A 144,179-nucleotide genomic window follows, 5' to 3' on the forward strand; every position below is an offset into this window, starting at 1 on the left:
CAGACTCCTGTTCAGCAAGTAGATGCCCTGAGTCCTGCATGAGGACGATTTTGTTTGTTTGGTTGGTTTTTTTCCTCTCCATTCTCCATTTGGCCAGGAACGTGTTGGTTTTAACATCTTAATGTAAATCCAGCCCCTGGAAAAACAACTCCACTCTGCTTATTACTTTTGTAGAGCTAATTGTTGCAGCAACAGGCTGACTCCCCAGAGCTGGGGTGGAGTAGCATTTTGTACAAAGAAAGGGCATTTTTAAAGTCTTCTGGAACAAAAAAGAAAAGTTTTTTTCATGTTTTTCCATGGAGACAGTGGGGCTGCTCATAATATATCAGCAAATTCCCCCTGGTGCTTCCTAGGGCACCATAGCCCAGAGCTCAGCACAGCTCTTAGGTTGCACATACCCATCCAGGGATCCTGGCCTGGTGCTCTGACTGCCAAAGACTTTCAACCTTGCTGAATGCAGCCCAGAGGCTGTATCTGGTCAGAGGGAGAGCCTATAGGCAGAAAACATCCCCCAGATCCCATCATGTGAGACCCAGATACTTGCTCTCACATCTGAGCACAACCCACAGTGACATTCATGGTAGCCAGAAGTGGGTCAAAACCCAATGTCTCAGCTGAATTTTCTTATATATTTTGTCTCAATTTCATAATTCTCAATATTCACCCCAAAAGGTGATAGTGTAGAAGCCAGCAGGCTTTTTCAGCCCCAGCAGGGCAAGATGCTAAAAGCAGAGGATGGGATCTCAGCTGCTAATGTAGGAGTAGTGTATGGATCAGCTGGTTGTGATTTCCAATAGCAAATACAACAGAAATGCATTTGTTTCATTCACAATTTTATATATAACTTAAAAAAAAAAAAAAAAAAGACAAAACAGAATGACTTTTACAAAATATTAAACCCAGGAAGCACATCTTGTCACTGAAAACTTCTCAATAAAAAAGGCAGCATTTTGAAAAGGAAAACACAATATAAAACCGTACAATGAGAAGAAAAAAAAACCAAGAAAAAATAAAAAGGAAGAAAGAAAGAAAAAAAAAAAGATACACTTGTGCCAAAGGGAGCAAAACCCTCCTCAATACCTGGGAAACAGATCCCTCCAGATTAACCCATCGCCCCGATTCTCATCCAGCCACTTCCCACAGGGAAATATGGTGGTCACACCGGTGGCTGAGTTGGTGATCTCCACCCTCTCCACCAGCCAGCCGGGGGCCAGCCCACTGTTGTCATGCTCAATCCGGACCTTTTTCAGCTCCCCCATGTCCAGTGTTTCCAGGTAGAATCTGTTGGTTTTGCCCCGTTCAAAGAGGTTCCTGAATTTCTGCTTCAGGGCTCGCTTCCCTGAATCCCCATTCAACCCAAAGATGGTGATGAACACGTTGGCATCCGTCCCCGCACCCTTTTCAAAGCCAGTGACCACGATGGTCTCGTATTTGACTGGCACCAAGCTGCGGGCTTTGCTGGCAAAGCTCTCAATGACCTTGGCACACTCAAAGACTTTGTAGTCCCGTCGCTTGTACCGCAGAGGGATTTTCCCATTGCACTTGAAAAAATACCTGCAGAGGAAAGCCAATGGTGTGTTAGTGACATGGGTCACATCCTTCTTGTGCAGTGGATGGGGCATGCTACTAAAGAACACAGGCTGCCAAGAGAGGCTGTGGATGCCCCGAACCTGAAGTTATTCAAGGCCAGGTTGGATGGGGCCCTGGGCAGCCTGGTCTGTATTAAATGTGGAGGTTGGTGGCTCTGCATGTGGCGGGGGTTGGAGCGTCACGATCCTTGAAGTCCCTTCCAACCAGGCCATTCTGTGATTCAGCTCAATATCAGCACTGCTTCAGTACAGTTTTCCCACTATCTGCTAGCACAGCAACTGCTGAAAATCCCATATTTCCCAAGACACAGACACCCTGCATTGCAAAGCCTGGCATGGAGCTCCTGCCACCTTTCATACCTGTGGAATGGCACCTACTGCAATGGTATCTAATGCAGCTCCGGTCCCAGAGCAGGTTTCATCGCTGCAGCATGGAAGGAGCTCATGGAAGCACATGGAAGGAGCAACCACTCTCACTCCCAGACTAGTGATCGCCTTAAGAATTAGGAAAACAAGCACTGGGAAAGATGGGAGGAGGAGATTTAGATATCCCCCCTTTCCTCATCTGCACTGCTCAGCCCATTCTGAGCCTGCAGAAGAGTACTGAGCACAGAAATGACAGGTCCCAGGTGCCAAAAAAACTTCATCTTGTGGTGGGGAGGTGACGTGCAGGGAGCATCCATAAATCACTGTGCACCTGGTACCCAGACAGAGGTGCTTTTAATGATGTATTTCATTTCCAATGGTGCAGGTAATTTCCAAATGAGATTCTCCCTCCTCCTCCTCTGCTAAAATGCAGCAGGTCCTCCTGGTGAGAACATAGCTGGATTGCAATGCACATTCATAAAATGGGACGGTTACTGCTGTACAGTGCTTTTAAGCAATTCTAACACTTCTGACGTTCTCTTCAGCCAAATAAAAGCTCTCAATTCCCTGGGAAGAGGTTTTGTAAATGAGAAATTCCAGTGGAAGCAAAATTTTAGGCTCAGGGAAAGAAAAGCTGCATGAGAGCACATGGAGAGGCTTCCTGGTGATGAAATTTTATTTCCTAGGCTGCGTAATATCTCATGGTCTGAAGTTATGAAGGAACATATGGGTTCTCAAGAAGGGCAGGGAGAAAGAGGATGACTTTTCTAACCCCGGGACTGTAGGAAAAATCTTTGAAATATGTCTATTTCTCATATTGAGACCTACTTAGAATGGGGGAGAAAACAAACAAACAACAAAAAATGAAAAACAGAATCGTTCAAAACAATGCTACGCCATTCCCACAACACTTAATTTAGTCTTTGCTTTGACTGGGTGTTTTCCCCACCAGGAAGAAAGAATACGTTTTAGGTTATAGCTGAATTAGTTTTCATTCAGCAGATATTATTATGGCTCTTCTGCTGCCTGATTAATTTGCTAGGAGAGACTCTTAGCATCTCAAAAAGTCACTTCAAGGATTTCTTCTTAAACACTCAATTGTCTCAGCGGGAACAAAACCCATATAATGAAATTCCTTAGCAGAAATTAAAATATCATGGAGCAGAAAAATCCTTCAGCATTGTGGGAGAGGAGCTTGTTTTGCAAATGGCCAGTTGTCTCCAGTTCCTGCGTATTTCCTGTGCTATCAGCACCTTAAGTCAAGAACATCACCCCTTCCAAACACAGGGCTGAGAGATGTTTGTTCTTCCAGTATGGGTCATTCCAGTCCTGTTCACACCAGAGCAGCCAAGTGTTTGTGGTTTGGAAGATGGCTGCAGCCTTCCCAATGGGCTTTCAGACAGTCCTAGAAGGATCATCCAACCTGAGATTTTGTCTTACTCTCATCCTTTTTCCTAGGAGTTTACAAGACTTACCTGAAAAGCAGTCTGTGCAGAGCATCCTTCACACCCCTTAAATTTATGTCAGTATCAGTACTTTCCACAAGGTGAGATGTTGATTTGTCCTAGCTGCAAGATACACTCCAGCCAACTTGTTCATGAACGCATCTGCATGTGCAAATGCCCTTGCTGAGAATTCAGAAAGAGCACATCAAGACAGGGGGGAATCTACACACCAAACTGCCTTCCCTTACATTCAGTAAAGGATTAAGATCTGGCAAGTCTTTCCATGATGGCTGAAGTTGTAAATGCTTCAGGAGGATGCATGCAGAGCTGCTCAGATTCCCTCCTGGAGGGTTCCCTGCAGACAAGAGGACACTCACTTGTTGCAAAGCTCCATCTCTGTTATGATAATCTCCTTGACATGCCAGTAGACATCAGCTTTTGCAGATGACTTCTTTCCATCCTTTGGACAGTGACCAACACAGATGGCTGCAATATCACCAAGGTTCTTAGAAGAAAACTGGAACGTATCTGTTGATCCTCTATAGGAAACAGGGAGCAGAGTCAGTTAATATCTCAAATGCTGGCAGTGACTTGTCTCATATGGACATTAAGTAATTTGCACATGGCTAAGGAAGGCAGAAGATAAGCCTTCATTTAAAGTCATTTGATTCACCCTACAATCACTCAACACAAAGTATAATTTCCATATTTAAATTCAGCGTTTTCTCTGATTAGGGGTGACACTTTAAATTACTGCCACTAGGACTTTCCAGGATAAACTCAAGCTGTTCCACACACAAAATCAATTTGCCTCGTTATAGATAAAGCTAAAGAATGACTAATTTCCCCTCCAGCATTTATTCATTCATTCCTGACAGATATGGTATCTGTTACACATCTACCCACCATAGCTGTTTTAAATCTGCTAGTTCAGCCACCCTTCCTGCTTTAGAAACCCAGTTTGAAAATAGTTCAGAGGAACAATAGGTCTCTGTCAAATGCTTGTCTGGCTCCCTGTCATGTTCCCTACATATCTGTTAATTTGCTTCCTTGTCTTTGGCCCCTATCCCAACCTGCCACCAAGGAGGGACTGTGACTAATGTTTCAGGAGATGGAGTCTTCACATCCACAGTAGTAACCATCAGCTGAGTGTCAGGAGGAAACTCCCCTGCTTCTGTTATGTTTCAAATAAAACCTCAATCATTCATGCTGGAGTCCAGATCAATTCCAATTTCACCTTTTATAGAGCCATGGGGAAAAAAAACCCAAAACATTTCCTCTCTGAAAATTAACTTAGCATCATCAGAGTCTGTGGCTTGGAATGTGTTTCCATCTCCCAATAGCATATCATGTCCTTAAAGCCCATCCCACAACTGGAGCATCTTGACCACACATGGGAGATGTCTGATTCCACTGCCAGTGAGATGCTGCAAAGAGAACTAAAACAACTCCAGCTTCCTTCAGCTCAGAAATACATGGCCTCCCCAGGGCTCACCAGAACCCCATTGGTGTGTATTGGTACAAAAGGACACACATACACACACATGCACATAGGCATCATCCACGTTTCCTTTTACCAGATGCTTTTTTTTTCACATATTTTTAAGCCTGCTCTTTGTCATCTCATCAGGAAGTCATTTTACAACCTTCCTTTTGCTTTCTGGAATGGTAGTAAGAAAGAGCATGGCACCAGTGTAACTGTAGATCACACTGGAGAAGAAATGGTATCTGTGGAAGTCACACAGCTGGTGGGGATTTCCTCCATCCCCTCATCCTGTCCCACTACCTTTCAAATCTCCTTTTCTTGGAGGAGTTTTCCATAAGGAACTCTTTCGAGCGGCCCAGCTTTCCTTCCAAGATGATCCAGATGTTCTCCTTTGTTTCTGCATCGTCTCTGTCGCTTGTTACTGTGACAATTTCATAGGCTTTGGAGTATAATTAACAGACATGTTAAAGCACCAAAGGAAGAGCAGGTGGACAAAGAAATTTCCTCATGTGGCTGTCACCCTGGTTAAAAGCCTTCTTCCCGGTATTTACTGCAACACACAAGAAAGTGTTTGCAAAACAGGGGTGGAAACACACTGGGATCTGTGGGACTTCTGACATCTTTGTGCCCAGGATATCACGAAGGGACAGAGTACACAGAAAATGTGTTCTTCTGTATCAGCAAGTAAGAGTAGATGGAGCTGCTCTTGATCCAGCTTTGCCCAGCTGCTTGTTTTGCAGGACAGCCCAAATCCTTCAGTTTTTTGTCTCCATAACTAACAATAAGGAGCAGCCTCACAGGGATGGTGGAGGTGTCCAGATACCCATCAGGATGTGTTCAGAAGTTACGGTGGCATGTCAGCACCCAAGATGGCAATCATTGGGTGGCAATTTTGCAGGGACAGAGTGTGATCACATTGAAAAAATGTGATTCTTAACTCCCCAGGACTGTCCTGAAGAAGAATGCTGGTTTGCAGGAATTTTTGAGATGCATGTATATGAGATTTTTGAGAACATATTACCAGTGTGATTGAATAACATACATACCAGTGTGATTAAGTGGAGCTGGGAGGATTACCCAATGGAGACACTTGCCCAGGTTTCTGGGTTGTTAAGCTCAGCTATCATCATCAGCTGAGATGTGTGAGCTTGTAGCCCAGAACAAGTCTGGGAGCAAGTTGGAGCAATGTTGCTTGCAGTGCTTTGAACTTATTTTCCACCTCAAAGTCTCAAGCCCATTATTTCTAATGAGCCCATAACCACGTATCCTTATAGCTTATTGTTGGATTGAACCACAGCAGATGGGACCCTCTTCAGTTTCAACCCAGAATGAGATGCTTTTCTTCCCCATAAATCCTAATTTATTTCTCCCTTAAAATAACACTACATTTTCGAACTAAACAGTAACTTAACTCATTCTATCTGTGGAGCCTGTAAACACAAGTTGCCATTGCATGGGAATCCTCAATGAAGCAGGTTCTAAAATTTGTGGCCCTATGGCCTCTTTGCACCATTGGCAATGCTCCACATTAACTCTACACTTACCAGTCCGTTCCTTCAATTCCAGGATGTCATTATTGGCACAAGCCAGTTCCCTTATGAGCTGCCCGTCATCTTCACCTTTAGCCAGCCAGCGATCGCACTGGAAGCGAAAAGTCTTGTCTGTGGCAGAGTCCATCACATCAATATATTCCAAGTGCCAACCTGGAGCGATTCCTTTTCCATAAAACAACAATGTAATTAAAAAATAAGATATTTTCACATTGCTTGGGTAAGGAGGTGAGAAATCCCTCGCTGTAATGTTCTCAGCGTATGTGATGTTGCTTTGATACCAGAAACAACACTGACCATCTCAAGACTATAATCTGATTCATTACACAGCTTTTGAGGGGCTTGCTGGCTTGTGATCAGATGTAAGGATAGTGGAATATGGTCTTGTGTGTAAGTAAGGTGTCAAGCTGTCTGGACGTGGGGCCATCTGTTGTCCTTGCCCATCATTTTGCATGAGACTAATCTCTGGGTGAGGAATAATCATCACAAAATGAAGCACTCCTACAGTATAGGAACAACAAAGCCTTACAAAACTCCCAGCAATTTCAGGGGTCTTGAAGGACTGTTTACCAAAGCTAGAAGCTTGAAATGTCCTTCAGTTCAGTGGGTTTGGGCCAAAATATAGAACAGCTGCTGTTCAGAAACTGCTGCTGATTCTTCTTCCACTCTAAGGGAAATCTGAAACATTAAAGCCAAAAGAAAAACATGAGTGCTAGTTGGGCACAAGCTCAAGGTGTAATGTCTTTCTCTCTGGTCTCTATTACTCCTCTCATCCCTTCACATTTTGATTTGAAAGAGGTAAATTATCATTTGTTTTTTTGGCCCTATCAGCCAGCATGTTTAAGGAAACTACCCATGCTGTTCTTGCCAGGCAACAAGCACATACACACTATGAATAGACTAATGCTATAAATACACACGATCAATCATTTATTTTTCACCTTGTGGCCTTTTGATGAGTTGTAGCTCCCTCTCTTAGTTTTCTATTCTCCCTTTATTTTTTTCCAGTTGAAAAGTAACTTGGAAATCAAGAATGGGGCATTTTGGAACATTTGCTTTCTTGAATTAGCAGAATCTTTTGTTGACTTTGGGGACGTGGAAAGTTATGACAGTTCTGCTTACAAGTCCTCTTATTACTCAGACAAAAGGTTATGTTCATGATGAAGCATCTCCGCTGAGTTATTAGTTACATCCCAGAAATATAAAATAGCTCTTGTCCTTCCAAGCACTCACAACCATTTGACTGCCTCGTTAGTTTCAAATACTAATCTTAATTAACCCTAAAGGGTAATGATGGCACATTTCTGAGCAACGTCAACAAATCACTCTGCCCTGTGACATGCCACAGCATCACCATTGGCTTTTTCCTATCAGCCTTGAAGGTATCCATGTCCTGTACACTGGCTTTCTGAGCCTTCCCCATGGTAGGAAATCACCAAATGAACAGGCACAAATATCAACCAAAGACACTATTTTCCCTTAAGCTCCGATTTAGGTAGCACAGAATGACAGAATCATTGATGTCGGAGGGCACAGTTGGAGACCATCTAATCCAAATCCTGTACCTCACTTTGTGCCCATGACCTCTTGTTCTATCATTGTCTGGCTCCATCCTCTTTATTCCCCTAGATACTTATATACAGTGGTGACATTTTTAGATTGAATATTAGGAACATATTTTTCTCCCAAAGACTGGTCAGACACTGGGACAGGGCTGCCCAGGGAGATGGTGGAGTCCCTGTCTCTGGAGGTGTTCCAGAGCCATGAAGATGTGGCACTGGGGAACATGGTCAGTGGGCATGGTGGGGAGGGCTTGGGTTGAATGTGGGGATCTTGGAACTCTTTTCCAACATTAATGAATCTGTGCTTCTATGATTCCTCTGAGTCTCTTCTCGTGAAGAGCAAAGATGTGGAGGTTTTGGGGGAAGGCTGATACATGACACCTTTGCAGCTCCTCATCAGCTTAGTGCCTGCTGGGCAGATCTTATCAAGTCGCCCACTGTGCTCTAAGGTACTCTGTGGGGCTGTCTGGGATTTCATTCTAAGCACTCTGGCAGTGTTAGACGTTAATCTTTTTTGTCAGGCTTCTCTTCCCCTATTCTTTTTTGGCATTTCCATTTAAGTTCAATGAACATCTCTGCATTGCATTCGGGAAGCTGTTCTGCTTCCATCAAAATCTTCGTTAAAATGGTTCAGGATGAAAGAAGGAAAACATCCCAGCATTCTCCAGTGAGAGACATCAGTGGTCGAGTACTATGATGGAATGCATCGATGATTAGTGAACCACTTGACTGGGACAGGATCAGCACTAAGCAGCAGTATCAGAAAAGGGCTGAACGAGACCTGCACTCTGTCCTTCTGCTTCTCCACTCCTGCTCAGCAGGACAGCAAAAATCTGCACTTTTATCATGCGGAGAAATGAAGTAGTGCTGACTTTCCAGCATGTACTGGGGGCAAAACAAGAATAAAGTGCAGCTTAGCTGGTGTTCCCTGCAAAAGATGAATTTATCAGCTTTTATCATCATGACCTTCAGTGCCACAGCACAAAACTATCTAAAAGCTGATATGGACATTAAAGGATTTATGTGAAGCTGAAGAAATTATTCTCCCTTACCAGAAAAGTTCTATTTCTTTCTTCTCTCAGACTGGGAAAAATATAGTTAATGTATTTTTGAACTAGAAGCAAATTAAAATCTAGTTACGCACAGAGTCTAAATGTGAGAATATGTGGACCTAGCTCTGTGTGCCAATGGGCACAACAGTGGAAAGGAGAAGAATGCATTTGCAGGACCCATTTTCAGATCATGAAATTCCTTCTTCAGGATTTCTGTCCCTGGGTAGAATCTGTAGGGCCATGAGCTCAGAGACCCTAATCCTAACCTGAAAAGCAACAGGAAAGGGAAATACATCCCATGTGGATGTAGTCCCCAAGGCTTCAGTTCCTCAGGCTGGATGGTTAATAGATAGGCATCGACCAAGAAACAGGGACGAGAAGCCAGCAAGGAGTACAAGCATTGCCAAGGACGATCCTTGGCCACTGTTTGTGAAGCATGAAGAATTTGGAGAATCTCTACAGTGATCTTATCAGTCCTTTCCCTGGGTGCCAAGATAGCATTACATGATGGATTCTGCCCTGATGTAAAAGGCCACAGTCAGTCCATCACTCAAGTTCCATCACTTGCTAGTACAGATCTGTTTGCATCCTTTTGGGCACCCTGACCAACAGTACCAGGATTACCAGGGCACAGACACAAGTCAGTAGCAAAAATGCCTCAAAAAACATGAGTTTTTCTGCAGAGACTTCAGGACAGACCAGGCCACTCCATTACTGAGAAGAGAGGAAGAAATAACGTGTATCTGAGCAGCTCCCACTTGATTCTGCAGGTTTTGGTCTTTAATATGGCCATCACTGTGACACTGCAGACAATCTACCATAACAAATGTTCAATGTTTGTAACAAAAGGAGCTCCACTCCAGGCCTGTTTTGCTGCCATAAAAATCCCCAGCAGCAGTCCTGGCCTAATGAAACCTACGGCTGTGCTGCGTCAGCCCCTTAATGGTCTGCAGTTGGAAGTGACATTTTCAATAGCATGCAAAACATTTCAGATGTAATTAGAGGAGGAGAAGAGCTTTGGGGAAAACAGAATCGTTTTACTTGCTTGTCTCTGGCAGTTGTATAATTTAGTGTCATGTAGGGAAAAGCATTCTTTTCCCCAAGTGTCCCTATCCAAAAAAGCAGCAAGTTGTCCTATTTATCTCCCTTTAGTAAAGAGGCCAACCTGACAACTGAGTGATGCTGGGCAGGGATCCTCTGTGCATGCCTGCATGGGACGGGTCTTCATGGGACCGCCTTGCTTTTTCCAGGTGATGCTGAAGGCTCACACTTTACTGATGTTAGACAGAGAGTTTGGACTGTGAGCTCCTTGTCATGCATTTCTACACTGATGAGCCACTTTGGGGATTGCTTTTAGAAGTAGTAGATACAAACAATTAAGGTATCTGTTCAGTCAAGGAGAACTCCAACTTGCAGCATCAGAAGTCTCCTTTGCCTCTCTTGGGAACAGCTTCCACTTGCCCCAGCCAATATTCATCCCTAAGATCCTAAGCTACTCTGACACATGCAGAACCATTTACTGAGGATGAGAGAAAAGGAAAGAAAATGACCCCTGTAGTGGTGAATTTGCCAGGAACCTGATCCATATTCTTGCTGTAGTGAAAATGAGCTATTCTTTGTGAAATAGGATTTGGAGGGGTCAAATCCCTACTGACAGACCAGGGAGGTAAATCCAGGAATACAGTGCCCATGGAAGTGAAATTTCCTCCTCTGCCTCTCTCTTTTTTGCAACACATCTTTACTTTGTTTTTGGATGTGGTTGTTAACATTGTTCAAGGGTAATAATAGAAACATGAAAGTTGGAAAAGGTCCTCAAGATCCCCCGGACCAAGGCCAACTCATCCCCACCATGCCCACTGACCATATCTCCAAGTGTCACATCTTTACAGTTCTTGAATATCTCCAGGGACAGTGACTCTACCAGGGCAGCCTGTGCCAGTGCTTTGCCACTCTTTGGAGAATAAATTTTTCCTAATATCCAAACTGAACCACCCATGACACAAGTTAGGGCTATTACCTCTCATCCTATTGCTTTTGCTTGGGAGAAGAGGCTACAGCCTCCTTTCAGGCAGTTGTAGAGACTCTCAGATCACAGAATCACAGAATTGTAGGGGTTGGAAGGGACCTCCAGAGATCATCGAGTCAACCTCTCCCCATAACATGGATTTTCCAGACCCCTCACAGCTCCATTGCCCTTCTCTGGACACACTCTATGGTCTCAATGTCCTTCTTGGAGTGAGGGACTCAAAACTGGTCACAGCACTGAGGTATGGCCTTACAGAACTGAGTACAGGGGGATGATCAACTCCTGGTTCTACTATGAGTCTCCTTCTCTGGAGAAATGCAAGATCTGCCTGGTTGCCTTCCTGCTCAGCCCCTGCTTTAGCAGGGGGTTGGACTCAATGATCTCCAGAAGCCCCTTTCAAATTCTGTGATTCTATGATTCTGTGATAGTTGTCCTTAATGACATCGAGGTTCCCACAGGAGTAAAATAAAAGCTGTGCTTGGGACACTGAGTGCTCAGGGACCAGCCATCCACAACCAGCGCTGCTCAGCTCCTAACTCCATTATTTTTCCTTTTTCTCTTCACGTGTTCCGAAGCACAAAGCAGTGGACATTACAAATGCAATTCCTTGGCCTCGTGTCCTACGGCATTATTTATGCACTGCCTGGTTATGTGGCTGTCCATCCTTACGCTCCAGCACGTGAGATGTCATCCAGAAAGTGGTGGGAGTTTGGAGAGCCAGGTTGCTAGGAAGAGAGCATTAATTATGAGGTGCTGAAGTCACAGCATCTAGCTTTGCATTGGTACACCTCAAAACACTGTAAGAAGGTGAATAACTTTTATCCCTAATTTACATAATTGAAAATGAGGCAGAGGGATGTGATTTGCACAAGGTCATTCAGCAAGACAGCAGCAGAATAAAAATAGATGCATTTGTGCATCTCTCCTTGAGGATCACAGGAGCTCACACCACAACATTCCTCATCAGAGCAAGCATGCAGTGCAAAACCTCTCACAACCTTTGATGAAGCAAATGCTTAATGCTTGGGACAGCTTTAGAAAACAGATTTACTGCTGCCCTCCTGAGCTGCCTGTGCAATGTGTTCAGTGCAAGATTTAAATCAGGGCAAACCCAGCAATAAATTAAAACAACAGCAAACAAGCACACATCTTACTGATAAACTACTCCAGTGCAACAACACATAGGAGCTCAGTGAAGATATAATTGTTTCTCAGAGAATATTCCTGCGATTGAAGCATATTTTGTGTTTTATTGAAGCGTACTTGATGCAAAAGCTTTTAATAAGGGTGCAGGATAATTTGTCACGAGCAAGGAAGGCTTGTAGCAAAAAGATTTCATGGGATTAGTATTTTTACAGCTGCTAGCTGGTTTGGTGTCTTCCTTCCACTCTGTAGTGAATGGTTATAGGAAACTGGGAAGCAAGGAATGACTCTGCAAGGACAACAGTGAAGTATTTACTTTCTCTCTGAGTATGCTTAGAGAGTTTTGTTTCCTTAAATCCTTTTTTTTTTTTTCTTTTTTATTGTCAAATCTGGGCTGTGAGATTTCTGCTGTGTCTTCTGCTTCTGTTGTGATGACTATAGCATAATTCTATGATAAGACAACGTGCCGTAACGAGGAAACTAGATAACCCTTTAGGGTCCCTTCCAGCTCCAAGGTTTCTAAACCTGCCTCAGCAGGGTCTGTGCTGGGGTCTCCTGAGGGCTAAGGGTGGATTTGGCAATCCAAAGGACTAAGCAGCCACATTACAGCTGCTGGCATCCTACATGGACCTGGTGTGCAAAATCATGCCTTGTCTGACTCCAACCCATGAAAAAGAGTCAGGGTTTTAGGTTGTCTTTCTCTCTACTGAGCCATCAACAAAGCAAGGGGATGGAGCAGTCTTCTCGAGCAGCTTTATGCGTCTGTTTCTCTTCCTTTTTCTTTTTACTTAAAGAAGAAACTATTCAGTAAATCTGCCCCATGAACCAGCAGATTTATGAATGAGCTGGCAAGTGCTGAAAGGAAGGCTTAAATATGACCTTTCCAAGTCTGATAGCTGAGCCAATGCTTAGAGAGGGCAGAAAACCAGATATTATTTTTCTTTTAATATATTATATTCTACCAGTGCTCCCAAAGGCTTGGAATGATGTCTATAGATTGCAAAAACGTATCTCTGGATGTGCAGTGTGCTGTGAGTGCAAGACACACTCGATTTCTAAGCTGGTCCTAGATTCTGCTTCTGAGAAGGCAGTTCCTTCAGAGAAAGAAAAGGAAAAGCATGGACATAACGATGTTCCTGCACTGCATCCAGTTCAAGAAAGGTGAATAAGATACCTTCTCCTTTGGCAGATGCACCCAAAAGGAGTCACTGGGGCATTAAGGCTGTTTAAAACTCAATCAGACAATGTCATAGCTGGTGTAACTGGGAGAAGTGCTATGCTGAGCCACAGAAGTTGGGCTGTGCAAATGGGTTATTTTCTTCTATCTTTGCTTCTCTAATAACACAAAGAAGTCTGGTCTGTCCACAGTCAAGCCGTTCCTGGCTCCTCTGGGCTGATGGCAACAGGGATAATCAAGAATCTGAAATTAATGACTTTAGAATGACTGTTTATCATCTGAGTTCAAATCTACTCAGGCAGATGAGGGAGCTAGATCCAGATTTCCCACATCCCCCTGCTGCAAAGAGAAAAAATGGAAAAAAAAAAAAAAAAAAAAAAAGTTTTATAAGTAAAAAATTTCATTATTGAGATGCTGCAAAACTTCAAGTCATTCTTCCAGAATGGTGATTTAGTCCTTAAATCAGAGGAAAAAAAGATAAATGCATTTAGAAAGCCAGCATTTCTACAGGCGTGCTGATACCGATCTTGCATAAATGTAGAAGTAAATGAATGGAGATAAGAGAAAATACATAGTGCCTATCTGAGATCAGGAGATGGGGAGTCTGGAGGCAATTACATTTGCTCAGGAATTCTAAATATATTAGATTGAACACCAGTACCTCAAAGCAAACAGGGGCAGGATAAAAAGATATGAAGCAAAACAAAGCTAAAATTCGTTCTCACCAGCTCACTGCCACCAGGCATTGCTGGTGAGCTCTGAGCACCTGGGAAGTCAGAAGCAAGCTCCCTGAATCTGCATTGCAAAGTCTTTGAGCTGCCTAATTGTAAGCATGCACTGACCTCTTCCATGCTCAGTTCTACTGGAGTCAGAGGATTGGATGGGGGCATCTTTTGTGTTTTATTTCTCAGATGGAGATGCCACGTGGTGGGTTTGGTGGGGAAGATGACGTTAAAAGCATTAAAGTGGGACTATAAAGCCAGCATTCTGGCATGTTTTTTCCGGAGAAGACAAACAGTGTTTATGTTTTAAAGACCTTCTGACAGTCTTTGCCATTGCAATTACTGTCTCTTCAACTGTGAATAGCCTGGTACAGTAAAACCTCAGTGAAACGATAAACAAAGGACAGTATGAACAGGTAGCAAATCCACTGCAGCAAAACTTTGCTCTTGAGACTGAGTGCTGAGCTGGATTTCATGGCAAAGCCACCACACTGGGCCAGTCCTGCAAACGTTTGTTACCCCCAGATGGGGACCATCCCATTCACTCGCTGGTTGGACCGGGTTGTGTTATGATGCTATGATTCTATGTTTGAAAGAAAAAGAAGACGTATTAGTTAGCTGTTCTCTTAAGCAGCCCACGGGATAACTGCTGAGTCAAACCAGATTTATGCTGCTGTTAAAGCTAATTATCAAGAAATTTAGGAAAAGAACGTCATCCATGTTTCAAGCATTCAGCATGTGAGGAGCAATGGAATGGTCCACTATGAGGCTGCTTTCTACAGAGCTTTGGCAGACAGCCATGTAGTTCAAAATAGTAAGGAATTAGTAGAACTTTTTGCTTGAAACTAATGGTAAGTAACAGCACATTTCTGTTTAATACCCAGAGTCTCCCAAGCATCTGATAAAAACCATACATGACCCTTGGCTCCTGACCTCACTACTTCCATCCAAAATAAATGAGACAGGAATTTCTAACCACTTGACAAAGCCAATCTATAAAAAATGTATATAGAGAGAGCATGTACGTAAAGAACAGCTATAGCCTGGAATCCCAGCAGTGATAAATATTCTAGCCACCCAACAAACTGTCATGCTTCATTGTGTGAAGCTGTAGATAGGATATGCCTTGCACATGACTAACACAAGAACAATGAAGACAACATATGGTATGACTTAAACTATAGTTGTCCTTCTTACTGAGGGGAAAAGCAACTACATTTATACTGAACAAATCCTTAGCATGTTGTTTTTCCAAGGTATAAACCCATAGTCAACATGGCCTGGTAAAACACTATGTGCTATTTTTTATAAATGGAAAACAGTGACTTGAGAGAGATAAGGAAAGAGAATATGCAGTTGCAATGTGTATTTTTGATAAATAAGAACTATTTTTCTTAGGTTCTGGACACATGTTTTAGCTGGCTTGTGGTGACTACCTGGCAACATATTCTACCAAAACCAAAATAAAATGAGTTGAAGCAATTTACTTCTTGGCCTAGAGTAGGCTCTGTAGCCTTCTTTCATCACCAGCCAACAGCATGCAGATAGCATTTACCATAGTTCAGGTGCATGGTGGTTTCTCTATAATCTGTATCAGTAAAACCAACAGTGGCATGGAGAAGATGAACAGTTGCCCATGGCAATGGGGTTGGAACTTGATGATCATTACAGTCCCTACTAACTGAAGGCATTCTAGAATTCATTCTAACCATTATCACTTGTTCAAGAAGGAAAAGGCATCGATGTAAGATAAACAGAAGTTGCTCATCATGAAGCAGAGAGCAGACCCACTGGACTCAAGGCCATGGGATGCCATGCGTGCTGAATGTCTCCTGGAAAGCCTGAACAAGCCCTTCAGTGAGCAAATTCACTGCAAGTTACTTAATAGACAAAAATGATATCCAGCTCAGTAGATGCCTTGAGCTACATGTAGTGAGAAGCAGAGAACGTTGCAGGATTACACATGCTCGCTCTGTTCCTTCACTTCCTCAGGCACCCAATGATTGCTGCTGTTGGAAACAGCTGCTGGGTTTGGCAGACCCTTGGTCTGACCTGATTCTTGCCTTGTGTGTCCATTCCCATGCTTAAGCCCTGAAGAACAGCTCTGATCTCGTGGGCATGTTTTGTTCTGTTAGCTTGACCAATGCCTGGGGAGCCACGAGGTCTTCTAAGGGAAATGCTCTCTGTATACATTTTTACTGATAACATATTTAAAGAGGAATCTGCAAGTCTACGTTGATTTCTTGCTGCTCTCAGAATGACATCCAAACCACATCTGCAACTACAGGGACGTCTGTTTGCTGAGTTAAAACTCTGATGGGTATTTTGACTGCCCTCTCCATTTCAGCATCTGAACAGCAGGTTCAAAGAACAAGTATTTTGGCAACTGAATTCAGATTAAATCAGCTCTCCAGCCACCAAGTTAAAACCAGCCCATGGGTCTCTGGGAGCTATCAAGCTTCATGTCTGGGTTGTAGCAAGGGACTGCCGTGAGCAATGCATTCATTGTTATTGCAAAATCATTCTCTGCAGCTGAAGGAGTTAGATGGGCAGGATTGGGAGATGTCATCACAGCAGTGTGGTGGGTGTGTTTGTTGCAAGATGCAGTTTCTGGGACCTGAATAACAGCGCAAATGACTGTGACAGCAGTACCAAGCACTGCTGCTGCTGCTGCTTATGAAACCAGTTAGGGTGTCCAGCAGCAGGGAAATGTCAGCATGTCTCAGCAGGGCTCTGCACACCCTCTGTGTGATGCACTGATTTTAATAAAGACAGACACAGATCTTCATTTCCATCTTATACAGCTCACCATCCTATGCCAGGCTGCATTACCCTGTGTGTTGGTGTCAGGTTGATTAAATTGCTAGGAAGGTGCCAGAGTGGCCTGTGACAAAACTGTTTCATTAATAGAGCTGCTGTGCTGGTATGCCTGTGCTTCAGAGGTGATATCACTGTCTAAGCTGCAGCACTGCTGAACTGGGGAAACGTTAGAGCAGAACACACAAGGACAGAATCATGGAATCATAGAATCATTAAGGTTGGAAAAGACAACCATGATCATCAAATCCAGCCATCAGCCCACCACCACCATTCCCTCTCATAGATCCATTAAGACTGGAAAAGGCCACTAAGGTCATCAAATCCAACCATCAGCCCACTGAATCTCCTGCATGAAGGCAGGGTGTCCAGGCAAACTGGGCCACAAGGTCCCAGTATGACCCTTGGGTTACTCAGGCTGCAGCGGAGCTGGGAATCATCCTCAAACTGCCTCATGGCTACAGAGGGAGCTGCCCTCCTGGTGGGTTGTACCAGTCGTTGTCCCTTTGCACCCCACACCTTACCACCCTGACCTTTGTTGTCATGCCATATTCGCACTTTGCAGAGATCTCCCAGGCTCAGCATGTCAGGGAAGTTGAATTCATCCATCTGGTTCCTCTCAAACTTGTTAGACTTGTTGGACTCCTTCAGAGCAAGGGTCCCACTGTCTCCATTCTCCCCAAACAGAATCAAGGAAACGTTGGCATCGGTGCCAGCTCCTGCAACAGATAGCAAGGCATGTGGTCATGAGATGCCCTGCCACACAGGCTGGAACCAGCCTCCAAATGCCCAGAAATGGAGGCATCAAAGGCAACTGGAACACAAACACAGCTGAAATACTTTGACTTGCATTCAAGGTACGGACATCGTGCTGTTATCAACATGAATATTTGCTCCTAATGGATTTGAAAGCAAAATACAGATTAACAGCCAAAATGCTGTGTCATCCTGCAGCCCTTCTTCCGTTCCCACAAGCCTTCTTTCTATGTTCCTGTTTCTCAAAATATTCTTCAAGTTGAATCAAAGGAAAAAAAAAATGCTTCCTCATGTATGTGCTTGGAAAAGATGCACTTCTAAGTCAGTCCTTATTACCTGATATTGTAATTCATGTCCACTGCTGTCCACACATGTTGCAGAAGAAAAGAGATATGTAGTCAATTTTCTTGACTGTTGAGAGTTCAAGGCTACACCATTACATACAATGAACTTACAAAAATTTTAGTGAAGGCATTAATGCAGTTTTATAGGGCACTATTTAAAATTTGACAGAAAACATAAACTATCATCCTATTTCCTTTTATTTTTGATGCCCTCATAAGAAAGCAGATTCACAGAGAATTTTGTCTCCACCTGGGCAGATATTCATTGCTCTGTCAGAATTGAGGCTCTTGAATTTTGACAAAAATGAGATCATCAAACCCAAATCTGGCTTTCAGAGAAACTCATCATCTGCTGCCCTTGGTTGGATATCCCTGCTTTGAGAACTCCTAAGTGCCTGCCAAGCCATTCCTTATGCAGCAGTGTCATAAATCCACTTTGGGCACACAGACGGTATTTCCCATAGCTCCATTCAAAACACTGTGCAGAGACAAAGTCAGGGGGACTCAGAACTTCCAGGGAAATCCACCTCTTCCTCAGCATAATTACATGAATATATGAGTTAGGAAAAAATCACTGCTTTTCCTATAGGACTGAAAAAATTCTAAAAGGGGGGGAGGGGGGGTGATAGAAAAAAAGAGAAAAAAGAAAATAAAAAAGAAGGAAAAGAGTCACACAGAGAACAGGTAAAGAAAAATTGCCTATGTTAAACTGGGGTTAATTTTCAGCAGTTCCCTGGGAAGGGCTTAGGAAAGAAGAGAAAGGATCAGGGATTAACGCAGTTCATCTGGCAGCACCTTTTACGACTCTAAATCTTGCTGAGGTGAGGAACAAAGCAAACTAAACTCCATTTCCTTACATGGAGGAGGCTTCCAATTAATGCAAGATCTCAAAAAGCACAGAACCAACTGTTTCTTAGCAAAAACTTCCAGGCAAAAAGAACCTTATGGAGGCCTCATGCTGTGACATTTCTCTTGTAGGCAATTAGCAGAAGATGGAAAAAAAAAAGAAAAACAACAGAAACTGCTGAATCAATTCACCTATTTGTGTCTGTCTTCCCACCCCAAACCATCCTGTTTTGTTGTTTCATTGTTGTTTTTTCTTCTTTTTAAAACCAGGAAACTGCTAGGTACATTTAGGAACAGTAGGAAAAACTGATAAACGAAGGGATGAAGGCAGTGCTGCTGCACAGGCCTTAGCTGGCAGAGGCTCAGGAGTGGTGTCCACACCACTGAACTTCATTGTCACTACCCTAAAAAATGACACAGCATCCTCATCAGATTTGCAGGTAATGTTAAATCTGAGGCAGTGAGCAGCACACTGAATGTCAGAACTCCAATCTAGATCAACACTGAGAAACTTGAGGACTGGGCAAGCAGAGATCTCATGAAGTTCAGCAAGGAGAAATGCAAAGTTCTGCATCTGGGGTAGAATAAGCTCTGCATGTGAAGGGGATTGGAAATTTAAGAGGATCCAGAAGTTATAGCAGCAACAATTTGTATTCAGTACAAACTTGATCTGACAGCGAGCTCTTAGTGTTCAATGCAAGCCACATATTGGGCTACACTAGGAGAAGTGTGATGAGCAGTTGGAGGGAACATCTTATGCTCCTTGATAAGCATTGAGCAGCCCCTACTTGAACCATCGTGCCATTTTGTGTCTTCAGGTCAAGGGTGATGCAGGGACAACAGGGAGAGCCTATCAGATGTTTGCCAAAATGGAAAGGTGATGGAGCACATGGCTGTCAGGGGAGGCCAAGGGAGATGAGCTGTCATGGGTGAACAAGAACACCTGTGAGTACATACAGGGAGAGATAGAATCATAGAATGGCCTGGGTTGAAAAGGACCACAATGCTCATCTAGTTTCAACCCCCCTGCTATGTGCAGGGTCACCAACCATCAGACCAGGCTGCCCAGAGCCACATCCAACCTGGAGCCACATCAATATCCATCTCACATGATAGAGATTACAGGGTCGTGTGCTGCGCATGTGTATGTCAGACACCCCAAAGAGCCACAGCCACAGATTTGGAGCTGTGGAGGTGATGGTTGGATGTTAGGAAAAAAACCTTTCTTGGTAAAATTGTCTGGGTCTGGAACTGGTGTCTGGGGAGGTCATGGCAGCACCATACTGGAAGCATCCAAGATTCACACTGGCCAATCTGACCTAGTGCTGGCAGTAGACCATGGAGGAGAAAGTTGCATGAGGCCTCTTCCAATAAGAGTATCTACGATTTTACGATTGAACAGCTGCATCATTTTTGACCAGAGGGGATTTGAGTCATAGCCTTCTGAGGCCAAAGAATGTCCTTCTTTTGTCTTAACAGAGACTTGGATACAGCACTTGGAACTGACAACTGCATTAAATTATGTAATTTGTAGTCTGTAGCTGAGCTAACAACATACTAATTAATCTTTTAACAGCAGAGATAAAAACCTCTTGCTTCGTTAATTTTTGGAAAATGTGAAAGCAATGTTTATTCTTTCTCAATCTTTACTGCATTACCATGTATACGATTCTTACATATAGAACACAGAAAAGCTGTGTAGATTGAAATCAAAAGGCAAAGGTCTTTTTTTTAGAACAGAAAGCACCACCATGTGTTCTGAATCCACTGCAGCCATGTCTGTGGGTCACATCTTGAAGAAAATGATGTTGTTCTTTACTTGTCTTACAAGACAGAAAGTAAATCCAGGTCTTGGTTTAAACCACAGATTCTCCATCTGACCTGGGATGTGTCTGATGCAATGAGTTGTTCCTCCTCTTTCTGTATGTATTCTGAGAGCTGCCATCTGAGTTACAGCTGGTAGCCTTTGAACTTTGAAAGAGAAATCTGCCTACTTGCAGGAGGAGCTTTTATCCAACATCCAAGCTGAATTACTTCTGAAAACTGTAACCCAATTTTTTTTTAAGGAAAAAATGAAATGGGACTGCTATTGTGTGTATGATGGGGAAGAAATGACTGCTGTACAACAATTTTGGTGGGATTCATTTTCTCTAACTTAATCCATCTAGACTAGCTTACTAGTCTTGATCCTGTTTGAACCTGATAAAAAAGCAGGAAGGGGGATGCTCCAGAGAATGCTGGCAGCCCAGTGTTTAGGAAACCACTCCTGCATGATTTGTCCATGCAGAATTCAGCCTTGAAGGAGTTAAGACCATGAGTATAATTTTTGGAATGACAAATAAATGAGACAAATCATGTTTTCTTTTTTTTTTTATTGCCTCTGATGGATGGGAAAGTTGAAAGCTATTGCAGAGAAAACTATTATACCTAGGAACAAACATGGTTGATTCTATTCACAGTGGAGCAGTGCTGTCCCTAGGCAATATATAGTGTGGCAGGAGATGATATAACATGTTTACACTAATCGTCAAGGATAAAAGGTCTTTTTCCTCAATTGGTTCAACCAGAAGCAATCATGGAATACACAAAGATGAAAGAGGAGAGATGGTTCATGACTTGTCCCCTCTTTAGATAAGCTGGATAAAGTTCAGCATGATGTCAGTGCTCTCTATGATCTAATCACAAACAGACTCTCTGAAACTTCCCTGTAATCTGCTCCTTCCTACTGGTTGTCACTGCTCATAATGAAATAAAATGCTTCATCATTAATACCCTTCATCTCTCATTCAATGAGAAGGGCAGAACTGTCTCCTGTTGCTGTCATCTCCCATTTCTCCTCTCGCTTTCATTTCTATCGCCTTTGTGAGATAGGCCTGAATTTCATAAAAAGGTCACAGAAAGCTCTGCCATTATGTTAGGTGGATTGCCAAACAGATAAACAAATCTCTCTTCTGTCTTTAGTGTTTCACTAAGTTTTTCAGATAAACAGCAGGCAGAGCAGCTAGAGAGATGAAAAATGGTGAGGCAGCACTAAGACACTTTGCCAGGAGAATTTTTATATTCTCCACTCAAACCTCAGAAGCTGCATAAATTACTACTGGTAAATCAAAAAATAAAAGTGAAAACAGAGACAGGTAGAGATCAGGGGTTGATAAGAGCACTGGTGTGGCAGAATCACCTTACAGGGTGAATATTTTAGACAAAGCCAGGGTGAGAGGATGTGTGATGTGCCTCAATCTGGCATGAGGCAGTAGTGTCTGTGGCTTTCATTCAGCAACCTGACAGAAGTCATCATGAAAAGAGGCAACGATCCCAAGAAATGACATAGAAATCCCATTTCTTGCCTCTTGAAGCCACGTGGATTTATGTTTTCTACATGCATTTAGGGTTGTTATTTCACTGCTTGAAATAAATGGTCTCGAAACATTTTAAAAAGGAGAGTGAATGATTGCTCTCCTCTTTGGACAAAGCAGATGGTGCCATCAAAAATCCAGAGCCCACAAGCTCCTGGGTTGACATTAATCTATTTGTCAATTCCATGTAATCAATGGACCTGACCTAATAGGAAAAGGAGGCTCCTGAGCACCTCAGCATTGTCTGGAAATAGATTATGGTTAAGATTTCCTCAGAGGAAGTAGTGAACAGTCAAGCATAGGCTTTGTGTCTAAATATTTCATACCCACTGCTTAGATAAGAATGGATCCTATAGAATAACACTGCTGTGATGAGCAGATAGCCAAAATGGCTATGTTGCATCATAGTAGAGCTAGATTATGCTTTTTTTTACATAATTTCAATTATTTATGAGATGTTTTTCGTTGTTAGAAATCGAACTTTATACTAGAAAAGTCATTAGATATCCACCACAGACATACCTCCAATATCACTGGTTTTAACTTGAATAGTATAAGTGGTGTCCTCCATCATCTGCTCATCATTTATCATGGCTGGCATCTCACACACAAGACTTCCCTTGGCATTTTTCACCTTTGACAGCCAATCACCATATGTAAATGTGGCCACTTCCTGATTAGTCAGGTTCCTCATGACTATCTGCAAAGAGACAACGTCAAGGAAAAAGCATCAGATACAGTTTGAAGGAGGGCAGATATTAAATTTATGAAGTGCACAGCATGGTACAACATGGGTAGAGTTTGGTCATAGATTGAAAATCTGCAATCAGATCTTTGGGGATCAGCAGAGCTCTCCCCTACAGACAGTATTTGCTATGATGAACAGTCAAGGGAAACAGTCACCATAATATTGGACTTTCTCATGCATGGGGTAAAGTATAGGAAAAAATGAGCTCTTCTGACATGGACAAAGCTGTTTTCTAGGAAAGTCAGATATTTTTTGGATGCCTGTGTGGTATTAATGTGAAGGAAGAAGGAATAAAGAATTATTAAAAGCCATATTCATTCTCCTGGAGTACACACTATCTTTCTTTTGCTCATCTCTTCTGCACAAACCCACAGTAATCATTGCAGAAAAATGCAGACCAACCCTGAACAAGAAACACGAGACAAATTAGGCCAGCAGAATTTAAGTCTTCACATGTTTTTCCCTCTGTGAAAAAGTGACAGCACAAGCAACATGCAACAGATATTACTCATACTGCCTCATGTATCAGTGGAAGGATCTCAGATGCTCTGGTGTTAAGAACAGAATAAGAACCTGGAATAGAGAATAGAACAGGAAAGAGAGTTACTCCAGTAAATAGCAAATAAAATACCTACCTTTCCATGTTCAACATTTGAGCTTTTCCCAGTTTTAAATGGGTGTCAGCAGAGCATCAGTCTACCGAGAAGAAGGTGTTGCATTTGCCTACAGCAAGAACCTGGGAATGCACTGCCACTAAACTGGGGAGTTAGAGGGAAGGGAGGAGATAGGGCTGCATGCTACCATTTGTGTTACTGTCTAGCAAAAACACAAAGACCATACCCAAGTTAAGCAGTGTATCAAAAAACAATGCACATCTCTGCTAAGGTCATGAAAACGAGCTCAGATGTGTCTGAGAAGTGTGACATGATATTAGGAAGGAAGAATCATGGAATTGTGGTGAATTAAGTTAAAAGAGATTCATAGTGCTGTTTAGTCCCACTTCAAGTTCCAAGCAGGGCTAAATGCAAGGCCATATACAGATGAGTTTTGAAAACCTTCAAGTGTAGAGATTTCCCACATCACAGAGCTGCACAAGTCTTGATGTGAAGATTTCCCTCCTTACATCCAATCAGGAGTTTTCCTTCTGCAACCTGCACACCTGGCTTCATGCCCTTTCACCACCCACCTCTGAGATTCTGTCTTCAAACAGCAGTGTCCCAGCTTATGCTCTCCTGTTGACCCCAGCTGAGCTGAGCTGGAGCCTTCAGCAGTTCAAAAGAAGATACTGCTGCAGGTTATAAGGAATGATTTTATAGATGGCAGTGGATGTGATGAAGCTGAAGCAGCAGCGATGTTACTTGTGTGGTGTACAGCTTTGTGAGCAGGACACTCATCTGGGGTTTTCTCTCTGATTGATCATAGAATCATAATATCATAGAATCATCAGTGTTGGAAAAGACCTCCAGGACCATCCACCTCTCACCAACACGTCCCACTAAACCATATTCCTTAGTGCAACATCTCAACTCTTTTTGAACACCTCCAGGGACAGTGACTCTACAACATCCTTGTGCAGCCCATTCCAGAGCCTGACCACTAAGAGACAAAATTTTTCCTAACATCCAACCTGAATCACCCTGGTGAAATTTGAGGCCATTCCCAGATGCTAAGCGGGTACCACAATACCAGCCTATGGGAGAGAGTTGGAATGGATGGGCTTCAAGGTTACTTTCAACTCAACCAGTCTGAGATTCTACATCATTCAGGGCATCTCTAGCCTAGGCATGGTCTAGCATTAAGACCTAGGCATGGTCTAGCATTAAATGGGGAGGTTGGTGGCCCTGCATGTGGCAGGCGGTTGGAGATTTGTGATGCTTGAGGTCCCTTCCAACCCTGGCCATTCTGTGATTCTGTGATCTCTGCCTCTCTCAGGAGAACCTCCATGCTGCTTACATGAGGCCTAGATAGTTTGGGAGACGAGGCAGATGCAGAGCTGTGATTTGGATTAAAAAAGTAACCCCAAGGAGGACTGAGGTGCTGCTTAGAAATGATATTGTTTCTTCACACCACACAGAAGTTACTCTTTAGGATATCTATATTCACTGTGGACATCCTGCCTGCTTTTAAGGTAGAACATTATCAATAATTACACGTGTATTTTAAATGGGCTGTGGAAAGCCTATAAAAAGGAAAAGTGGTAGCAGTGCTAAAGAATAAGATGTTGATAACTTTCTTTGTAGCTCAGCAAATACTGTAGCTGCCAGGAAGTTCAAGCCTGCTCAAAATTAAAAGTATACTGTATATCGCAGAATCATAGTATGGTTTGAGTTGGAAGGAACCAGTAAATGTCATGTAGTCCAAACCAGCTGCAATAAACAGGGGCATCTACAGTGGTAACAGGTAGGTCTGACATGTCCCTTTGTCTGATTTACCTCCAGACAGCCTTCTCCAAGCTGCAGTACCAAACAAGCTCCCCAGGGATTCACACCCTACTAATGCCAATACAAGGACATTCTTGATTTCACCTCTAAAGAATCAGCCACACTTTTTGTTATGGTTTTGTTGCATGTCATTAGTTTCACTTAATATCATGGTCTTCTAACTAAAACAAAAAGACTTTGCACTGTGGCAAAGAGTGACAATCAGCTTCAGCTATGATGCATTGTCTTGAATTTTCTTAAGCTCCTTCAAATAAAGGAAAAAGGATAGAGACAAATTCCCATATCCAGGATTATTTGTTTGAATGCAATGCAATTAGAGTTTCATTAAGGCAGCTTCTTATCTCCCTGGCTTTGACGGCATGAAGTAGCATTAAAATTCCTAGGGAACCAGCTCTGCAGAATTCAACTGTGTGGGTTGAATCCAACCACATTTGGACAAAGGGGTTTTCTGTTTGCAAAGTGGGATACCACATCTATAAGATGCTGTACAGGGGCAGACAGATACACCTAGCTGTAGCAATAATAGAATAACCAGCAGTATTCACTCTACTCCAAAGCATCACTGACCAATTTTTTTTCCCTCTTGCTGTTAAGCTTCAGCATTGAAATCTTACTGCCATTTTTGGTGCCATTTGAGTCTTTGTCTCCATCGCTTTACTGTGATTCTGAATGAAATATCAATGTATTTAATCTAGATAGGAAAAAAAAAAAATAAAAAAAAATTAAAAAATTAAAGAAAGACTGCTCCCTGCTTGTAAATTGAATTTTTGGCAGTATGAAACATCATTGATAATTGATGCATTTTAATTGGTATTTTTGCACTTGCATTTCTGGCGATCCAAAAGTAGCATAAGTTATGGCCAGCAAACAGTGTACAAAAAGAGAAAAAGAGTAAAGAGAATTTAAAAGGTCTTTTATTGTTATTTCAGTAGAAGAACAACACTGAGAATATTTTGTAAATAAATGGAGCAACAAATGGTTAATTAGAGGGTTGATAGCTTAATCTAGCTTCTCATTTCATTGTGCTAGTTAGCACTAACTGTGAACCATCTGTCTGAGGGTTTAGCACTACCCCCACAAGTATTTCATTATGCAGCTTTAATATGCACTTTTGACAGAAATGGAAATGGGCTCAGATCAGTTTTCATGTCACTCCAAGCGACATAAGTTTTCAAGGCTGGAATACAAATCAGAGAACACAAATCCTTCCTCCCCTTCACCAGAGCACTCCCAGCTCCACTGCCTGCAATGCAAATGCTGTGTTCACCTTTGCAGGGAAGGTGGAAATGAAAACTAACAAATAAAGTTCTCTGCATTCCATGAGGGTGTGGATATATGCATCAACAGAGGAGTTTTCTGTTTCTCCAAGAAAAACAGAAACTATGGGTACAGCTTTCAAAGCCTGTAAAATCTTTTTCCCAAGCAGTGGCATTTATGGCCCACCTGTTGCTTCTGTAGAGACATGAGGGCTATAAATCATCATCTGTGTCCACGTGAGAGCTCCTTTTGCCCACATCTCTGGGAAAGCCTTGTGGGTGGGATGGTCCAGCAGGTTGTGTGTTAGAATGGCTGGATAAAGCTGGTGAGAACAACGTGGGGATATGCTACCTGCCTTTGAGCTATTGCTAATTCATGGCTGCAAGACCTGTAATCCATCTCCATGAATAAGCTGGAGATGAGTTCATTTTATATGATTACAATCTGTAAAACTCAGGGGAAGTTACAGGGGAAGTAGCAAAGAGAGATTGACCATGATGACTGTATCAAAGCAGAGAGCAGACTGAGTTATTCCTCAGGCACAGGGAGAAAAATTGCATGTCTGTGGCATCCATTTGGAAGACATATGCTGAAGGTCTAATTCTTTGGAAAGCTGCAAAAGAGCTGCTGTGAAAAAAGTTAAAAGTGCTAGCTCAAGTTTAAGAAAGCAGGGCAATGCAGTGAAGCTTTGTAGACCATGGCAGGTGAACAGTGGCTCATCATTGGATTGGAAAATAGTGGTTGCCTAGGATCAGTGTTTAGAAACACATTATTTATGGGGAAATGAAGGATAGCTTTGGACTAGTAGGAAGGATAAAGGAGCTGAGGTCGTGCCTTGAACCATTGGAACTTTCCCTGCTCTTGTCAAGAAGTTGAGTTGTAGAAATTCAGCAGGATATCTCCTCCAGAAACATGGCCTCCAGAAGCATGCAAAATGAGCTCGGCAGAGGTACGTTCCTTCTTCAATGACATGTAATGATGTGGAATTGGCATGCCACTCTATCTCTATTCTAGAAATACAATGATCAGGCCCATAGCAAAGAAACTACGCTGTACACCCAAACAAAAGTGCTGTTCACAAGGAGCTGGTGGCTGGGTAGGGAAGATTAAGGCAAGCATAGTGCCTTTTAGCAAGATAGGACACCAGGGAAAAATGCAATCAGTAGAAGCAGTTGGAGCCATTTTACATACTGTATTCAAAACTCAGGAAGAAAATGACGCTTTCCTTGTACTAGCAGGAAAAGAAAGAAATCTGCCTGCATGCTAGATAAAGAGAAAGGCAGGGAAATGAGGCTTTGCTTGAGAGGATGGATTATCTGAACGAGTGCTCACTGCCTTTGTCCTCTTTCTCAAGCGTGGGGAGGCTTAGCACAAGCAGGATGCACAGCAATGAGTGATGCAGAGCACATTACCCTCTCCAGGAACCAGTCTGGGCGCATCCCCTTCGCATCTGTCCTGATTCTCATCTTCCTCAGGGGTGCGATATCAGCAATTTCCATGATGAAGCTGTCCTCTTGGCCTCGCTCAAATCTGGAGGGATTGAAAGACCAAGGAGGTTTCCTGCTGTCTCACCACGTCATCGCAACTCGATCCTCATGCAGCTCATGCCTTGCCAGCAGCCTTGCATTGAAAGTTTATGAGTGCGTTTTATGGGACTTGAGCTCTCCTGCCCTGTGATCACCAGCTACTGTGTTTTTGGCAAGCTGTCTTGGCCCAGATCTGACAGGAATTCCTCCTTCCCCGGAAAATCAAGCCTGTATGAGGTACCTGGAGCAGTTCCAGGCAGCTTGCAGTGTGCATTACTATTCTGACTGCAACCAGAGCAATCAGGTTTCCGCACATCACCTTCTCCCTGGCAGCTGCCCACATGCCTACCCTTAGCCCTAAAGGAAGGTAAAGCAATTGTTCTAAATCTTCTTTTGCTAAGATGCATCGCATAACTTTGCATTTGCTGTGGTGATAGACAGTAACTGCAGCTCAGCTAAATACAGCCACGTGATTGCTAGCCAGCCCAAAGCCCACGTTTAGTAACTGAAGACAAATGGTGTTAGAAAGAGACTCAAACTGACCATCCCACACCCCCTCCTCAATCTGGATTTGCAAACCAGCCTCATCGTTGCTGAGAACTGAGGTGGGTTTTTTATAATGCTGCTTCAAACATCTTACCCTATGCTTGGCTGCTGTATACAGGCACCAGGAGGTGTAGGAACTGCTCATCCATAGCAATCAGCAGAAAGAAAGAAAAGGGGGAAAGCAGCTAACATATGCTTCCTGAAGAAGACGTCATACTGGCCAGGACTGCCACTACTCTACCACCCTTGTAACATCAATGGTGCCAAGAAACCCTTGCTCCAGTGCCTGTGTTGCTTCAGGCTCAGTAGTACTTGGTTTGGAATAAATGAATCTGCCAGCTTTGCCCCAAATACTCTGGCAGACTTGCTGCAAGCATGCAGATGGAAATCCACCCTTTGCTAGGAGCAGGGCAGCCACATGCAGAGATCTGTCCAGCACCAGCATGGCCACTTGTTGAGTTGTGTTGAGGTCCACATTTGCAAAAAAAAATCTTTTCATGAGCAAGCAATACGGTGGGATCTGAATCATCTGAGCAATCTGGGGAGAGCTCTGCAAGATGTGGGCACTACCATAATACAGATAAGCCAGAATGATGTTATCTTATCCCTGGCACTGTACTCAGCCACCTACTGCTGCACAGTGCCAAAGCACAAAGAAAAAACATTCTTTTAGCAACCCCTGCTCAGATTACACCCTGCAGCATGAATGTGATTATCCTCACACCATTATCTGAGCCACATGGCTGCAGATGTTAGCAATAGGGCTTGGCTGGAGCCTCTCAGTTTTCATCCAGCGTTGCTTCCCCTCCACTCCCAGAGGCATTTGGACAGGGTGTTCTGGTCCCAGTTCACAATTATTAAAAGCTGTGTTAGCTCTTAAAAAAAAACTCCCCTCTATTATTTGTCTTTGTGTGGTACTGGATACCAGGACATCCCTTTTCACCATGAGAAAGAAAATGAGAAAATGGGCTTTTGTGCCTGGATTGGACTGATTTCTATTTCTGTGTCAGAAAAAGGTGTGACCCTTCCAACCTGGATCACCCTGTGGTCCTGTCACTGGTTTTCAGTGCAATCACTGTTACTTAGAAAGCTGCAAAAATAAGAAATAGACCTCTCTGTAAGTCCGGTACTCACCTGTTACTTCCTAAAAGTGATTACATGAGATGGAAACAGTTTCTAAGGGGACAAAGCAAGTGATCCAATAGCATTTTTCTATCCTGAATTTATATGAACATGAACAGAACTCCCCCCAGAAAACAAAGATGAGAGGAAAGAAGTACCAAGAGGAATTGTCTGGCACCTTGCCTTTTCTAGGACACTGAAGCATTTATCTGAGGGATTTCATTAAGCTTTCCTACCATGTCTGCACTTATAAATATTTCTATTGCCCGGAGGTCTTGGCAATAACAGTAATGTAGCTAAAATTGCTTTAAATCTGTGACAGGTTAGGCAGACAGCTCTTCATAATGCACTAAGCTGCTGTGAGTGAGTTGGCACAGCATGGTCCCCGTGAAGATGAAGTGTATTTTACCCATTTGGTAAGAGATGCATCAGTATCTCCCTACACAACACCAGATATCAATATCCTGGGAATATAAGCATAGTAATTACTGTTTTTTTACATGTCCTTCTTATTTATACCAGGAGTTTCTATCATCTTTTTTTTTTGTTTGTTTTATTCCGGTAGAAGAAATACGAGGCCACAAACAGCTCACAAACTGTGTGGCACACTTTTGTTGGGTTTTCATATCCTCGTATCCTTTCATATCCTCATATCCTTTCATCACTCCACTCGTATAGATAAATATGATTTTTTTTTTATAGGCCACATAGTTTATGGATGTTGCTTGCCTGGTCATGAAGAGCAAAACTGCAGGGGCTGCAGCTGCCTCAGTGCCTTAGGAGAGCTTTGGTTGATGAACCCTGATGCAAACTCTGCTTTGCTTCTAAGAATGAGCAGTCATGGTTTGTTTTCCCACCTAGGCTTAAAAAATGGCAGACAGATGAGCATGGGATTGCTTGGGGTCTTGGAAGGGGATGTCACTGGTTCTGGGACATGTTGCTAACCAATGCAGTGCCCTGCGTGTTGGATGTCTTTGGTGGGGAGCAGCATGATGAGCTCTGGCTTTCCACAGAGATTTCCATCAGCAGCATCTCTGCTGCATTGGTCTCAGAGCAAACAAGATTTGTTGCTAGCTAAACACACAAAGGATTCAAGCCTAGATGAAAACACTTGCCCAGACGCTCGCTCTGCTATGACATCCCCTCAACAAATAGCGCCATGCTTTGAGCCTTATCTTCAATTACACAGTGTGTGGTACCCAACACTGCAGTGGAGGATCTGCATCGCTTGGAGGATGGGAAGAGTCCAGCATCATCTCAGCAAGCTGTGCTCAAATCATGTGGCCAAAGGCTCCAGTGCTCTTGACACTCTGCTTTGCTGGGAACATCAAGCTCAGAGGTCATCAGCTAATTAAATTTAAGCATAACGAAGCTTGCCTCTAAAAGATGGTTAGTGCCATGCCTGTCTTTGAGCATGCCAAAGCTTTCTCTGCTGAAGGAGGTGTTAGGAACAGGAAAGCTTTAGGAAATGGATGAGTAGCATGTGGGATTTTTGGCTTGCAGAAGTGCTGGCGTCAAACTTGGGTTACAGCATTTGTTAGCTGTTCCTGCTGCAGAAAAACATGAAATTTCACCTTTTTAGCAAAATCAGAGCACTCAGTGTGGCATTCCGTGCATCTCACATCCTATTTCCATCTCTCTGCACACCAAGGCCACATCTGCCCAGGCAGATGTCATCACACGTCCCCTTTGTGCCAGCTGCTGAGGAGGCAGCCCTGGTTGCTACACTGAGTGGTTGCAGCAGTGTGGCACGGATCCAAAGCCAAGAAGTTTCATAGCCCCTTAGCCCAGACTTTGGCAGCCCTCGTGCTGCTTTAGGATGCAAGCTGTCTGACATCTGGCCAGCTAAGAAAGGAGGAGCAGATGGATCAGAGTCAGCACCTTCACAAGGCAGGCACAGGCATACTGGTTTGTCTTTCCTTAATTATGCAATCACTAATGGTTTCCCATCTCAGCCATTAAATAATGTTTAGATTAAATTACTTACTCTGCATAAAAGACGTGTTTTACAGAAATTGCACCTGTGGTTTTCCTGAAACATGCACAGTTTCTCTTGGGGTTGATGAAGGACTTCACCACTCATCTTTCTGCTTGCAGTGTTTCTCTCTTAAGGCTGCTGAGGTTAAAAAATACTCCTACAAACGGCCACAGGATTATCTCCTCAGGTATACAGAGCACCTTTTTTCTCCACTCTGCTAAATACATAACATAACTCTTAAAAGACTCCTGAGTTCAAGTTCAATGAAATCAATGAGTTTCAGTAGAAGTATGATCAAAGCCTCCAATACTTCTTGACTTGATGCTAGACTATGTTATCACTCCAGTGCTCAGCAACAAAACTGACAAAGTTTCCATACCTATCTCCATTTTTATCCAGCTGCATCTCCTCAGTGTTCCCATTGGATCCAAAGACAGTCATGAAAATACCAGCATCGGTACCGCCGCTTTCGATGTCTCCAGTCACAACTGTGACTTCGTATAGGATCTGTGGAAGGTTTCAAACAATGAGATCTCATTCAAAGATCTGCCCTCGACCCATGCAAAACCCTGGGCAAAAGGCTATCCAGGCTTTGCTTTCTCTGTAAGAAATGGTTATAATGTGGATTTCCTTCACAGTACAGTTTTTGGAAGTGAAAAACAGAGAATGAAACTTATTACAGGACCTTCCCCTTTACATAACCTAGCATTTGGGGAACAGATTTTCTCAGCCTACATACATTCCAAGAGGAAGGGACATCCATTATAATCAGCACAAGCTTGGAGCACTGTGGGGATCAACTGCAAAATGTCTCTCTCAAGTGCTTGGTGTGTGCATCTGGGTGACATTTCATCCAACACAGTTAACAAAGTTAAAGTCTACACGTCTAAGCACTTGGTACAAGGCAGCTCCCTCACTGCCCGAGGAGACACAGTGCTGTATCCAACTGAGAGCGTTCCCAGATCTCCTACTTTAAAGCTATGCTGATTTGTGAAAACTGCTCTGCATCATTTTCACCTTATTAGCCTAACTTTGGTCTCTTCTCCTGACATGTGAATAATAAGATTCAGAATAAAATATTTCAAAAGCATGCAAATCCCAGTAGCTGTCAATGGTTTTAAGACTTCTGGGCCACTTAGATGCTTCCAAGACTGTACCTGTGATAACAAGACCTCTGGATTTGAGAGGAGAAAGAATAAAATGAAATAACCCCAACAGAACGTATTTCAAACGCTGTTCTGTCACGCATGTTTTATTGGCCTGAATTGTAGATGCCACATAAATCAATAATGCAAAGGAATAATATCACAGAAGAATTTATTTTTTATGTTCATTCAGACTTCAGCATCTTGTCTATCTTTTATTCATCCACACATTTAAATCATAGCAGAGCATCTTATTTGCTGTAAGTGGGAGAAGAAAAACTCTTTTACAAGTACATTAGGGGTTTTTAATGACTGTGATGGATACTATTTCCTCTATGTTTGGGAAGGCAAATAATGAATTTAAAACAAGGAAAAATATCAAGCCAAGAAGAAAATTAGATTGAAATGGGTACATATGGCTGTACAAGAGTCAAGCAAAAGCAAAATAAAACAGCATGAATTTTCTTGAAGCTAATAAAGGTTTTAGTCTTCTTTGAACTCTATTTAAAAAAAAAAAAGAAAAGAAAAAAAAAGAAGGAAAACGTAGTAACTCAATTTCTAACTACATCTATATATGAGGGAGCAGTCCCAAATCCCCTCTACCAGGAGACTGATCAGAAAGTCGGATGTGCACTTCTGATTTCATATCTCAAACATCTCTCCTGATTTTCTTCAAACCTTTCAGCAAGTTTCTGGCCCAACATCACAGAAAAAAAATGTTATTTAGATGTGTCTATTTGTGGCATGCTTATGAAAAAAAATATTCAGCACCAGGCTTTTAAAGGGAGGCAGAACAAAAATCCTCATTAGCATCCATCTCAATCTGCAGACAAATCGTCAGATCACTGACAGAAGTTTTCAAACTTTATTCAGGAGGTTAAGCAACCAAAGGGAAGTTTTGAAGCAATTATGTTTCAACCTTAGTGTTCATCTGAAGGAGTTTATTTCCCCTCTTAGGGGATTTCTACTGCTGAAACCTGCTCTGATTTGTTAAACTCTTTGTGGTTGTTAGATATGTTTGCATGCTTTTGTGTGTCTGGGGAACAAACTATTTCAGGAGAAAATATTTAGCTTGGGGATCAAGAGCAGCACAAAGAAAAATAAATGTCCTTCAAAAGCATAACCTCACTGTACACAGAAACACAACTATAGGTATTCGAAACTGACATACAGGCATTAATTATTGTATTATTGTCTCATTCATCCAGATTGGCATTTCTATTATAAATCTTGCCCCGGAATTCAACTTAGCTCAGCTTTCCAAATTGTACCTGGTTGAAATATGGCACAGTACACCTCACATCAAATTCCATACATTTGAATGGAAATACTGTATATTTTTTACATTGTTTGTTCAACTTCAAACTTTCAGTCATTTGAAAGATCAAACTTACAAATGCCTACACGTTTCATCAGCTTCCAATTATTATTACTTTCTAACCAAATTAAGGTTTTCCAAATTCAGGTAAGAAAAGTGGATATGTGGCCACAGGATGTGGAGATTATAATATTCCCTTCTTCAAATAAAAATCTCAAACCACGAGCAGAAATCAAAGCATGAGGACTGCTGGTGCATGACTATACCAGCTCAGCTCCATGTTGAAGGTACAGGATGAGCTGAGGTCTTACCTTGATGCCCACGTTGACACAGTCTGCATCCAGAATGTTGAGGATCCGTGAGGTGAGACCATCACCCTTGTCTCTGGCCAGCCAGCATTTACAGACAAAGTTGTACATGACACCTTTGGTGGGCACGACGATGGTGAGCTCTTCCAACAGCCAGCAGCTCTCAGGGGTGGCACCGTCGTGTCCCACCTATGAGAGTCACAGAGAAAACACATGCTGGTTACTGGGAATTTCTTAGAGGAGAGCTGTGAATTGCTATCTTTGGTCTCTGATGAGTACTGACTATGTACACTTTCATGCAAACCACTTTCACAGGAGAAGAGATGAGCTGCAAAACCATCTGTGCCCTTTCTGCTCAACAGGCAACGCATCAGTGTGCATGCTAGCTGATTTGGGCAGGGAAGCTTGGGTCATCTCCTGCCTCTCATGAAGGCAGGGAGGATGATGCTATCCCCAAATGTAAGCAAAGGGACCATGAGGTAGGTGGAGTACACTAACCTACACAAAAACACATCCACCCCTTACTGCCCCACTGACCACTACCCACTGCTGATCTCTGCGCATTTCTCCATCCTTCCAAACCCTTCAGTTGCTTAGAAGTGTCAATCCAAAGCTCTGCAGCCAAGATGGAAAATGTATCTATACAAACACCTGCACGTATTATTCGTATTCTTCAAGGAATTCTTGCCTCACAAATCCACAGCTCCTTAATTGAAGTACGTGCATCAGGCTGTTTCTATTTCCTTATATTATATAACCTCTGTGTTTGTATTGAGGAGCCAACAGAAGAAGCTGTTGCCAGTTGATTTACAAAGACCACTTCCTCCATGCCTCCATGGCAGACCATCCTGAAGAGCAGGAAACCACGTAAGAGTGGCAGGAACTTCACAAGCTCTGCATGTGTCTCTCTTACAGGATGCAGGAAACTCGTGCTTACTTCCATGCAGACTTACAGGGATGATTATCCATCTTAGGTGCTGTAAGAAATTCTTTCAGTCACTCCAGTGAACTATCTGTACATGAAAGGCTGGATGAAAGACCTACCTACAGCTCATTATTTTCAGAGAAAATGTTGTTTATGCCATTACTGGGAAAATGAGGTCTTTAGCTTTCATTAAAAAAAATAAATGGTGATACTTAGAGCTGCTCAGGAAACAGTTTTTTATAACAAGTTCATCTAGAGTAATGTATCGATCATGTCTTTTTTTGCCCCAAAACGAGTAATCTTTTTTTATCTGTCTCAGCTATCACTGCTATTAGGAACATTATTACTATACTAATGTCTATGCAGCTGCAGAAAATTAGAGTTAACCACCAGGGAAATTTCAAGTATACAATGGACGCATTAATTCTCAGATTTCATGGGTGTGAGGTGAATGGGAATACAACACACTCCCATTCCCTCTCTGTCAGCATGGCGGTCCTTCCCTGCACCCACAGCTCTGAGATCTGTGCAGTGCCCCTTCAGACGTGTTGCAGAATGGTGTTGGTGAGGTGGTGAGGAAGGTTCACATCCACGGTTCAGTTTTAAGGAAGGTCCTGATGATGCCATTAAAGTCTGCTGCTCTTTTGGCTTTATTACAGCCATGTCCTCACGCCTTGTTCCAACACATGGCTAAGACCAGATATTTACAGCAACACCTAACTCTTTTGGTACCAGTGAACAAGGCATTCTGCTCTCTAGGCACCTTGGAGAACATGCATGCAGGCAGATTTCCATGGTCCCTTAGAATAACATTGTAAAGTCTGGGACAAATTCATTCAGTGGTGAGTCATCCTTATGGCTGGATCTGTAGAGCAGAGCATTAGAGTTCATCAGCTCATTTCTGAATTTGTATTCAAGTCTGATAAGAATAACTGGCCAAATACAACTTTCAGATTCAAGTAAAGCTTCAGACGGGCCATGCCAGTGCAGTAAGCGATCTGAAGCCGTGTCCACCAGTAGCATAGATTGAGTGTACATATCAATACAAAGACAATTTGAGAAGTCTGAACAAGCTGGAGAGACAGCATTTCCATGGCAGGCAAAGCCATAGCCTGCTTTGAAAATCTTTTTAATTCATTCCTAGTGTGTCTGAGGGACTGATGGGTACTTCAGACTAAGACAGCTAAGGCACCATTTGCACTGAGCAGCTCACAAACACATCAGGGGAAAAATAAAACGAAGGTAGGCAGAAGGGAAAAGTGCTAAAATATGGGTTTTCCTGCTAATTTTGTAAGGTGTTGGGAATATTAGGAAGACCTCGTGGTTTTCCAGGACCAGGTCTGTATTCAACAGGGAAGTGGACTTTAAACACTCCTGTTTCCTTGGCTTTACTTTGTGCCTGTGGTTGAATGGCTCTGAACTAGAACTGGTTTAAAAGCATATAGCTCAAAGCAGGACTTTTTAGAAGGCACCTCTCTGCAGCTGCAGCAATCCAGGAACAAAGATTCTTTTGTTCATCAAAAGAAATTACTAAAACTGATTTTAAGAACACGCTATGAAATGTGTGTACCCAATAATTCCTATTGTGTATTTTCATGTCAGCACGTCCTTTAAAGTAGTAAATATTATAACTGTAAATTTACAAGACAGGTACAAATGGGACCCTTTTGAATTCATTCATGTTCCACTGTTTCTGCTTCCACAAGTTTTTGCCACAGGAGAGTGGTGCCAGTCTAAAAGTGGCATCATGCTGCAGATCTTACAATCCTGCTAGTCTGTTGCCTGGGTTATATGGAGGGCTTCTGGAAAATAAAATCCCCCTGCTAAGCTATTTGCACATGGTAACACATTCAAAACCTCTTGCCATCTTCCAGAAGCAGACAAATGCCAAATCTGAGAAAGAATTGTTCCTCACTCTCCCCAAGTAGATAACTAGCAATTTTCTGCAATGGCCCTGAACACTGCAATTTTCTACAAGGAAAGTACAGACTGGCTCCATGGCAACCAAGGCATACAGGCACAGAGATGCCATCACTGGGATGTGAGTGAACAGGGGACCTTCCAAGCACAGGGTACTGCAGGAAGGAAAGCTCAGAACCCGGTGCAGGTGACCTCCAGCCACAGGCCTGGGAGTCACAAACTGAAAAGGGAAAACAGAAAAAGAAACAAGGCAGCAGACTGGTGGAATCAAGGTTAGTGATGAAAGGGTCCATAAGAGTGCTATCCATCCTCAAAGTGATGCCATCTGCTTTACTAACTCTGCATTCCATTTACGAAGTTTTCTCTTCTCTCCCATTTGTAACCCTTGTGAAATTACTTATTTTCCTTTTCTTTCCTCTATTTCCAAGTGTCTACTGCTATCTTCTACTCTCTGTTCCTTCCTCCCCACTCACTATCTGCTTACAAGCATATTGTTTTCCCCAGACAGCTCTCTCCCCTCTCTGACACAGAGCTATTATGTAGGCTTTTTCCTGCCTGTCTGAGCTGGGCTGATGAGGCTGCTTCCACATGCATGCAGTCTAGAAAAGAAGAATTTCTATAGTTGCTTCACTTTCCAACTTTGAATGAGAGATGGCCAGATAGAAAATGCCTTTAGCATCCATAATAACCACGCACTTGGAGTGAATTAAGAAAATGTCTTGATAATGAACTCAAAAGTAGCATGGGCATTTCTCAGCGTGCCAGAATCCATTGCCTGAATGAAAAGGAATTGGATTGCTTCAATCTATCAGCTGCTACAACAGGGTGCACAACTGCAAAGATTTTTAATTGGGATTTCTCTCTTTGTATCTCTTTCACACCTGTCTTTTTGAATAGATAAGCACACACATCTAAAAAGATGTTAGGGTTAGGGTTAGGATTAGGGTTAAGGTTAGGGTTAGGGCTGAGGCTGGGGTTGGCTTTGGGGTGAGGAGAGGAGAGGAGAGGAGAGGAGAGGAGAGGAGAGGAGAGGAGAGGAGAGGAGAGGAGAGGAGAGGAGAGGAGAGGAGAGGAGAGGAGAGGAGAGGAGAGAGAGGCTCATGACATCTTACGATGCTCTATGTTTCAGGACTCAGGGGCTGGAGCAGGTGTTCAGGAGATGGAACTGCCATATGAAAGGTGAATGATACACAGCAAGTGTCTGGAAGATTCATGTAAGGTTTTGGCTCAGTGATGGAGAGTCTATGCAAATTCTGTCTCCCTGAGCCACAGTAGAAAGAATGGCTCCTTCACTGATATCTATTTGTGCGCGTTACTTACGAGCAATGATTAATTGTCTTCTCTAAGCCTGGGTCCTCTAAGCTCTGAAAACAATTTTCATGTTTAGCTGGAAAATTACACAAGATGTGTTTCTCACTGCAGGCAATTTATGAAACCCAACTGGAAGTACTGTAGGAATCAAGTCAGAAAAAGACTGACGGAAGGCTGCATCCTGGGAACCTGCAGTGCAGCTGTCAAGCAACAAGGTTTGACTAAGAAAAAACAGTGCCAGAGTTGGTACTAAACTGTGACATGCTACGACTTCCCTCTATTTCAACATTATCTTCTAGCTCCTGAGCACTTCAGATTTGCCAGATATAAAGATACTTATTTTCAGGGTTGGTAGCTCATGTAATCATTGTAATTGCATTAGCACTTTCCCACCTACATTCATTGCAGACCCCAATGCCTCTCCTTCACTGAGTGCCACGGAATCTGTTGTTTCTTTGGCTGTGTGTCCCAGGTGCCCCCGTGCCCACACCGCACAAATTACCTCCACTTTTTTGATTTCCCCAACATCCAGGCCCCAAACAGAGAATTTCTCCACGGAGCCATCTGCAAACTCATCTTTTCCTTCAGGGAGATCCAGCCACAGCCTCTCAGTCTGCACTTTCTGAGGACCCATGATGATGATGAACACTCGGCTGTCGGTGCTGGAGTCGTACTCAATGCCCGTCGTGACAGTGATATGGTATGGGATTACTGCAGGGTTAAACCGAGGTTTAATCATCAGAAACACCCCAAACATACATGCATACGTGAGATTTCATCCTACCAGAGAAGGTAGTTTCATTAGGTACAACGACATGCTGTATGGGGCAACAAGTTGCCCTGGAAAACTATTCACATACACATTTCAGAGTGAGTGTTGCAAGGGTTACATTCCTTGCTGGCTCCAAGGAGGTTACATGGGCATAGCACCAAACAGATTTCTCCCCGGTAGCTGTCAGATCAGCAGAAAGGCTTGAAATCTTATTTACACCGAGAGACCTTCCTGAAAATGAGTCCAAGCACCTAAATCTTTAGTAGGCCATTAGACCACAGTGATTTCATGCTCACCACTCAGAAAAGGCAAATAAATATACACTGACTCCAAGGTGAACCATCAATGCTGGAATGTCCCAGTCCAACTGCAAACGTTCTCTCTTCTGCTTTATGTCAAGGAGATCTGTGATCTCAGGGTTCCAGCATCCCTCTGCAAATCCAGCCAAACTCTTTGTATTAAAGGCAGTTCAGCCCACAGTTTTATGCATTACATAATAATATTGATTAAAGGAAAAACCTCCAGGCCAAGGTTTGGGACTTTTATTTTTCTTGTTCTTTCCCTCCCCCCCCCCCCCCCCCACCTCCCACTTCTTGTTGTTTTCAAAAAATTTCAGTTCATCTGTTAAAAGGGTGGAAGTGCCAGACTGCTTTTCAAGTGCTTTCCAAAAGCTCATTTGGGTAGGCCAAGTGGATGGTGCAGAATGAGATGCTGAATACTTGTTTGATTTCTCAGAACATTTATGCAAGGCTCTCCAAGCCGTTCTGAAAAGACTCCGAGCTCCCAAACTTGCATTGCTTCAGACTCAAAGCTCAGCCTGGCTCATCATCACATTTTCATTTTTAATGAGGGTTCATAAACCTTCATTCAAGCTTGGCTAGCTTTCAGATGATCTATGATTTACATCTAATTTTGCCTTATGAAAGCTAAAAATATTTTTGGGTGGAGGTTGCACTAGAAACTTACTGCAAGTTCAGAATGTGTTCAATACCAGGGAAGACACAAACTCAGGCAGAGCAAATCTGTACTTACTTCTGGGCTCAACAGAGCCCAAAAGCTCTGTTCAGCCCCCAGTCTGAGGCATCTGTGCACCAGCACAAAATGAACTGATGATTAGGTGAAACTCATTCTCCCTTTTATAGTATAATTTACATTTCAGTGTGCACATCAGCATAATAATCTGTGATGCATTCTTCACAAAGTAACCATTGGAGTAGAAAAGGTTTAAGCGACAGGCTAGAGATTTCATGGGAGTGTCAGGGAGTCCTGTTTAGATCAGCTCCAAGATGTTTCCTCTTTTGCACAGGTTTCATCCTGTATTCCTCTGACAAGCTTCACAGAAGGATCAACTTTTCCAGCTGATGCTGCATCCTTGAGCCAAAGCACTGGAAATACCTGCGCTAAATTTGAAGACTGTGAGAAATAACCACATCCCACCACTTGCTGTTCTTTCCTCTAAAATCTGTGAAAGCGATCTGTAATGCGTGTATGGCCCTCCTCCACTGACTCCTTTCTCTAGGACTCCATAGTCATACTTCTTCCAACCCAGGAAATGCAATACCTGGGGAAAATAGCCATCACGGAAGAGCCTGGTGCCCATCACAGGTCTCTCAAACTTCTCTCTTTGCTCCCTATGTCCTGAAGTGCCTCTGCAGAGATTAGGTTGTTCAAGGGAACCTGTGCCCCTTGCAAGGGGCTGTGTTCCATGAGGAATGTAGCCAGAGCCTTGCATGAAGCAGGATTCTCAGTCCAGGCATGAGTTCTTTCCCCACCAACAGGACTTTTCCCCATGCTTCATCCTCACATCACCTCAGTACTAATTACCCATCTTCAGCATGAGAGAGTCAGAACCAGGCTACTCAGACTGACACTCCCTTTCCCAGGCAACTCCCAGCACCACTTCCCTAATCAACTAATTAACAGCTGGCTCTTTTTCCAGCTCAGGAAGTGGCTGTCTGGCACAAACAGCCCATCTTATCCAACATTCCTTCAAGATGCATTTCCTTAATGAGGCTGTGTCACTGCATCAGGAATGGAGGTGCTGACAAGCTCCAGGACTCGGAGCAGAAGGACCACCCCTGCACAATGGGGGCAATGGGAACTATCCCAGCTCTGCTCGTGGGAGGTTCTCTGCTGATGTTTTACCCATTATTTGTGAAATGACATGGCATACCAGCCAGGCAGATGTTATCCATTGTCTCACCACAGAAGTAATATCAGAAGGAACATGAGAATAACTTATTTTTTGTTTGAGCACACAGTATGGGATTACAAAAGAATTGCCCCAAGACACACGGATTACAGTTGGGTTAAAAAATGTGCAACATTCTGCTTCACAACTTGGAGGATTGGGATGTACAGCCCCTGTATCACATCACAACAAACTACCAAACACTAGCTGAGATGCAGTAATCATTCACCAGAGTTACCTTGGTCCACGTAATAAAGCTTAAAAGCAAATCTTAAACTCCAAAGCTAAACCACATCGTTTTGTACTTTGCTCAGCATAGAAGTTTCAGGCAAGTTTAATTGCTTTGTACTCACCGTGGGCTAAGAGAACACAGAGACAGTAACTACAACTCATTTGATGCTCAGCTACTTCTTAAAACACATCTAAAATCTTAATCTAAAGCAAGAAGAAATGATGGAGAATAACAATAAACTGTAAGTACAATTTAGATGGCAAGCCAATGTGCCGGAACTTGGATGTTGTTAATCAAAGTTATAAAGGCACAGAGGTAAAGCCATGCATTGCAGTAAGATTATTAAAAAAACAAAACAAAACAAAACAAAAATGACCAAAAAAAACCTAAGAAGAATGGACTGGGGATGTTTTCCATAAAGGTTGAATTCTGCTGACTGACAGTGATCCGCTGGGCTTTCTTCACAGACAGTACAGAAGCAAAACCTGAGCAACTTTCCTACCTCCTGTCAGAGGCAGCAGAACAAAATGAGTCTTCTTGCACCATATCTGGCCTCCACAGGTACAATCCTGCATTTTTCATTTTTTAGAACTTGCAATGCAGACGTTTGTGTTCGGCTTTATTTTTGTCTCAAGAACCAGAGCCCAGTGATGAAGCTCTACCTTAGATCCATCAACCATTTCTATCAGTTATGACAGCAGAAATCTCAGTACAGATTTTCTGTAATCCCTGTCTTGGAGCAACCACATTTGCAGACCCTCCTGCTCTGTCCAGATATAAGATAATTCTCATTCTAGAAATAACAAGTTCTTCCTATCCTTCCTATTGAAAGCTAGTTTTCTGGAAGCAGAGAGTTTTCTGTACTCTTGCTCAGCTCTCTGTATTCCACTCCCCTCCCCACCCAACAGCGCAGTGATGTAGCTCTGTATTGCAAGGAGAAAAGCTTCAGAGCTGTAAAACAAATTACATTTAAATTCCTATTACACAAACACCCTGGTGATGAGGCACTACTAGTCTGATTCTGAAGTGGAAAGATGTCTTAAGCGTGGCAAATAAGGTCTCAAGATATTGAAAGCCTTCTTTGTTAATTCGGATCTAATATGCTACATGAAACACCATCTTGAGGAGGTCGAAGAGATAAAGGAGGAGGAAAAAAGAGCTGATATCAGCAACAAAAGCTATATTAAGGAATCATGCAGAAAAGAGCTTCTTATTATCCAAGGGAGGCTCTTTTGTTGATAATACGACTTGCCTCCAGCCCTCCCTTTGCATACTTTAAAGGATACTTCAAACAAAATTACACAAAACTTAGATAAATTGCTCCCATCTCTCTGTCAGCCCCCTCTGTTCAGAGGGCATAATTCCTTCTCACAGCTCTGAAGTGCTTTATGCAATGAAGTCATGGATGGAAGAGTAGGAAGGGTGAGTGAGAATCTTCAGATCAGTATTTTTGTTTCGTCAGGAGGCCTTATGGAAATGATGATTAGCTGCTTTTCCACATGTGATGATGTGGATCCATTCAGATACCTTGAGGTGCACAGGGGATCTGATTTTGGGTTGCAGTTGCCTACAGAAGACCCCTGAACACTTTACCTCAGCCACAGAATCACAGAAACATAGAGTAGCCTGGTTGAAAAGGACCACAATGCTCATCTATTTCCAACTCCCCTGCTGTGCTCAGGGTCACCAACCAGCAGACCAGGCTGCCCAGAGCCACATCCAGCCTGGCCTTGAATGCCTGCAGGGATGGGGCATCCACAGCCTCCTTGAGCAACCTGTTCCAGTGCGTCACCACCCTCTGTGTGAAAAACTTCCTCCTTAGCCATGACAGAAAATAGGATATCCTTGAATGACCACCTACCTAACGATAAGGTCACACTGTACAAAGCACCATGCAGTTTGAAGAACTGACATTTGCTAGTTTGGCCTCTTCTTGCCCTTCACCAGGGCAAATGTTTCTTCCCAACAAGGGAAAGACAAAAACACACGCATGCATTCAGCCAACATGTTGCTCACTCACATAATCCTTCTTCTGCCGACTTGACCAAGCGGGATTTTTTCTCCTTTGGGTTTCCACTGCTATCCAGACTCGATAGGCTGACGGAGGACTCACTCAGGCTTCTCCGTTCACCATCATAACTCTAATTAGAAAGGCAGGTACAGGAGGGTAATGTGGTTCAGTGCTCACGCTGCTGTCAGTTGTTCCTATGTACCTCTAAAGACAACGTGAGGAGAAAGCCCTGTAGCTCCCCAGGTAGCATTTTGCTCAGCATAGCTCGAAGAAATGTGACTTGTAATTTACTGCAGGTCATTTATTTACCTTATTGTTGTAACTTTGACAGATTGTTACAGATGTGTGTTATAATGAAAGAAAATATAAAGGGCCTAATAGACTTGAATGGTGTGTCGTGATTCTTTTTCTGTTACCTGTGTGAGCAGTAACTAGAGAAAATTCAGGCAGATGGAGCAGAGCCAGATTTGCTTATCAGGGCACACATTGTGGTGTCAGAATAAATTACCTAGTGTAGGTTAAAGACTCTGAGAGGGAGAGTACTACAAAATGGAATGATATGAAATATCAATTGTGTTAGAGCAGTTATTGCAGGTGTGTACAATGTCAGTTTCCAATGAATGTGGCCATCTTACCACACGGTCACATAATTTAAAATAAGTTATTAGTTTTTATTCATTATGAAGGAATATGAGCAACGGGGCAAGCAAGACCACAAGAATTCATAGCATTGTCTGCTGCAGTTTTATGAGGAGGCATATGGCAGTACTTATCCATGGTGTAACTCTTCTCACATCCATTCTGCTACATTCCGGATTAGTCTGGTGCAATTTCATTGATGATAATTTTAGTTGTAGCTTTCAATTAAAACGTCACTATATTTTGCAAAGTGGACTCCTTAAATAAAATGGACTTTTAATTAGCTGCTTTATTATGCCTCACTGTATAGAAGCAAGAGAGGTCTATTAATCTTGTTTGCTAATTTGAATTGGTGCATGAGCCTTGAATTCCAATTAGCCATATTAGCCTGATAAAGCAATAGAGAATACAAAAGTAGAAAGGGCATTTCACTAAAAGCCATTTTGTGCTTAGAATGGTAACAGAAGACTTTTGATATTTGTCATCGGTGGAAGGAGCTGAAATGATAAAGCTCATCCTCAAAGGATGAAGTTGAAGGACCCAAAGTTTTTCCTTGAGGACTTAGAACAGTAGGACATGAAAGTTGTCTACTTCACGGACGCAGCAAGGAGAACAGTGGCAAAATATACACTACTGTACATTAGTAAGCCAGTTTGACTCTCAGCTGAACAGTTTCACTTACAGACCTTGATCTTTCTATTGACACTGCAAACTACAGAGCTAGTGATACCAAGCTGAGAGTGGCCATGCTTTGAGTGCTTGTCAGAAAGTCACAAATTCAGTCTGGACAAGATAAAACCAAAGGTCCTTATCACATCATCGTGGACTTCAGTCAGATATTCAACAATTTTATTTTTACTGGTAGTAATTAAGTTGGGATCACAGCTGTGAGCTGTACATGTACCTGCTCATAAAGCGTACGTTCTATCTTCTTGTCCTCTTTCTTTTTGGAGAGCCAGCGTTCACAGAGGAACACAAACGACTCCTCTGTGGTCTCATCCAGGATCTCCACTTTTTCCAGGAACCAGTCAGGACTGAACATGCTATTGTCATGGCGAATCTTGATCTTGTACAGAATGCCAAGGTCCACAGCCTGTATCGTAAACGTGTCCTCCTGCAAGGTGTTCAACAGCAGAGGCTTCTGTTAATGAGCTCTCAACAAATTATCTACCAAGCAAAAGCAAACGGAGCCTGCACTGCATAATACATGTTTAAATTCAGACAAGTTTGATAAAATTTATGAGGTCTGTAGAAGTATTTTGGTGCATTAGAACTGTACAGGGGATATTTTTGAGGCACTCTTCTCCTGTGAGGGCAGCTGCTCAAAATGTCACTTTCACAATTAGAATTTTGAATACCTGGAATTTCACATCCTATTTCTATATGTAAGATACTTTTTCTAATGCACTTAGATTTATACACACTGTCCAGATATTACAGTCTTTGCCATCATTATATCTGAGTATCATCATAGGAAGCTGTGAACATGATTTGAGGACCAACTGCCAAAAAACACTCATCGAGTTATTTTGGCAAATACAGGCACCCATTTAGGATCCATTAATTTATCATGCTCTAAGATAAATTATAATATGCAGTAGATATTTGCAAACCAGTTGCACAGAGACTAGGGAAATTACAGTTCTTAAGTTTCGTCTGCTCTCAAGCCTGCAATTAATAATTCATGGCAGTTTGTGAGGGTCAAGCCCAAAATTGGTCTCCACCAACAACTGCAAAGGAACATCGACCCATTTGCTGCAGTGCCTATCAGTTGTATTAGACAGCTGTCAATCCATACAAAGTATTTTAAGGGGTAATGAACATAATAAATTGAATCAATCAATTTATCCCTCATAGGAAAATTCAGCCTGTAGAACAGTCATGCACTTTGTAGGTTAAAGACTGCAAAACAGCAAGTGTTATTAATCCCTTGCGTTTGTACCTGTCCTCTTTCAAACTTGTTGAAGTTTGTTTCAGATTTGCTGAGTTTCCGCTCTCCAGTATCCCCCAGATCTCCATAGATATTTAGGAAAACGTTAGCATCTGTTCCAGCACCATAGATATCTCCAGTGAACACGCTGATTTTGTACGTGTGAACTGCAAAAGGAAATGGAGATGTGATTTCTGGCCAGATGAACTCTCGAAGTCTACCACAGACACTGAATTTACCTATGAAGGTAGTCACAAATTTTCTGCTTGTTCCTCAGCTCCTGGGGAGTTAAAATCCTATGTGCTTTATCCTTCCAGGCATTTGCTAATGATCCCAAGGTTGGGAATCACTTGAGTGAAATACGCTGACTTTTCTCCTTGTAGTCAATGCCTGCATATTGCTTTGATCACGTAGTACATAGTTAGAAATATGAAGAATCATCATGGTTATTACTGGATGTAGTGTGGAAAAATACAGACCACAGCTGAACAGGTGACTAGCCCATGAGAAAGGGCTCATGTTAGCTTGGAACATGAGTAAACTGCCTCTATTTCTGCATGAAGAAGAAACGCATTTGTGAGAAGCTGCTCCGTATCTGTAACCAAGTCCCCTTGCTTTCTGTGTATGACCTTGCTTATCTTGTTCTGCAGTGCTTTATTGTCTCTGTTGTTTTATATATATGGCCATGGTACTAAGGGATGGCTTGGACTACTTGCCTGCCAGCCACCAACAGTATCTGCTGGGAGTAGTCCCAGCATGGACACTATACTGGTAAGCCACCACTGGTACTAAGAACTTGGTTGAGATTGACCAGCCCACCAACCCTGGCAACACTGAGTACCTCTCTACTGAACTGGTGAATGTTAAGTCACCTCTGCATGCTTTCTTTGGGATCAGCAAATCTTACGCAGTGCTTTGTGTGAACTCAAGTGAGGGATGTGAACTCAAGTTCAGGGAGCCTGACACTTTTCTTGTACTACTTTTCTGGTAGCCTCGGTACAGGAAGTGGTTCAGTGTCGTGAACCCCTAATTTCCCATCTTCTGTAAATAAACCCCAGGGATTCAGATGTGCAATTACCGCTGCAGTTAATGGCATGTACCTCTGTAAATTCCCCAAACTGAAAGAGAACAGGCAGTATTTAATTAAGGAAGTGCTGGAGATGTATTAAATATTCTTTCTCTTTAGCTTGCTCAGTGGTTATCCAATAAAGTTTCATCAAATCTTTAACAATGTGCTTTAATAAATGTGTTAAATACCCCTGTTTCTATTTTGCTACTCTTTTCCAAATTACATGCAGAAGACAAATTGAGAACATCCTCTCTAGGAAAACAATTAGGAACCATGCAAGTCTCTAATTACCCTAGTGGCATACAAGCTCTAGAGAATGCCTCATTGCAAGTCTCATGGCAATACAGATAAGAAAGAAGGACAAAGTCTCAACTATGGAGGTTTGCTTCATAGGTTTTTAATACTCTTCCTCATTCAAAAAGAACATTAAAAGATACCTATAGAGTCTTTTCTTTCTGTTCCTAGCTTCTCCAGTAGAACAGGGCATATTCTGCTTTTTAGTACATAAATTATTTCCACTGGTTTCTCTAAGAAATGTATCAGGAGTGTCCTGTGGGGCAGTGCATCAGGTTAGGTGCGGTGCCATATATTCTGATTTGCCTCTTCACTTTGTGTCCTAAATTCTTGTGCAGAGCTATGGCTTTGTGTTTGAGAGATGATTGCCTCAATAGTAATAAAGGAAGCAATGCATATAGACTAATCAGCCCATTTATCCACCTTTGTTCTTTGCTTACCGGTTCTGGACAACTTCTGGACCGAAATGCAGTCTACTACATAAGATGCCATCCTCAGAAAAGCATAAATTAGATTTTCCTTTGCTGTCATTTATACTGCATTAGTGTCCCAAACATGTAGGAACTCAGAGATGCAGAGATATAAACCCCATCTTTCATATTTTAAATAGAAGTTCCCAGACTTAATCTTAGCGTTATCTGCTAGAGCTTGTACCTAGCTCCCAAAAGAAACTTCTAGTTGTTAAAAAATTTGTTCTATAGGTTGTAAGACTTGTATTAAGGCTTTGCATTTCAGAGGAGAAAATGAACCACCTGTGTTAGATAGCACATAATAATGAATGCAAGACAAAGCGATGTGAGTCAGTAGGTTAAACAATGTCACAAAGGCATCTAACAAGCACGTTGCTTACAAACTGAGAGTAAAACTGTCTTTTTTCTCCAACAGAAAAACAAATCTCACATGAGATAATAGGAGAAAAGAGCACACCTTTCTCCTCTCAAGGAACCCTGCAAAGGTTCCACTCCATGAAAAGCATCTCTAAAGACTCCACACAAAACTTCTCTTCACTTCCCCTGTGGCAGCTGGAGAAACACTTAACATTCATATAAATTCCACCTTGACAATGATGTACAGTAAATGCAAATCAGACAGAGAAAAGACACAGAAAGGAATGATTTCCTCTGCTGAATCATGATGTTACCAGACAGAAGTACCAGGAAAAAAAGATGGCAGCTGCATTCAATTTCCTCTGCTCAGAGTATAGGAAGGTCTACACAGCTTCTCTCAAGAGCAGAAGAGCTTAGTAAGAGAAAAGGAGATCCTAGTGTTGGAATAACAAGGCATACAGAGAAGAAAGGAGTTAGGTACAAAATTTCTGTTCTGAATCTGAACACTTTGTAAGACAGAATGCTAGACAGAGCTGGATAGGTGCCCAGAGGCACTTGAATCATAGAATCACAGAATCCTAGAAACACAGAGGTGTGAAGGGGCATCTGTAGATCATTGAGTCTGTTGAGAAAAAGATGAGGGTGATTGCCTAAAGCAAAATTTTTAGAGGGTGTCCAAATGCACATGGAGAACACCAGCAAAACCAGCTCTGGGAAGAAAGAAGTGTAGAGATCAGACTGATAGAGTAGGAGAAGAAGCTGTGGAGGGCACAGGGAAGGCAAAGTTGGGCAAACAGGTTGAGATGTTTGCAGAGCTTGGAAGACAAGGTCAAGATTTTGATTTGCCATGCATCAAAAGAGAGGAGCAAACACTGCATGGAAGGGTAGCTGAAACAGGCTTATACACACCATAGAATCACCAGGGTTGGAAAACACCTCCACAATCATCCAGTCCAACTGTTCACCTTACCACCAACATAACCCCACTAAACCACTTAGTACCACGTCTGAAAGTTTTTGGAATACTTCCATGGAAAGTGATTCAGCCACCTCCCTGGGCAGACTATGCCAGTGACTGACCACTCTTTCGGAGAAGAAATGGTATTATTGCACAGAAGTGTTTCAGACATAGCAGATGCCAGAGGACAGGAAGAAAAAGAAATGTGGATAGGTAGTGGCAGTAGTTTTGTTTGAACAACACATTCAAAATTTTTCAAAAAAATCCACCTGCCCAGATAAATACATCCCTTCTAACTCCTACTGTCGTATTACCTTCCAGCGGGTCTTCAACCTCTTCTTCTATCTGCTTAAGTGTCCCATCCTTCATGAGCTTTTCAGTAAAAATATCAGAAGGTACCAGTTCTCGGATAATCTCACCATCATCTTCAGACTTTGCAAGCCATCTTTCACATGGAAACGTGATAGTTTCTGAACCCTGAAGTAGAAAACAGGATAGAGAATCTCTTCAAAGCAAAGGGGACACATGTTAACATTCCTCCTTTGAAAATGCTCCGTTGTGCAAGCAAGAATTTCCAATTCATATATTTATGTAGAATTGGAGTCTCAGAATCACCAAGGTTGGAAAAGACCTACAAGATCATCCAGTCCAACCATCCAACTATCACCAGTAGTTCTCACTAATCTGTGTTCCTCAACACAAAATCCAAATGTTCCTTGAACACCTCCAGGGTTGGTGACTCCATATCATCCCTGGGCAGTCCATTCCAGCACCTGAACACTCTTTCAGAAGTACCTGAAACAGTGTGCATGGCAGCAACTAACCCATGAGCATGTCTGTGGAGACAATATATATTTTTATCTGACAAATTATTCCAGTCATTCAGACCAATGGAGGAGATATGTGAGGACTCTGAGCACTGTGTGTGCTTCTTCTCAGAGAGTAGTAGAACAGTATTCCCAATGGTGAGATTGGTACATGCTCCATTAGATCACCTTCGTTACTGGCAGGCTCCAGCTTTTGATCTTGCAGACTCCCAATCAGCATTGCACCCTTTCCACTGAAGCCATGTTTTATCAAGGCCTGCAATCCCTTTTCAATCCCTATTCAGCCAGCATTCTCTTTGAAGTCAGTTGGGCTTTTTACTCAGTTAATGGTGCAAGATTTTGCCCTGTAATTCTGTGACTTAAGGCTGGTTTCCAAGCAGTTCCCATACTTGCAATAAGAAGACAAAAATACTGATTTAATTTTTGATCCTTTGTTTTGACTCACTTTGGTGGAAACAAATATGATTTATGTCATCAAAGAAACAAAAACAATAGAAACCAATCCCAGGCTACTCATCAAGAGCAGACTCGTGTAAGGCCTCCAAGATGGTAAGAGCAGGATTTCTGTGTACTGGGCACCCCAGGCTATGTCTTCATAAAGAAATGGGCATGAGCCATCATGCAACTTGCAGAGCCCACAAGTCTGAAGAGGAAAGTTAGTGTTCAGCTTAAAGTAGTAGAGTGAAGGAAGAAAATGAGCCATTTTCCAGTTGACCTCTACAACATTTCTCTACTTCAGTAGCAAATCAAAGTAGGGAACCTTCTTCACTCTTTTTATATTTAAATAGTAAAAAGTTAATATAAAATAAAAGAGGGAGGAATGGGTTGTGCACCTTTAACTTCTCCCTAAAGCTGATAATGTTGGTATTACTTGCTATTGATATGAATGCTGTTTGTTTGGCAATACAACATGCAGGGACTTGAGTGCCTGCACGGTGGGACATAATGCACAGTTACTGCAAGAGTTAATTGTACCATTATTGTTAATCACCCTGTCACTGTCACAGTTTTCACTGGAGTTTCCTCGTTAGCGATTGCATTAATATTTAAGTGACACTAAGTGCATTGTTTCATGTTATCCATGGTAAAACGCTCTTTCAGCTACAAACAGAATTTGTTTCATCAGAATATGAGCCTGACTGTAAGATAGAGGTAGGGTATGATAGCGTGCTAGAATTCAGTGCTTTGCCCTTCTCCAAGTTGGAATAAATAAAATACAATTACCAGATATAATTGGCATGCCAAGACGGAGTTTATTGGCACACAACAATTCTAGTTTCCTACCCAAGCACTTTCAATTTAATCTGAAAAGTTACTGACCTCATTTTTCTTTTGCAGCATTACAGATAGATCTAGATGCATCTTAGCAGTCTAATCAGGTAGCACGGCTTTTAGAAGCGTTGGCAGGTCATAATATTCTGCTGCTGATCAGCGGCATCATGCAGTGCTCTGCTTTCTTCTTTTCTTTTTTTTCCCCATACCATAATCAAAAGATCAGCAGAATTGTAAATCACTCGGTTTTTGAGGTGTTCATGGTTTTCCTCCTCCCTTCCTCCACTTCTCCAGACTTGTCACTATCTGTCCTTTAAAACCTCTGTAACGATGGCACAGCCCCTAGAACCCATTCCTGGGGTGATGGCTGAGCGCTCAGCACTGAACTCATGTTCATTCAATCCCAGCTGCAGAAAGAGGCAGCCCAGGAATCTCTTTTCCCTTTGTTTCCATGCCTTTTCACATCACGCTCCCCATTATCCCTTGACTATGACCAAGAACACTATTACCAATAACAGTGCCATCTTGTTAAGAAACGTAATCAAGATGTACAAAATAAGGGTTAGTCAGTACACACATAGACCTAAAGAGGTGAGTTTCTTGTGAACTTCCACTTTCCAGCAGCCACACCAATTGCTGCTCCTACATCCAACATACAAAGCAAGGCCAAGGAGCAGCTTCTTAGGTGGAGAGGGTGAACAATTTGGCTGCACTCCCTTAATCCCATTGGCACATGAAACCAAAACTCCTGCGAGGAGAGATTATGATGCTTATAACAATGGGTCTTTCGCTTCCCTCACTTATTCTTACAGAATTAAGGAGCTAACGAAAGATTTCTTGCCTGTGTTTAGCAACCATACCTTTCATTTTTAAATGGCGCACTCGCTTTCCACCTCCTTCCTTGTTAATGTCCAAAACAAAACTATATACAAAAACACGAAGCTTTGGTCACTATGACAGCATTTTTTGAGGCCTGTAGATATGTAAGTTTGTAAGATTTATCTGAATGAGCCCTGGGCACTCAGGAATGCCCAGCCACAGCAGTGCAGATGTTTGCAGGGACAACTGTAGCTGTCTGTAGTTCTTTAGCAGTATTTGCAAGGGTACAAGTTCAGAAATCTCCCCCCTCTGCTCAGTGGCACAGTACAACATTGCCTCCAAATCCAGCAGGCTGATTGCTCCTTCATTCTAAAGATGTACAGCAGCAAAGACCCCAAAAGGGAGAGGAGTAACTTCACTGCTTTTCTCTCATCCACTGCCAGGAGAAAACACCTCTATTCTAGCCAAAATTTACAAGGGAAGCAGCACTCTTTTAAAAAACAGTGATTGCAAAGTCGTATAATCAACACTTGAAGAATAAAACATGATAATAAATGTTTGTTGCCCTTCAAATTCCCAAGCTCTAGTGAATTCATTAACATGGATTGCTCTCTGGGGAGTCATTAATCACACTTTGTGTACTGAAGTCCCTCATTGGAAAATAGAAGAAGCATCCAGTGGAAACCTACTCCAGAGTGATGTGATTCCCATCCTACCTTCCCATTTGGTAGCAGTCTCCGAATAGCCACACGATCCAAGTGCCATCCAGAGTTCAGCCCTCCACCATTGTGTCCTATGCGAATCTTTTCAATAATGTCACCAACATCCTCCAGCTGAAAAAAAAAAAAAAGAAAAGAAAAAAAAGAAGAAAAAAAAAAAAAAAAAAAAAGAAAGATGAAAGAAAGAAGAACCAACCAGAAGGAGTGAAGTGCTGGAGCAGGTTTCCCAGAGAGGTTGTTGATGTCCCATCCCTGGAGCTGTTCAGGCCCAGGTTGGATGGGTTCTGGCAGCCTGATCTAGTGGTTGGTCTAGCAGCTGGCAGCCCTGTCTGCGACAGGGAAATTGGAACATGATGATCCTTGAGGTCACTTCCAACCTAAGCCATTCTATGACTCTATGACAGATTACTGCATGAACAACAAGTGATTTTTAAAACAATACTTAAAACTTACTTCTTTTCTCCAGCCAAGCCTCCTTGTATTACTGTGAATTAAAGTATGTTTTTAGAAATTGGAATAGAGCTGTGCTTACGTGATTAGATGGCTGGGCACTGATATAACACGGGGAAAACAGCCTTGAGATCAAAGCACAGTATTAACAACCTGGCATTTCACGTTCCCTTTCTTGCTCTTGCACAGAATCCAAGTGACATTCTGAGCAAGTCAACAGGATCACTATCTGGTGAAGCAGCTGTTTATATTTTATGTCTCACAGGAGTATTTTGTCACACCTATATCACTTTTAAGCCACTTCCTTCCAGAAGCCTGAACAGGACAAAATATATCTGCTCCAGAGCAACACCTTTGGTCATTTTTTTGTGCAAGCTGTTGTGCACTTGGCCTTTGAGAGACAAAGCTGGCTGCAGAACTCCTTCGTGCACAGTAAAAACACATTGAAGTTTCCACAGGGATTTGGAAACTTTTGTTCTTTGAAACGTTAAAAAATCAAACTTCTCAATTTACACCACTGGAGATCATTCCCTTCTCAGCTAACAAAATTGTCTCACACGGAAGCAAAGACACCAGCAATCAGCTCAGAAAGCATAAATTGCAAAATAATTACATTGCATTTATTCCATGATTCTGTGATTCTAAGTTTGGGGACTGGTTAATGATATGTCATGAATCTGGAGAACAAAGTGTATTTTCATTGTTTCATTGAAGAAAATTACTGACATCTCATGTTCTGCCAAACCTAGAAGAGATGTTATGGAATAAAAAAATAAAAATCACATTCAGTTTGAGATGTATATCTACGTATTAATGCCACCTCTGCTTTGAAAAAGCATGTGGAAAGACCACCAAAATTAGTAATATTTTTTGTTTTCAAGGAATCACAATGGAGATTTGTTTTATGATTCATTCCATATTACAACAATGCCATCTGGAATCATTTTAACTTGTTTGAAAGTTTGTTTTAAGATTTGACTTCAATTATTCTGCAAAAACAAAACAAACTCAAAGCACGCAGAGGTTGTAAAGCACTCCATGAGATCAGTGTTGGCTTTGTACCCAGGGAAGGAAGGTGAGTGTATTAGGTAACATTGAAAGAGCAGATCAGAGCAGGAGTGCCTTTGTTTTTGCCTCTCATAGCTTCCCAGCAATAGGCATATATGACAAATAGGAATCACTGAATACTGTCAGTGTAATTGAGCACAGTGATTTGCATGCACTGGTTTATTGTTTGCTTACACATGTGCAAATTCTTCAGGAAACTGTTGATGAGTTAGTCTGAGGTATTCAGAAAACCACCCAGCAAACCTATCCAACCCAAATGAAGCCATAAATAAGCAGTGAGGACTATGGAGCAGCTCTGTCAGCACCATCTGGTGAAACAGGGGTGTGAAAGGATGAAAAGTGAGCTTAAATATGGGGCACCTCATTCCAGAGACTGACACCAATTACGGTCTAGGACATGGAAGATGTATACCTTCCATTGTGTCTCTCCGCTGACCTTCAAAAGTGTCTCTCAACTTCAAAAGGAGGGGCAAGCTTCCATGTCCAAGTCTTGGTACACCTCAGCAACAAAATAAAATTACACCAGCCCTTACAGGGCTTAATATGGCACTAAGCCACAGGGACACTGTGTGTTGATAACTTTTAGTAGCTACTAACTGGATCTCAGTGAGAAATGATTTGCTGCAATACAAGGTAAGCGTGTTGTAGAATAGAGTAAAAGAGCCAAATACCTTTCTCAATAAGAGAAAAATTTCCCATTCACTACATTTTCTCTTCCTAATCCCCCCAAGGCAATCTGAGATGAGAGCAAACATATTCGATTTTACCTCCACAATGAACTGATTCACCGAGTTCCTCTCAAAGTACATCCGTTGCTCTCTCTTGTTGAGGCACAGGGATTTTTGCTGAGTGCAGATCCCATCACTTCCATAGAGAACAATGAAAACATCTGCATCCGTGCCGGCTCCAAAGATATCGCTGGTGTAGACTGTAATCTCATAAGGAACAACTGATGTAGGAAATGACAGAAAATAGTAACAATAAAAAAAAAAAAAAGGTTATCAAGCAGCAGAACAGTTTTCACAGAATCACACAGAATCACAGAATCACCCGGGTTGGAAGGGACCCCAAGGATCATGTAGTTCCAACCCCCCTGCCTAGCAGGGCCACCAAACATACACATTCAGATCAGGTTGCCCAGGACCCCGTCCAACCTGGCCTTAAACACATCCAAGGACGGGGCATCCACAACCTCCCTGGGCAGCCCGTTCCAGGGCCTAACCACTCTCCTAGTAAAGAACTTCCCCCTAACATCCAACCTAAATCTTCCTTCCTTCAACTTAAAACCATTTCCCCTAGTCCTGCTGTTATCAGCCCTTTTGAAGAGTTTACTCCCCTCCTGGGTGTAGGTTCCCTTCAGGTATTGATAGGCTGCAATGAGGTCACCCCGCAGCCTTCTCTTCTCCAGGCTGAACAAGCCCAACTCCCTCAGCCTGTCCTCATAGGGGAGGTGCTCCAGCCCCCTGATCATCTTAGTCACCCTCCTCTGGACCCTTTCCAAAATCTCTACGTCTTTCTTGTACTGAGGGCTCCACACCTGGACACAGTACTCCAGATGGGGCCTCACAAGAGCCGAGTAGAGAGGGACAATCACCTCCCTGTCCCTGCTGGCCACCCCTCTCCTGATGGAGCCCACGATCCCATTTGCTTTTCGAGCTGCCAGAGCGCACTGCTGGCTCATATTCAGTCTCTCGTCCATCAGGACCCCCAGGTCCTTCTCTGCCAAGCTGCTCTCAAGGACCACTTCTCCCAGCCTGTACAGGTGCCTGGGGTTCTTCTGGCCCAAATGCAAAACCTTGCACTTTGCCGTGTTGAACCTCATTAGGTTCACCCGAGCCCAGCTTTCCAGCCTGTCGAGGTCCCTCTGAATGGCATCCCTTCCTTCCACCGTATCAACCGCACCACTCAGCTTGGTGTCGTCAGCAAACTTGCTGAGGGTGCACTCAATTCCCTCATCGATGTCATTAATAAAGATGTTAAAGAGCACCGGTCCCAGGACAGACCCTTGGGGGACACCACTTGTTACCGGCCTCCACCTGGACATAGAGCCATTGACCACCACCCTCTGTCTGTGGCCTTTCAACCAATTGCTCATCCATCAGGTCGTCCACCCATCAAATCCACTTCCCTCCAATTTGGAGATGAGGATGTGGTGGGGGACCATGTCAAAGGCCTTGCTCAGGTCCAGGTAAATGACATCGGTCGCTTTCCCTTCGTCCACCAATGCCGTCACTCCATCATAGAAGGCCACAAGATTAGTTAGGCATGACCTTCCTTTGGTGAAGCCGTGCTGGCTGTCTCGGATCACATGCTCATTCTTTATGTGATCGAGCATGTTGTCCAGGAGGATCTGTTCCATGATCTTCCCAGGCACGGAGGTGAGACTCACCGGCCTGTAGTTCCCTGGGTCCTCCCTGCTCCCCTTCTTGTATATGGGAGTGACATGACCCTTCCTCCAGTCATCCGGGACCTCACCTGACAGCCATGACTTCTCAAATATGATGGAGAGCGGCTCGGCAACCACCTCAGCCAGCTCCTTCAAGACCCTGGGATGCACGCCATCCGGCCCCATAGACTTGTATTCATTCAGTCTAAGGAGGCACTCTCGGACTTGCTCTGCCCTTAGTTTTCCTAAGAATATTTCAAAGTAACAAAATCTGGATTGGAAAACTCAACAGCTGAAGAGGACAGGGTAGGAATTACACTTCTGCTCACTTAGAAGCTGATCAGTATTACGAGCATCCAGAGGAATTTCCTTTATCCCTGCAAAACCAATTGACCTTCATTCATCTCAGTTTACTGAGATTTCAAAACTAATCATACAATCAGAAAATGCTCAGTATGTTTATACTGGCTACATAAAGATAGTAAAAGAGGATTTACTTCAACAGCTCACGTCTTAAAGCAAACTACGATCTGACAAAATTTGGAGCAACTTGGCAGATGGATGAAGTTATGCCAACTGGAGGCAGTAGATAAATATTCAGGATAGCTTTGTAGAAAATGTCCTATTTCTTCCACTACTGAACAAGCAACAGAAGTCAATTAGAAGGAAAAAAAAAAAAAGAAAAAAAAAAAAACCAACTTTTTGCTATCCACTCTGCCCTATTTTTCTAATAGTATCACTTTTCTCTGACAGCATATAGTCCTTTACACCTTGGGAAACAAGGTAAAACTCCAGCAGGTGAATGGTAAATGCTGAACAGTAAGGATCAAGCCTCTTACTTACTCTTTTCCCTTGATTTCTACACAACACCCTATTACTGAAATAATCTCATACTTTTTTTCTTGTCCTTCTCTGTCTTCACAGCTTCCCAGTCTTGAATCCAGCTGGACTTGCTGAGGAACAGAACTGATGGAGGAATAAGCCTGAGTCTCTTTTCCAGGCTCTGTTACAGGTTTGCTGAATATCCTTGGTCAAGTCACTTCCAACTCCAGTTTCCAAAGTGAGATGCTGCTCAGCTCTCTTACTAGGAAACCAGTGTTCAAATGTCTGTACATCAAGTAGTATTCCTAGCCAAAGGAATACAAGCACAGAAGTCAATAAAGTTTGGAGAAAGAGCCAAAAGAGAAAACACAGGCATCTTCCTCAGGGTTAGCCGAAAAATTTATTCTCCAAAAGTGGTCAGCTGTTGGCACAGGCTGCCTGGGGAAGTGGTGGAGCCCTTGTCCCTGGAGGTGCTTGAGAACTGCGGAGATATGGCACCTGGAGGCACAGACTGGGGTTGGATTTGGAGACCTTGAATTTCTTTTCCAGTCTTAATGATTCTGGGATTCTGTGGATCATTTTCCAAACCTATGAATCTGTGAGCCTGCTTGTGAATGACCAAACATCTGTTGATAAGAATGAGATTCTATCATTCTGTGAGATCAGATGCTCCATCACCATGAGGACGTACAAGTTCTAGACGGAGTCCCATCTCCCTCTCTTTAAATCCTCTCTGAAATCTATGGGTGAATCTATACTGTGGCCAACCCCTGTTAGCTGCAAGGCAGGCATGATGCCTGCACTCCATCTCATTACCCACAAGCACAGATCTCAACACCTGATGCAACCACCAGGTCTCTCCTTCATACACTGCCCACCAATTTCCACATTCCAGTCATTTCAGCTGCTGTCATCTGCACCCTCCCATGCTGCAGTGGCTCCAGTCATCCCTGCTATCCGTTACTCAGCAGCGTATTGTGCCACATTTCAGATCCAGAATATCAATTCGGGTAGAGGGGACACTCCTGGCACTGTATCTGTTAATGCTGGAGTAACTCTGATTGAGCATATCAGAGCTGAATCATTCATTAAAAATCAGGCTCTCTAACCACAGCTCTCAGGATAACGGAGATGAAGAAGTTTTCTTCAACAGAGTCAGCCTGGAGGTACTGAATATTCCTTCTGCCCAACTCAATGAAATCTGCTCTGCTTTGCTCCAGGTAAATTAGCATCATTTCTCCAATGCATAAGGGGGGGAATAATCCTGGAGACCAAAAATCACATGCTATGCATCATGAATTAGAAATGACTTTCACCACTGAAGTCTGTGCTGCTTGCTCTTGCTGCTTGAATATTAATATCAGCTTAGAACTGAATCAGCAAAGTGGCACGGTAACAAGGTCACTGGCAACACAACTTTCAGCTGTCAGACTCCCATTCCATTTACACGGCGCTTTTAAAACAGTATCCCCACAGGCATGGTTTTAATTGGGTTGCTGATGACATGTTTTCATCATTTGTTCCTCAAGAAAACATTCTGGCACGAGTCATCCAAATCTAAAACAGTTATTTTAGACACCTCTGGCAGACTGGAAGTGCCAGGTTTGTATTTAGGGAACCAGAATGTGGTAAATAGTGTGGTGGGAGTGGTTTAAATGGTGAAACTGCCTGAGCTGATGCTCAGTTCAGCGTGACTTTTGGCCAACTATTTTCATATGCTGAATGTGGACAGCTGGCAAAAATCAGGTTTACACACAGCATATTCAACAGCATGGCATTCCAGAAACTCTGACTCTTATAAGCTGGAACATTAATAAATTATATAGTCAACATCTGCATCCAAATGCACACTGACTGGGATAATATGGAAAAACCTGCTGAGAAGCACATACGAGTTCTCTGAGTAATATTAATTTATATGAACACGTTACATAGGAACACATAGCAACTTCTTTACAGAAAGGGTTGTTAAGCATTGGAATAGGCTCCCCAGGGAGGTGTTGAGTCATCATCCCTGAATATGTTGAAGAACCGTTTGGATGTGGTGCTCAGGCACATGACTTAGAGGAGGGCTGTTATGGCAGTATGGTGGGGCTGCAGTTGGACTTCATGATTTTTAAGATCTTTTCCAACCTGAGCCACGAGTCTATGGTTCACATATCTACAAATTCTTTCTAACATAAAGACTATGATATCTTGTATAAATATGATGGAAGTGAAAAAGGAAGCAAGGAGTGTCCATTCTTCCACTTCAGACAGTTCAGAGAGAGAAAGACATGAGAAACATCTTTGTCAGAATTAGGATTAGATCTTCAGAAAAGAAAGAAGATTTGAACTTCCATACTGCAGAGTATATGCACATGGAGGCTGGAAGGAAGCCAGCCAGTGTGAAAGAAACCTTCAGCTTCTACCATAGTGCTGAGAGTCAGAATGAAGTTGAAGCAATTGACAGTCTTCCATGTGGCTATTCTTACAATTAATTACAAAGAAGAAAATTGAGTCAAAAATAGAGAGATTTGGAAGATCTAAGTGATGTCTAAATGAGTAACTGCAGGTGGAAGGCTTTTGGTGTTACAGTGGGTTTACCTCAAACATTAAATTGGAGGGAAATGAAGACTAAGGAAGAGAATGTTGAATCTTGAAAGAGGTAGACTGATGCAACACTATCAGAAGAGCAATGCATCAGAGAAACTGTGGAAGAGGGTCCTTCAGCAAGAGAGGTGTGTGCAATGCAAAGGGCACCAGTGAGAGACTAAGGCTTGGAAGTGAGACCACAACAAGAGTTTGCTTTGACAACAGAAATAGTAATGTTAGAATGGAGCAAGATCAAAGGGAAACTGGAGGCTACAAAGCCAACTTGAAATCGGCTAAGGACCTGGAGATGAAAGAGCAAGAGGGAGAAAAAAGACACACAATTAAGGCCATAAAGCTTCTAGTGACACTCTGATTTTGCAAATACATGAAGCATTTATGTAAGAGAGCCCAGAGGAACTTTCTTGGAGTAACTGAAGAAACTGGCATCTTACGTATTCATAAATTTCTCAAAGACAGTTCCAGGGAGAAGCCAAGCCTATACAACTGCATGAGGTAGTGAAATTTTATCTTCTGTAATGATGGGTATATACTGGGGAAATAGCATTTTGCTCACATGGGATATATTCTGTTGTCTGCAATTCTGCAGGGAAGATGAATCTCTCAATGGCTCCATCATCCTCTGATTTATCCAGCCAACGGCCACAAGGGAACTTGAGGCATTGTCCCAGGGATGGGGCATCGATTTCCACCCATTCCAGAAACCAGCCATTTGAATTACCTGTGGTTAGAGAGATACAGGAATAACTAATCCTTTACAGAAAACAGAAAAATTAATCATTACCTTCCAGGCCTCAGATAATTTAATCTTCCTCTCTTTTGTCAATGGAATAGAAATCATAAAAGATCATTGCAAGTGATTGGCCAGGCTTGAGATAACACATTTTATGTACTGCAACAAGTTAAAGATGCATTTATGAAAGTGCTGATTACTCCATTGCTTGGATTAATTTGAATTAAGAGGGAAGCTTTCAATTTATCCCTTGGAAGCAATCCACATATCCTATCAGAGCTTCTCTTGTTTGTGTTGGAGACACTTCTATGTTCAGAAAGCAGCTAGCACTTGATAACGGTAAAAAAACAAACAAAAAAAAAACAAACAAAAAAACAAAAGCAGCACAAAAATATTGATAGAGAAATCTATGGGTCCCATGTGGAACAAGAAAAACTTCCAGGTTTTTTGTTGTTGTTTTTACTTTTGTTTTAGCATTAACAGAAAAATAGTGACAGCAACAGCTGAAGTGGCAGGAAGAATTCACCAACAAAAGGTAAATCTAGGGACTAGGTGGAAGGTTATTTTATACAATGATATGCCAGATCAAGCAGAAATACTAAACTACCAAAGCATGTTATCTTACCTGCATTATCATGGCCTATCTTGATTTTTTTCAGGTCTCCTATGTCGACAGACTCGACTGTAAACTCATCTATTTTCCCACGCTCAAATTTGTTCTTGTTAAGCTTTGAGGCCTTCAGGCTGACTATCCCTGTTGTGGCAATGCAAAAGGACATTGTTCAGCATGTGAAACAAATCCTCTGGGAATGTCAACAGTGGAACAATGGAAATGAATAAAATGTGAAAAACAGCTTTTCATCTTGAGATCTGAGCTCTGTCCTCCCGCCCTCTGAACCCAAACTGTATCCACATCACCACCCCAAAAAGCTCTTTTCTTCAGGGATCTGCTGGCAATGCCTCTGGGACTGTGCTGTTGGGCTGTGTTTATGGCTAGCAAGATGGGTGCTACCCATCAGCTCCCTGCCACTCTGACACGCATCAGTCCCCACACATAGCTCATCAGCTGATGAAAGACTTCTGGGCCACTCAATGAGGCAGAGCAGGATTTCAGGAGCATTCTGATTCACTGCTGAGAAAAGCAAATCGTTCACTACATTCACTACTCAGCAATGTAGTCCCAGGCAACTGTGCTGTTTCTATAATTGAAATTAAAGCCTTCAGACCAGCAGCTGGTGCAAATCAGCATCTCAGAGTTTGGCAATGATTTACAGCAGCTGCTGGTATGCTCCCAGATAATACTGTATATGCACAGACAGCAAGAACATGCAGTTGTCCTAAAAAGGATTGAGGAATCAGTTTTAAGGAAGAAAAAGAAACAACAACCTGTCTTTTCAGACAGTTATATCCACCAACAAGGTGCTATCTCTTTCCATCACACGGATCCATACCTGTATCATCTTTACTCCCATAAAGAGTGATGAAGACGTTGGCATCTGTTCCAGCATTCTTCTTGTCCCCAGTTTTCACTTTCACAATGTATGTCGTGGATTTAGCTGTCAGATAAAATATCTTAGTTTAAGAATGTGAAGTCTGAATAGGAACGAATGCTACTTTTCATTGCATGTGAATGTTTGGTTTCAGTTCTATTTTGACTGATTACAGCCCTATTGCAATCTCCATTGCCTGCCGTATGCTGTGAGCAGAGCTATCTGGTTGCATGTCCTTCTACTGCTCTTTCACACTTTCTTTCACTCTTTCTTTCACTCTTCCTTTCACACTTTCACACCTGAAAACTTCATTGCTGGGGCTGAATTACAGCCCAGTGAATGTTAACAGGTATTGCCCTGTAGCACTGCTAATAATCTGGTTCCTTTCCAACCCCACACTGGAAGAAACACATTGCTAACATCTACCTTTCTGTTCCAGGCCCAGAGTTGCAAGAGACTGGCCATCATTTTCTGAATCTTTCTTTACAAATGCTTCATCCACCGGGACCAGCTCCCTGACAATTTGACCGTCATCTTCCTCAACTGCTAGCCAGCGCTGGCATGGGAAATAATACCTACAAGAATGACAGCAGCATCCAGCACTTACACAGGGCTTCACAGGCTTTAACGACACAAATAAGCGCAGATCAGAAGCTGCTTTATGACAAAACATAAACAAGCAAAGAAACAAAAAATGTACCATGAACACTGCCCAAAGCTGAACAATACATCTGCTTCCACCCCTGAGCTTTGGTATTGTTTGCGAAAACTTAATGCATAAGCTGTTTAGTGAGCACTTACTGAAAAGTGCTGTTTTAAAGTGCTGTCAGCCCTGTATGACCAAATCCTTTTACTTTTCACACTCAGAAGAATTTAAATAACTCATGGAAACCTAGGATCTCTCAGGAATTTCATACTTAGGAAGAGTGGACCAATCTTGAGGTCCTTGTGAACAGTCCCACCCACCAGCACACTGTGCATCTTGTAAACAAGTTCCTGCTCAATGACAAGCTTGTATTTATGGTTTCCTAAAATACACTCCTTGTTCACCCAGCTGTCTGGGAGAACGTGGCCCCTTTTCCAACCATATGAAAAGGGTGCACTGGGCTGCTCACGTGGTGCTCTCTTTGAGGTCAACAATCTCTACCCTCTCCAGGAACCAGCTTGGGCTACTACCAGAGTTATCATGGCGGATCCGCAGCTTCTTCAGCTCACCCAGGTCAATGGCTTTGATGGTGAACACGTCCACCTGTGCAGGAGGCAGGAGGAAAATAACACTTTACCAGGAAGGAAAGAGAGGTGTTAGCTGGGACAGCATAATTTGCTTGTAAGATGTTTGTAGGTTTCCCTACATTCCTAGGATGGATATATTAAAATCACGAGAGAGCTGTTTGTCTCCCTTTAACACTCGTGCTTGACTTCTATGAGGCAGTGACAGCCACAGAACTGCTGAGCCTTTCCCTTCTTTCTTTACCTCATCCCATCCTCCACATAGGTTTAACTCTCCTAAATCTCATTACTTGTAGGGTGAGCATTTCCCCTAGTCTGAATCTGGAACTGGACATAAACACATTAACTCCACAGAAACTCCCCTCTGTGCCTCCATGTGCTTTATTTCAATCTGCAGATTTTTGTCATTTACCACAACCATGAGGCTCATTTATTAGCAGCATTAGTGTGACAGGATGGGCCCTGTTGTCATAACACTTTAAGCATCTTAACGTGATTAACTTGTTAGTAGACGTTGGGTTTCTACTCCCAGGAGCAGGGAATGTTACATTTGCAGCCTGGAGCTCTTCCCACTGAACGAAGAACTGCGTGCAGGTTGCAGTTTCACCCGTGCCAAGTTCATAAATCACAGCTAACAGCTTATTTAACAACCTTAGGCTTTTTTTTTTTTTTTTTTTTTCCCTAATTGCAAGTTTTTCCACTGCTGCTTATTGTCTCTGTGATTCTTCGATACTCAAAATTATTCCTTGAATGATTTCTGGCTACAATACTTGCTTGGTATTTCTTCATAAGAATTTTTTATGGGAAATATATAATCTATAGTGATGTTGTTTAATTGGATTGGATCGTAACCTGATTATAGCACACTGTGTGATACTGCTTTTATTCCTTGACTCATCGAGCAGAGCATTTGGAAGAGTATTTGCAATCTACACACTGATGTGCTTGAACTGCCACACACATGCTCTCCAATATCAATATAAAGTTTGTGGTTTTCAGGTATTCCCGACAGGAAGTGTTATTACCAGAATGCTTACAGGAAGAAGATGAGAAAGGTAGCTCCAACGCAGAAAAATATTCAGCTTAATATCCAAGTTAATTTTCTCTGGAAAGTGTTTTGAGGTTATTTTACTTTAATAATCCTATTCAGAAATAAAACGCATCTGAGCATTAAGCTGAAAGAAGAAACCTACAGAGCCTTATAAGGCAGAGATGGTAAGGAATGTCTAGAATGACATCTGAGAGAGCTCTGCCAGCCTTCATCTTGCTCGAGTGAGTTGAGCTTATGCATTACCTGGCCCTTTTCAAACTTGTTGAGGTTATTGGACCTTTTCAGCTGGCGCTCACCCGTGTCTCCTCTTCCTATGCCATAGATGCTCAGGAAGACACTAGCGTCTGTCCCAGAACCCCACACAGTGCCAGTGAGAACGTGGACTTCGTATGTGTTCTCTGCAAGTGAAATTGCAAAGGGAAATGTAAGAAGCCCAGAAATAGCTATGTACCATCAGATCCTTGGCTCCCAAAGGTGCATGGCCCAAAAATATCAGGCCTATTGCATCTAAGAAAGGTTTTGTCTGGAGTGTGATAGAACATTTGCACCTATCTTAAAACACGAGATGCACTATTTTTCTCTAGCCTTTGTCATTAGCTGTTTAAACAGTTAAGACCTGCTAAACTTCCAGCTTTATCCACACACATGCACATTCTGTCTGATATTTACCCTCCAGTTCAGATTCTCCATCAGGCACCAGTTCAACCACAAGCTCCTTGTCCCCTTCATCTTTAGCTAACCAGCGGTGTGCCACAAACGTATAGACATCCATTCCTTCTTCCACCTTTTTCTCCTCTTCTTCCTCCTCCTCAGACTTTTTCTTTTTCTTCTTTTTTTTATCAGACTCATCCATCTTTGTGGCGAGGCGCTTCAGTGTGACACTTTCCAGAAACCAGCCATCCCCAATGCCTTTCCCATCGTGGCCTATCCGAATCTTATAAATCTTGCCAACATCTGCAGCCTCTATCTGCCACCAAGGAAAAGTAGTACCCGATATAATATTAGACATCTTCATTTCAAAAATGGACTCTTAAAAACATGACCTGAAACACCTGTCTGACTCAGAAAGTGAGAAGGTCATTTTAGAAAACAAGTTCACCATTAATTTCTCCTTCCTGTTCCATGTTTTCATACTTCCTGTTACCAAATCTCACTTGAACACTAGTGTCACTTGTTCAAGTGACACAAATCTCACTTGAACAGACTAATCTGAGGACATCCAGAACAACAAGGTAGAGATAGGAGCTGAATTCGTATTTACTGGCTCCTTATTTCATTTTTCTTTTCACCAAAATTGTTTTCATATTGGCATTAAAAGTGAATATGTCAAATATCATAATAGCTCATGGGCTTCTTGGTGCCTGAAATAAATAAGATATATTCAATACCTAGCATGAGACATGAACCAGTCAGGAGCAATAACAAGAATGCAGAAAAGCAGTAAACTGTGCTCAGATGACCTGAACACCAGAAGAACACAGACTGTTCTACTTGCTTTGATCTGGAAAATGAGAAGAATATCTTCTCAGATTTTTTTTACTGCAGAGAGGATACAGTCCATTCATGACTACAATGCATCAGCAGCGAGAGGCTACATAAAAGGGAAGGTTTCCATCTCTGCAGTCAATACAGGAGATAAAAAATGTTGGTTTAGATTATGTGTCTGTACTATTACCTAAGAAGTTCTATTGAAGGTTTTTACTCCATGCAATCCTTCAACAACCAATGACCTGTTTCTGATGACTGTTCATGCCAATAGGCAGTGTATATGTTATAAAACTTGCAAACATTTGCTTCAGGCTAAAATTTCCCAACTTGGCTTATAAAGTTTCAGTCCATAAGCATTTTTTTTTTTCTGTAGTAGATTTAAACAAAATCAATTGCACACAAGATGCTTATCAGAAAACTAAAATTGATCCAGCTGTCTTGGCATAAAAATGTGTCTTTTTTTTTTTTTTTCTTTCCTCTTAGATTTGCTATAATCATCCCGCACACTCTGTCCATATCTGACATTTCTGATCAGCATTTAGATCACAGTATCTTATTCTTGTCTACATCTGTCTGCAAACATTCAAATCATGACAGAGAAAGGTTTGTCAAATATTGCTTAACTGCTTCTGCCTTGCATTCCCAGAAGAAAAAAAAAAAAAAAAAAAAAAAGCAAAACCAAATAAAAAAATGGGCAGAACTTTAAAGACCAGCAATAAACATCCAAGGGAGAAAATAAACTGGGCTATGGAAACACCAGACTGTAAATATGGCTTAATACACACCTGATAGTGGCTAATGGTTATTACTCACAAAGTTGTTAGCTTTAATCCCCATTATTTCCTTTAAAATCAGAGAAACCTCACCTTAAAATTATAAAGAGTCTTAAGAAAGTGGGAATTTATAAAATGTTTGTCTTCTTAAGTCCTAAAGAACTCCATAAAATTTGATGAACATCACTAACTCCATTCTATAAGGCAAGGAACTGGGCAGGAGGTGATGAAATGAACTCAGAAATATCCATCACAGAACTGTGGAAAAGACTGCAACAAAGGCACCCCGTTAACCTGTAGCAATGGGATGGACATCTCAATTCCTATGGATCCAAGCAAGTAGATAAAGTGCTTAACTTTAGTGATGAAATGGATTCCAGTTTTGTGGGACTACAAATTCAGAGACCTCAAGCCTCTGCAGTGCTGAGCCCTGCTCTGTTAGCACATACAGCAGATGAGTCTTCGTTCTCCTTCCATGTGGTCTCTGTCCTTTGCTGTCTAGGTGTTGGTGACTCTTGAGGTTACAACACTACAGAAGGATATGACTCTGACATACCCTGAAATCACAACCTGTCCCCACTCTGAGTGAGAACACAGACCATTCTTTTGCCCCAAACTTTGATTTCTATGGAAAGAGAAAGAAAACCCAAGCATGAAGACAAGCTATAACAGGATGATGGCCATACATAGCCAAGATCCCATTTAGGAGAGGATGCCCAGTCACCTAGTGGTGGCCAGCCTTGTTGGCTCAGACACTCCTGCTGGGTTAGCCAGATCTCAGCCCACACACTGCCTATGCTGAGTTCCTCAGAAAGAGGTATGGTCACTGATGTATCGACCTAAATATTTTCCAGACCAATAGATGGTGGAGCAAGCTATGCACCTCAGGCGTTATAAATATACAGTGTATGTCTAGTGCTACAGGTAGTAAAATATGTGGGACAGTTGTACATTTGCATAACTTATGGAAGCAAATCTTTGTAGGATCGGGCCAAGAAACACACCTGTCATAAATGGGATGGGTGGTTAGAAGCAGGGATGAAATTGTTTATACTTTATGTTCTTTATCCCAACTGAATAGGGACAATAAATCAGTTCAGGCATTAAATATAAGTTTATGATCTTTTGAAGTCTAATGTAATTGTCTCCTTTTGAATGTAAAGGTAAAAAAAGCAGCTACAGGGCTAAATCCTTCAATAAAACATTTGCTATCAACTCCTCAGAATAAAAAAGGTTGCTCTATGAAATATAAAACCCCTCAAAAAGATGAATAAAGGTCAGAAGAGGCAAGCAGAGTTGGCAATTTTGTTGAGCCCAATTATCTTGCTGACTGGGCCAATTATTCTTTTGATATTTGAATGTTGGCTGGTCATTTCTTTCCCCCCCTAGAAGCAGAAAAGACTGTATTCATACCTTGAAGATGTCTGTGGCTCCCCGTTCAAAGTTGTTCGATCTGTTTTCCAGGATGATCAATTCAGTTTTGCCAGTCTCGCCATAAATCTGCATGAAGACCTTGGCGTTGGTGCCTGCAGCTCGCACGTCTCCAGTAACTACAGACACTTCATAGTTTATCACTAGTCCAAAAATAAATCAGGTAAATCAGCAGAGAAGTTCAGATACAACGCTCCTGAGAGCTGAGGTTAAAAATCAAATCACCCTGTACAAACAAATGGTCACTTAGCTGAGGTGACTGTTCTTACTCTTCGCCAAGACAAATATGAGATAGCACAACACTTCATTGAGAAAAAAAAGCCTAATAGTTTTCACTTTATACTGTCAGGTAGTGTCAGGGAGCTGCAAAACAGAGCCTTAAAAGGGAATTCCATTTCTTTTCCATTCCATTCCAATTAACTACTGAGTGGTTAAATAATGCCAAGAATATAATAATAGAGAGTGAGTTTCACAGAACAGAGGAAAAGCACATTTTCTCATGATTTCTGGGCAAGTTTTAAGCTTTAAAAGAAAGCAAATTTTCTGCAAAGAGTCAAATGGACAGTAGGAATTTGGTTCACAAGTATTAAACTGTGGGGTAACACAGGCAGGATAGGGTGTGTGTTTGTGCAGGACTTGGGCAGCAAAGCACGTAATGGCAAAAAAAGCAAAGCCCGTTGGTATTGGTAATAAAGGCCAAGAACTGTGGATGCACTAATGTTTTTCCAAGTCTTTCAGGAAAAAAGAAAAAAAAAAAAAGAAAAATGACAACAACAAAAACTCAACAGCAGAATGGTTTACCTTCTTCTTGAGGTAAGGCCCTTGGGACAGGAACTTTCTGATGCCTGTCCTGGTCCTTAACAACACTACTAATACAAATTTAATCCTATCTATGTAAAGGAGCACGCATTTCTCAATCTTCTCTCACATTTCTCGATGGGCAAAATCTCACTTGGGTAGACCTCCACTTCCACCCTGCCATCAGCCTCGTCTTTGTCAAGCCATCGGTTGCAGGGGAACATGTACTGCCTTCCCTGGACTGGAACCGTGATCTGGACACTGGCCAGGAACCATCCAGACCGGAGACCCACATTATCATGTCCAATTAGTATTCGATTGATCTTAAAAAAAAAAATAAACAAGAAGCCATGAGAGCAGAAAGAAACAAAACGAAGTTTACTTACGGCATTGAAATCTACTTCTCCTGGCACCCTATTCTTCCACGCAAATCATTTCTGTATGTGTTTGAAAATAAACTTGAAATAGTCACTTCACAGGCCAGCACGTAGACTGCTAAAGCAGCTGTCTAAACCAAACGTATTTCTTAATGTTAGACCTTTTTACAACCCTTTGCTACATACTGATCCTGAATTCAGCCACTTGCACAAAGCGCTGCCACCTGCAATTAATTCTTACCTTCCCAATATCCATTGTGTCTATAGTAAACTCATCCACGCGGCCGCGTTCAAAATAATTGCCTAAATCGTTGTCAGAGACCAACAGAGTCTCCTTGCTGGTGTCAGCTTTTTCACCATAGAGTTTGATGAAAACTTTGGAGTCTGAGCTGGCTCCGGGGATGTCTCCCGTCTTCACACTGATGTGATAACTGACATCTGAAGTAAGATTCATGTACAAAATACAGATGTGTGAGTGGCATTTCCAGCCAGGCAAGCCACCCAAGGTGACTGTTACACCTTAGATATATACAACAACACATAACAGAGACAGCAGTTAGGCTAATAAACAGAAAAATATTTTCCTTCCCCTCACAGTTAGACAGTTACCAAGTCATAAGAATGAGGTCAGGAAAGTGGGGTGATTTCACTGTTTTTTTATATTTGCAATTTAATTCAATAGCTTTAATTCTTCATTCTAAATAAAAACTTGCTTCTATGTAAAAACTTTCTTCTGTACAAAAACTTTCTTATAAAAACAGAAAGCATCTCAAGCAGAGAACAGTGTTTTTTAAAGAAAATTGCAGTATTGGAGCCCTAGATCTCCAGAAAAGGGCAGTGTAATATTCTGGCATTTTTCTCTGGGAATGCAGTACTTAACTGGTGGATTTTTCTCTGTAACAGGAGTGGCAATTCAAGATTGCTCAGAGAAAGCACACACATACACAAAATCCTGTAGCAGTTCTGTAACAAATTGCAAAATTAAAAATCAGACTTCCTTTCTACACACATAATGTTGCAATTATCTTTTTTAATGCAAATTAATTCCACACATAAACTAGGAATTAAGGGTCAGAGGCATTTCCTCTGAGTGACCTACAGCTCACTGCAAAAGAATGGTAAAATAAAGCCCAGCAGATTTGCTGTGAACTACCATGAATTATTAAGTAGAGTAAAACAAGTAATTAGGTGCACACACATCTCAAACCCATACCTATTTTTACAGGCTAAACTCACTTTTTAGCAACGGTGACTCTCCAGCAGGCACTAATTCTCGGACAATCTGACCATCATCCTCATTTTTGTCAAGCCATCTGGGTTACAAACAGAAGCAAGTTATCTTGGAATGATTAGGATCTGTCAGGCCTCTTATGATCCAGCCTGGCTCCGCACACATTAAAGCTCCACACCACTGTCAAAACTATCTCTGTTAGATCTGCAGGAGCCTGACTGGATTCTACAGCAGCCACACTTCAAACTACAGAAGTTGGTCCTCACTGTGGTGCTGTGCTTTGATGGTGCCTGAGAGGTGAAGTAAGGACAGAAGAGTAGAAAAACCTGTGGGGAAGACTGGGAAAATGATGTCAGGAATGGAGTAAGGGTGAAGTGCAAGGAGAGCATTAGAGGAGCATGATGAGACATCAAGTCCTAAAAGAAAAAGACTTTACATTAATCGATATTTTGGGTTTGGGGAATGAATTTTACCTGGTAGGACTGGTCCTTAATGCCCTTCTGTCATGTAGTTCTTGATGCTGGCTAAGGATTCAAACTCTTCAAAAGGGCTGATAACAGCAGGACTAGGGGAAATGGTTTTAAGTTGAAGGAGGGAAGATTTAGGTTGGATGTTAGGGGGAAGTTCTTTACTAGGAGAGTGGTTAGGCCCTGGAACGGGCTGCCCAGGGAGGTTGTGGATGCCCCGTCCTTGGACGTGTTTAAGGCCAGGTTGGACGGGGTCCTGGGCAACCTGATCTGAATGTGTATGTTTGGTGGCCCTGCTAGGCAGGGGGGTTGGAACTACATGATCCTTGAGGTCCCTTCCAACCCGGGTGATTCTGTGATTCTGTGATTCACATCCTTGGACACGTATCCAAATGTTATGGGATCACATCATCCCAAAAAGACAAGGTTCTTCTGTATACTCGGAAGACCAAATAAAATGAACTCAATCATCCCAGGACCACTGAACTCAGCATGGCTTTCAGGAATGCAGAAGCCATAAGCTAGAATAAACTTCTGCTCTCTTTATGCTGTTCTTTGTGCCCTGAAAACTGCAGTTTCTGCTGCCAGTGTACATGCTGTTCATTTTTTTCACCTTCACCATTGCTGATGTTTTAGGGATGGAGCGGGGACAATCACCCTTTTCCACCAACCTGGCAGGATGCAAACGTGTTCCACAAGAAACGGATCTCTGTGTACAGTGTAGTATCAGCAGCAAGGAAGGACAAGAATAATGCATCCAATAAAGGAGGATGTGTCCCTAGGTAAATAATTTCTACCAACATTGGCAGCTATGGATGGCAAGGAGAGGAGTTTGCTTTGGACTGGAAATGGAGGATTGTCAGCAGAACTGGCTTAAGGCAGTGGCTCATTAGGTTCTTTCAGCAATGAGAATAGCATCATTTTCTCAAGAAGATGACTTTAACTAGTGACAGAGGAAGTATTTGGATGAACAATGCTACTGTATTCCTTCTCTTCAGCACGTGCTGCAATATGTTAAATTTACTCCAACATATTTCCAATAGCATATCACTGAGCAGCAGACTGCAACCAGGGGTTTATAGTCTTCCTCTGAACTCAAATGGATTGACACATTATAAATACTTCAGGCAACAGAAAATGGAATTTTTCAGCATAGTTCTATCATATTCCTTGTACAAAAGACCTGTCAAAATATTCTTTCATTTTACCAGAGTTGCTTAGTTTCTATACAGTTTCAGTGCATGTAATTCACATGCCACTACAGATTCTGCAAGGGCATATAAAGAACTTAGTTTTTAAAAAAATTATATGTCCAATCACCCAAAGTGGACAGAAATGTTTCATGAAGGACACTCTAGCATGAATGTCTAGAGGACCAGAGAGTCATGGATGCTCTAAAAAAATTAGAATGGTATCATTTGAAGTCTTGCAGATGACAGCCTGTGTGCAACCAGAATGATTAGCAGATCCAGACAAATTCATAGAATCATAGAATCCAATTAAGGTTGGAAAAGGCTGCTAAGATCAAGTCTAGCAGTCAACCCATCACTGTCATGCCCACAAAACCATGTCACTCAGTGTGACAAATTCAGACACACGTGCATCTTTGTGTAGGTCTTCAAATACAGTGTATGTACACAGATGTGTACAAAGTAGATTTTGTAGTGTATTCAGTGAAACTTGAGGAATTTTCTCTGGATCCTTGGTATGATGAGCACTTTGGCATCTGATTGAATAAATGTTCTTTCATAGGGGTTTCCTAGTGCATCATTCATTCATGGCCTGCCTGTTGTTCTTTGGGGAATTAATTATGTTCTCTTTTACTGGAGAAAAAATGGGACTTTGCAGTCCATATGCTTAGAAAAAAATGTAACTAAGTATTACTGAAGAGTTCAGTAAAACTGTAATAATTTATAGCATGTGAAATTGTATCCTATCATGAACTCATGACTACCTGATTGAAAATTCATTTTAGTCTGGGATATAAATATTATGAAAAATAGGCTATTATAGAGAATGTCAGCTAGTCCATTCCTGGACTTCCATAGAGGATTTGAGGTTCAGCTCCAACAATCCTGGATATTATAGTCTCATGAGGTCACAAAGGAGGAATAATACTGCAGTGCACCCAAATGAGGTACTAGTAATTATGCAAATAACACTTGGAGAAGTTGTATTTTCTCCATACATGCAAACATCAAATGACCATTTTAAATATCACTGACTCCAAAAAGAGCTACAAGCCATTCTCTTTGAAGCCAACTGTTTTAAGAGTTTGAAAGCACAGGCCTGGGAGTCATCATTTCTGGCTGCTCATCCTGGGCCTGACACAAATTCACAATTAATCCACTTATCTTCTCTTCATCTCCTTTGGCTCCCTTTAAGACAAAGTTCTCCTAGAGCTATTATGACTATTAGGTTATAGATGTTCCTATGGAGTCATAAAAAAAAACAACAACAACCCAACTTTCAAATCAACAGACAAAACATAACCATGTGTATGAGTAGTATGAATATATATAAAACTAGAACAGAGATTTCAGTGAGTTACATGCAATGAAGATCTTTATGGATGTCATATGGGCATCAGATGTAGTCTAAGCAAACTGCTTAGCCAGCTGCTAATCATAACATCTGCTCTCCACATGCCAGAACAGCCTAGTTTTCACAAAGGTAAGGAGCATCAGGAGCTCTCTGCACAGGTGAGATGTGTTCCTGCTGGAAGGTATTTTGTCCTTTAGCTGACTTTCAGCAGCAGCTCAAAGTCAGTAAAGTGTCTTTCAGTAAGGGCACAGCAACAAGAGGTTACAGGAGTTAAAGTTAGTCACATCTTGGAGATGGAGGCAATGAAAACATCAGCATGTCCACTGGCTGGCCTCAGATTAGCCAAGCAGAAATGCAAGTGTCCCTGGGATGGAGTCTGGCTTACTCTGCCTAACTAACCTCACTGCACAGGCTCATTAAGAGAAGGCTGCTCTTCTTGGCCAAGCCTTCTTCAACACCTTGGCTCTGAAGAAGCAAGCAAAGAAGGTCCTTCCAAGCATCTGCCAAAGCAGTGGGGATACAAGCTGTCCTTGGCCCACAGGACTGGAGGGGAACCTCCAAATGCTGCAGGTCACGGAGATACTTATCTTTCACACGGAGGATGCAGTGGGTGAGCACCTTCTCCCTCAGATATCTCGACTCCATGACGACACCCGTATTCTGCGATGATGCCCCTGTCTCTCAAGAGACACAGGCACCAAAGATAGAGATAGGGAGCAGCTTTCCCTGTGTTTGGAGGCGATCAGTCATGTTACCTTCTCAATCTGAGGGGAAGAGATAATGCTGGCACAAGGACAGCAAATGAAGCCACATGAATGGTACTGATCTCACTCGGAAAAAAGAGACTCTGAGAAAGGTAGGAAGAGTGGAATTCCTTCAGTTATGACTTGAAGTATGAATGCACCTCACATATTTTGGAGTTAAGACATTGGATTTTTTTTCTCCCTCCCTTTATGGGCCCTGGCCTGAGAGCAACACCCTGTGGACTCTGCTTCTTCTGAACCAAACCAATTAACCTCAAGGATACGGGGTCAACATTCCAAGCTGAGGGTGGATGCGGTAACAACCAATTAAGGAAAAAAAAAAAAAAATCAAAACAAAACCTCTAAAATGAGCCAGCTGCATAATGCAGTTAGGCAGAGAAATACTTTTGAAGAGCCTCAGCAGCACGACTCTTCACATAGACACTGCGTGCCCAATTGAAAACCTGTCTAGGGTTTGTTGCTTAACTCAGTGAAATGTGTGCTTGCTAAATATGCATCAAAAGGCAGCAATGGCATAAAACTATTGTCTGTTCTTTGATGAGGGAGAGGCCAGCTTGCTTTGCACAGCCACAATGGCATTCACCTGCTGCTCAGTGCTCTATCTCCAGTGGATGTGCTGTCTGACGTGGCACGGCTTAGCAATGCAGGGGGGCTGGAGCTAGCTCCTGGTTTAAATTAGACTGACTCCCCTGATTACAGTGGTGCTCTTCCTGATTCATAGTGGCAAGAGACAAGTAATCAGCTTAGTGATTTTACCCTTGTTTGCAATTTAAGAATAATCGTGCTTGCATTTTACAATTTCAATTGTCCCCCTGGAGAAAGCTTTTTAGAACAGCCTACTTGCTGCTGTTAAGTGAAGCTCAGTGGATTTCCATTCTACTGGGTGGACTTTCTTCAAGGGCACGTGGAACTGTACAGGACATTGAACTACCCTGAATGCTTGTTTTATTTTCAGCCAGTCATCTCTGGTTTGTGCCAGGATGTGGAAGCAGACCTCAGTCAGCGCCAGGACAATGTTGTACCTGGGTTACCCATGGGCAGCCCCACTATAACACATTTCCTTTGGCCATTTGGTTGGCTGAGAAAGAGAATAATACAGTTATAGCTCACTCATAGGCCTGACTTACAACCCTTTGCTCTATGACTATCTCTCTATTCCTGATGTGCATTTCCCTTCATGCAAGAAGCTCTCAAGATGGCAGTAGAATGATTTTATATTCTACCAATATGAAAAAACACCCATCCCATTATTCCTGGAAAGATGGGATGCGCATGTGAGGGAACAGAACTTTGTCCCACACATGCTATAGAACCAACAATATGCAGCAGATTGCACAGCACGTTTCTGCAATAGGCAATTGTCATGACACTGGACATGGGACTGGAAGGTTGCATTTTGCCTTTTGGAAATTTCCAATAGTACTGAGCTGATTGATGAAAAGTTCACAGTTCTGCTATTCAGACTGCTATTCACTTGGTAAGGGGAGTTAACAGCACCTTAAACCTCCCAATCCACACCCTTTGCTTTCAGGCTCAGCAAAAAAACAAATGAACGCATAAATAAAAAGGATTAAGCTGTGCTCGAAAAATTCCAGCCTTGGAATAATAGCAAGGATCTTCAAAGCCTGGCAAATGCATAGCTGGAGGCATGATTAGCAAGCACAAGCATTGTTTCCAGTACCTGTAGCAGGGGAATTCCACAGCCTCGCTTTCTGGCTGTCCTTCTTCCCTCACTATCACTTTGGCAAGGTACCAGCCACTGCTTCCTCCTTTGCCATCATGCCCTATCCTCACCCTCCTCACCTGCTTCAGTGTTACTGCTTCAACGAAGAATTCATCAGCCTTTGAGAGGGAGAAAAACAAAAAGGTAAGGTAATATTTTTCCCTAAAAACAAGCAGGAAACTCAAATTTATTACTGCAATCAAACCAACATCATGAGCATGCTGCAAGATAATTCCTCACACGATGAAGTACTAAGTGCAAATCAATTTACCAAAAACTGAAAGCTGGAATACTGTGATAGAAGTAGAATATTAGATTCATAAATGTATGATCTCCAAACATTTGAAATCGCCCATGTCACTGCTTGCCCTCCACAACTGTAAAATTCAAACAGACAAACAAATTTGATTATTGAGGAGTTCACACAGGCAGGAAATCCTGTTTCAAACTCCTGCTCGTCAGCTTTCTGGGAGAGCCTGGGCACGTCACTCTAGACAACTGTTCTGGTGGTTGATGATGTTCAACCAGGGAAGAGTAATCATTAACGCAACCCTCACTGCTTCTATTATTCAGGACTCAAAATTAAGACAACTGATAAGACAGCTCCAGTTTTCATTGTTAATGATGGGCTTCCATAAATATGTAAGTGTTAGCTGCAAACTCCAAACTGCTGCATGAGGATTTAAGTTATCAAAAGCACACTGCGTCAGTCTTAGTCAATACACTCTGATGTTCATCTTACTTACTAATAGCTGATACAAATTAATGAGAAGTAAGTGGAAGGAACTGCAGCAGGGCAAACGTCTAATTTAAAGGCATCTTTAAATTCTGCCTTCTATACAGGCTGTTAATTTGCATCTGCAAGCAAACTTTTCAAGTTAAATTAGTAATCAGGTGCTATTGGTTTTTAAGAGTTGTAAATTAAAGACCACCTTGACTAAGCCACGCTTCTTCTTAACACAGCATTTGAGTTAATCAATGTAGATATAAAGACTCCTAAACGTATGAGCTCTTAAGTTTGTCAGGATCAATCTTCAAATAACTTCCAATTCACTCACCAGCTTTCAGCTCCACATGCCAAAAGAACACTTATTCATTATCAGATTCCATTTTGCTTTATATTGTCTGGATACTATTAATCACACTGAACAGCTTTCCTGAAATACTCTTCCTATCTTCCTTTGTTTATTTCATGCAAGTTACCCTACAGCTCATCTCAGTGGGAGTTAAAAAAAAAAATAAAATTATCTGTGTTTAAAATATCTTTTCTCTTCTGTGAACCAAACATTTCTCTGAAACTCCACCAAAGGTCTTCAAACCAATATAAAAATGTGACTCGTGCTAAAGTTTGAACAGAATAAGACTTTCCCATTTGACATAATGACTCCCCTTTACAGTTTGAACCATCTTTTTAAAAAATAATAATTTTTAAAAAGTAATTATACAGATGCACAAGCAAAAATACAATGTTTGCGATGTCTTCGCCCACAAACCTTTATATCAGAAGCAGAATGAACTTTACGACTACATAAATGCCATGTGTCACCAGACAGGCTTTACCAAGACAAGATAAACCTGATGAAAATTCTTTTCAAGTCTACAAAACACAGCATCCTCTGGGAAGAACTGGAAATTTGGAACACTCAAAGGCAAATCCGAAGAATTAATGTATATTTAAGAAGCCTAAATCCAATGGTTAGTATTGAAAATCTGACCTCATTTTATCTTCATTTTCTTTCCTTTCCCAATTCTCAATCAAATGATGCAGAAGCCAGAAAAATTATGGTTTTGTGATCAGATTTTCAAACTGTCCTCCACAGGAGGCTGAGTATATTTCACTCATTTAAATCCAACCCTAATCATCCAAAGCATGTCTCATAATGGAACATATTAAGTAGGCTAACCTCATAAATCAGATCTGCATATTATTTGCTTGTTAATGCAGCAAGGACTTTGGCTTCAGGTTGACCTCTTCATTATTTCCAGCTTTCAGAACAGGCTCAACTTTCCCGGAGGATGGAAGTATTTCCAGACTGCTTTCCCAGTCTGAAGATGCAACTCTGAGCTCAGGAGCAAACTAGGACATTTATGTATGAAAATAGCATTGCCATGAAAGGGCACACTGCCACTGACCTCCAAATGCAACCAAGTTCTGGTACTCCGTGTCTATGATTTCTTTCCCCCTACAGCTCTTAGACAAAACAGCAGGGAAATCAGCCAAGTTTGCAAAAGCACCTACAGACCATCACACATTCTAACTGGCACTTTCCAGCCCATCTTAAGGAGATGCTGTTTGAACTTACGTTGCCTTTTTCAAACTTATTGACGTTGTTTATGCATTTGTAGAGGACGCGGTCTCCCGTGTCCCCCTGGTCGCCGATGAGGCAGACAAAGACGTTGGCATCCGTGCCGCTGCCACTTACCATCCCCGTGCAAACCGTCACTCGGTATTTTATCACTGTGGAGGCATAAAGTAATACAGTAATTTCAACAACCTCGTTAATCGCCGTTTAAATTTACTGTGTTTTGCAAAAAGTCGCGATTAATTTTAAGAGTTTGCTCTTTCAGCTGGTAGTTCTGCATGTGCATTGGCTCTTGCACTTCCATGTTATCACTAAGAAAAGAAGAAAAAAAAAAAACAAAAACAAGGGAGGCCTGAAATATTAAGAGAACCCACAAAACCGTTCTGAAGTAATATATGTAGTTACACTCATTTGGTAAACCTCACAGTCTGGGATGTGTGGCTACATTGGAATCTGGCCATGGTTCTCCTGCCATGCCCAGGGACAATGTAACAGCCTCTATAGGGAAGACCTTTGTTTTGGTATGCAAGAGCATGGCAGAAGGAAAGAGTTAAAAAGAACCGAATGGTCTGGCATGTAAGGAGTGGATAATTTATGCTGACTGCATTGAGATGGACAAGCCCAGCTGGCCTCATCTCCTTGGGCCTCTTGTAGTATGACAGGCTGGGTCATACCTTGTCTCCTTGTCACCTCTGAGACTTTTCTTTAGAATCACAGAATCATAAAGGTTTGAAAAGACCACTGTGGTCATCACTTTCAACCAGCAACTCATCACCACCTTGCCCACTAAACCATGTTTCCAGGTTGAGGCCACAACTAAGGCCTCCTATGCCATATAAAAAAGCATTTCCAGATAGAATTTCAACATGAAAATTCAGCCCAAAGACATTCATGGAAAGGAGACAAACAGCAGCTCTAGACTATTCTAACATCTTCCCTGTGAGACTGTGCATGCAAGGAGCTTGCAGCACTTTGTTAATGTTAATGGATTAAACCTTAACAATTAGGGCAGTAAGAACACATCCTTAACAGCATCACTGAGTTTAGAAGAGGTGCAGAGATTCTTCATAGAATCATACAAATTGCACGGGACCTTTAAAGGTCATCTGCTCCAAGCCCCCTGCAGTGCACAGGGACATCCACAGCTGCATCAGTGCTCAGAGCCCATCTAGCCTGACCTTGGCTGTCTGCAGGGATGGGGCACCACCACCATAGGGCAGCCTATGTCAGTTCTTGAGTGCTTTCCCAAATGAGTGCCTAATGACCACCTTGGCACATGGAAGTATTACCCCTTCTCTAAGGCAGACAGGATCAGGCCGATCACCTCACATCTGACCCCTGTACACTCAAACACCCTTTTTCCCCTGAAGGCCAATCCTTTAGCAAGGGTCCTGCTGAGCAGTAAGCTCCTTCTCCCAGCAGGAAGGAGGCAGCACTGAATTACCCGTGACTTGGGAGGGTTTCTGTGGTTTCATCCATTCCTCCAGGTGGAACTAGAAGCAGTGCTCCTTCCCTTCCTCCCAATGCACAAGAGCTGCATTTTGGCTCTGCTTGGCACAATTGCTCCTTGTGGGAAAGTGCCTGCATTTGAGCTCAAGCAGCCCTCTCCACATGCTGATTAAAAATACATTTCAAAAACAAGTTTATTTACATTTTAATAACATCTGCAATTACAATTACTCTTCCTCTTCTGAGGAGCAGCTCAGCTGAATGCAGATCACTGAGTTAATCGGAAATTTCAGAGAAGAGGGGAATCGTGGTCTATGGAGTGTGGACACCCACTGGGTGAGTTAGTGGAAATAAAAGAAAACCCATTGGCCACATTGAGCCATTCTGCTTTCCAAAACTCTCCTTTCAAGCACATTTAATTCTTGTGACCTAAGGTCAAACAGAAGTGACCACTTCAGGAGAACAACACAAAGTTCTGAGACTTTCCTTAATTAAACTTCTAGTTGGAGCATAATTAGCCCAGTAAGAATTTCTGTTTTCTTTTATTCACTTAAAGGTGCCTATGCTCTTGCACAACTCTTTTGTGCAACTATCTGTACATTAATACATATAGATGAGTAAATAAATAAATAGATAGATAGGTAGATAGATAGATAAATATAGCTCTGATGTACAAAAAGGATTGTTAAATTTTAGATTGCTTTCCAACTAAACATGATTTATACGAGCTTCACTTCAAACCTGGCTTTTCATGTTTTAACAGTGACTGGAAAAAATGCAAGTTGGAAAAAGAGATAGCTCTGGAAATAGCAGTGTGATGGGCAGAGCTCCCCCACCTCCCAGCAGAGAGAAATCTGCTCAGAGCCAGAGCCTGGGATTTCTGATGCCTCATGCAGCTAATGATGTACACAGAAAAGACTGCAGAGAGAAAGTGCCAGAAAGAGGAGCTAATTGAATGGCACTGCTCTGCTCGTGCATCGCTCAGACAAAGAGGGATTCTTTCTATTCAGGCCCCAAACACTGAACCCATGGCTCTCACCTGGCATGACTTCAGTCACCAGAGACCCCTCTGCAGGGAGCTCCCGCACAATCTCGTTGTCCTCCTCATTTATATCTAGCCAGCGACCACAGTTGAATGAGTATTTGTCTTTTGTCAGCGTTTTCAGCAGAGTTACCTTCATTAAACCAAAACACCACATGAGTTCAGAGCTTAGAGACAGAAAGCAACCGGCTCCCGGCAGGTTTGTGTCTGAGAAGCAGGGGCAGGTCGCAGAAAAGAAATAACAGGCATAAATAAGAAAACCATCTTCCAGAGCTGTGCCTTACAGTGTGTGCCCTCCAAAATGAGTGCAGGCTGTCACAGCCTTTTGTCACCCTTTTGTTGCTCTTTTCCCCAGTTGCTCTGCCATCTTGTGATGATTTTATGGGTACTGTGGGTGGGAGTAATTGCTCATCATGCGCCACATCATGACCAGTGCAAATACAGGTGATGTGCGTCTTCAGCTGGGGACAGCAGGATGCAAAGCAGGCAGGGTATGCTGGATAATGCACGTCCTTTTAAATCCTTTAATGCATGTTGTTCATCATCAGGGGTAGTTAATTTTGTAGAGAGGAATCTTCTAGCTTTTGAGTAGGCTGTGATGGCCATTTGCCACTGCCAGACTGGGTTCTAACATTTACCCTATCCAAACTAGAGGGCAAAAATAATAAATAAGTGCTTTGTAAAATACATTTTTTTTCTGGCTTCTTTGCAGCATTATGATCCTGTTTCTGTAGCACTGACAAATCCAGGACCTTGGCTCTAAGCTTCAGCCATGAGGTCGAGTCACAGTTTGGAAATACCAACTTAGTATTGAGTTGAGAATAAAAAGAAACCAAATCAGAGCAAAACACGACAGACAAGAGAAAAAAAGATAAATACAGAAAGAAACCCAATTCTAATATTAGGAATTATTAGGGGGAAAAAAAGCAAACAACAAAGCAGAAAATATTGTTATAACACTGTACAAATTCACAGAGCAAACCTTGGACAGCGCTTGCATTTCCGGTCCCCTCAACCCAGAACCAGTAGACAGCACAACAAGGAAGCACCCAGAAAACAGGAACAGGGATTGACAAGATCTGGAGTAGCTTCCAAATGAATAATGAGCAAATAAGGTAGGAATCTGCTTAAAGATTGAGGAGCAGGTAAAGAGAGGAAATGATGAAGGTCTCTAAAATCACAGGTGGAATAGAAAAGGCAGAGGGATCCGCTGTTCCTTCTCTTTGCTACAAGAGATAGCAGTCATCAGATGATGCTGGTAGGGCAAAGTTGAAGGCAAGCAGAAGGACATAATGAATTTGTGAAGCTCTTGGTGAAATCTGTTGTGGTTGTTAAAAGCTTTGGTGTTCAAAGGGAGAAAGAAATGTTTGAACAAATAAATGGAAGAGAAATCTATTAAACTCTTTGCATTTAGTAGATCTGCTCAGGAAGGAAGCATTCCACTGGGAATAGTCAAAAGATGGGGGGGGAATACTAGGGGAAAGGAGCATAAATGCTTGTTCTTACTTTCTGTAATCATGCATTTACGTGACATAGGAGCTGGGTGGACTTTTGATCTGATCAGTATGTTTTTTCTTGTTGTAGAAAGTGAATGGCTGCACAAAGGCGGAGTAATCTCAGCATGAAATGTGTGAGGACTGGAAAAAAGCTTTGTTCAGTGTTCAGCTGGAAGTTCCATGGTGTAAAAATAGATGCAAGAGCGGTGGGACTTATGTGCAGCCAGCTCAGTGCTGAAAGTGTCAGACTTGCTGTCCACAGGAGGCTGACTTTGGCATCATCATCACGTTTGCATAGACAGCTTGGCCCAAAATGAGTCTTAAACAAGCTACTAGATCCTTTTTGCCTCACCAAACACTATTTCTGTGTAGAAAAAACACAGAAATGTAGGTCCATGGAAGGTCTGAGCACTCCTGCTCATCTCTAAATGGTATTGGCCCAAAATATAATCAGTACTTTTTCTTGACAAAGACCCCACCCAGACACCTTCTCCCACTATATGGAAGCAGTACTTGATGCTCTCAACACTGTTGCTGTGGCTGTCTGTATATGCTTTCACAGCTCCTTGGCTATGCAAGAGAGTAGAATCTGTCAAAGCACATTAGAGCCACGGAAGAAAAATCCCTAAGTGGTAAATTGTGATTTATCATCACAGATATTTATAGCTGCAAAGCAAAGTGTTTATTTTCTTAAGTGCAGAAAAAGACTTCCAAGTGTTAGAGAAGGAGTAGTAGTGAAGCTTAGAGATGAATTTGCTGCCCTTGCAGACTTGTATGAGGGCTGACGGCACAGTAACCGCTGCCAGTGGAGCAAAGGAAACGTGATGGAAGGTCAAACAGATCAAAGCTGGGCTGAACTACTGAGTGGGATGGGAGGGACAAGGAATTTCCTCCAAAAATATGCAATGAATCCATCTCTCCGTGCATACTCTCTCTCAGGGTATAGTGCACCTCCTTCAATTCAATTTCGTGCAGGATTTCCACCTTTACCCATCAGCCAGCACAGTCTGTAATTGGAGGCACCTTTGCGCACTGCACATAGAATCACAGAATCACAGAATGGCTTGGGTTGAAAAGGATCATGAATCTCCAACCCCTTTACACATGCAGCGCCACCATTCTCCACATTTAATAGCAGACCAGGCTGCCCAGGGCCCCATCCAACCTGGCCTTGAACACCTCCAGGGATGGACGGGGCATCACAGCCTCTCTGGGCAGCTGTTCCAGCACCACACCACTCTCATAGTAAAGACCTTCCCTCTGACATCCAACCTAAATCTTCCCTCCTTCAACTTCATACCATTTCCCCTTGTCCTGACATTATCTACCATTGTAAAGAGACTGTCTACCCTTGTAAAGAGCTGAAACTCATTAAACTCAATGATCAGCTGAGGAACACAGTGGCCCAGCACTGACAGCACACATCTCTCTGACCAATTCGTTTTTTCAGCTGTGCCTTTCCTTACTGTCCTCTCACCTTATCAAGGTGCCAGCCAGCAAAAGGATTTCTTTTCTCATGCCATATCCGAAGCTTATAAAATGTGCCCAGATCAGGGAGCTCAATCTACAGAGCATAAAAACAAAACAAAACAAAAAAATGAGTATTATCCATTTCTGTAAGTAAACAAAGCATTCACATAGAAGACACCACTGAGCATCTCTTAAAAACCAAATCAGAGAGGAGTCAAGAACTAAACTAAAATACTAATGCTATTTAAAAGAAATGAAACCCACTGCATAAAAGTAGCTTGTGGAGTCTTTTCTGGAGAAGAGAACATGCAGATTGAATTCAGACAGTCTTGATCATGAAACACTCCAAGTAGAGCTAAAGCCTGCTTTGAGCATCAACTCTTTTTCAGACTTCTTCCTCTGGTAGGCAGTTATGGCTGCTGATGCTTTGGCTACAGTCATGAATTGAAATCCTTTTTTTCTCAACTTTTCTCTGTCCAGACCCCACTTAACCTTTGGAAATACATCTGTTTCTAAGAGAAGGGGAAAAGAAGAGATAAGAAAAAAAGGCGGCTACTCCCAGCCTTTAAACTTAGTGTATGCTCAGCCCCAAACATTCATGGAGGGTCATGTCAAGGAAGCTGAAGTCAAGATCACCAAATAGCACTATTGATACTCCTGTAAAAAGCTGATGTCCATTTAAATGACACAATCTAAATGGACAGAATAGTGCAAAGTAACTGGGACTGCAGGTAACAACTATTTGCTTCACTTTATCACATTTTGACTTTGAAGCCATCACCACCTGAGCATCCTGGAATAACAATTGGTTATGAATGAGGTCCTGTTTGGAGAAGACAGGCCACATTCACCACTGAGGAAATCATCTTCATCACTAGCAAACTGAATGAATTCACCTCCATTTCAGAAAAAACCACAGAGGTATGGACTGCATGCTGCTGATTTTCTGTATAAGACTGAAGCCAATACCATGGAAAACCTTCCTCAGCCAGATTTATCACCAGCCTGTGATCCATACCATGAATTTGTCGGTTTGTCCAGCTTCAAAGTTGTCGGAATTGTTGTCCAACTTCATCTCGTCTGACTTCCCTTTGTCACCATAAATCTGGAAAAAGATGGTGGCATCTGTCCCTGCATTCTTAATGTCACTTGTCCAGATCCACAGAGACCAGGGATTTTCTAAAAATAAAAAAAAAAAAACCAACCACAAATGGAATCACAAAAGAATCAATTATTTTAGCTAAAAATGCAATTTTAAAGGCATTCTGTTTAAAAACATAATTCTTCCTCTTCCCTCATTTGTAGAGATAGCTGGATGAAGGAAAATCAGCTCCTATGTAACATCTGGGAATGAGATTGCCTGGAATTATAATTCTATTTTTCAACTTCAAATAAAATGGGAAAACACATAAATGACCAATTTGCAGTTGAGTCATCTTCTATATCATACACTGCTAATAGGGTAGATGAAGGACATGGTCCACCTGTGCAGCTTTTGTATACTTCTCCAGCACCTACAACTGCAACACCATTATCCTTAGCAACTTCACATTCCTTTCCATGTCAGAGGATGGTGATACGTATGAGAAGGTGACATTATTTTCTTAAGAGCTCCTCATCTGCACTCATATATTGGTAATCTTCACATCTGCAGGCCTTGCTGCATCTACAGAAGAAGGAACGAATTTCCTTCCCAACTCAGATATCAGCTGAATTATTAAAAAATCCTAATGAATGAATTGCTAACCCTTTTGGTATGCCTCAGACCACATGAGCACAGACTGACCTTCAGAGCCCGGAATGGAATATGAAAGTATGATGACATGCATACAAATTAAATTTTTACTGATCCACTCAGCATTTGGTTGTGAAAAAGGAGGTGACTGCCACCTCCCAGAAAAAGGAGGGGGAAGATCAAACTTTCCTTATAAAAAAGTCTCACCCCCGTTTGAATAACATTCACAAAGAGTCTCCTGCGAAAATCACCAGCAAGCTTTATCTGAGCAAAAATAAGGCAGAGGCAAGTTAGTGAGTACCACATGATAGAGCAGCCTGGTCTCCTGGGGAAGAAACAAGGGCAGTGGAGACAGCAGGGACTTCTCTGTCTGCTGGGTTTGGCCCTCTTGACCTCTTGCTGAGGGGATGCAGAAGCAGTGTATGCAGGGATGGGGGAGGGGGTTCGCACCAGGATTAACTGCTGATAGAGCTCCCGCCTGCTGGAGAGCAATGTGCAGATGTTGCTCTGGGACTGACTTCACCATGGATACCCAACGCAAGGATGAACCCAGCATTGATCAGCTCACAGAAAGGGACAGTCCTGCACACACGGGGAGAGAGGCGAGATGACAGAATGGGTCTTGTCTGACTCCAAGTCCTACGCTCCTGTAATCTGGCAGCTAAAGGTCACTGATTTCTCAGGGCTAATGCTCTCTGTCTATCTCCTGCGCTGCAGCAGCAGGGGAATTAGTCTGTCAATAACAATCAGAGCTGATAATAGAAGGTTAAAGGTTGCAGATGCCTCAGTTAAATGGACCGAGTGGCAGGCGTGATGTGGTTGTAACACTGACTAACATTTAGATAAAGCTTATTTAAATGAACTGCTGTTTAGGCAGGAGCCCACCCTGAAGCACACGGACTCAGTCACGTTTGTTATCTTAATTAAAATGTTTTGCTTGCAAACAGGTGAGCCAGCAGCAACCCAGCTTTGGTGCAAAACCACTCATCGTGGCTGAGTGCTGGAGCAGTGTATGGATAAAGGAGCAGTGCCTGTTGCGGGGCTGCTCCTCTGCACAAACACGTGTGCCTCCCTCTAGAGAAAAGGCTTGAAACACAGTGTACGCGTGCCATGAGAGGAGCATTTGGCAGCTGGACAGGACTGAGAGCTGTTTCTTTTCTTCAATGTCCAAAAGTGGAAATGTTGAAGTTAACAGGAAGCATGAACAAGAACGCCTGCACGATTACCAGCTTGGGTTTTCTTCCTGTTTTCCCTCAGGTTTCTCTTTTTAGTATATTTAGGTTTTGTTTCCATCTGGAACGGGTAGCTTTTTCCTCTACAGCAGTGTAAAAGTAGCCTTATTTGCAAAGGTGAGTTGGTGGTTGCAGCACCTGAAGCTCAGTAACTCTAGGAAGGCTGATGGGTCCAATTCCTCCCTATAGGAAAATGAGTGCACTTCTTCAAAATATTTTAAATATCTTTTAAGCTGCTTTATTTCTTTTCTATTTCTTTTCTTAAAACTTCCCAAAGCAGAATGTTCAAAGCAGATAACTCTGTGATTCTATGAAAATAATGCTCAATTCACTTCAGCATCCACCTGACCATGGACCTATCCGTGTTGCACTGGGTATATCCCATGCTGGGTGTTGTCAGATGGGGGTAGGTGGTGTATCAGGAATCTATGGGGCACTTGGACCTACTTTTGAGTCTTCTCTGGCGCAGGGAGACCATTTCATAGAGCTCCCTCTCTATGAGACCATCTCCTTCATCTTCATCCAGCCATTTCCCACATGGGAAGGTTTGTTCAATACCAGTGAATGGGCAGTAAACCACCACCTGGAAAAGAGGAGAATCTGAATATTCCATCACTGGCAGACCACAAGACCATGATATTGACAGCCTAAGGAACTTATGCAAAAACAGACCTGAAATTCTTAGTCCTGCTCTCAAAGGCAGGTTTTGTGGACCAGCACGGACAATTCCAGCAATTTGCAGCATATCTAAGACCTTTCCATCTTGTTTTCCCTCTTTTCCAAAGTACACCAAAGTGAGTCATCCAAAAAGAGGCAAAACAGCACCAGGAAAGGGAATAGGAACACTAACAGGCAATGTAGCTGCAGTTGTGTCAGTCTGCAGCACAGACCCTCCACCATGCTGGTCCATGGTAGAATTTTTGCAATAAAATACAAGATGCAAAAAGCCTTCACATGCATCCTAGGCTGGTTTTGTTTTCCAGGAAAACTTAAACCTCCTCACAGCTTCTGTGCAAGCCGCTGCCACCCTGCTTTCCCTGACATTAGCTCCTGCTGGTGGTGTACACAATGCACATACCATAACTCTCCACTACCTCCCAGTAATTGAGGTAGTCAACCATTTTCTGTGTGGGCTCCAAAGCAGCATTGAAATCTTCAGGGAAGTTTGGATATAGATGACAGCTTTGAAATGTTCAGCACAATTCAAGACCACGTTTCAGGCTGGCCCCTTGGGCAAACCTCTGAAGGTGCTTTTGGTGCTGAGCAAAAAATAATCTCTGTCTATATTTTTTTTTTTGACTGCAAAGAGACAATCAACCCAATTAGTAGTTGATTGATTTATACATCTAATGCGCCTTGGAGGCAATCAGCTACTACCATGCATTATGTATAATATTGACTTGCTAAACTGGGGATATTGTCATCCAAATAAAGGCAGTCTTTTTTATAGTTGGGGTCAGGTTGTGAATAGGAAACAGTCTGAGCTGCCTGCAAATGTCTTAGTCTCACCTTCTCACAATACCAGCCAGAGCTGACGCCACAATTATCATGCCCAATGGTGACCCTGCTGAGAGGACTGAGAAGAGACGCTATCTCCACGTTGAACAGATCTGTCCTGGCGCGCTCAAATTCACCTCCTTCCAGGAAAATCGTCCCGCTGTTCTTTAAGCCTTTGGAGCCATGCAGGATTACGTGGATCTTGGAGTTCGTGCCAGCGCCTCTGATATCTCCCGTCACTACAGCAACATTGTACACAATACCTGGAGGAATTAGGAATTTGGTCAGGAAGAAAAAAAAAGGAGAGGAAAAAAAAGACCAAGTTGAGACTTTTTGTTGGATTTACATTGGGCTCTACTGCCTTCCCACTGGTCTTTTTAACTTTGAACTCGCTTCACTTGTTTTTATTCCACACATACTCCCAAGAAATGCACAGCTACCTTCAGACAGTCTGAGAAGCAGGTTTGTGCTGACAAACTCCATGTCATACAGCCCAGTGGAAAAAAAATATATGTTTTTTTAATCACCATATGGTGACAATTGGGTGAAGAAAAAAATGAATTGACAATCATATCGCTTCATTTTGAGAAGTCCCAAATATCCAATATGTCAGGGAGTGCTTGAAGAGTGGAAAGATGCTGTTTCCTCATACAAACCTTACTTCTCAGAAGGCTCTTTGACAAGCATATTATAGACATTTGTCATGCTGTCGAATAAGGAGACACCTCTGTATCTGCTTTACTGTTTTAGAAACCAAGTATAAGACAGCTGGGATTCAAGCTATGTCCTTCCTTTTCTTACATCACCCAGAAATGTCAACGGGGCCTTTGGACTAAGTGAAAACATCAGAGCTCACTCTTTACAGAACAACCTTCCCTCTCTTTGAAGTTTACATTAAAGATTGTATTTGCATGTCTTTTGCAGTGCATATGGAATATGTTAACTGAACTCACGAGAGCACATTTAGAATCATAGAATCATAGAATCATAGAATCACTAAGGTTGGAAAAGACCTAAAAGATCACCCAGTCCAACCGTTCACCTATTCCCAATAGCTCCTACTAAACCATGTCCCTCAACACAACATCCAGCCTTTCCTTGAACACCCCCAGGGTCGGTGATTCCACCACCTCCCTGGGCAGTCCATTCCAGTGCCTGACCACCCTTTCTGAAAAGTAATACTTTAGAAATGGTAAGAGATAGATGGAAGCTTTTAGTAAATGAATTGCAGTTTTGGTCAGAAGATGGCATTCACCTCTCCTCCTGTTCTTACCAGCCTGAGTCCTGCAGATGGGATTCTACACCAACACTTGTCCTTGTGTTGTAAAAGAATGCATAGCTTCCTAGCCAATAAATATGCATCAGCCAATAAATATGCATCACTGTGAGGCAACACAGTGGCTGTGGGAATAGCTGTCTCCTTTCTGAATGTTGGTGAAAGACTTGCAGAAGCACTGAATCTTTCATCCTCTGCCCATCATTCTCCCATCCAGGGGCATCGCGTGACAGATCAGCATGTAGGTCCTGCATGGATTCACCAGGTATTTGTGCAGGTGGGACATGGGATGACAGTTCAGGCACAGAACTGTCTGCCACCAACAGCTGGCCCTCTGCAGGAGCTCTGGCACTTGTTCTTGTAGGGAAAATGTGACTGGAAGCAACAAGACCTTTGTGTCTTTGTATTTCCCACCATGGATACAACATGACTTTACCTGTGGCTTCAGTACCCCCAACAAGAATGTCCCTCTGGATTTTGCCATCATCTTCATCTAAAGCAAACCAGCGTCCAACTGGGAACTGGTACACACATTTATTGCCAATGTCTTCAATGATCACCTGGGAGAAAGAAACAGCATGTTGCAAAATGCATGTGGAAGAGACAAAGGTGTTAGACAAGGAGGTGACAGAAGAACAGAAGCTGAATGCTCACACTCTCACCTGATATTCAATATATTCAACTCTCAGGCAGTTCCTTCTCCATTCCCTAATTAGCACTGACAGGATTTCAGACAATCAGTGAGGGAAAACCAGGCTTTTTTCTTTTCTTTTTTCCTCCATTGAACTCAATCTGCATCTCTCGCAGCTTACGAGAGCAGATGTCTCTGCTAGCAGGACCAGCTGGCTGGCCTGTCTTCCTTTCCTCCAGAGCCCTTTACTGGCTACTCTTCTCCATCAGCTGAATAGCAGCTCTTTGTTCTGCATTGGAACAGGCTGTCTTCGTTCTTTCTGTTTTAGAGCCTTGTTATGAAATAATACCAAGGAATTTTAGGACAAATCAAGACCGTTGGATCAGCTTGTGTGACCCAGCAATACTTTCTTATCCCATTCAGTTACTACAGTATGGAAACACTTGCAGACACAGCCTTGAAACCCCGCGGTAGGAATAGTTTCTATTTTGGAAGAATTTGGCTCTGTGCTCTATTCAGGAGACATTTTGCTGAAACAAGTCAGGGAACAACCTTCACTTTTAATGTTAAATTAAACCAGTGTTATCCACCTGGAGGTTCTTGCACCTCCTGCAGCGACTTTTTCTTAGCACCATTCCTGAAGTTTGTCATAAGAGTTACTGATGTATTCTGAATGTGAAGTAAAGAGGACTGAAGATTTTTGTCCAGAAAACAAGAAAACCAAAAAACATATTGGAAATTAGGAAAAATTTATTCTCTGGACGAGTGATGATGCAGTGGCACAGGCTGCTCAGGGAAGCGGGGAAATCCCTATCCCTGGAAGTGTTCTGGTACAATGAGATGTGGCACTTGGCGACATGGTCAGTGGGCATGGTGAGTTAGGCTTGGGAATGTTGGAACCCTTTTCTAACCTTAGTGATTCCGTGATTCTGTGAAAATCTATTTGCTTGTGTGGCTTACGTCTTTGGAAGTGAAAATTCACCATTAGGGATAGGAAGTCCTTGTTTTTTTTTCCCTTCACAGCAAGAAGGGAGAATCTGGATTCTGTCCTTCCCGATAGACTTTTCCAAACAGAGCCTCCCATCCTGCCATTCATCCCACACTGTACTACAGCCTGCAGAATTACAGATTCTCCTTGTCCCTTGGACATAAGCTGGACATCAGTGCCAGCCAGGGCTGGGATTATCATTATGAGAGAGCAGTGCTGTGCTAAAACATTTGAGGTTCAAGAGAAGCATCAGTGCTCAGCTCACCCTCTACCAGCTCATCCTTTCTGGGTTCCTGTTAATGTATTTTTTCCTATATTTAGAAAACCATTACTAAATATATGCTTCATTGAAAGCACAAGAAAAAATGAGAAGAACTTCCAGTGCTGCTTAGCGAGTTCATTCAGCGCTGTGAATGACACAGTCCCCAAGTACTGGAGAGTAATAGAAAAAAAGCATCAACTAGCACTAGGAAATAACTGGGCCATGGTTTAGCTCGTTCCTCCAGACTTCCCTCTGAACTTATAAGGTCAACTGCTTCTTACTTAATTGCAAAAATCTCAGCAGTTCTGAAGCAGAACACAGAGCTAAGGAGTTGGCTGCAACCAGTCCCTGCTATGGGCTTTGGGGGTTAATCTACCTAACCAGCATCAACAAGCATGCCACGCACACCACATCTGTGCTGTGAGAAGGCTTCTTTTCTCTCTTCTTCACCCCTTTCCCCACCCACCTATTACAAGGAGCACAGATTCTGTGTTTCTGGTAGACAACCAACACAATAACTTTTAGTGCAGTGTGTCATGATGGAGAAAATGCATGTGCTAATATTTGCAGTGTTGTTACATCAATTGTTATCTAGTTATTATCCAGGTTTTATCTAGGTCAGATCTTCAGTGGATTACAGCCAGCTATGTTAAACTATGCCATTGAGGGGGGGAAGGAGGGGAAAAGAGAGATTAGAGGAAAGTCATTGATTTCTCCTTCTTGTGTATTCATTTACTGAAAGCTGCCATACCTTCAAGTCTCAGAGCAGGATATTAAAAAATAGAAGAAACAAGGAGAGGAAGAAAGGAATCTTTGTGGCAGGCGTGTATTTGTTGCTGTGCCAAGAAGAATCACTTGAATTTGCCCAAACGACAAGTCTCTGCAAATTTCCAGTGTGAACTGACTCAATATATATTTCTTAGGCTCTGGTGTCTTCGTGGCACTGCTGAGAGGGTGAGAAGCGAGACATTTTGATCTCACAGCAGGCTTGCATTAAAGATCAGAGGAGTAACCCACCTTTGCAAGAAACCAGCCAGCAGATCCACCCTTGTTATTGTGACCTATATTAATTTTTCTTAACCTGCCCAAATTCGGAGCATCAAGCGTGAACTTGTCTTCTGCTCCCTTTTCAAAGTTGTCTTTGTCGTTGTCCAGTTTCCTCACCCCTGAAAAGATTAAAAATAATAAAAACTGTTAACTGAAGGAGTATATAGGAATGCCACAGCTGACTGAATCAAATGCTCTCCAGGCACCAGCTCCCTGCAGCCAGGATGCAAAGCAAAGGCAGAGAGCTTTATATTTCAATAAAAAGGCTCTATGTATTGAGCACACAAAAGACCAGGATTTTCACCCTAATGTCACAGTTATTTAGAGCATCCAGAGTTTTTGGAAATATATTTCTAGATGGCCTTTATATCTTCTTTTCCTAACCACCAAAATCTGTTTAAAACAGGTTTGGCCACTAGCTGCAGATTTATAGGACGTGAGATTTTTTGCTGCATCACGCAGGAAGGATTTATTTTCTTATTAGCACCTGACATGGGATATTGGCTTTTCCAGATCTCATAGGAGCTTTCCTGTACGAAAAATATTAAAGCACTGACCAAAATTGCAGTCAGCACTGCTCCCATGCTATCGTGTGAGGGTTGGGTCTGCCCGGGGGCAACCTGCTGAATTTGTGCATCCCACTCATCTGGGAGGTGTTGCCCTTCTGTGCAGGTTTTACACGGTGCCTGGACAACTGTCTGAGATTTACACACCCACTTTCAGATGTCTCTGGTGAGATCAGATGGGTCTCCTTGCAACTGTCTGGAGAGTTAATCAGAAGTGAGCCCTCCCCACTAGGTTTCATAATCTGCTCAAGGACACTTGGCAGGCATCACATCATTACTTCTTGACTTTGACAGGATATGTGATGTACAGAAGAGAGAGAATGTTTGTTAGCTGTCTCCAGGAGTTTCCACCTGTTCTTCTCCATAGTGTGAGACAGAAGTTGGTCTGGGCACTTCTCTTACTACCATTCAATTAAAAAGACTGAAAAAACTAGATTTGATTTTCTGGGCCACTGTTGTAATGCCATCTACATTGAAAACATACAAACAAAAAACTACCATCAATAACTTAAAACCAGCTAATACAAACCTTGGTTAAATTATATTTATAAATGTCTGTACAAGTTCAGACACAACCTGTTCCACATGAAAAGGGCAATATCATCCTCCCAGGGCCAGAGGAAAGAAACAGACCCAGGAGGCTGTGAAATCTCCTTCCTGGAGATCTTCAAAAGTCACCTGGGGAAGTAACCCTGATCCCCATCTCTGGGTGAGAGCAGACGGACTCAGATGGACCCAGTATGCAGCCCAATCCCTGCCTACTCCAGTGACACTGAGCATTGCATGCAGTATCAATAGCACGTTGACTGACGCAGGGTCCCTCAGCAGTCTGGTGCTCATCATACTGGTTTATACTGGTGGTGTGTTTTCCCAAGGTTTGGGTGGCTTTTTTTTTTCAGCGATAGGAACCACAGCCGTGTTCACAGCCCAGCCACAACAGCTTTCAGGAGCTGTGGATGTAAGGAACTGCAGCGCTCGCAAGGCCATGTGCTGTGCTTTGCACTCAGCCAAATCATTCTGCATTTGCCAGATTGCTGCTGTGCGTTGTGCAGATCGCAGGCCTGCAGAGCAGGAAGAGGTATTTTAGGAAATGATTTGCATTTGAATACCTGTGTCTCCTTTCTCTCCGAAGATATTAATGAAGACATCTGCATCTGTTCCACTGCCGCTGACTTCGCCCGTGAAAACTCGGACCACGTATTTGTTGACTGCAAGGAGAGAGGCAGAAATCCAGACAAATTAATAACAAAATAGTCAAAAATCATGAGAGTACAAATAAAAAAATAAATAAATAAATAAATAAATAAAAACAAAAAAAAAACAAAAGATCAGGCTATGCTGCACTATTTTGAAAGTACATTTGAATCTCTGCTCCTGGATTCTGAGCATTTAGTCTCAAAACATTTTCCTCTTCTCCTCAAGAGAAATAAAATCCATAGGCAGAGACCCTGTCTATGACAATGCTCATGGACAGAGGTGCAGAACTCTAATATTTTGTGTATCCATTGCCCAGGGCAGGAGGCAGAGATCACTCAATTCCTGAACCCCAAACCAAAAGTTGAAATGGGTAAGATGAAAGTGCAAGGAAGGAACTCATTCTGATGTTGGTACACAGCCATTGGACGACCCCAGGCCTACAAACCAGCCTCACTTTTTCAAAACATTGATGAGTTATGGAGCCAGCCATCTGCTCAAGCTCAGAGCTGAACCCTTTATGGTTAAATGAATGCACTCTGAAAAGGGTAAAAATTGAGCTGACATTACAAATAGAACAATAATGATAAAAGTGCAGTAAGTACTAAATAACAAGAAGGAGGACAAAACTGCCCCAGACAAGGGAAGCCTCAATGCCTCAATATTCTTCTTTAACTCTTTTGCCTCAGTTCACAGAGTTCTAACAACCTGCTAGAAATATGCCAACACCAAATGGGGTTAATCTGCATTAACTGAGAATTGAGATGTAATTTACAGCTCCCATTTGGCCACTAAATGACTCCCACAAAGAGTCACCCATTGTACATCAGGATCTTCAATCACAGACAGCAATTTTCAAGAAGATTTGGTCTGCACTTTATACTATGTAATTTTATCTTACTGATTAATTTTCCACTGCTTTCCGGACAGAAGAGCCCTATGGGATAAAAGGAGCAATAGAAGGGCAAGCACAGTGGCTGATGCTAGGACAACTTGTAGGATTACTCTTTAAGCCTCTTAAGAAGAGACCAAAAGGATATTGAAACACATGCAGAGCATCAAGGGGGACAGGTAGAGAGCAAGACAACGAAGATCAATCAGTAACAATGCCCAAAGACGTGGTACAAAGGGCACTTTGTGCAGTTTCTGTAAAAGTACAGAAGATCTTCAAGCAAAAGCGTGATGAAGTCCTTGGTCACATCCAATGCCTTGAAAAGCCTTCCAACATTGCTGTATTTCAAATCTGAGATACACAATGTCATCATAATATATGTTCCCAGCTCCAAAACTGCACTCACACCAGCCCCCATCCCTGCCCCTCGCAGCTCCATGTTCAGGACTAGTTTTAGCTCCTTCATCAGCAGAACACAAGCAGGATTGCACTGAGCCATACTGAATTTTTGCCACCACTCTCTCCATCTCTCAGCAATTCAAGCCTCAGCTAAAGCAGAGAGGAGCACTTCATCCTGCTCGGGAGTCCTTCTGTGCTTTGTACATCAGAACATCTTGCAGAATTGCACTGAGAAGGTACAAATTTAAATGGAAAGCGACGCTGTATCTCACAGAGACAGAAAGCATTCAGTGGCTGGCAGCATGCAGAAAAAGGCTCTCATTGCAGCTCTGGCTGAAGTCAAGCACCCTTCATTTCAAGCATAGGTGGATTTCTCTCCCTACTCTGCAAGCCCTTCATCATGAGTTATTTCAAACAGTAATATCATCTTTTCAAAAATACCCTCTTGGCTTTTTTTAATCTCAATACATAGCTCTGAGTTCATCTGCAGAACTGAGATCAAGATGTTGCCTGGATATTTTTGTTTTTTTTTTTTTTCTGAATGCTTCTCCTAGCACTGGGAACATGCAAAATGCTGGTGTACAGCTGCTGAAGCTGATTCCATTTAGCAGTGCATGCTCGCTGCAGCACAGCACAAAGAAGATTTCCTGGAACAAAATTAGTAGCTTTAGAGATACGAACTGCAAGATGCCAAGTGGAAAATAGCAAAAATTTAGCAGCAAGACCAACAGATATATTCTGCTGCCTCTTCCCATTGCAACACAGAATTGTGATGTCCTGTACGGTTACAGCACATTCCTTATCTCTATGGGGTCCCTGCTCAGTTAAGGACAGTCCTGCTCCCCTGACACCTCCCAGCCAATACACAGACACACACAGAGCATTTGGAAGTGTTTCCAGGCTGCCATCTCTGGGAAGCAGTGGGGTGGCACTGATATGACTTCACTACATTAATTTAGCAGAGGTGTGATAGTCAAGCAGCTTGTCTGTTACTAATCAACTCAGACACAGCTTTCAGCAGTTAAGGGGGAGATGAATGCTGCACTGTGGGCTGGATCTAGGCTCTTTCCAGTTGGAGCTGTGGGGTTTAATTTTTGTGAAGGAGAGTGGAGCAGTGTTGTACTCCTAGCAGTGCTCCTATGGGAAGAAGGGCATGGGGCTGCACCCCTCCTGGTGTACCCAGGCTGGTCCCACTGCCCCCTACATCCCAAGGATGCAGACTGCACCCAGCATCTTCTTATCCAGCCCCACCACTTCCAAGTGCTGTTACTCATTCTCTCCCCTACCTGTGACCACGGAAAGTGGGGGCTGGAATTGGATGGTCTTTAAGGTCCCTTCCGATACAAGCCATTCTATGAGACATCCCAGCCAAATCCTTCCAACTGAAAACTGCAGCTGACTATTCAGCCATGGGGTATTCAGCTGTTAATGTTGTTAATTTAGCAATAGAGTATCATAGTCACAGAAAGCACCATAGGATGCAGTTGCCTAAGGACATCTTGTGGCTAAAATGACCAGGGGCACTAGGCAGGGCATTGATGCATAAGCTGATGAATTTGTAGCAGCAGAAGAATCAGATTTAGGCAGAGAAACAAACCAGACTGTGCTTCATTATCTGGAGTTATCACCTCCTGCAGGGCCCAGGGAACTCTCTGCTATATGTCCCTGCCTCCCTTCCTTGTGCATGACCCATCATGGAGCAGGTGAGCATCCAACAACCAAGAAATGCTACAGCTCTCAGACATAAGACACGCAGGGTCAAAAGCAGCAAACTAAGTCATGGGCAGTGATGGATTTTTCTCATAAGGCAACTTTTAGCAATTATCCTTCTGTTTTCACAGCACTCCCCAGGGTGGCAATGTTTAAGATCCAGCCTGTGCTGCTGAGCAGTGAGCACGCAGATTTCAAAGGAAACAGGTAGGGCAGAGGCAACTCTACTGTCCCTGGATTGCTTCTACTAAAGAAATGTATTACTGGATTGCATGAAAAGCAAAACGAATTGCTGCTGGAGGGCATGCAGTTTCAACTTGAGCCTGCCACAATCTTTTTGCACAAGCTCAGGAAAGAGGTTGAACATCCCATATGCCTCAGTTCTTTGCTGTCAGCTCAAGTCAGTTGCTCCAGCCCAGACTAACGGTCTGACAAAACCACTTTTTGATGGAAAGCACTGACTTGTCAAAGTGGGAACTCCTTCATACCACTGCTGACAATGTGTTCCTGGGTGACAGCTGGTCAGAGCAACCTTGAAAGGTCAGATTATGCTTAGGTGCTCAGCCTGTGGCCTCCCAGTCTGCTTCGTTCTGGGCAAGAATTTGGTTTTCTTTCTCTTCTGATGTGGGAGAGAGCCCACCTGCACCAAGCCAACACCACCTCTTCTTGGACTACCTTTGAAAAGAGATGCCTTTTTGCATTACATATCCCACCGTGCTGTCTTCATATGAACACTGCAGACAAGAATACATGCCTTTACCTCCCTACAACATAAATAAGGGCCCAAGAAATAATGGCAGAGAACAAAGCACGATGAGAACCTAAAGCCACCCCTGAGAAGTAGGGTGCAGAGATGCTCACCAGTCATTACCTGTCCCACATCATGGACCACTGTTACAGAAAGTGACCTGCACACAGGTAAGGATGATTTTTTCCCCAGTCCAGCAATTCAGTGGTGGTGAGCAGCTCCTTCAAATGAGGGCTCAAACTGGAAATTCAGACTGCGCACAGATTTGAAGTGCATACTTTTTGGCATTTGCATTGCTTTTGGTCATCAGCACCCAAACAGCCCACGGTGTCAGCAGGGAGGAATGCTGAAGAGCCTTTGAATAGTGCTGGGTGCACATCAATAGAGGCAGCAGGATGAGGCAGCAGGATTCTGAGAGGTTGGTGTGACCCTGGGTCAGCGTTTTGATAGTCTCAGAAGAGCTCTCTAAAGCCACACTCCTTAGAAGCAGAGATTATTGCTGCTACCGGAGGAGGAATAACACAAGGGAAAGGAAATGAGCATTTGCTCTGCTGAATATTCCATTATCCCCAGTCACTGCCCAGTGCACCTCCTGTAAGGAACACAGTGCTTCTTCTCCCCATCCAGCCCACAGATTACAAAGTTCAGCCCCATTCTGTGTGGCTCTAATATGAAATCAAAGCACGTATCAGAACAGTTAATCATTAGGATTCAGCCCAGCTCATCCTCCTGCAAAGCCTCTGAGAAGCAATCTACCACATGCAGGAGCCTTTGCTTGTAGGATATGCTAAACTGATGTTCCTACTGTGGCTTCAAAGTGATGATGGCCTTTTGAAGTGAGTTTTAAATGACCTCACTCCAGAGACAATAGCAGTTTAGTTGCAGTCATGGCGCTCAGCAAAGGGCAGCTCACCTTGTGACAGCAGCATGTAGGACTTTGCTCATCTAATTCACAAAGATTTCCCATTATTTTTCATTAGCACAGCCCCAGTGTGAGAGCCCATTAAAAAAAACCCACAGACATTTCACAAAAGAGACATCTACTTCCAGACTTCCCCAGATCTGCTCTATTCAGATTTATGGAAATCACTGAAAAAAAAAACATTTGTTTTAAATGTTTTTGTTCGGAATGAAGAGTAAAATAGTTTTACAGGATTGTTTAAAATCTTATTATCCTCATTGTACTTCAGCCTTGTTTGGTATAACTTATATTTTTAAATATGGTGATTCTGTTTCACAATGTTTACATAATTACAGTACATAGACACAGCCCGTGAAAGTTATGCCTATCTTCACAGCTGTGCTGCATTGCTTTGTGTTGGCTACATATATATCTACATACAAGCCACACATAGTGATTTCTCACTCTTTTCCGAGCTTTTTTTCCCTTGAAATATGAGATCTTTATGTAAACTACAAATCTCTATTTGCTTCCTATTTCCAAGCTCCTTGCACCTTGTCTTCCCGGTGGTTTATAAGTTACCAGTGTTTCTTTTCATTTCCAACATTTTGATTTCTCATTATCCTTGTCCAATTTCAGAGGTAAAACAACATGCAAAATGTACATTACAGGGAAAGAGGTCACAGCCGATTTGTTCTAGGTGTGGTGACTTAAGGGTATGAAAAGGGTGAAGTCTGTAGGGAGAATAAAATTCACATTAGACTAAATGGTTTCCTTTGGAGATTGTAGGGGGAAACAGATAACATGATCTCCCAGTGATATCAATTGGGAACTAAAATGTATGATTCCCTTTACAAAGGTCGTTTATTGAATATTTCAGCGTGCTGCAAAGTTTGATCCTTAGTACAGTGCATGTGTTCCATTACTCAAAAGTAAACAATTCATATTTATTTCATAAATACATTGAGCTGCATTTCCCTGTTCTGATTGCACAGTTCCAGTTCTCAGTGCAAATAAAGATGAGTTTTGATGAGCTGGTAACACTTATTAATATTTCACTTCCCCTTTCCCCACTCTGAGAAATAATCCTTTGGCTTTCCTGATTATGCATGTTTCCAAAATCTGACAGTTCATTTTGAACCCTGACCAAGAGATAATAATAGGAGGAGGACCATTCTCACTCTCTAGGCATGGTGCTTTATGAAATAAGGATCCATGGGATACCACCTACTGCAGTCTTCCATCCCAAACCTTGCTTCTTATCAGAACTTCTGGCTAGAGTACATCACTGAGAAATACTGGCTACAGCTTTAGTCCAGCCTGATCCAGTCCAGCCCTCAGGCACGTGTGTATCCGATCAGGAAGGATTTAGCTACTGACTCAAAATCAAACGTGCATCAATATCCATTGCCCCAAGTGTTTCCTCAACTGCATCAGGCCCTCATGAGTATTCAGAACAGTATTAGATACGAAGGTTGGGGGGTTGGAGCTTAATGATCCTTGAGGATCCTTCCGACCCAAGCAATTCTATGATTCTATGGTTCCATGACAGTCAGCATTAAAACTCTGGACAATGAACCCTGGATTCTTAAGATAAGCCTCCTTTGCAGAAGGCAAAATAAAACAGCTTACATTACCCAAATATATGAGTCTAGGTCCTTGTGGATCTAATAGCATTGGAGAAAATATCTAGGTCATGTTAGCGCTACGTGTGTTCACAGAAGTGTTCTTGGAAGCACACCAGGCAGAGAAGTCCAGCACAGGCTGCTGCTTTGTGTGCACACTTTCTTATTTTTATTTTAAGGAAACTGCTCTTTGCTTCTCTCTGCCCATGGTCTTCTCCACTGACACACCACGAATACATCTACCCTTGGGTAATCTCACTGACTCTGCCACAGATGAGTACAGAGCAGGGAGTCAAGGAAAATCATGAAAGACTAGTAGATGAGGGCTGGCCTGCAAGTCAATCAGCTGAACTTCCCTCATTTGTAAGTGTAATAAGCATCGTTCTCATTCTGTAAAACTGAGACTACTCTCAGCATGCACAACATGAGCATGTTCCATCACTAACATGCCATTACCGGACTTAATTCCCAGCTGATCGATGTGACCTTCAATGTGCCACTATCCCCTAGGTTGTATCCGTGAAGGGTGTCATCTCTGAGGCACCATAAAGCAACCATAAATCAGAGCAGAATTGCCAGCCTTGTGGTTCAAAGATGGTTCTTGCCACAGCGAGGAGAAAAACTCATGTCTGCCGGCATAAAACCACATGGACTTAACCCAGACACATCTAGTCTGGGCTTGTGATCCATTTTTTCACACAGTAACAATTATGGAAGATTGTTGACAAATGCCTGATACTTTTAAGAATGGGAAAATCAAATGCAGTGAAACTTTGTTGGAAGTTCCCATCTCAAAGTGTGGGTGTGCGATGTATTTTGACTCTCCTCAGAGGAGGTGCTGCACAGCACCTTGTTTGCAAACACATTCATTAGAACGAGGCAAAATAAGGTTAAACTTCAGCCAGAAAAGGATGCTATCGCTATCTAACAGAGCAAGGAACATTACAGAGTGATGTCACATATGTGGCTCTATCCTGTTGTGAATATACAACATCAGAATAGTTTGGCATGAACTAACATCTCATGCATGTCTACATCCCATCATGGCCAATCTTATACTATTTTAGAGTTCTGGTGGCCAAACAGCCAGCTGGAAGTCAGTCCTTCACTCTGAACCTCATCTACAACAGCCATATTGGTTAGACTTGACCAAAATTCGTAAGATCAGCACAAATCACAATGGCACAGAAATCTGGATTCATTTTCAGGTATTTGTGATCTTCTGTATGGCTTTAAGGACCAAGTGAGTAGAAGTTCCCTTTCATTGCATTTGCTTTTGCACTTCATTGGGTCAGCAGTTCTTACTATGCAGCTACAAGCTATGATTTATGCCCTCCTCCCCCACCAATTGAGCAGGACATTAGACACCCTCAGAGTGATCCAGAAACCACAACACTCAGATAAAGAACATCACCTGTAATCAGTTTTCTGCCAATCCCTTGCATTAAGACTCAGCCACAGCCATACAAACCTGAAGTTTGAAACCTGAGGTTTCATAAAGCCAAGTGAAGCAGCATGAGGCCGAACAATAGCCCTTCCTTGTAATTAATACCTGCAATGTAAATTAATCCAGGCTGCCAGTAGCAGCTGCTGGGTAAATAAGAATCTGTGACACCATCACTGTCAAGGGACCGTGGGTATACGATGCCACGGATGTGAATACAGGAAACAGAGGGCCATTCAGGAAGGAGCACTTAAAATGTAACGTGTTCTCCTTCAGAAATGCATGGCATTCAATGGGGAACTTGACAGGAGTCATTTTACCCAGTTCAACAAATACAGTCACTCAGCTGTCTGTAATCACCCAGTCTTTCTCCTTCCACTGTAACTCTCTTTGGATTTTGAAAAGAACTCCATGTCACTTTTTTGTCCAATTTTTTTTTTCAATTTTATGTTGACAATCTAAGGGGAACATTTTTATTTTTTGGCTTTTTAATAATTCATATTATTATTTAAATTAACCTCTTCAATATTGACAGCACTACAGGGATTCTCTGGTTGGCCTCTACTCCTCAACAAGGCTGAGCCTCCTGGTGACTTGCAGGGTTTGGTCCAAGCACCAGCAGTCCAATTCAGACATGAACTCTCCATAGAACAAAACAGAAACTCAATAGAATATGTCACAACAGTTTTCTTCAGTCCGCATCCCACACAAATCAAATAAAATTTACACATCGCAGCAGTGACCTCTGGCTCAAGGAAGGAAGGTAAATCCTTGTAACAAAGACATGAAAGCTCTCCAGGAGAAGATCAAAAGCTGAAGATGTTGTAGGAGAGAGGGGACACAGAGAAAACTTGTTTGGTTACCACCAAAATATTCCAGACTGAAGAAATAAGGGAAATAGGAGTGAAGAGACGTGGCCAGAAAGTTAAAGAGCACAGCAGTGAATGCTGCTAATAAGAACACAGGCTTAAGAGGGAGCAATCAGTCTTACTCTACAAGAACATAAAATCACCAAACCACATAATTGTTCATTTGTCTAGTAGCCTAGAAAATATGAATACTCAAAGAAAAAATCCAACTGTTAAATTCATGAGAAAGAAAAAAAAAAAAAAATTTAGGGCAAATCACTTGTACGTATGGAGAAAATCACATCACAATCTCATTTCAGAGACTTTTCTGGACTCAGAAAGAGCCAAACGAATTCAAATGAATTTATGTTTGCAGCTGACGGTTCACCTCAGCAGGCTGGGAATGTTTATCTTTCATTAATTATGGTTCAAGGGGAGCTGCAACCTGAGATAGCAGAGCTATCCCTCTCCTCTTACAGACCCAGACCTGCAGCCTGGATGGCGTCCAGCCCTTCACCCGCGCCCCTGGCCTCAGCCCAGCTCCCTGTGTTTGCATGGCAGCTGCGGAGCTCCTAGGCTGCGGCGATCAGAAGTGGCATTCTCTGACAAAGGTGACAAGAACAGATGTATTTCTGACAAATGCCTGCTCAAATCTCTTCTTTCATACCCTTAAGGCAAGGAGCAATCTTATTCGTACTTTCCTGGACATCCTGGAACAAGCATGCGGTTAGCAGCTGATCCATAACTCAAAGCAACTCCACCAGAAGAGCGTGTGTTTGGGAATGGCTTTTCAGCTGCTGAGCCACAAAGTTGTTCCAGCAAGTTTATGGAAGCAGCACTGATTTTTACCAGCTGAGCATTTACCCCTCAAATCTGTTTCTGTCGAGAGATAGGTGTTGAGCAGGATGGAGGAAATCACATGCATTCGTTTGAATCAGCTCTCCCAGGCAGGAGCAGTAATAAATTCAGAGAGATTGTTGTTGTCATTTAGAGATCTATTAAGATTGAGTAGTTGACTTCCTTCTCGAGAGAACCTCTCTTTAACTGTGCGTTGCTTCTGACTCATCCATTACCTTCTCCAGGCTCCTCTATCCCCACCCAGTATACCCTGAGCTCTTCATCTTCGTGCACTGAGTGGATAAAAGAGCAATGAAGCACTTCAGTGTGCTCAGTCCCACAGTCACTGGGTGAGTTTTTGGCAGAACATCTCCAGACATTATCTCATTCCCCTGTGGCATTCACCCTAGAGAGGTCTGCATCTACAAAATGCTACCACATACATTTCTTGTCAATATGTCTTTTTTCTGTATGCTAACTCACATGAAGCCTTTTGCACTTACATTTCAACACTGAAGCTGCTGTGGATGAACACAACTTAGCAGAGGTAAATCATTTAACAATTCAGGGACAAACAGTGCCACCGTGTATATCAATAAATTAACAAAATTTTCACTTTCTAAAATAAAAGCCAAGTGGTCCCGTTGACAAAGCTAGCGTAAGAATCATAGAATCAGAATGGTTTGGGTAAGAAAGGACCCCAAGGATCATCAAGCTCTAACCCCCTGCTGCAGGCATGGCTGCCAACCTCCACATTTAATACTAGACAGGCTTGGCAGCCCTACTACTAATTCTCAGAAAGATGTGATACTAACAAAAGCCCAATTTTCCCCTCATTTCCACTGATCTACACCCCTCTGTTTCCTCAGGCTTGTGTCTAATGGTGGGTGTACTTCATTTTCTACGCCCAGTATTAAGCTCCCGGAAAGACACATTGCACTGGTGAGGTCAGCAGGGAAATAAACTTGGTTGCCTCATTAACACTTGAAGATAAACTGCTGACATCCCACCTGGGGCTGATTTGCTGGCTTCACTTCCATATCTCGATCACCTTCCCACTCATGTTACGTGCACTGCACATCACCACATGGCCTACATGCTGATATCAATTTAGGAGCACTTGTCTGGTTTTCAAGCTGCCCTGGCTTTGTTTCAACATCATTAGCTTAAAATCACTCTGAAAAACAGGCATGAGTTCAATATGGATGTCATACACGTTTGGCAAACTGGTGTAGAATTGCAGTGAGAGTGTTGGCTTATTTATGGAAATTTTTGGCGGGTCATCACCAGAGCATGGAAACACTGAACCTCAACTATAGGATTGTAACCACCCTGCTTCTTCTGATAAGACACACCTGTACTGGTTCCACATTCTGGGGCAGGATGCCACCCACCCATCTGCACACATTGAGTCTAATTTAAAGCACGCATCACGGATCCTTCTGCACTCAGCTAACAAGAGGAGCTTCTCCAAACAGTGATGAATCCCACTCTGAGATGTCAAACATAATGCTGGAGGAAGAAATTATGCTCTGGAGGCATCTTCCTATTATTTCCCTCTCCACTGACTAAGAAAAATTTAAATTATCTTTAAACGCAAGATTACTTATTATATGGCTGAAGTAATCTGAAAGCAACACTGTGCCTTCCAGCACAGCACCAGAAAACATATTTTTTCTGAGAAACACTTACTTTTGGGCACATCCATAGGATTCAGGCTTCCAATGAGGTCCCTGACATACAGCCCATCCCCATCCTCCTTGCTCAGCCAGTTGTTGCAAGGGAAGTAAAAACGGAGGTGAGGTCTGTTCATGTCAGTCACGATGACACGATCCAGGAACCAGCCTGCGTTCAGTCCAGTGTTATCATGCTCAATCCTAGAGGAAGAATAATCTGTTTGAGGGCCTGGATTTGGTATTTTCCTTAAGACTGGGCACTAGTGCTACTGTTTTTTGAAATATTTTATAGGCAAGGCTAAAGTACACAAAATGCCTTCTTTTACCTTCTTATTCTATCCACAGTGTTCTGTAAAACTAATGGGCCTTTACAGATTACTTTTCAAATACAGCCTTCCATATGTATGCAAGCACAGAGTCACATGTGCACAGGTAAGCTATTATTGGCAAAAAGATGCACCCATAGACACAGCTGCATTCATCACAGTTCATTTAGTAAATACAATCATCTACCTTCTACTGCGTGCCTCAAACACAAGACTCTCCAGTTACTCTGCCTCCCTTCTGATCTCTCCTCTTCCAATCTTGCCAACTTTTTGTACTATTTACTAAATAATTTTTAATTTTATATCTGTCAGATGGTGGTTAAACAAAACCATTGTCACTTTCTTTACACTAATTCAGCAGAAAGGAGCAACAAACCCTTTCTGCTAACTGCAGAAATGCAGTATAACTGCATTGGTACATAACAACCATCCCAGAAGTTTTCATCTGTAGTTGTGTGTGACAGGAATAGAGACCTTGGTGGGGAGTATGGGTAGTTAATAAGCAATAACTTCGGTGTTTTCACACTTCAGTTCAAATTTCAGGCAGTAGACAACATTTTACCATCCTTTAACTTCAACTTGATGGGAAAGTGCTAAGAAACAATGAATAAAACATGGCAACACCAAAGTCCATACAGCCCATCATTCGATTATCCCTTTGCAGAGCAGGTTTCCTTGCAGTGGAAATATCATTCAATTACCTTATTTTCTTTATTTGTCCAACATTGTTGGTTTTCACTCGGAACACGTCTGTTTTGCTCCTCTCAAAGGCCGTGCTGCTCCTGCAATACAGACACACCGAGAGCTATGGCAGGAGTACAGTCACATTGTCAATCAGCCCACAGTGTCATATCAGGATGAAGAAGTGTCATTTCTAGCACTGGGCAGACCTATTTTCCAATGTGCTTTTTGCTGTGATGTGCTCCAGCTAGCTCTAAAGGCTGACATTTAACAGAACTTTTCCTTCTTGAATTCTAAGCACCTTCTCAGCAGCTGACACCAAAGCTTTACAGGAAATGCAATGCTGGCCCAAGTAGGTGCAAGCTTTGGATCACTGTCCATATTGCCTCCAAGAGTAAAATGTGGCAGTCATTCTCAAACTCATCAGCTAAATCTCCTCTGCAGGTAAGAGCTAGGGAGAGCTGTAAGACTTTCCTGCTGGCAAGTGGCTGTCAGAGCTGAATATAATCTTCGGTGAAAATATTTCAGTGCAGCACCAAGCAGGCAAAAATCATTGTAAGAGCTCCAATTATTTTTGGTAATACCTCACCTGTGGTGTTACCAACCCACCCATTGGTGGGCAGCAGAAAAAAAATAACGGGGTGTTTCTAGCTGCTGCCCTTAAGGGTGACACAAACTTCTTGCTGTTCTTTGAAATCCATACTGAGCAGCCCATGACGGCTGAGCAAGATGTACAACTTTGGTGAATCTGAAGCCACATACATCTGTATTAGTTGTTTTATAGGCCCTTGGTACATTTCTCTTCTTTGCTTCCCACTCCAAGAGGTGTGCTTTCCTGCCAGCTGAGGGCTGGCACTGAACAGACCTGCTCTGGTGATGAAGCAAAGGCACTGCACAGCCCAGCCTACCCAGACCTCATCCGGAGACAAAAGCATCGGCCTGTTTCATGAGTTTCTTTCCATTCCCATCTCCCACTGCTTCTGCAACAGCCAGAAACCTCTGTTGCAAGTGGAAGGCATTATGAAGCACATAGGTCTGGAGCAGGAGATGGAGACTTCAATTCCCATTTCTGCCTCCGGCCTGTGGTGATGGGACAAGATGTGATGGCCTTGATTTGAGCCAGGGGAGGTTCAGATTGGATGTTAGGAAAAATTAATTCTTATGAAAGTGGTCAGGCACTGGAATAGGAACTGAAATGACTATTCACAAGGGTGAATAGTGATAGGACAAGGGGGAATCTTTTTAAACAAAGACAAGGGAGGTTTAGGTTGGATATTAGGAGGAAGTTTTTCATACAGAGGGTGGTGATGCACTGGAACAGGTTGCCCAAGGAGGCTGTGGATGCCCCATCCCTGCAGGCATTCAAGGCCAGGCTGGATGTGGCTCTGGGCAGCCTGGTCTGCTGGATGGTGACCCTGCACATAGCAGGGGCTTGAAACTAGATGGTCACTGTTGTCCTTTTCAACCCAGGACATTCTATGATTCTATGATAGGCTGCCCTAGGAGGTGGTGGAATCACTGTCCCTGGAGGTGTTCAAGAAAAGGGTAGAAGTCACACTGAGTGACATGGTCTAGAGTGGTCACAGGCATGGGTTGACAGCTGGAGTAGATGATCTTAGTGGTCTTTCCAACCTTAATGATTTTATGATTCTATGATTGTTGGCCAGCACCTCCGTTCTCTGGAGCTCATATTTTCCACTGTGAATAAAGTTGAGTTGAAGCCCATTCTTGCTCAGAAGATACAGCCGCTCCCACCTGCTCTCCCCAGTGGGATTTCACTCTGCTGCCAAGCATTGCTGCAGGTGATTAAACAGCAAAATGCAGGACTTGTATTAAAAAGAACAAGAAACCGCCGTGCTTCATCAGCATAAAGCTGACAAGCAGCTTGTACTCAGAAAGTTAATGAATATTAATAATCTGAGCAACGGGCTTTGCTTTTGCTCAGCACTCTTCCCCGCATCATTAAAACATCTGCATGTGCCTTTGTGTAAAGGTTATTTTCTGTGTTCTCCTCCTTTTCCACCCTGCTATTCCAGGAACAGTGCAAGGACTGTCACTGCGACATGGAAGGACTAAAACAGCCAACCTTGCCTTGTAGACAAGAGACGATTAAATCCAGCCCAACCTCCCTCAGCCTGGCTGTCAGAGGGAAAACAGCCAGCAAGAGCAAGGCAATTAGTTTGTCAGGCTCGAGCGCGCATCATAATGACAGCAGCTTCTCAACAGAGATCGATGCAGCAGTGCCGATGGTGTACAGAGCTGTGGAGATGGCTCAGAAGAATTAAGTGGAACTAATTAGTCCAAAGCTCTCCACATGCCAGTCATGGAGGCTGAGAGTCTATGGAGGGCAGCTGGAGTGCAGCCCCATAGAGCCCACCAAGAAGAGCCAAATTCTGGATGCAGAGCATCAAAAGCACAAATGGGAAGTGTTATAAGGGAAGACCCAACCCTTCCTCTCTGAAGCTTTTCTAGGACTGCAGACAGTGAGAAAGGGAACAGTGAGGGAATATCCTGTAATGAATGGCCATACTGAAGTTTCATCAAAAACAGAAGAGAGAGAGAAAACGAGAAAAGATGTTTCAATCAGGTTCAGCATCTCTATTGTTTATGGTCTGCTGTAGTGCTTTACCCAACTATGATGTAAGAAACATCCAAGGAAGTACAACAGGGATTACTCAATGAAATTCCCAGTCTATTTGTTATCTCTCTTTTGTCTGAATGACCACCTGCACGCTGCATTCTCTTCTCACATTGCTGAAAATGTACAAACCAGGATTTAGGGCACTCTGTCCCTTGCTTGGGTAATTTATGGTGCTAAGAAGTACTGGTGCATGCATAGACATGGTGTTTATAAATCTCTGTGTGCATCTCCTCTGTAGGACATTAGTGCCAAGAGAATTTTGCTACCCATTGGTGTGTTGACATTAAGAAACCACCGACTATTTGTCAAGAATAAACTTCACCTCTGACCAGCTGACAGAACTCTTCCCAGAGCTGAGGAACAAAGGAAAAACCTGGATCCTGTTCACATCAGAGGAGCAGAAGAAATAACCACAACTTTTAGCAGTCACAGAGCAACCTGAACTAACAGATTTGAACGATGGCACTAATGATCATCTGCTTAGCCTTCATGTTCAGCATTTTATCTAATGATGCTCTGTCTGCAAAACCTATGGAGACAGTGAACGCACAGTGCTATCATGGATGCCTGAAGAAACAACATTGTAAAGATCTCCATGGATGATGAAGAACCTCCTCTTGGCAGGATCTCCCTGGGGGTGAGCCTGCTACTGCCACTTTTTAGATTAGATTCTGTGATTGTATTACTTAGCAGCCGTGGCAAGGAGTGGGGGACCAGGGAATGACCTCAGGAGGTCACACAGCCATTCTACAATATGTTTACCTTATTATTCTATTTATCCTTACACATCCACTATCCTACAGAAAGGGCCCTGCCTGGATGGATTTGTGGGCAGCCTTCAAGTCGTCTTTATTCTTAAAGCAGAACTTCAACAGCAGCATCATTAACCTCCTTCTTGGAACAAACAAATACTCCAGAGAGTTTGGACTGCAACTGTTTTGCCAAGACAGTTGTCATGAAGCTGACAACATCAGTCAGCAAATGGCTGGAAACAAAACATCAGGCAGCACGCATCCAGAAATACTCCAGATGGGAAAGAAACCAGCTGAACAGCACACTGACTGCATACATCTCTGTACTGAGGAAATTATTTATACAAATAACCCAATACAGCAACGCTGCTTAAGGAAGCACAGAAGAATTAACATGTAGTGGAAGAGCAGTCTCACTTGAAAAGATTTAACTGAACAAGATAAATTTCTATAGAAGAATGTTGACACCCAGGAGCCAAAATCTCATCCCACACCATGAGAGCCTGCCTGAAACTTTACAAAGAGCCACAGGGCACATGAAAATGGACCCTGCCTTATCCAGAAGCACTCACAGGAGAGATTTCAATTGCTCTGAATAGTGGCTCCTTCAGTCTGTGCTGCATAGAGCAGGAATGTTTCAGTATTGGCTTTGCATGATTTGCATAGGGAAAACAGAATAGTATTTTTGAATTTAGACAATTTTAGCTATACTGCTTGTCTTTGTTACCTACACATCAGCTGTTATTTTCCATATGCAAGCAGATAGTGCCATCTCTGACATCACAAAGCTCTCTCAGCGCTTTCCAATATTTCCCAACATATCGATTTGCATCTAGTTCACAAGATTTGGGGGCAAATTTTTCTCTGCTGAAAATTTCTGTCCTGTTCCCCTGGGGAAATATTCTGGAAAATTTTAATGAGAATGAATTTTGACTTTTAAATGCTGAGATTAAAGTATAATGGAAGCACATAGCAGAATGTTAAGTGCTGTGGATTAGTATTAGCATCAGTCTGAGGATGAGTAGATATATAAGCAGCTTTAACATAGGAAGTGTCCTGTGCCATTCCAAGCATAGCAACTTGTTTCTGCAGAAGTGCTTCAGCTGTTGTGCTAGAAGCCCTCCTCCACTGCTCTCAGGCTTCATATAAAGCTTGCTTACTAGCCTGGATAGCCCTTTCTATATCAACATCTTAATACTTTCTAACTTACAATTCTTATTATTAAGAGTATTTGTTCATTTGTTCCAAAGATGTTAGACAACAAATTCAGATTTTCTGCAAGTTGGTACAGCTCAACTGCCGTGCTGCTACACCGACTGACATCCTCTGCAGACCACTGTGCCTAAAGACCACCATTTGCTGGCACTGGGAACTGAAAGAGCCCTTTATAAGTGACTCAGGAGCAGGTAGAAGAGATGTCCAATTGAAAGCGTTCATTGTGAGGAATAAAAAATTTCTTGGCATAGTTCTCAAATTCAGTGGCACTGCAAGAAGCCAGCTGTCAGTTAGCAGATATTTCATCTTTCTTTCGGAGTGCCATAGCTGCAAAACCTTTTATATCTGCACTTGTCATTTATTTACTTTTTCAAAAGGGCAGGGCGAACCATGAGTATATATCGTGGTTGTCACAAACACAAAGGGTAAACCTGACACTGAAAAGCAGGCTCCTTTCACTAACCACAAATAAACTTGCTGCTGAACACTATGAGTGGGATGGCAGCAGCACCCCTGGCTGAGTTTTGTGATCTTTTCTATTTTACTCAGCCTTGGTGTGGTAGAGAGCACATGAGCGAGGAGAAATAAAACACTATGGAGGATCATTGCTGCTTGGTTGTGTTGGCCAGAAGAGAAGAAATAGCTTCAGAAACTGCCATAATGTCACCAAGCAATGAAAGGACAGCTGCCTATGTGTCCAGCCATGCTGGTGGTGGAGCCCATGAGAAGAAACTCACATTTGGCAATGCTTTTAGCCTCTGGCTGAGCTGTAGCTGGTGTAGGACAGAAGGTGAACCAGTCACCAAAGTGCTGCCATCTCCCATACTGGAGGCAGCAAATACAAAGGTGGTCTAATCCAGTGCCCACAGCCCAAACATTACTTGGCTAAACTTCCTGGCCTAAACCAATGAGTCTTTTTGGGTGGGTTTTGAGTGCTCCCACTTCCAAAGCTGGTGCTCAACAGGTCATTATGAAGATTTGTGTCTGTTTTTCACAGTCACATTATTGTTGGCAAATGTTAATAACACATGATATTTCAACAGCATGCCATGTCTTCCATTTATGGTACATGACAAAAAGAGCTGAAATGTCATGTATTTCACTACCAGCACACAACCACAAAAGAAATAAGAAAGGCCTATGCTAACCAGAAGCTGAAGTGGTAGTACCATCTTTAGGCAATGCTTGATATTTTATCTCTCTATCTATACCGGGAAATGGAAATGCCTATAAAATGTCATGCATTTGCAGTCATGTCATAAGTGAACTCATATAAACGTTTAGTTGAAAGATGCATGAGATTCCATCCTTTTGCCATATTCACAAAGCAGCACAATAAACTGGGGGCAATGGACTGTATCATGCTTCGCTTTGTATTTAGAAGACAAAACTAATCAGCTAAGCAGACATACCTATGTTCAGGCCAGCTTTTCAGACAATTTTCTTGACCGCTAATGCTCCAGGCTTTGCTTACAATTGCAGAAATACTGTTGATATTTGGGAAGCCCCCTGGAAAATTACAACTGCAGTTCTGACAGTCTCTTCCTATAGGATCTGTTTCTGGAAGTCAGAAGATTGGCTTCCCGTGCTTCTCACCCTGGCTTACCAAGACCTCAGCCGTCTGCTCTCTGCAGTAGCAGGGACCAAACCTAAAATGCTAATGGAGAGCTGAACAGGGTTATGCTGCTGCTGCAGCAACCTGAAATCCTCCCCACTCATCCTAGGGGAAAGAATGGGCAATAAAGAGCTGTACAGTCATTGGTAAGGTCATGGCTGATTAAGAAATGTCCTGACTTCTCCTCCAAATGGAATGCAGCATTTTTATAATAATTTTGTATTATTATTGTTATTATTTTAAAATATAATTCTTTCATTGCTTTTTCAGCCACAAGCAGAAGAATGTTTTTCCACTTAAATGGTTTTGTATGTAAGTGCTGACCACAAGAAAACTCCCTAAGAGCAGAAACTGTTTGACAGCTCTGCCAAGTACCAGCAGGCAGGTCCGGGTACTGGCAGCTTTTCCCCAAGCAGAGCTGAGGATGATGATGATCCCACACTGGCCACTGACATAAGCTAAACACAGCATCTTTTGCCTCGTATGCCTCATTTCCTTCTCTGTTGCATCAGGGGAAACAGTATTCTGCTCTACAATTTCATGTCTGGATGAAAATCACAGAAGGAATAATCTTGATCATGTATTTAACATATAATCACCAAGTTCTCCTGAGAATGAGGTAAGAAAACTTCTTTGGCTACCTCAGATTTCTGAATTTCAAATATGGCAAACAGGGCTGAAATTTCATGTATTTTCTTTACCATTCCCATATCATTTTCTTTACAGACTCTCATGTTTGAGTTGCTTCACTGGGAAGAGAAGCTCTTTTGAGGTTAAATTTAAAATAGTTGCAGGTACCTCTTGTCGGTGCTGTAGAAATGGAGAAAATGTGAAGTTACCGTGTGACATTAGCACAGGATTCATAATTTTTGATGCACGTTTTCAAGAAAATCAGAACAATAAGAACACAGAAAAACAGAGACATACAGCCCAGACCCCATGGGAAAGGGATCCCTGCTTTCTCTTACTGCAGCTGTCCAGCTAAGGGGAAATTAGTGCATGCAGATCTGATACTTTATTAAAGTTACTCTGCTTTCATGGAGCATGGGCACCTGTTGACCTAATGTAGGAACTGAGAAACTCCATCCAGAGGATGGCATCAGTAATGACTTGAGAAAAACAAAATGGTGCAATCACAGGTGTGCAAACATGCACAGAGCAGACAGAGCGAAAGCAGCCTTGTTTAGCAAACAGCTTAACTTCTTCCATTTATGCTTGTCTTAGATTTCCTGCAGCTGGGCGTGGGTGGTTATCCATCAGCCTTACTTCAGACCCACCAAATTACTCTTCAGAATCCTTAAAGGACACTTATCTCTCTGTACCTGATTTCACACTGAGACTTCAGTGGGATTTAGGCATGTGAATTTGGCCCATCGTGCCCACTCTGAAGATGTGGTGAATATTCTCAGCTCAGAAATTTGGAGGTCCTAATTTAAGCCTTAAGAAAAGCAAGCATCCCCACACCTTGCAAGTGTGAAACTTACATAATAAGGATCTGAACATGCATTTCCACCTACAGAAGGGAATGCAGGTTTGCAAGGAATTTGTAAAGGAAGTATTCAACAGCAAAAAAAAATTCAAATTTCCTCAGTGGTCCCAAAATACCTTTCAAAGTTATTCCCTCTGCATCCTTCAGCATAGTATTATCTTTTGTCAAAATGCAATAAAAGTTACTGAAGAACAAGCCTCTCAGATACACATTTCCTCCCAGATACTCACTTGCTCGTGAGATGAGTCTTGGGAGTGATCCCAAATTCTCCAAAAAGAGTAACAAAAACATTGGCATCAGTCCCAGCTCCCCGGACATCTCCTGTAACTGTCACCACCTCATAAACTGTGGAAAGAGAAGAGAAAAATTAGGACAATGGGAGAAGTTCCTTGCCCTATACATTACAGATCCAAGTAGTTCCTCAAACATCAGCTGAATTATAAATCCCAGAGATGGATCACATTGACTGGTGGAGGCAAATGGGTAGATGGTGGATGAATTAGAACAGATTTTGCTGAAAATCAAACATACTACTTACCACAGAATCACAGAATCATAGAATAATAGAGTGGTTTGAGTTGGAAGGGACCTTTAAGATCACTTGGTCCCTAGCTGTATGCAGGGACTCCTCCCTCTATACCAGGTTGCTCACAGCCCCATCCAGCTTGGCCTTCCAGGGATGGGACATCCACAGCTTCGCTGGACAACCTGTTCCAGTGACTCACCACATTCATGATTAAGAATTCTTCTTGATATCTGGTCTAAATCTACCTTTTCCCAGTTCAAAGCCATTTTTCCTTGTCCAGTTGCTACCTACCCTTATAAAAAGTCCCTCCCCAGCTTTCCTGTAGGCTCCCTTCAGGTACTGGCCTTGCTGAAGCCATGTTGGTTACCATCTATCACCTCATCTTTATTTTCCACGTGCCTTATTAGAGACTTCAGGAGGATCTGCCTATGACCTTGCCAAGCACAGAGTGAGACTGGCTGGCCTGTAGTTCCCTACTACTTTTTTCCCTTCTTGAAACTTGCGGTTATGTTTCCCCTTATCCAATCAGTGGGAACTTCACTAGTCTGCCATGACCTTTCAAATACGATGGCTAGCTTTTTGGCAACTTCATCCACATCTACTTAGCTATAGATGTCTCTATTCTTTACAGGAAAGTTGGACTAGATGTCCTTTAATGGTCCTTCCCAACTTAAACAACTGTATGATTCTATGATTCTGCTTCTCCTCCCCTGCTGTACTGCATGTGCAAGTATTACATATAACAAAGGCATTTATATGTTGAGTAAAGCTGTTGAGTCATTTTTCATTTATGCACACATGAAGACAATGCACACTTTCCTATTTGTGCTGGTAATATATTTGTACGAAGATAAGGAGTCACTACAGCTAGAAAGTTTGCTTTTCAGATGTTCTGGTGACTTTACCAAAGAGCAAGTGGTAAATCACAGTGAGGATAAAGCAGGAAATTGCTTGAATTAGAGTATCAAAGCAATGTCAATTTACCTGTCTGAGCAGTAGATTGACTGGTGACTTTATTACCCCACATCAATATCTTCTTGGGATAAGCGCAAGTAGAAAAGAGACTTCTGCTCAAGTGGGGAAAGGCATAGCGAGGTCCAATGGCCAAAAGGTTAAAACCTTAAAATTACAGGCAGACATGCATTTTCTTAAGCAGGATGATATGATGAATGAAGCTGGAACAAGACCCAAGGTTTGTCAACAGGTTACCTTTCTGAAGGGCACGTCTTGGTTGTCTCAGTGCAGAACAGGCAGCATGAAAATACAAAATCCTGCCTACAGCCAGACCAAGAATCCTGATGGTCATTTTTGACTTTGGACCACATAATAGTCATCAGCTAGAGCCACAACATCAGGTTCAGACATACAGGCTGAAGGCTAAAGTTTTCAGCATTTCACCTTGCACAGTGTGTCTATGGAGTATATGATTTCCCAGATCGAACACTGTAAAAATGTCCTTCTCCATGGATGCAATAGAATTACGTGTTTTGTTAGGGGCCATTTTTTTCCTCACTACATTAGACATGTATTCAGAAGAAACAAAAACAAACAACAGAAAAAAACACCGGATATCGCAGACTTTGAGCATCACATTTTTTCCCCAGTAGCACTCTTTCCTCAAGGGAAATTAAATCACCATTCTAACTGAAAAGCTTGGAGACAGAGTGCTAGAGCAAAACTGCGGCCATTCATGTACAACTGATTGGAAACAACTCCTCATTTCCAAGGGCTCTGTTGCGTAGAGAGGGAACAAAATACCACAGTATTTTCCTAACTTCTCCTTTTCATGAATACAAATAGGACAGAAAGGAGACAGTATCATAATAAGTGCAGTAAGTTATGATCTATGCTCAGCTAAATTTTAAGAATACCTTGGCTGGCATATTTTATTGATGGGCTCAAAAGAAGAGGAGATTTTTTCAAAGCTGTGCAAAAATGAACACGATATACACAGTTTACACATGAGTAATATGTACAAAAAATGTTTTCATTCCTCTTGTCAGCATTCATACATATTAATGGGCATTGCTTGGCACAGCACAGAAAGACAGTGTAGTTGCTATGATCCACACAGAGCAGAGGAGGCTAAAGGGAGGCTTCATGGCAGCCTACAACCCCTCGTGGCACTACAGCTCCTCATAGCCCTACAGCCCCTCATGGCCTTGTAACTCCCTCATGGTGGCCTGCAGCTCCCCATTGTAGAAGTCACAACTGCAAGAAACCTCAAGCCATGAGCATGCACAGATTTGCACGTTAGGTTCACAACCTCACGTTCAGCATCTATGCACCAGCACAAACAGGCAGCAGGTGGATGAGCAGCTCGTGCTGGGAGCAGGTCTGAGTGTGGAGGACAGATGTGCTGCAGCCCAAGTAGCACACATTGTTGCTGAGCATATGTTGTGGTTAGCACCAATTTAATTAACTGTGCACAGAGGAACAAAGCAGGGGCTGGGCTGGTGACACTAGCATGTCACCACACATCAGAAGTGCCATGGTGCATGCCTGGAAAGGGAAAGGAGCTTTGCCAACTCCTCTCTATCACTACAACTGTGCTGCCAGCTGTGCAGAGAAATTATGCCACTGCTTTACTGTGATGTGATGGGAGCAAAGCACAGGAATTCCTCTGGGGGAAGACAACAAAAGTTTAATGCTACTATTGATGCTAGGTCTTACTAAGAAATGGAGCTGGGATATGCAGCTTGTTTAGCTGCTTCCTTCAAAGGATAGGAGAGCTTGAAAGCTCAGCAGCCTGTAAGCAGGATCATTTATTTCCTTTGCATTTCTTTTATTTTTGATAAGCCACTGACAGCTGATGGGTGTGATCCTGATCAGAAGCATCTCTGCAGCTGGAGGACCCACACAACAGGCAGAAGAGGGATAACATTTTGTACAGCCCCATTTTATACAGATGGGGACAGCATCTGTTGCATAAGGCAAGAGCTGTAGACCAATGGTGTTTTTTGACTCCCTGAGGGTTTTGCTCATGAATAATTGCATGTTCTGGCTTTGTGATAACATGCCCAACCTCAGCAAACCCCAGGTGTAAACATCTTGTACTTTTAGGGCAATAAAAATGAATTAGCTGGAAAGCTTGAAATCAGATTTCTGTGGAAATCACACTTCTAACCAAGGGCGAAATCTGGGCCAGAAATATCATTTTTACCTCTTCAGTCCACCAGCTGCAAGGGAAAGATTAAGAAAGGGCAGAAGTTAAACATCCTTAGTACTGTATCTGTTTCATCAGAAAAGCTAGCCTTCTTCCCACCAAGTCCCTTGCTTTCTTTTTGGGTGCCACTGCAGGACTTCCAAGTTCCTCCTCCATTTTTAGCTTCCATTTTCCACATTCCTCTCCCCCACTGAATAAGTCTGAATTCACTGCTGCTGTGGTTCTGTGGTTATCCTCAGGAATGCAAGCTGTTTTCATTTTAAAGGTTTGCCTCTATGGTGCAAAACTGCCAGCCCCTAAAACCCTCCACCAATGGAAAATATTTGCCTAAACTCCCCAGAACTTTCCAACTTGTCTTTAATAGGGTCACTGTCTAAATAAGTTTGGACCACCTGTTGACTCATTCTTCCTATTCACTACCTGAGCAGTCCCACATGGAATGTGTGCTTGTTAATGAGGAAAGTTTTTAAAAAGTATCAAAACCAATAATCCATTTGTTGTTACAAAATAGGTTAAAAAAAAAAAAAAACTGCAAAGAACTGAAGTACAAAAGTTGCTCTTTTCCCACTATTTGACACTGATGCCCACTGACAGTTCAGGATGTCTCTTGGGACTGTTGCTTAGCCAAACAGCTAATGAGAAATTATAGCAAAGCATTTCAGATGGGAACAAGGTTTTGGTGTATCACTCCAAATTTGGCTGTATCCTGCTATTTAGACTTCCGCTTGACAGAAGCAATCACTGAATGCAAATACAGAGCATCCATAGGGATTTTGTGGTTGCTTCTGGAGTTTCCAAGTACATTCATAAAATCTTCCTCCTCCACTTTTAAGGTATGGGATGTCAGTACTAAGGACTTTGCTTCTGGCTGTCTAACAGAGGTGTAATGAGGAACCACTGATCTTCTCAAGGAATTCTGTTCTTGAAGAGGAATGTAGGAGGGCCACTTCAACCACACTGGCATGTCCTCCATAAAGCAATAGAGGCAACAGTGCTAAACAGACACCACAGTGCTTTACCAGGTGCAAACCTCAAGAGTTTCTGGTTTTCCCCCCTCAGTCAGCAAGATTTTAAACATGAACTTTCTACACAGATTCACAAGAACTTTCTGCTTTAAAAACACGGAGAAAAACATTCCTCATACCTATCCATGCTCATCTTACACATCAAGATCTACTTTGTCAGAAATGTCTCACTCTCTCCACAGATAGAAAAGTTTGCATCCACCGTACTCCCATTATTCTCTTGGTCAAACACAATATGCAGACAATGATACTCCCTGTCACCTTGCCAAACATCAACACTGGTCAACCACCTCCCTCATAATACGGACACAATTTCCCAAACACCCTTATCTCTTCCCCCAAGCTGCCAGTTCAGTAGGCCATAACTGAGTGTTAAGATGCTCCTATCTATCTGTGCTGTTGCTTGATGTTGCTCCTACCAGTGTTGGCTGAATCTATCACACAACATGAGCTGAGACCATCGCAAAAAAAAAGGCAGAGTACTGTGTCCCAGTTTGAACACAGGATACTGCTCACAGGAGGACACTTGCATGTTGGTGCTTTTAACTGTCGAACTACCTCACACTTAAGATCAGTGTAAGTATTTTGAGTGGCAGGACGTGGCCAAGTTACAGTAATCTATAGCATTTTGTATGGGAATGGTTGATTTTCAGGCCAGTCTCCAAACCTTACTTCTCTTCCAACAGGCTAGGCAAAGACAATATAAAGCTTTTATTATAGCTGCTGATCCCAAATATTATCTCAGTCAAATGGAATTTGGTTCACTTATCTCATCTGGTAGATACTGAACCCCCAGCTGACTGCACTCTTTGGCTCTCTGGCATTAAGTCTTCAGAAACTGGTAAAAGTTTCAGCAAGCTTAGCAGAACTGATTTGCTATGGACTGCAAACCCATTAACTGCTTTTCATGGGCACACTCAAGGGTAAAAATGGAAATAATCGACACTGGATTTTTCTGAAAGTAAGCATTCAAACCCAGTCATTTCAAGCACAAGATACAGACAGCATAAAATCAGTATCGGGTTACGCTGCAGTGTTACTGGAAGAACTTACATCTGCTTCCCTGTCTTGCAGAAAGAGCTTATGCTATTCACTTGTCCATTCAACAGCCAGAATAGAAAAACACATGTTTCAAAATGGTTGCTAAAATTGCTGGAAAGCTTGGCAAGCAGAGATTGAGATCCTCTAGCAAGGAAGCATTCAGAGATTCCTGCAATCGATAAGGATGGAATTTCTTAAGGGCAGAATAGTGCTTTAACTCTGATTCTCACAACTGCTAAGTACAAATGATGGCAGTGACTGCAAATTCCCTTGGGTTGCATTCTTTACACAGGGAGCATTGAGAACTGAGGTGGATGGTGCCCCACCTTTGTCCAGCAAGAGGAGTGCTGAAAACAAAAATTAAAATAAAAGGTAAGGGTTATGTCACAAAAATGACTGAACAATGGAATAAGAGAGCAAAGACTGGGAAGAGTCTAAGAGTTTAGGCAAGGAAGATGGAAAGCAGAACTGAAGACAAGCCATGCTATAAGCATGGGCAAAGAAGTAGAGGATACAAATAGTCTAGGGTAACTGCATACACAAATTACAGAATCAGAAGGGTTCTCAAGAGTCCCTTGACATCTGTACAAAATACTTGGAAGTTTTTAACATCTGTGCTGGCCGTTGCAGGTTGGGGTTGCCTTCTTTGCGCATGGACACACTAGTTAATATCCCTGTGGTCTCAACAAGGGACGTTCCTTCACCCAGCTTGAAGATGAACCTCTGAAGCCGGCTCATTCGATTTTATCACACCACAGCAATAATCTCATCACAAACAAAATGAGTCAAATTCTTCTCTCATTCTCTCCAGGGCAAATCCTGACTGGCTTCATTGATGCGAACACAATGACTTTGGGTTCATACTGGCAAAAACGTGAACAGATTTAGGCCTCACACACTATGAGAGTGCTTGCTTATAAAAGCTCCAGCAAAAGCAGCTTTTGAGTCTGGCATGGGTGCCAAATTAATTATTCAAAGCAAAAGATGGGAATTATTTCCATGATTATTTGAACCAGTTGCATACTGTTATCCATTTTTCCCATTCAGAGATTATATAAAGAATTGTGAAATTAATAGCATCTTGCATTTTGAGGCACTTCATGTCCACGAATCAGTGAAGTTTCCTGCAAGCTTACCACTAGCACAAACAGCATTACTTTCAGCACTGTAACATCACTTTCCTCTTAGAATTTAAATCCAGAGCTGAGTGCTGTCCCAACCAGTTCCCACAGGCAGAGGAGCTGTAGTTTGGAGCTTGTTATGCTTCATCAGCTATTGCAAAATCAACGTTTCATTCTCCTTCACTGTAGGAAGCCAGACTTGATTCATCTGGTGCTCCAGCTATCACTTAAAAGTGTTTTTGCTTTCCTACCTTCAGAAAAACACATCTCCGTTCTTTGCTGGAACAGCAAAATAGAATTAGCTCAGCGATCAACATCTTTGTTATTCAAGTTTAAATTGTGCTGGAGGAAAACACTGTGCCTCAGGGGAGAGAAACATGTGAGAGAAAAACCCGTTGTCTCCTTCATTATCTTTGGAGGCAGGGAGGGCTGGCCAAGACATGGGGTTTCTCTGAACCATGACTGAGGACAGCAGTGGAAAATAATGCAGCCTAGATAAAACATGATGTGGATTTTATCTGTAAAGCAAAGTTTGCAGCAGAGAACTGCATCTGCAGAGTGCATCGGAAGCATTTCTCCACCACTTGTCCCTTTTCTTCAGGACCAGATCCTGACTACAGCCCCAACTTTCTTCTTGCTGTCCAGGCAGCAGGACAAATGAGACCAAGAAGAAGTGCTCTCCTCACTGCCAGCTCTGCTCCCCAGTACTCTGACCACAGCAGGAAGGGTAATTTCTCAAGAGATCCCTTTTACTGTCTCCCTTTGCCCAGAGGCACTGGAGCTGCACCTTCCAGCTGGTGTTGATGCTTCGAAAAAGGAGGGGCTGGAACCTGCCAGCAGCTTGTAAATACAAGCAGGATGTGTTACCTATATTTACAGGCACATTGTTAGGTGTCATTATGAATTAATCATAATACTTTGACTTAATCGTTCATGAAAGACAGTTGGTACTCTCCAAGCAGCATTTAAAAAAAATATTAAAAAAAAAAAAAAAAAAAGAGCTCAAATTGGTAAAATGATGACTTTCCCACCACTGAATCACCACTTTGTGATATCTGCACAGTGAGACTTGCAATGCACATGAATCCATCTGCAAAACCCACTGTTAATTTTCATGCTCTTATTAAGTATTACCACAGAGTGGCTGGTAATGCTCAGACAGATGAACAACCCCACATGGGGCTGCATAGGGACTCATCACATCTGGAATGAAATTTAGTTTGCTCTGGTTCCCTTTCTGCTTAGAGCCTTATACCACAATTTTCTGCTTGGGTTTCCCATCTGGATGGGGACAATTCTGCCTTTTTAATAGCAGAGTGTTCAGATCACAGTCCAAGTGCCCAGGGAAAGGATGAAAAGGCTGATGGGACATGAGGGTTGGAGGGTTGCATCTAGACTTGAATACATCAGTCTATGTACATCGGCTTCCCACTGACATTTTGCTCAGCTTCTCTTCAGCAAGTCCTCTCCAGTAATGTCCGAAAAGTCAAATATTCCACCTAAACAGCACCCACAGATAATGAAGGTCTTGAAAGTGAACTTGCCACATTGTTGACATTTCAATATTTCGGGGGAGAGGAGAGCAGCATTGCTTGCAAGCCTCAGCCCTGGTGCTGGTGGTTTTACAGGCACCAGCTGGCACATCAGCTGCATGGGGCACCTGGCACCCACAGCTGCTCCTCAGTGCTGTTTTGGGGCTGTCAGCTGGGCAAAGCCATCCCCATGCATTGTACACATGTAACAGGGGTGGGTTCTGCATATGCTTGGGGCTGTTCTTGTGCTGGGGAACAAGTGCCAGTGCTCATAACACTTCAGAGATGAGAATATTAGGGGTAGTTTGATATTGGTTTGTTTGTCACACAAACTGATAGTTCCTGGGGGTACTCATCCAATAAACTTTACAATGATCTAAACTTTTTGCAATCCATACTTCATGCCATCATTTGTAACTGTGGAAAACACTGAGATGAAAACAAGTGCAGCCTTGAAGATGGGTGAAATATCACCTCCTCCCACTAGCAAGCTTGGCATGTTCCACTGGATCACCAGCCATCAGCTGCCACCAGTACTACATTCTTCTGAGTGTGCTTTGCACCTAAAACCAAAACTCATTTTAGCAATGAGGAGAAGAAAGTGTTTTCCAGATTCCTATTTGGAGTATTAATCAAAGCCTAAGAAGGCCTCATTTTGGGAAGATCAGTGGATGCAGGCATAGATGAGAAGATTCTGCAGCTGCTGATCCTCTGTCACAGAGGAATGTGATACATCTCTGGTTCTGAATGTAGCACAGGGAGAGCCAGACATCATACAGCACTTGTTCACCTCCTCCCTTCTCCTCCTAAATTAAAGAGAACTCAGCAATAAACTCTGTGTGTCCTGAATGCTTTCCCTATGTAACCCTTCACTGCAGTCACCAAAGGAGCAGAATGTGATGGATATAACACAATGAAATGGATGGTGCACAGCAGGAGAGATGACGAGCAGCTCGTGCATCTACTCACAAATCAACACTGGCCATTCTCCTTCCCAACACAATTTCAGACACTGTGCTGAACAAAATACACATTTCTAGATGGTGACTGGCATGACAGGTCTAAATGCAAAGCTTCCAAGAGATGAGGAAAGCCTTCTATAGAGTTTGCTGCTCTACAGGGATGACACGCAGTCCTTAAATTCAGCTGGGAGAAACAAACAGGGAAAAAAGAGGTAAACAATACAGAAAAAGAAAAAATTATCAACACTAAGTCCCAGACTAGAGTGTTCAGTGACAACTCTGCAAACAGAGAAACCCCAAGAGGGTCTGAGCCAGCAACACTTGACACTGGGCCAGCACAGGAGAGCTGCAGCTGAAGATGGAAAGTAGAAGAAACTTGGCAAATTCTTAATAGTCATAGTTTACAGTAGGAACACAAGAAAGGACAAGAGATGCAGTTTGCTTGAAAATGCCTGCTGTCTGCTATGATTTCCACGCTGACAACCGGCCACTTTATATCTTTTGTGCTTTCCTGTCTCCAGGAGCTGGATTCCCCTTGTTCCTCAGTCATCAGTTGGTTGTGACAAAGGCAGAGGGAATCCCTTCTCCCACTTGCTAATGCAGTAAGATAAAGGGGACATCAGATGACACAGACACCATCATCTCCCTACTTATAAAACATTTACACCTCCCTTCTTCTTAGAACAAAAGGAATCATGGTTCGAGGACTGAAATTCATCTCTACTGAATATTTACCAGTATCAAAGGCAGCCAAAATCTCCAGTGCTTTAGAGAAGCGTTTGCAGTGGTTACACATTTCTCAGGAGCTGACCAACATCGGTTCCTTCAGTCCTTTGGAAGAAAAACGGTGGTGACCTCTAGGACCAAGTCAGGAAAAAGCTGAAACTTACTTTGATTAAAAATGCAAAATCAGCAGCAGTGTGCTTGGCAAAGCGAATATAGCCTCAAGAAGAGAACACAGCAGCTGGTGTCTCCTAGGGTTATTAAAGTTGGAAGAGATCTCCAAGATCCCCAAGCCCAACCCCAACCTACCCCACTATGTCCCAACCTACTGTCCATGTTCCCAAATGCCACATCTCCATGGTTCCTGAACACCTCCAGGGACAAAGACCCCACCACCTCCATGGGCAGTCTGTGCCAAAGCATCACTGCTCTTTCTGAGAATAAATCATCCTTAGTATCCAACCTGAAACCTGAGTCTGCTCATAAACTTTTGGGTTTTGTAGCCTAATATCGGGTTTTCACTGATGGAAAACTTGAGCAGTTCATTGTTAGCCTGTATCCTTCCCAACGTTTTTCTCCCCTCTCTGCCCTCTACTTCTTCTCTCTTGTATATGTGCACTCATTTCCAGAAATTTCTGGAAAATGAGGGGGTAAGATCCAGCCACAGCTGAAGGAGTCCTGATTAAGGTAACAACCACTGATTAACTGCTGGGACTTTGTCCACATGAAAAGCTTCTCGGGATCCCTGAGGCTGTTACGATAATAAATGTTGCAGGTTATGACTTTTTAATTTCTGATGGAGCCTGTGAGAACCCAGTCCCTGTCTGGCTCCTTCTTCAATGTTTTCAACCACAAGCTATTATCTTCCCAGCAGAAATTGTTGACAGACAAGAAAGAAGACCATGGAGAAATTGTTACAAATAATTTGCTGGAACTTCTCTTTTCACTGAGTTTGAGCTGTTCTTCCTCTGCTATAAAAAGAATATGAAATAAAATAATGGTATGAGGAGAGAACGTCTCTTCCCCCAAAGAGCAATCACTAATGAGGCAAGTTATGTGTACGGCCTGAACAGCCATTGGAGCAGTTGTTTCATTTTTCTCTTCCCAGAACAGCCATACCGCACACTATGGAAATCATCAGTTTGAGTTAACCTATAACCACACCACTGATGTGAGGTACACTCAGTTCTTCAAGTTACCATGTACAAGATTTATTATTACACTAATTAACCAACAGGGAAACCCATCTAAGAAGTTAAGCATCTTGCCCCAGGCGCACCAAGATCCAGTTGGATGGGGAATGGGCAGTCAGTGTCACCCACAGCAGCCCATTACCCCTTTGCTGCCCACCCCTGATCAGGAGATGACCCTGCTGTGCTCTGGAGCACCATGGTGCTCCCTGCCCAGGGCTTTCCCCAATTACAGAGCTATACCATGGCTCATTATTCTTGCCTTGCTCATTCCTTGCTTCTCGACCCCAGAACAGCAGGTTTGCTGTAGGAGGATTACTAGCTGCCATCCTGTAGATAGAAAGCTCAAATGCAGCCTTTTTCCAGGAGTTATCTACACACAGCCTGGGTGATGAATGCAACTTTTTTCCAGACCACGATCTTCAAACCAAATGGAGCATATCACCTAATCCCTAATTCGCTGCACGACTCACCATACATTGGCATAAAGTACTCGGAGCACATGGGCTAATTATTTTACAGGCACAATATTCAGGTTTAGATGTGATTAGCAGTAATTCTCCACCTTACTTGGCTACTCACAACAGCCAGAGGGACCATGTGCTGATCTCTTGCTGCTACATCAATCCTAAGCACTCCACTGCCTACCCAGCCTGGTTGCTGGGATTTCCAGCACTCTCCTACTGCAAATGCATGAGCAGGAGCATGTGCCTTGTCCATGTACCCTGCTTAAAATGGGGAGTCTGACTACTGATCCAGCTTCCCAGTAGCACCACAATACAAATAATATCAATTAGGAGATTGTAATTACAGCAGTACCATGCACACAGCAAAGCGACTTCATAAACTGGAGAGGCACAATCTGTCAGCACCATCTCACATGGTAAAAATTCTCATTCAATTAGAAATATTCCCGACAAAGGAAGCCTGCACTCCCAGGAAGGGCCCCACGGTTGATATCTGAAGCGCACAAGGGGGAAATGGGAAACGATGGTGCTGACCTTTCTTTTTGTTGTACTCATCCTCTGTTGCATTGGAGGAGTCCGAATGATAGTCACGAAGCTCCTGTTCATACAGCTCGAGGAAATTGTCCTCTTTCTTTCCTTTCTTGGACTTGTCACCTTTCTTTTTCTTCTTTTCTTTGCTCTTTTTGCCTTTTTTCTTCTTCTTCTTTCTGCGCTCATAGTCATCCTCCTCCTCCTCACTGCTGTACTCTTTTCTCTTGGCTTTTTTCTTCTTCTTTTTCTTCTTCTTCACTTCCCCACCCTCTTCTGAGTCCTCGGACTTTGATTTCTTTTTGCTCTTTTTCTTCTGGCTTTCATCTTCCCTATCTTCTTCTACTGCCTCCTCAACTACATCTTCCACCACCTCCTCGTTCTCCTCCTCCTCTTCCTCCTCGTCTTCCCCCTGTTCTTCTGCCTTATTCTTTTTGGTCTCTTTCATGGCATTGTTTTTCACTCCTGCACTTTAAACAATGCACCAGGATTCCCACAACCCAAATTTTGCCACCTCTCCTGGTGACTTTACCTATTACAAAAGTCCTTAAAACTCCTTCCTCTGCCTGGGGATGGGCTGCTCTCGTTTCAGCGTCCTTTCTCCTCCACGTCTCACTGTCTGTCCATCTGTCCTGGAGTCCTTCCCAACCCAACAGCTCGCCTCCCGACTTCTGCCTTCCTTCACCTCCTCAATTGAGGCACTTTCCCCTTCCTTCCCTTCTGTCTCTCTCTGTATTTGGATTTTCTCCTTTTTTTGCTATTATGATTTATTCAGTGGGCTGAGCTGAGACCATTCTCCTGTTTTCAGTGTTGCTCAAGGTCAGCTGACAGTCTGACTCTATCGTATCAGTACGTTCTATTCACAGTTGTTGCCCTTTGGAAAATGGGTTGGATGAGGACACATGGTCCAGTTTGCTTCTCCTCTCCATATGCCAGCAAGAACAAAAGCAATCCTCCTCCTCCCAACCTGTAGCAGCTTCAGAACCCTCATGAAAATTTACTCAAGGTTGTCATGTGATTATGAGGCAGATGGGCAGGTGAAAAAGGAGACCCATCGAGCAACTATACCACACTGGTCTGCATTTCCTCTCCATTATTCATAGTGTCAGGATCGCCTTACTGACAATGGAGGTCTCAACTTTACATGGATTTTCTGTGACCAGAAATCATGAACATCTCCAGGATCTCTATGAAGGTCAGGAGACCTCCACAGCATCAGCAACTCATTCCTGCATCCATCTGCCAGAAATCAAGCCAAATGAAAAATCAGCATTCAATAAAATAAATACAACAAATAAATACAACACATAGAAGAAGAAAATGCTGCATAGCTTTTGCATAAGTTGTCCATAAAATGGCCCCTTTTTGCAAAACAAAGAGGTTTGTACACAAAAAAAAAAAAACACAAAACAAATCTCAGGTTTGTAAGTGACCAAAAGCACAAGCTTAGGAATCTGGCATTTCTCACATGCAAACACTGAGGTGAGAGAGATGAGAAAAGGAAAAATGAATGATACAACGTGATGTTGTGGATTGTCCATCCCTGAAGACACCCCCGTTCACTGCACAGAGTTGGAACGGATGGCCATTAAGAGTCCCTTCCAACTCAAATGATTCTATGATGGCTGGAAAGACATTGGAGCACAATTCATCCCATGAGGACATCAGCATCAAGCTCACCCAACATCCAGTGCACACAGAAGGGGTTGGTGTGCAGCTCCAGCTGCTTTTTCTTTCAGAGCAGGGAAGGGAAGGACCAACACAAGACCAAGTCAATCTCAGCTGCAGTCAGGACCAGGAACCTGACAGCAAAAGAACATTTAAAAAAAAAAAAAAAAAAGCCCACAGGAAAAACAAGGTTCCTCAAATGGTGAATTAAATGTTATGTGCTGGGTGGTTTGCAGCCCAGATTGACATCTTGTTAAGTACTACATGGTATATCAGAGGGTTTAGCCATGCTAAGCCTCTAATACATGAGCTTTGAAAGTCCTCTTAGACCAATATTGGGGTTTCCATCTGCCAGCTTTGAAGGAGGAACAGCATCAAGGCTGGATTGATGAAAAGGAAAAGCTGTTTTAATGGTAGGATGTGCAACATGAGTGACCAGGCAGTGGCAGAAACTGCCCAGAGAAGTGGAGTCCTCATCCCTGGAGGTGTTCATGAACCATGGCGATGTGGCACATGGGGACATGGGCAGTGGGCATGGTGGGGTAGGTTGGGCTTGGGGGATCTTGGAGGTCTCTTCCAACCTTAATGATTCTATGAGTAGGACAGCAGCAGCATGGCTCCAATCAAGATCTGATGGAGCATTGGCCCAGGGGGCAACAGTCAGTCCCTCCTCTCATCAGGTATCAATTTGCAGCAATTTAAAGTGAAGAATAATTTTTAAAAATGCACCTCATCTGCCATGGCCTCTGTTACTGAATGGAAATGTTACCATTAAAAATGATAAAGCAAATTATTCAGGGACAGCTTCCAAGTAGGTTAAGCACAGGTTTGAGATGAAACAGAAGTATGGCTTTTCCAAGATCTGAAAATCACATCAAGAAGGGGAAAGAAAAAAAAAAAAAAGCACGTCCTTCCTAAAAAGATAACCTTCTCTTGCTGAAATCCTGGGACCTATTCCTGGACCTGTGTTATCTGGAAAGCAGTGGGAAAGCACACAGAGCTCCTGTTCAGGGTGCTTCTGATATATGCACATGATTGATGGCGCAGTGGAGACCAGAGGGATGCTGGTCTCAGAAGAGACAACCTTTCCAAAGAAGAGGAAAAAAAAAAAAAAAAAAAAAAAGAACAACGACAAAAAATATGCTTTCAGAAAAAGAAGAATCGTGGGATCTCTGAGGAAAGCAAAGCTCATCTCTCTGTTACACAAGGTAAACACTTCATCAAAAAACATCCCTGCACACTGCTGCTCTGAGTGGCTCCAGCTCCCTGCATCAAAATGCTGACAGCATCAACTTCTCAGGCCAAAAGGCACTGCTGTAATTACTCAGGGCAGGCAATCCAGCTGCAGGACTGCTCCCTTCCAGCCTAAAAATACCTTCTGTAATATTATCTCCTTGTTCCTCCCAAACTAAGTTACCTGTCCGCAGCAGCAGGTCTGTTGGTGGAGGAAGAAACACCATTTCCTCCCACACTGAGAGGTTTAACACAAGTTTTAGGGTGCTCATCCTCAGTCTGATTCTACCCTTTGCTGGAGCACCATCCAGAGATGAAGCTCTGGCTGTACACACAGATGTTCCCAGTTTAATGAGCTGGGTGACAGAAAGAAGCATGTCCAAGATGATAGAAGCACCAGCTGGACACCACAGGACCTGAAAAAGAGCTGCTCCAGTGGGAGACATCCCTCTGAGCTTCTCCTAGCATCACAGGTTACTTCCTCCTGCTGCAGCAGAGTAGAACCTCAGGTAGAAGTCAGGAAAAGGCCTCTTATCCAGTGAGCTAAAGTGATGGGGATCAGGAGGAGAAGAGGGATTTGCCATGTCTCATTCAGACTTTGCTCCATATGCTTCCTTCTTCTGTTGTTTTATCTGAAGAGATGTGCTGAGAAAGTCCGGCTTGCTTTTGTTGTAGGGGTGAATAACAGCTGGGAGAAGAACAATGGGATTTATTGGTGCGTAAAGAACTACAGGAAAGCAACCAAGCTATTGGTGAGGACCATTAGTTACAACCGTCACCAATATTTATACTGGCTTGGATTCTCACTGTGGGTTCAGCAGGAGGTTCCCCCAAATCCACATCCCCAAAAGGCAAACCAAAAGTCACCGGAGCGCTGTGAGCTCAGAGACACAAGCTGGATTACAGACATGCTGCCAGCCTATTAAGTCAGAATTGGGCTCTTTAAGCTCCCAACCCACTTTTTGGGCTGCTAAAACCTGTGCAGTGCTTGGGCTGGAATTACCCCAATACTTCAGACAAAGAAAGAACACACCTTTTCTTTAGCTCATCCTTTTCCATTCATTCCTTTCCATGCTTATCCTGTGTTGTGTTGTTTACCATAAAATCCAGATGCCCTCTAACCAGGCATCACACCGAGGAACACCACACCCCAAAGCAGTATTGTTCCAAGGCAGACACACAGTGATGCCTCTTGCTTCAGGAAAGGTTATTTTTCAATATACACAGCTCTGCTTTTAGGGTCTGTTACTGCTCATTGCACTGTTGTGAATTCGTTTAAAGGAAAAAAGGTTTACATTCAGCTGTTCTTTTGGTTACCCATACATTCAATGAGGATGGAGGTAAAGAGATGCTCAGCATCAGCCAGCTCCAGGGCTCAGGGCAGTGTTGCAGCCACAGCCACAGCTGTATCACTGCTGGGTTTTATTTTCTGTGCATGTGATGGCAGTGGAGCAGCAGCCCAGTGTGCTATAGACATATAGAGCACACTCACAGAGCACATCTCCTTTGGAAAAGAAATTCAGAAACAAATACCGAAGGATTCCTATAATGCAGCCATTTCCTTTCCCTTCTGCGTAGATGAGGCTGGAGAGAGGAGGTGCCGGGGGGTCCCTTGCTGGTGCTGCAGCACCAATCACAGGCAGATTTAATCAGACCTCACAGTGCCTGCTCACAGTTCTGCTTCTCTTTCCAGACCCAGATGATTACTCTTTCTTGTGGGTTTTGTTGTTGTTGTTGTTGTTTTCTTTCCTTTTTAACTCCTTACACTGAAATAACAGCAAAATCCGCATCTGCACTGCGATCTCATCAGCTCACCGAGAGGCCGTTTGGGGTGCTGTGTTACGAGCCCGAGCCATCCCAGAGGCCGGAGGGAAAGGTTTAACGCGGCCGTGGGCTGCGGTGGGAGCTTGCTGCCTTCAAGCGTATGGGCATGACGGCCTCTGCTGGTAGCACGGGGCTTAGCCGAGAAGGATGCTCCATTAGCAGAAGCCTGACGACACTTCTGATAGAAACAAGGGAACGCAGCGCTGGTGAAAGAGATGTGCGCTTCTATCAGTTTAATTCACAGGGGTTAAGCCCAGCTAAGAATCAGCTATCCGCTATTAAAAGGGATTGGAACGTGACTGCAGCATTTCACGTGTCCTCAGAAAGTCAAGCGGAGCCAGTGTGTACTCAACAAATACAACAACAACAACAAAACCCTGTTTGAAGCCTTTTTTGCATAAGCAGGGGGGTCTCACTGATGAAACAAACCCTGGTACTGAAGGAAATGTGCAGCATGGGATTTGGAAGAACGTAATCCCAGTCACCTTGTTAAGTGTTCTGCAAAGAGAGGAAAGGTGAAAGGAGCTGGCCATGTTTTCACCTGCTTCTCCAAGTGGCTTTTAACAAAATGGTAAGAAAATAAGCACTGCAGAGACCAGGAGTTTCATGTGCACGTAGATTCTAGAAGAGACTAGATCACCAGCTGGATAAACTGCTTATAGGGCTTTAATCCTATTTAACCCAGTTGTAGTAATGCCTTTATAAGAGCTGGCTGCACAATTACTGGTATCATAGATGATTCCCTGCTGAAGGAAGCTTGCCTTTAAGACTCATAGTTTGAGTCCTGCTGATTCCAAAAGAATGAGAGATTCAGCCTCAACATGTCCCATTCCTCTGTTCTTTTTGATCATAGTACACATCAATCTGACCACCAAAACTAGGAAGAGAGCAGAGCACTGACCATTTTGAATGACATACTAAGATCTTCCACAGCCTACTGTACTCCAGCTTTCATAGAAGCTGCTTTAAGTTTTCCCCTCAGAAAGAAATCAACCTACCTAGAACTTTGACCTATCTGTTTTGCCAGAAAGTTATAAAATAGAAGTGAATAGAAGCGAAGAGATCAGTTGAATCTAACACTGCTTGAAGGCCTACATGATGCAGAGTAGATCCAAGCAAACCCAAGAGCTTTATTCCCATCCCAGTGGCACAGAGCACATCACTGCTGCATTCACCCACATCACTGCGGATGGACACCACAACCAATCCAGTGCCGCTGTCCTTGTCCTTATCTTCTTTCTCAGCTACTTTTCTTCATCACAAAAAACCAAAGCCATCCCTGACCTCTAAGAGCCACAGGTTTCTTGCTTCCTCCCAACTTAGTCTGCCTGCCCCACGCCCATTTGTACAGAGGGCTTCTGATTCCACTGGAGAGACTTAACAAGAGGAAGGGCATCAGACTCGTGCTTTCCAGCTGACTCCCACAAAGGAACAGTGATGCATTTTCACTCATCTTCACCCTCAGACAGGTTTGAGTGGTGCTGTGTGGAGACAAGAACTCCAGTTCTTTCTGGGCGCCTTCCTGCTCAGGATGGTCTATGATTCTCATTAAGCTGACGGCTCTTGGGAGAAGATGTTCCCCTGAGAAGTGCCATGAAAACAAGTTGTAAGTAAAAGGCATGCTTAGAGATGCACAGTCCTTCTGCAAAGCAGTCCGCCTGAACTTCCCTTCTCATTTAAAGGAAGGAAACAGACATAAGAGTAAATCACGAACATCATGGTGTAGCAGCATTAGGCGAAGGAACAGCAAAACAAACAAAAAAAAAGCAACCCACAACACAAACAGGATTTTCGTTTTGGCTATGAGACACGAGGTGAAGAGTGCAGAAAACAACACCTGCCAGCTTTAGCAGTAGCTCACAGAAGACTGGAGATAGACAAGATTGGGAAAGGAAGGAATTGGCTATGGTAGGCCAAGGGAAGCAGTTCTCACGTGGATAAAGAATAAAAACAACTTCTCTTAAAAGCCATAATTAATGGCATCCATTAGGGAGCTGGCCAGGTAATTAGGTAATTTAATTTCTCAGCTACTCAATGTCAGGAAAGATATTGGGCCAAAAGCCAGCGCTGCCAACAAGGTGAAACCTCTTTCATTTATTATCTGAGAGGTGAAGAAGTCAAGCATGAATGTCAGAGTGTCACCAGAGAAACCAGATATGCCAAGCAAGCACTGAATTATCCAAATGAGTCCATTATACCTATTGCTGTCACCATCACCTGGGGAAATGGGAAAGCTCTCCCAGCTCAACAGTGATGCCAGGGGCCAACGTGCTCTGGTGGAGCAGAGGCTTCATTGGCTAAACAGGTTCCTAATTGTAGAGAAGGAAAAAATAAAACACCTATGGGCCATGAATTTTCAGAGGGAAATTACAAGCAAATGAAATCCAAATAACATTCCTCTGAAATACACTGATGCCTCTGAAATTCTGATTTAACCAAGAGCTACAAAACTTTTTTTTTAAAGTCTGCAGGTCAGTTTTGCATCACTGAATACACAGGGCGACTGGGTCAGTTGTCCCTGCTAAGAGATACACCATTTGGGCTGTGCTGGGAGAAACATGGAATAATAGGACAATATTCTTGTCCTCACGAACACAGAAGTGATGGAGAGAATCAGGCTCAGTTATTTTTTGGCTGTGGATCTCTGATTTTTTTCCAGGCGTATTGGAAACGTACACAAATCAATTCCTATGGCAATATACATAATCTCACATTCCCAGGATGATGCTCTCACCATGCTGCAGTGGTCACAGGGAAAGGGACTGCCCAAAACAAGCAAACACAAAGCAGTTCCCGTCCTCTTTCCAGCCACAGAGAAACGTAAACCTTTGTTGTCTTTCCTGAAAAGGTCAGCTGTGAGAGTACATTATTTTCTGTAATTAACATGACAGCACACCATTAACCTCTCATAACTCATAAAAAGGACTTCACCATAACAATACAGCCAGGGGAGAAAATGTGTTCTTTCATTTTAGACAGGTTTGAAATTACTTTTGGGTACATCTAACCTCTCTAAAATTGCCTGAATTCAGGCAATCTCACTGAAAAACCCCGTCTGGTTTTTACACTCAGGAACACAAACTCTATTCAGCACTTACCTCCAAGGGAAAATGTTACTGTTATCCAGAACAGCATTAAGATTTAATACAAACAACACAGTAATTCAGCCTTTTAAAATGCAGTAATGGCTGCTCTGATGTGACACATAGCGAGGCTGATGGCAGAACTGCCGTTAACCACACTGATCTGGCTGTGAACTTCATGACAAATCAAAATTACACCCAAATCGCACAGAATCATTTATTACGATGTAAGCTATCATGCACTAAATTAAAACCAAAGGTAACAGATGTTTCTACAGCTCGGTTTACTTAAAAACTACGGAACTGAAAAAACAACCGCTGTTAATTTTTATTTCGGTTCAGAGGTCTGTGCAGAGGTTTAAGGGCATTTCATATTTGATACAAGCAGTGCGATCCCAAAGGGAACTCGGCGCTGCCAGTGCAGACAGTGCCACTGTCATGGAACAGATTGTCTCGATGGAGATCACACAGCATGGCTGGGGCAACAAGCGGATCAGGCTCATGAGTTCATGAACAGCAGGTCCTGCTTGACCAACCCCATCTCCTTCCACGAGGGAAAGCCTGTTGATGTACCCTACGTAGACTTCAGCAAAGCCTTTGGCACTGTCTGATGCAGTGTTCTCCTGGAGAAGTTGCAGCCCGTGGCTTGGAGAGGTGCGCTGTTTGCTGGGTAAAGTACACAGGTCTGCTGTGTTCAGTGTTGGACCCCTCACAGTGTGAAAGACATTGAGGCCCCGGAGCCCGAGGAGCAATTGAGCTGTGATGGGTCTGGAGCACTGTGCTATGAGGGGTGGCTGAGGGAGCTTGGAGTGTTCAGCTTGGAGCAGAGGAGGCTCAAGGGAGACCGCATCACTTTCTACAACTTCATGAAAGGAGGTTGTGGTGAGGAGCCTCTGTCCCAGGTAACAGCGACAGGACAAGAGGGAATGGCCTCAAATTGCACCAGGAGAGGTTCAGGTTAGATATTAGGAATGATTTCTTCTTCCAAAAAGTGGTCAGGCACTGGCACAGGCTGCCAGGTGGTGCTGGTATCACTCTGTCTGGGGATCTTCAAGAACCATGGAGATGAGGTACTTAGGAGACATGGTCTTGTGTGCAGTACTGCATAGACCAAACGGCCTTCAGAGATCCCTTCCAACTCCAAGGATTCTATGATTCCATGATTCTATGACCTTGGAGGCCTTTTCCAACCTGAACGATTTCTGTGTTTGTTGACATTGCTCAGCAGGAAGAAGTTTCTGCAGAGCTCAGGACCATCATGTAAACAGTAAACATGCAGACCCCCATGCACTCTTCTGACCTCAGAGTTAAATTTCTGGGAATTAAGCTGCCATCTCAATACCAGACTCGTTTATCTGAGACCAGAGTAGCAGCAATGATTACAGTCCACGGGACACTGCTTGTTGCTTACAATGGGGACATTTGCTGCAACTGTGCCAATTCTGTACGCTACCTTTGCACCCTTTGCAGCAAGATGAGGATCAAACTCAATAAAGGCAGGTCTCAAATACCCAGGTCCTCAGGTAATGCCAGATCAGCTATGTAACTGTCATTGATTTCCCCTCCTGCCCACCTACAACCTCCCAAAGTCTGTTTCTTAGCATCCCTGTGCACATTCTGATCTGGGCAGGGATGCTGAGCACATCTCTGCTTTACCAATGCAGAACAGATAAATAACATCCCATGCTGCAAATGCTGCTTCACAATTTCTGACACTCATTATAACCATCAACTTACAAGGCTCTATAGCCTTTTCCCATAAAATTAGGGGGGGGAAATGGTTTTATTTCGTGTTTGCACTGCAGTTACATCAGTGTTCCCAGTTGAGGTTGGTCCCTGCTGTGTCAAATGCTGCAATAACAACATGGAGAAGACAAGATCTTTCCCCAGAGACTCTGTATAGAAAGAGACAAGGGGTTAATAGGACAAGGGCAGAAGCATGGCCAAGATCACCCAGTGAGTGGAGAACACCTCCTGATTCCATTACCTTCACTACTCCCCTCAGGTAACAGAAGGCTGCAGTGAGGTGTCCCTGGATCCCTTTCTTTTCCATGTTGAACAAGCCCAGCTACCTCAGCCGGCCTTCATGAGAGACTGAACATCTTTGTGGCCCTTCTCTGGACCTTCTGCAACCCATTTTCCCATTTTGGATTTTGCAGTGCTTATGGGATCTCGGAGGTCTTCTCCAACCTTCATGGTTCTATGATTGTGTGATTCTAAGCGAATGAGGTCTCCATGCCCATGGGTGAATCCCAACCACAGGAAATTCACAGGATACTGTGGTTTTCCCAAATTCAGGTGGAGAATTGCTAACTTAACCAAGATTCTGTGTGCACTCAGAGAGATCACTTTCTGACCATTAGATCTTCCCACTGTTCTCCAGTATACACGAGTTCTTCCCTTATTTCTTGGGGAGAAGACAACATCTCATCTCTGGGACCGGGCAGGCAGCTGTCAAACATCCTACAAAGAGTCCAAAGCTGCACAAATATTTCACAAACATCTGCTAGCACCCAAAGTTACATGACTACTTTCATCTTAATCTCAGCTTTCACCCTAAGCCCACAGTTAGCAGCTGTGTGCAGACAAAGAGGGAAGGCTAAACATCAGCAGGATGAAAGTCTTTTTGCAATATGGTACAAGTAAGTACCATATTCTCTTCATCGTTTCACCCTTTCAGACACCAATAATCCCCCAAAAGCTTGTGACAAAGGTAAAGTCTGGATTTCCTTGTGGATTTCAAGTGGTCTGCTTACATGCACGTGGGCTGAGTGTGTTTATTTCTCTCACTCACCATAAATCTGAGTCAACCAGGTGGCACTGCTATCTCCCAGTGCCACCATCCTCTTCCCAGGGATCCTTATCTCACAGCAATATGGATTTGCAGAACACAAACTGAGCAGGCACTGAAAGAAAGTCAACTTTTGGGCAAAGTTTGTTCACTTAAATTTTTACTTATTTATTTATTTCAATTGCCGCTGCAGGAATGGAAGGGGGGAAAAAATATCGCCTAAATTAATTTTATTTTATTTTATTTTATTTCATTTTATTTTATTTTATTTCATTTTATTTTATTTTACTGCTGGAAGATTTAGTTCAGAAGATTTCTGCCAAGGAGGATTATAGGCATTGTTAGAAGCTGCCAAGAAACAAGAGGGCAAGTGTACATGCGCGTGTCTGGGAAGGGATAAAAGCAAAATAATTGCAGCTGAACTCGCCCTGATAACACAATAAATACTGAACTTTCTATCATGCTGACACAAAAATAGAAAAGCTCTGTGAGTTACAGCATCCAGGCCCAGCACAGGAAATATTAATGCCCCTTATCTGTCTGTGCCGCGGATTTACTCGCAGGATGTCAGAGCTGATCTGGTTATTTCCTGCAGGAGCTGCTGCTTGCCATGCCTTATCTGAATGTGGCTCTAAGCAGCTGTCAGCATGCAAATACACCTCCCCAGCATGCACGGCATTGCTTGAACTCCCTCCTTGAGCATCCTCTGCATTATTGTCTGTGGGGGACTCCATCCCCAGCTGCAAAGTGCTCTCAGTCCCATGGCAGTGTGTAATGACAGCAGACAGGCAGACAGCCTGCCCCAGATCTCACTCCTGAGCCCAATTGATTTCTTGCCCCCTCTGAAATCACATCACCCTCTGTCACTACAAACCCAGTGGCTCCTTCAGGGATAAAGCTCTGCTTCTGGACCATGCGGACTTTGCCACCTGCTGCTGGCAAAATGACTCCTAACTTCAGTTACAGCACAGGGGGAGAGCAGCACAAGGTTAACACCAACCTGCACCTTTTGCTTAATATTCACATCTGCTAGACTGAAGCAGGACTGACTCCTCATGTCCAGGAACGTTCTGGTGCTCAGAGAACAAGGGAAGAAAACTGAAGATGTTCAAGATATTAGGGTTGAGGCTTGTTTCCAGACTTCATATTATTCTCATTTGAATTCTCTTAGCATTTTATATGCTTGACACTGAGACTTTTGCAGGGGCCCCATAGCCCCTGGGTTGCTGCTCCTGCAGGGGCACCTCCCACAGCAGCAGGAGGTGATGCCAAAACGCTTTCACACTGTGGGCTTGCTCCAGGTCACCTTGTGTACTAAAGACCAGCAGAGAGGTTCCTCACTCTGTAAAATGTAAACGGAGAGCCAGAAAAACTTGAGAGCCCACCCCACATTCTGCTGCAGCCCTGGTTAAATTTGTCTGGGGAAGATACCTTGGCAGAGCTTCTCACTGCTCTGTGCACCAGGTCCACAGCTGACAAACAGAAGACAAGTGGCAAATTTTCACATTCATGGCACTGAAAAGCCACTTTGCCGGAAATGCTGCACAAAGCCCTGCTAGCACTGTCTTTGCAATGGGCACAGCACAAAGAGGACAAACAAAGGAATAAGGCCGAGGGACAATATCAAGCAGATGAAATAATTTGCCACAAAAAAAAAAAAAAAAAAAAAAAAAAAAGTAATAATAAATTAGAGGGCACCTTTATAAGAGAAAGGGATGAAGAAAGAAGTGCTGCTGCCACTCATTCCTGGTGTGGGAGTCGTAAGTCAATCCTAATCCACGCTGAGATCAGCTCTGCCAGCTAATTGAACTGAAATGTAAGCTGGAGGCAACCTAAATCCCAGCATTTTCTAAGGGCAAACATTCAATTCAGGAAGCACTTCTGCAGCAGTTCAGCTCTAAGCAAGTACTTACAGCCATGGGGTCAGGCTCTGGACTCAGCAGTAACTCCTGCTGACATTGAGTGTCAGACTGCATGAGTGCACAGGGACCTCCCTGCATCCAGATGCTACAGGGGAAGCATTTGTGCAGTTTATTTCTGTTCCCATCACAGAGAAGCTGCACAAGACCAGAATCATCAAACACTGGTGTCCTATCCTGAGTGATGTATGGCACTTATTTTTGCCACAGGACAGCTGCAATTCCATCCCTTCCAGCCCTCCCTGCCATCAGCGCTGGGGACAGCTGCAGTTACCAGCCTCAGCTTCTCAAAGGTGGCTTTGTGACTGAGCGTGGGGCTGCGTTTCCTCAAGACACTGAAATAATCAAGCACCTCTTTCACTGCAAGAAAGGAGCATATGCCAAATTAAACAGCTCTGATTGTCATGGTGGGTGAAGGTCACTGCTGGGATGCTCTTTGCAGCACAAGTGCTTCTGGTTAGGCAGCCACTTTGTGCAAATAGCAGTTTAACCAGAAGATAACTAATTCTCCCCACTTTGTGTAAGCTGTTCAGCTCAAAAGGTTTTCCAAAAAGACTCTCCAAGATATCAAACAGTGTTCTTTAAGACAAAGGTCACAGGTGCTTGCTGGTATCACCAAAGCAGCCAACGCACTCCTGAAGAGCTCTGGGCAAAGCTAGAGATGTGGGTCACTCCATTTATGCCTGTGTGTATAATACCTACCAAAAAGTTCCTGCTTTCGAGCTGGCAAGCAGCATATGGCACTGTGTTGAACTCTTAAAGTCATGATATCAATTAAAAAAAAAAAAATCTCTATATCTCATATTTTACACGTCAGTACACTTGCTGCAACTTCGACCAAGAGCTGTCCTCAGATGGCCACACTTTCAGCTACTCCTGCCCATGGCACCCCAAACGTTCAGCTGTCCTTGCCCATGATGTACCTTCAGCTACTCATGTCCACAGCACCCTACATCTTCAGCTATCCCTGCCCAGGGCACCTTCATAAAATCATCATAGAATCACCAAGGTTGGAAAAGACCTTCCAGATCATCCAGTCCAACCATCCACCTACCACCAGTATTTCCCCACTAAACCACATTCCTTAGTACAACATTTTGGCTCCCTCTGCCCATAGTATCCCATGCACAATGGAAGGTCAGCAACTGGGACCATGCCACACCACGCAGACCCCATCCTCTGTGCAAGATCCACATAACACAGCTGAAATGTGCTGAATCCTACACCTCAAACCCCAGATCCTATGTTTGGGATTTCAAGGCTAACACTCCTGGTATTCAAAGAGCAGAGCATTGCTCCAAAAAAACAGTGGTATTTTGCCTCCAGCACAAAAAAGACCAGTGATGCCACTATTTGAAATGCACCTTCTTAGGAGAAGATAAGAAGTAGAATAATTCAAACACACGTCAATAAAGGACTTGTGAAAACATAACTCTCCTTGGTCTTTTGACAGAGTTGTTTGAGATTCACAAGCATAATTTCCTATGTGAATGAATAAAAAGAAATAAAGCATGAGAGGCTTCTCATCCCTCACTTGATTTACTGCCAGAATTTCCAGCACAGCTCAAGTCCTCATAGCTGAGGCCACATCTTCAGGGCTCTATTAGCCCCTATTAATTCATTTAAAGCACCCAATAATAAACTTCTTATTTTTTTAATGCAGTGGCTTAGCCTATGCCCCCGCAATCCACATGGATTTGGGGAAGCTTATTATAAACATAAATTACCAAATCATCATGTAAATTTTTATAGCTCCATTATTAACTCAAGGCAATTCAGCTCCTTTGAGGGTGAAGCTGTGACAGGGGGATAAACAGGACTCAGTTCCTACCTGCTCCAGTTCATGCTCATTCCTGCAGATACCCTCCACCCATGTTAATGAGCAGCAATCATTCTCCTGTGTTTTCTCCCACAGAGGACAATGCGGGATGGCTCTGAAGAACAGAGCCAAATCTCTGACGTGTATCCAGCTTTAAAACTTTTTACCTGTGATTTTTAACCACTTTTCTCGAATGTATTGAATACAATTACAGCGGGAAACAAAAAAAGCCACGTTATAACTTCTGGACAGACCTCAAATTGTTGTAGGCTCCCTCCTGGTGGGAGGAAGGGAAAAGGGGTCTGATGAATCTGCAGTTTGGAGCCTAAATGGTCCAACAGTAAAAAAAGAAGAGAGAAAATCTCCACCCTACCAGCACACCCACCAGCAGACTGGAGCTTCTCTCTGCACCTCATGGCAGCTGCTCTTGTGATGCTCTTCCTTCCCAAGTCCCCAGGTGTTCCAGCAGAACTGTACGAGGAAGCCAGGAGATGAGGCAGGGCAGCAGCACTCAGCCCTGTATTTATGCACCAAGGGCAGCCACCCAACAGCCCTTTCACAGTTAATGAGCTTTAAAAAAATATGAAGACAAAAGGGACCTGTCAACCTCTGAGAGATGGAAACTGAGGGGGAAAAAAAAGAGAGAGGAACAACTAGCTGCATTAATTGCACCTTAACCAGTTTCTGTGCCACCAGAGGGCTCATCTGCCGCTTTGCTTCCACCGTTCAGAACAGTTTGATTTTCTTCATTGCTGTGAACTATATCCATCTTATCTTTCTGTGTGAGACAGGAAGAAAACTGCGCCTCTAACAGCCATACGCAGCAGAGTAAGAGCCCCTTCTCAAGGCAAAGGCCAGTTTTGTCTGGTGGAATCAATCCTCTGCAGCAAAGAACATCCTGACTCCTGGAGTTAAGCAAACCTGAAGGCATTGCTTTGCTTTTCTTGATAGATTTGCTCACTTTTCTCCATTGGAGCACAGATTTTTTACCTCTGTCCCACGTGTTTTCTAACTGGAGAGAGCTGTGTGTGATGGGCAGCTTCACCTGCACAGGACCAGGGGTCACTTCAGTACTGCTTTGCAACAAGAACAGTGTTAGGTTAGAGCAGACAGCTTAGGAAAGTCTGATCCAGATACCAGGGCTTGAAAACACCATCTGCAGGTCTCCCTCAGGTGATAATTTCCCAGATGCACTGGGAAAGGAAAAGATTTTGCTGAAATTAAAATACTGCATAAAGAATTACAGATTTAGTTTCACAAAGACCTGGCCATCACTGCCTGCCAAGTGAAAAACTGTATCGAGCAGTATCTCATTCAGAGTCCTTGGAAGAGCTACGTTTAGGGCTTAAAACCGAACTCTGCATTCTGATAGTGCTTTTTCACCATGACCCAATCATTTTCTGTGTGCCTGTTCTCCTCAATTTCCCCTTGAAGACCTTTTTTTCCTGAAGGAATACCGAAGAAACCAGTAAGACATATCTCTGTTATAAATAAAGCAGCAGCATTAATACTTAAAGTACTTAATAACCATCTGTCAGGATATAGCAATAAAGTAAATTAATACTCCAAGCCCTGATTCGGATCTCACTTTCATTGGTTCTACAGCATTGAAACTATTGGTTTCAGTTGGGTCATTTACAGCCAAATAACTGAAATCAGTCTGACCTTGCGTTGCTCCAGCAAATACATTACAATAACAACAGATCTGGAGTCAGAAGGAGTTTGCCACTGGTTGCAGCAGTGGCGTAGTGTAAATAATACATGGATATTAGAAAAGCAATTACATCCCAATATCAGAGCCCTTTATCAGGAGCACAGACTGCTCTGCAACTCAAGCTGGTGCTATGGGATGAATACCCCTGCTAAATTACAGTGCTGCAGGTCAACCCGATATTCACTTTGCAGTGACACACAACAAGAGACTGCTCCAAGTTTAAGGTTGGCCCGATAAATATGTACATATATATATATTTAATAGATTTCCTGAAGGACATGGGGTCATCTTTGAAAGAGAACAAAGCCTAACCTTGGCCTCAGACAGGTCTGGGTGATGTCTCCACTTAGTGATGCACGGGGTGGGATGGGAAGGCATCGCGAGGCACTCAGAGAAATTGCTCTCAGTCTGATTGCCTTTTTGGGAATTGAAGACTCGTCTTTTCTCTCTCTTTTTTTCATCTGTAAACTTTGAGAACACGAATGCAATACACAGCTCAATTTCTTAATGCTGCTCAGCCAATGTGGCCAAGGAAGCAGTCCAAGTTCTCACCCTCTGTTTGTTGGGGCTTCACCACATTGGGGCTGCTTCTCAGCGAGCAAGACCTTGACCTCAGCACTGGGCAAAGCTACTTGGTTCTGGGCAGAGATCTCATTTGCCACCAAGAATGATGAAAAGTTACATTCTGAGATGAACCTCATGCAGTCTTCTGGCGCGATGGTTATGACTGGTCTCAGAAAGAGGCAGTCAGGACTAACATCCAGCTCAACCCATCTTGGTCTATGCGATTTATGGATGGGTCCTTTGGAGTCTTTAACAAAATTATGTGCTTCGCAGTCTGTAATCTGCCTGCCTCTTTCTATTGCCCTAACAATGGTTTGAAGTTATGGAGCAGAAAACAATAAACGCAGCTTACAAAACAGCTCAGTAGTATTAGCAAAATCCAAACCCTGGCCTGGATAAGAGAGCAGTGCCAAACTACTGGAGCATCATCCGAAGCATCCACTGTGAAAGCATACACCTGTTTACAGACATGTTAATATTAACAAAAAAGGATGCTAGGTGCATCTTCATGCTTAAAAAAAATACCTGCCAGTGTATTT

At 42.9% G+C, this 144,179-nt stretch overlaps 1 protein-coding gene across 1 annotated transcript; it reads right to left on the reverse strand.

The window, feature by feature from the left end:
* Positions 1–1,073: 1,073 nt before the first annotated feature.
* LOXHD1 (lipoxygenase homology PLAT domains 1) lies at positions 1,074–106,162 on the reverse strand. Its single transcript, XM_042862396.1, has 38 exons — positions 106,042–106,162; positions 94,861–94,959; positions 93,156–93,304; positions 90,694–90,817; positions 88,994–89,244; positions 87,932–88,067; positions 85,536–85,696; positions 84,525–84,611; positions 81,549–81,684; positions 79,061–79,215; positions 76,716–76,876; positions 71,265–71,341; positions 70,270–70,466; positions 69,782–69,974; positions 68,836–68,996; positions 65,831–66,128; positions 65,405–65,559; positions 63,996–64,129; positions 63,307–63,455; positions 62,842–62,946; positions 62,016–62,144; positions 61,214–61,378; positions 55,625–55,806; positions 53,337–53,453; positions 50,017–50,179; positions 46,567–46,721; positions 45,529–45,738; positions 43,995–44,115; positions 39,282–39,490; positions 34,627–34,812; positions 32,232–32,359; positions 28,093–28,210; positions 22,757–22,934; positions 17,469–17,654; positions 6,431–6,601; positions 5,187–5,325; positions 3,778–3,939; positions 1,074–1,554 (listed from the first exon to the last, which is right to left on the reverse strand). The coding sequence occupies exons 1-38, from the start codon at positions 106,160–106,162 to the stop codon at positions 1,074–1,076; spliced, it is 6,249 nt and encodes a 2,082-aa protein (XP_042718330.1).
* Between the last annotated feature and the right edge of the window lie 38,017 nt (positions 106,163–144,179).

Source organism: Lagopus leucura, unplaced genomic scaffold (genome assembly GCF_019238085.1).
Source record: "Lagopus leucura isolate 7727_CA_CO unplaced genomic scaffold, USGS_WTPT01 Super-Scaffold_650, whole genome shotgun sequence".
NCBI classification, from domain to species: Eukaryota; Metazoa; Chordata; class Aves; order Galliformes; family Phasianidae; genus Lagopus; species Lagopus leucura.

What these genes read in the sequence shown, in the direction of transcription:
- LOXHD1 (XM_042862396.1), bottom strand. Translation starts at nt 106,162, where the DNA reads ATGAACAGACCTCACCTCCGTTTTTACTTCCCTTGCAACAACTGGCTG. An exon ending in GATTTTGCCCATCGAGAAAT is followed by an intron (nt 68,997 to 69,781) that starts GTGAGAGAAGAT and finishes TTTTTGGACTAG; the next exon opens with TGATAAACTATGAAGTGTCT. An exon ending in ACAAGTTTGAAAAGGGCCAG is followed by an intron (nt 64,130 to 65,404) that starts GTAATGCATAAG and finishes CCTCCTGCACAG; the next exon opens with GTGGACGTGTTCACCATCAA.